General features: G+C 45.2%; 1 protein-coding gene across 11 annotated transcripts; it reads right to left on the bottom strand.

Annotated features, from left to right (window-relative positions):
- Positions 1 to 238: 238 nt before the first annotated feature.
- Positions 239 to 100,588, bottom strand: BCL11A (BCL11 transcription factor A; the record flags this gene model as incomplete). Of its 11 annotated transcripts, none has more annotated exons than XM_080813769.1 (5): positions 239 to 748; positions 10,335 to 10,477; positions 15,782 to 15,883; positions 92,843 to 93,172; positions 100,158 to 100,588. In XM_080813769.1, the coding sequence occupies 5 exons, from the start codon at positions 100,210 to 100,212 to the stop codon at positions 647 to 649; spliced, it is 732 nt and encodes a 243-aa protein (XP_080669895.1). The 11 variants fall into 11 exon arrangements, with proteins under 11 accessions (XP_080669895.1, XP_080669892.1, XP_080669896.1 ...); XM_080813766.1 differs by having other exon boundaries at positions 8,735 to 10,477; positions 100,158 to 100,212; XM_080813770.1 differs by lacking the exon at positions 100,158 to 100,588 and adding an exon at positions 97,779 to 97,828.
- Between the last annotated feature and the right edge of the window lie 43,591 nt (positions 100,589 to 144,179).

Raw genomic sequence — 144,179 nt, forward strand, 5'->3', positions numbered from 1 at the left:
TAATTATGATATTGCTATGATTTATTCCCAAGTTTTGCATTTTGATTCTCCTTGAAAATTTATGCCATCTGATAAGCAGTAACCTCTTTCCCCTCCTACACCTCCTACCCATTCCTCAAATCTGTTCTTCCTACCCACCCAATGGATGTCTGCAGGAAACGGGTACAGAAACACAAAGTCATAAGCAGCTGCATTGTCTTATAAGCATTAATAATTAAAGAACAAGCAAACACCACCTAAAGCTCCAACATTTATTGTGTCAATGTTAAGCACACTTTTTAAAAGACAACATAGAATGTATAGAAACAAGGGGTTGGGGGACTCATGCTCATTTCCACAATACGGGTAATTAGGTTGGCTGGTTTCAAAAGGGCCAGGACGCTGCTCAGGACAGCAATGGTCCAGGGGCCCTCTGTAATGGGACTGATTCACTGTTCCAATGTGGGTCTGTTTTTTTGTTTTTACTTTTTATTAAAAAATATAAATAAAATGGCACTGCAGGCCCGGGCAGGGAGGACTCTGCAGGACTCTGTCTTCGCACAACGGCTTCTTGGAGGCTACTGTCAGAAAACATCACAAACTAGCAGGATGACAGACCACGCAGATGTCGGCTGGGCGGCACGCGTCCACCCCGCCCCTGGGGGCTTCAAATTTTCTCAGAACTTAAGGGCTCTCGAGCTTCCATCCGAAAACTGCCACACATCTTGAGCTCTCTGGGTACTACGCCGAATGGGGGTGTGTGAAGAACCTAGAAAGAGGTTGGAGACAGAGGAGGGGAAAAAAAAAAAGTACAGGTGTGACTTGGCCCAGTGATTTTCTGTTCTCTAACTAGCTTTTTAAAACTATAACTTAAATCCACCACAGGTTGAGCCACTGGCATCTTAAACATGATTTCAAACTCAGTCCCCTCCCCCACCACATCTCTGACCTCTCTGAGTGCCTTTCCCATGCCTCCCTCCCTGCCTTCCCCACCAGGGACCCAGACCCGCTACCCGCTTGTATGATAGTCCTAATAAACTCGGGACACACCTGGAAGGAAACACTTTCCCTTATGACTGAGAAAACTGAGTAGGAAACAGTCCTTTGGTTGAGGAGAACAGGGGAGGGAGGGGGGAAGGGGACATTTCCTTAAAATAATAATAAAATTATAAAGAAACAGAAACTCAAAATTGATGTAAAAGCAGCACAACGAAAACATGAAATGTCATCAAGTTCAACGTCAAAGCAGCCAACGATTTACAAGAGGCGAACAAATCTCTGAAGAGGAAACCAGAACCCAAAATAGTTGCTCCCAAATTGCACCAAAAACTGCCTGTAGTTTCTTTCAAACATGCAGTTTTCTTTTCCTTTTTTTTTTTTTTTTCTTTTTTGGTAAGGGGGAAAGGCAATGGTGAAGGGAAGAAGGGAGTGGTTATTTTCCTCCGGGGTTCCTCCCTTGCTGTGTACATTGACTTGAAGCAGCAGAACTGGGAGTCCGGATGTGCCGAGGAAGAGGGCTACCACTGTGGCATTCCAGGGCTCGTTGCCATGGCGACCTGAAGCCTGGGCCTGGGGCCTCCTCTCCCCCGACTTGGCGCGGCAGGAGGCCCAGGGTCTGGAGCTCAGCTGCTCTCCTGAATTCCCCCCGCGCAGTGGAGACCCGGACTGAGGGGCCTCCTGTGTCCAGGTGGGCTGATACCCCCATCGAACCCCTTTGTCCGACCTGCTACCAGTACTGAAAACCCTAACAGACAAAATATAGCATGGACATGTACCACGCTCACCATTATTGAAAAGGTTTGGGGGTGGGAGGGTGGGTCCTGCGTTAGAGGATTGACTTTGGGGAAATCGTTTAATTTGCCTTTTCTGCTGAATCACAAGGACCTGATATTTGCTCCCTTTAAGTAGTCTTTGCCGCTTTTACAGAAAGGAAAAACAGTATTTGGATCAACCACTGGAATTGTGTGTTCAGGCAAGTTTAGGTTCTTAAGTACAATGACCCACGTGAAATGAATTGGTCTCCTTTCCTGTTTGCAAGGGAGGAATTAATCGCATCCCATGACCATAGATGACACTGGGAAACAGAGAGAGAGAGAGAAACAGACCCATCCCCCTAAAGGCTGATTCACTGGCCATGTGTTTTACTAAATGAAACAGAGGGCTAATGGGATAACAAGATGACAGTAAGCAAAAGTGCACACCCAACAACCCATGTCTACCATTTGCAGCTACAGCAGCCCTGAAATAAATGTACATAATCCCAATTCTGGCTATGTGTCCTGATGTCCATTTCTCTAAACATGGGTTCATTTATTCTTAATTGGAAAAGCTGCAGGGCCTTAAGAGACACTTAGGAACATTTGCTAAGTGCCTCGTGCCTTTTTTAAAAGTTAACAGTCTTTTAAAGGACATTTTTCCAAGCAGGTTTAAAGAACACTGCCAATCCCATCCTCACACTGGCAAAATTCCCACATTTCTTTCTTTTTCTTTTCATTTTTTTAATGGGAAGTTGTCTGAAAAAGAAAAGAGAATGGGATGGGTACATTCTTGAACACACCAGGCCCGGGGACGATGGAGCAACAGAATCATAATGAAGAACACACGACTACAACACAGTCATAAGAAATCATGTTTGTGTGTGCGTACAGAGGGCAAAAGAGGCTTTTAAAAAAAAGAAAACGCCATATTTCCTCCCTCACGCTCTGAGCTGAAAGTGTTCAAAGCAGGACAGGATGGGGCCTGAGGCTCCTCAACTCCTTTTCAGGAAAGCCTGAAATATCCCAGTTTACAAACTTTCAACAAACTTTTAGTGTCTGTGAATAAACCACCTCGTTTCCTTATTTCTCCAAATGAAATGATATCTAACCCCCACTGCCGCTTCCTTTCAAATTCTCACTTCAAGCATTATGAACATACACAGTATGTACTTATTACATATACAAAAATGGTATTTAAATAAACAGTCCTATCACAGAATGCACTGGGAAAAACTCAACTACTTCACACTTCCTGCCATGGCTGGTACAAATGAAGAACCAAGTGTTCTGAGCCACCTTTAAAATGTATTGGCTTCAGTCCTTTTGTAGGTCCTAAACAAAGAGAGGGTAGGAAATGGTCTCCGGATAGAGGTAATCCATGCACTGGGAGGGTTTCTAAGTTAAAATCTGTGTGAAGTAGTATCTGCGGTACTCCTGTTGATGAAGTTGTTCTCCAAAGGAAGACAAAAGGGAGCACTTAAACATTAAGAGTTCGGGTATGTAGAGAACATTGCATCAACACATCAGGGGTTTCCCATAAACTGCAGAATTCTGAAAAATGTTAATATCCTTAGTATTTCCTCGTTTTAAAAAAATCGGGAATTTATCCTCTGTTGGAAACATTTTTTTGTTATTTTGCATTAATATTTTTAATTTTGGGGTCCCGGATTCAGATGCCATTTTTAAGTTCTATTCCTGTTGCCTAGGTTTTCAGGCCCCTATTGTTCACTCAGCTTCAGAAGTAAGATTTCATAAGAGGGCTTCACTAAGTCAGGAGACTAAGTACCCTGAAGAACGTGTCTCCCAATAAATTTATTTAACTTCGGGACCATGTAAATCAAACATAATCTGTGATTTATCACCAGATGTTTGCACCCCTCCCCATTCCCCATTTGATTTAAGAAATTTGAACATACAAGTAAGTATACAGTATCCACCATTAATTCTGTCTGTCAGGATGCAAAACCCAATTATGCTAAGAGCATCATATACGGAAAAATTAAAACGAACACCGTATATAAAACCTGCACAGCTGCACTCATGGCTCCTAATAAAAGAGTAATAGGGACACATAGCGGTTTTATGGACATTTAATATGGTGAAGCAGAAGTCACCAAACTGGCATGGCCCTGGGGAATATTTCTATCCTGACTAGTATTCGGGATTCAGTTGTGAAGTAACCTAATTCAAAACACAAAAATCGCCTCTCAGTTCACTGCCAATTACCAAGTCCTGCAAGATACGTCCACCTCTATCCCAGCCCCTATTCCCAGCCCCAGACAGATCCTCTCTTACGGGATTCCTCTCTGCCTCCACTCCCTACTTCCCACCCAAACTGGCTTTAAAAAAATACACCTACTTTCTGTGCATTTTAGAAGGATAAAACTATTCTTGCCTCAGATCAAAAGCATTACATGAAAAGGCCACCTCACAGGCACCAGGGCATAAGAACTGAGCAACAAAAATGCTACCACAAGAAGACAACAGAACAGCTTTTGTTTTGGTTTTTACAAAAAGAAGAACAAGGTTGTATCCATTCATCTACATTGGGAACAGGGAGACAGGATCAGAGAAGTCTGTGCTTTAATAAAGCAAATAGATGCTGCAGGTTGCAGTATTTGTAAAACTGACAACACAGATTTCTAAGGAGGGCTTTTTTTTTTTTTTTTTCTTTTTTAATAAGGGACCTAACCTGCTTTCCAAAGACTATGTTTCATTTCATACATCTGTTGGTTGGGCAAAAGATCACTGAAGGGTACTTCCCCCCTCATTTGCTATCAGCCAGGAACACAATATAAAAACACCTAAAAGATCTGTTCCATCTCTGGTCCCTAGGACCTCAGAATCACAAGGCAAACACCATCCATCTCAGGAAATCAGTGGCTGATTCCACAGATTTGCCACATCTGGCTAAACTACTGTTTACTTTTCTCTCTCTCTCTCTCTCTCTCTTTCTCTCTCTGTCTCGTTAACCTGATGCCTTTGTTTCTGGATTTTTATGGGGGGGGGAGGTGAGGTTATTTTTGGTATGAAGAAAGACTCATATGGAAACGAAAGAGCTGATTTTTTTAAAAAAAGCTTTTTTACATTATGTTCTAAGATAGGGCAGGGAAGGGAGAATAGAAAAAGAACTTTCAGACAACAAGAACAGCAAAAAATCCAAAAGAAATAAAAGTTTAAGATGCTATTACCAGTAAATTTTTCATTTATATCTGAATGAATTATTGTTAAGAGATGAAGGGAAAGTTTTTAACATCAGACTGAAAACACTTTCCATTTCTTGAAAATTATTCTAGAACTATAAAATCTAAAAACTATTTCCATGTTTTGAGACATGTCTATTTTAATATAGTAAGCACTTTATGTTCCTTTAGGGTATAATACACGCATCAAAATGCCCATAGAAATAATCCTGAAAAAGACTGACTGGCCTTCTCTTAAAACCTGTTATTTTCTTGAAAGTAATTTACAGAGTGTGTCAAATGAGGACACAAGAAGCTTACATTGTGTACTTTAATTTTTTTTATTTTTTTCAATAAAGGGACAAAATGGGTGTATGAACAGGTTAATGCAGACAACTGCCAAAAAAACACAGACAGTGGTTTTTCCAATAGAACTTAACAAAGACCAGAAACAAATACAATAAAAAGCCAGGTTGTAATGACCTTTGGTCATCCAAATAAAAAAAAATAAAAACAAAGAAAAATAAAAGATCAAATTAAGTGCCTCTGTTTTGAACAGGGCACGTAAGCAATAATAAATAGTGACTCCCATAGTAAAAGATAAAATTTCAAGTTACGACAAACAGCTTTCATTACAGGAATAGAAAAGGCCAATAACAAAATATTCTGCATTGCCATTTACAAAAAAGTATTGACTAAAGCGGGCTTTCTCTTTAATATGCTTTGCATATGAAATTCTTTCCAATCTAAATATAAAGCACCATTTAGTTTTTGGCAATGAAAAAAACTGCAAAACATTGTTTTTGTTTTTTTTTTTCCTTTTTTTTTTCTTTCTTTCTTTTACTGCATATGAAGGTAAGATGCTGGAATGTAGGGTGATAGAAGGAAAGGGACAAAAAGCACACTACATAACAAACCAACGTTATTAGCTTGCAGTACTGCATACAGTATGGCAGCAGGAAAAAGGAACAAAAAAGGATATGTACAACCCCTATGACAGCCATCCGTGTGACATTCTAGCAGGCTCCCCCAAACCGCCATTATATGGCTTCTCATCTGTACAATGTCACACTTTTTTGTTTGTCTCTTTTTTTTTTTTGAAGCATACAAATAATTTGCACTATATTATCCTGCCAAATTAAAAAAATATACTGTGGCAGCCTGTCTTTTTTTTTTTTTCCACTACCAAAAAAGGTACATTGATACCTTTTAAGAGAACAAGCAACAGTTAAAAATACAAGCTTCAATATAAATACTATAGTGCCTAACACTAGATGAACATTTAATTCAAATACCATTCTAGAAATACAGAAAAAAGACCATAAATGTGTTTTAGCATAGGAATCAACATGAGTGTGCATTTTCCTATATTTAAGTACTATATAATCTTAAACCTTTCCCCAATGTATGTTTTTTTACAACCTGAAGAGCGGTGTGTATCCAAGGCATAGAATTTCCACTATCATTTTTAAATGGATAACAAGTCTTGTAACACCACCAAGACAATGGAACCCTAAAATGCAGTTCCCCCCTAAACATAATGAAGTGTTTTTTAAAAAAATTTTTTTTCTTAACATTTATATTTAAAAAAGTTTTGTACAAAAAAATCCTTGCACTGTAGAAGCGAAAGCAATCATTCATTTCTATGTTAAGTGTATTCTGTTTTCCATTCACAGCGCTTGCAATGTTGAGTCCGAGTAAGTAAGCTCATTAGTCAAGTAAATGGCTGGCAAAGGTTTTTTTTTTTTTTTAGTTTTTTTTTTTTAAATGCTCATCAATGAGATTGTGTTCAATTTTTTTTTTCAGCATTCTTGCAACTTTTCCCTTAAGTATAGACCTGTAAACTGGGAAAATTGTACAGTGCACTTAATTGTCCTATCTGAGCAGGTTTATTTTATACTCAACCTCTGTATCTCTGATTAGAGAAAAGATACAGATATTACAGGCAGAGTCAAGTGCTATTTGAACACCAACTGGGGCAGATGCTAGCTTAATAAAAAAGAAAAATTAAAAAAATAAAATAAAAACAATGAATCCTCTTCCATGTTAACACAAATAGCACACAGTGTATGGAAAAGAAATGAAGTACAACTTTTAGGGAGCACAGACATATATACTGCTACTCTTAAAATTCTTTCTCTTCTTTTTTAAGAATGTCACATTTAAACACAAGTCTTAAGAATTCATAGTTAATCATCATTGTATCAATATTAGCTTATATACCTGTCCTAGTTTAAAATGGCAAATAGTACCACATTGTGCTAAAAGATCACATATTTTTTTTTTCCTGTTACCCTCTGTCAAACCTTATCATCAGTCTCTTGTTTTTAATATGGTCTACGATGTCTTAAAGTTTATCGTTTGATTGTCCCTTTGACAACCAAATAGATCTGGATCTATTTCTTTTGGTGCCAGAATTTTTTTAAACAGACATTATTTAAAACAAGTCATCTTCATAAAATGAATTCCTTACTAATGCATTTAATTGTATTCCAGGGCTTTTGCACGTTGCACATTCAATCTAATCATCATTTAAAAAAAATAAAACTTTGGGCAAAATAGCCCATTTCTTTTAAGCTCTCACCAGGAGCAAAATAGCATTTATACTGGTATAATCAGTTTTGCTTATAAGATTAAACTAAAGGGAGAATGATGATTAACTAGGACATAGTGGGTCATATTTTTAGGTAGCCATTGTTGTGAGAAATACAATATAGAATTATATGCTAGGTCCTAAGGTTTCTTACCTCACCCAATGCTGAATTAAGCTACAAGTTTATAACAAGTAGAAAGAACCATCAACGTGGTTTTCATAGATCCAAGGCACTCATATTTTAAAACCAAATGATAGGATAAACTTGTTTTGTTTTTCTGTTAATTTGTCAATTCAAGGCCTTTTTTTTCCCTCTCCAATTGATACATTTAACCCTTTAGAGACAGACATTTAGCTCATAGAGATTTCGTTTCAGTGCTGTCCATTCTGTCTGTAGAGGGTTAACCCAAAGACTGTTTTTCCTCCTCACGTTATAAAATAAAACTGTACATGATATGTATTACAGAATGTATGCAGCATGGTCTTTTTCTCTCTCTCTCTCTTTTTCTCTCAGAACGGAACTGGAAACAGCAACATGTTTGCTCAGCAACGAATCGGGGACAATTTAAAATAGCCATAACATACCATACATGCTGTCTAAGTTTAAAAAAAAAAAACATACACAACATGTAAATTATTGCACAAGAGAAAGGCTCAAAGTTTGCGTAAAATGCAATAGTATTGCCCCATACAGATCATGCATTCAAACGGTGAGAACATAAAGGAAAAAAAGAAAAAGAAAAAAGAAAAAAAAAAAAAAAACAGGTGTGCTGGTGACAAGCACTCTCATATTCTTAGCTTCCGTTACTTCTGTTTGTTGTTTGTTTAATCACATGGGACTAGAAAAAAATCCTACGGGGGGAGTGGGGCTGGAGGGCGATGGGGGAGGGGGTGGTGAAAAAAGGAAGTGTCAGGTGGGAGTGAGGGAGGGGTATTAATATACCTCTATTCAGTTTTTATATCATTATTCAACACTCGATCACTGTGCCATTTTTTCATGTGTTTCTCCAGGGTACTGTACACGCTAAAAGGCATCTTACAAATTTCACATTTGTAAACGTCCTTCCCCACCTGGCCATGCGTTTTCATGTGCCTGGTGAGCTTGCTACTCTGGGCACAGGCATAGTTGCACAGCTCGCATTTATAAGGCCTTTCGCCCGTGTGGCTTCTCCTGTGGACAGTGAGATTGCTACAGTTCTTGAAGACTTTCCCACAGTACTCACAAGTGTCGCTGCGTCTGCCCTCTTTTGAGCTGGGCCTGCCCGGGCCCGGACCACTAATATGGGGCGTGCTCCCTCCACTTCCCGTGCCGCTGCGCCCCGAGATCCCTCCGTCCAGCTCCCCGGGCGGCGTGGAGAAGCGCAAGCTCCCGTTCTCCGAGGAGTGCTCCGACGAGGAGGCGAAAGGCGATTGTCTGGAGTCTCCGAAGCTAAGGAAGGGATCTTTGAGCTGCCTGGAGGCCGCGTAGCCAGCGAGCCACTGCGAGTACACGTTCTCCGTGTTGGGCATCGCGGCCGGGGGCAAGTCGAACTCCTTCTCGAGCTTGATGCGCTTGGAGAAGGGGCTCAGCGAGCTGGGGCTGCCCAGCAGCAGCTTTTTGGACAGGCCCCCCGAGGCCGACTCGCCCGGGGAGCAGCCGCGGCCGTTAACAGTGCCATCGTCTATGCGGTCCGACTCGCCGGCCACCGAGTCTTCGTCGCAAGTGTCCCTGTGGCCCTCGGCCTCGGCCAGGTGGCCGCGCTTATGTTTCTCGCCCAGGACCTGGTGGAAGGCCTCGCTGAAGTGCTGCATGGAGCTGAGCACCATGCCCTGCATGACATCAGGCAGGGCGCGGCCCTCGTCGCCCACGCCCACCACCGCGCCCCGCGAGCTGTTCTCGTGGTGGCGCGCCGCCTCCAGGCTCAGCCCGAAGCCGTAGTCCACCCTCTCGCTCTCCGTCAGCTCCTCCTCCTCCTCTTCCTCCTCTTCTTCCTCTTCCTCGTCGTCCTCCTCTTCCTCCTCGTCCCCATTCTCCGGGATCAGGTTGGGGTCGTTCTCGCTCTTGAACTTGGCCACCACAGACTTGAGCGCGCTGCTGGCGCTGCCCACCAGGTCGCTGGTGCCGGGTTCCGGGGAGCTGGCGGTGGAGAGGCCGTCGTCGGACTTGACCGTCATAGGGGACGACTTGTGCATGTGCGTCTTCATGTGGCGCTTCAGCTTGCTGGCCTGCGTGCATGCGTGGTCGCACAGGTTGCACTTGTAGGGCTTCTCGCCCGTGTGGCTGCGCCGGTGCACCACGAGGTTGCTCTGAAATTTGAACGTCTTGCCGCAGAACTCGCATGACTTGGACTTGACCGGGGGCTGGGAGGGAGGAGGGGCGGATTGCAGAGGAGGGAGGGGGGGCGTCGCCAGGAAGGGCGGCTTGCTACCTGGCTGGAATGGTTGCAGTAACCTTTGCATAGGGCTGGGCCGGCCTGGGGACAGCGGTGGGCTAGACGTGTTCCCTGCCAGCTCTCTAAGTCTCCTAGAGAAATCCATGGCGGGAGGCTCCATAGCCATTGGATTCAACCGCAGCACCCTGTCAAAGGCACTCGGGTGATGGGTGGCCAGGGCCATCTCTTCCGCCCCCAGGCGCTCTATGCGGTGGGGGTCCAAGTGATGTCTCGGTGGTGGACTAAACAGGGGGGGAGTGGGTGGAAAGCGCCCTTCGGCCAGGCTGGAAGCCTCTCTCGATACTGATCCTGGTATTCTTAGCAGGTTAAAGGGGTTATTGTCTGCAATATGAATCCCATGGAGAGGTGGCTGGGAAGGACATTCTGCACCTAGTCCTGAAGGGATACCAACCCGCGGGGTCAGGGGACTTCCGTGTTCGCTTTCTAAGTAGATTCTTAATCCATGAGTGTTCTGTGCGTGTTGCAAGAGAAACCATGCACTGGTGAATGGCTGTTTGCAAGTTGTACATGTGTAGCTGCTGGGCTCATCTTTACCTGCAAAATAATACAACACCAACATCAATGTTTCATCACAGAGGAGTGCATTAGCAATTGCTTCTTTATGTTTCACCTCCAGCCTTCCCTGCCCCCAGCCCTCAACCTGAGAGGCCAAAGCCCTCACTGACCTATTCTTCTCTGAGCCTACACTGGTGCCTGGCACATCTGGTGACTGAGGCCCAATAAATATTTGTCCAATCAGTCTTTCTGCCATTTCATTCAGTTCTAAGAATTTTAAATCCAGTCTCCAAATCAGAAAAATCTGGACCAATTCAAGCTTGGGAATGAGGATCCCTACATTCTAGGGAATCTCAGCAAACATCTGAGCTTTCCAGTCCTTTGCCAGCTGTGGTTTGGGGCAAGCTACTTCATCTCCGTGACTCCGTTTCCTCATTTGTTAAAGGAGGCACTTGGACAAGGTGACCTAAGGGAAACTTCCCTGCTTCCTAAATCCCATCGTTCTATTCTCCCCTGGGTGGCAGGTGAACTTTCTAAAGAGGCAATCATTTCATAGAGATATCAAAAAAGAGAAGGTCAACTCATTACAATTCTCTGTGGGCCTAGAGATGCTTTTAATCTTAGCCGGAAACACACTAATTGTTGATATTGTTAAAAATGAGAAGATACGCATAAAGTAATTCCGTGGAAGAGAGGCTAGTGACATTCTCACCTCCCAGCCTGTGTGAGGATCAGTGAGTCCCAATTCTGGTTCCACAACTCCCTACAGGGACTCCCCTTTTTATCTCAAGGGACGGTGCAAAAATCTCAAAAGAGAAATTTAATTCGGATTTAACCAACAGGCCGGATCACATCTTTAAGAATTGTCCCCCAGTCAAACAAATGCAAGTCTGGAGAAGTTAGGAGGAGTGGCCGGTGCCAACTTAAGCAGACACAGCATCCTAGCTGAAGAACAGTTAAAGCAGCCAGCACCATGACGGGCAGCAGGCTGAGAAATGCTACACTAGCCTCCTCCTCATTATTTTGAGAGGCTAACAACGTGAACCAAATTATACAACATCCTGCGCCCTCGGCTGAGCCTCAGCTCCAGTTGAGAAAGAAACAGAAAGATACAGTTCAGCTAGTCAACTCTTTGGCCAGTAGCCAAGCCGTCTGGAGAGGGGCCCTGCTTAAGTCACATTATTTCTCTCTCGCTGAAAAGAACCCGAGAGTGGTAAATGCCACTTTGGCAAAGAGGGGCGAGCTTGACTTCACAATCATTCATTTCTGGAGATAGCTAAATTTAAAAATATATATACACCAAGGGAGTAACTAACAGTTTACCAGTCAACGACAGCATTAAAAAGGGCACAAATGTTGGTGGCCAAAGGACAAGGATGAGAAAAATAGATAACTTCCCAGGGATTCCAAAAAAGGCGTGCGTAAAACACAAGCGAGGAATAAACTTGAGCCCGTCTTTTAAAAGGGGGACTAGACAATCGCTTAAGGCCCCCAGCTAGTATGTGTCAGTAACTTTTTTTTTTTAAAGCAAAAAATCCACCATGGACCTAAAGAGTGGGAATAAGAAAAGTAATCAGTTATGATTCCTCCATTTAGCAAGTCAGAAAGAAAAGCTGGCAGGGTCTTCTCAGGAGCCCCAAACACTTGCATTCCAAAACAAGCCAGCCCTGCTCAAGCACTTGTCTGAATAATGGACTCCCTGCCCTGACCTTGTAATTTACTTTACAATGCATTTATAATCTCACTCAATATATCCCACTCCTGGGTAAATCTCTTTAACAAGATTAGATGATAAGATACCAAAATTAGGTTTCCAACATTTGCCTAATGTGGAGGGAGAAAAAAAAAAGGCAGAAAGATTTTGAAAGAAAACGCTGACATTAGTATCACATTATCTGCCTATTTTTGTTTGCCTCCTCTCTTCAAAGGGAAATAAAAAGCATCATTGAGAGTATTTTCATAAATTTTTTGTTGTTGTTGAACAATGACTTGGGTCCTAAATAGGCAGGAAAAAACAGATCTGGTTCCAACTAACGTGACCCTCTGTGGCTTTCTCCTTTGCCTCCCTAGGACTCTGTGTTATTATCATACATTTGGCCTGACAATCCGAACTGGATAAGTAAAAAGGAGATTTGTCAGCTGGAACAAGTCCTTAACACTTTCATCACTCCAAATGCCTTAAAATCATATCTTAGATTATAATATTCGATGGAAACTCAGGACTGGACCCATGATTAGCAATGCCAGTTTCGCACACACCGTGAACGGGAAGGCCACTGGTGAGTGCCGAAAGGTTATCTGGCACAGCACCAAGGATCTCACCTGCACCCTCCCCAAAAGGCTTAAAGGGGAATCGTCTGTTTGATTTTGCTGCTCTGAACTTCCTAAAATTTTGCTTTCAGAGCCAGTGATGTGCTCATGCTCCAATATGTTCACACCATACTGTTACCCCCTCTTCTCATACATCAGGTCAGAGAAGATGGCATTTCATCTTATAATGAGCATACAACATACAGTTTTCACTATCGCGTTTTAGTATTCCTATCAACTAGATATTCTAGATCGTGAGGGCAGCTAGTGTAATCATAATGTCAATGAGAAGGGCTGTTACGAATGAGACTAAAGATTACCTCAAAAGAGCTGCTTTGAAACTGGTAATTATTACCAGCCCACTAATAGCAAATGATGCATTACAGTTTCACCATATAATCTGTGTTTCACTCAGCTCACACCAGTGCACCATATTATATTACAGTGCTCACAGATTCTCAATTCCTAAACTGCAGTCATCAATAAATGTGTTACTTGCCATAATTTGTGAAATTACTTTGTTCATAACATCTTTGATGGTTTAGAAAGACCAGAATTGATTTCCTGCGTGGCAAAATTAGGGCTACATTGATTTATTGACGTGTAAAATATAATAATATTCTTCATTTACTCTGACGAAAATCAACTTCTCAATTTGAGAGCCTCATTGGGCATTCACCGGGATTGTTTTGATTTAGAGCAATAAGCAGAGACCTGGCCCCCAGCGCAGGAACTCCAGGCAGCAAACGGTTAAAATCGGCTATTAGCTCACCTACCGGCTGTTATTTTATTTCATTTTACTGTATAGGAAGGAGTAACCCCATTTTTAATTTGCCACCAATGCTAAAGAGACCTGTGATCTCAGCCTCAGGATTTAGAAGAACAAGGTCTGACACCAGGGCTCCGAACCAGTCATTTCTTTGGCCCTTAGGTTTCCTATCTGTAAAATGAGCATAAAAACAGGACCTGACAGAACTGTGAGGCTCAGATGACAGATGCATATAAAAGCCACATGTAAACTACCGGGACCAACAAGAACGTGAGTTTTCCTTACTCTCAGCCTTGATGAGTTCCCTAACATGATGACTGACCAGGTCGCACGCCCAGAAGGGCTTCCAGAAGAAGGCTGGAATCCAGAATCCAGGCCTCACCTCAGGCCCAGCGAAGGCCCTGGCTAGAGGGCAGCAGGTGGGGGCCACATTAGGGCCCATGACTGTGCTCCACCAGCAGGGAAGCCACAAAGTAAGGGCTAAGTGCTCTGAAAGCCAAGGGGGCAGCTGGTTAAGGCAGCTGAGTGACCTGGGGGTCAGCGTTGCTCCAGAGCTTTCTGGAGTTCCACAACCCATCTCCACATACCTTGTCTGGTCACTCCTAAACTGGTCCTGCCAGCATGGGCACCAGCAATCTAGGCACCCTCCCTTTGCGGGAAGAGGGGGAGAAGACAAGGGCTCTGTATCAGGCTCCTAGCTTCCCACCCCTCGAATCCAACTCCCTGCCCTCAGGAGGGTCAGCAGAAGAGAGAGAGGACGGAACTGTTTCCCAGGCCATCAGCCAGTGGCCACTCAGCCCCACCCTCCTCTCCACCACCCCACTCCCCTCTTTTCCCTTCCCTCCACAGGTGGTTCTGTTCCCACGGCCCAGTGCGGGGCCCCAGGCACCCCCAGCCAAACGAGGAGCACTCTCCCCACCCAGTCAGCATGTAGGGACTCGAAACCATGAGTCCAACCCCCTAAACTCTACAATCTGTGACCTAAGCCAGCCTTAGGCCCAGCCTGGTGTTGGGGAGGGGGTGGCAGAAGTGGTGTTTTAACCCCTCCACCGCCCAGCCCTGGGGACTGGAGGACTTGTGAAATTCACACAATGAGTCCTTGTTACCTAGGATTACCTAGGAGTTAACAAAACAAACAACTGGCTTCCAATTTGGTCTCAGGGCGCATGCCCTGCCCTGCAGACACCATTCACAGGATGGTTAGGTCTACCTTCCGTCTCCCACCAAATAACCAGGCCCCTCTCTAGCTGAACACCTGCAGCCTCTTGTTCTTTTCTTTCCATGACACACTCTCCGTTTCCTTTCTTCTGTCCACAACAGGTTAGTTTTCACACACTTTCAAAATAAAAATAACATTCCTTAACTAAAGATTAGATGCCACACTTCTTTTTTTCAGGAAGCTGCTTTTTTGTGTTTGGGGTAGAATCAACCCCCACCCCCATCCGACTTTGTAGCCATGCATGACTCATGTCATTTGTTACTCCATAGAAAAGCAAACTGAATTACCTTCTAAAACAACATCTTTCCAAACACATTTTCACCGACATACAAATCTACATTTCATAAAAATCTCCCCACCATAAAATTGGTTTGAACAAGTATGTGGATGGTGTTAGTGGTAGTGATGTGGGTGGCGGTGGACTCTTTGAATTTAAGCAACCAGGCTGTGCATTTGTCTCTAAAACTAGGAGAAAAATAAGTAGAAATTGCATATGTGTGCACATATATAATGCACCATGTGGATATACAAATATACCATGCTTCAGTACACACGGAAATGCACATATAACACACATGAGCACAGCTCTAAAGTAACTCCACATTGACTTCTTTTGGTTCTGGCCTCTGCTAACACGGACTCCACAGAATAAATTCCAAGTCCTAAATGAGCCCATGCAAGCGAATGTCCAGCAATAAAATGGGGCCTGAACACACAGATGGTATATGGTCACCAGCCGTGGAGACAGCTAAGACCCTGGGGAGGCCACCTCCCTCACCCTCCGCCCCCCTACCCCCCCCCCCCACCTCCAGGGATGAACTGCTGTCAGTTCTAGTCTCCAGTGAGGAAAGGGGAGGGGGAAAAAGGGAGGGGGTGTTGAATGGAGCGGGAGAGAGGGTACCAGTGAGTAATGGAATAATGCAGATGAGAATGCCAATCTGTTTTGAAAGTAACTCTTTTCAGTACTTAAAAAGTAAGGGTAATTTCCAGAAACTCTCAGCTTTATACACATGGACATTTGTAGAAGAAATAATGCTCAACTTACAAATACCCTGCGGGGCATATTCTGCACTCATCCCGGGCGTGGGGATTAGAGCTCCGTGTGCAGAACGAGGGGAGGACAGGCCCCTCCAGTGCAGAAGTTTATCTGTGAAAGAAACCCAAAATCAAGCACTAAAGCTATAAACAATGTGCATCGTAAACCACAGGATATCACATTTCAATTCCATTAAAATAGATTAACATCATTACAACAGCCTTGCAGATAGTTAACAGGCCCAAGGCCTGCATCAAACAAACAGCGATGAAGTTATTTCCACAATTTTGTTTTGTTTTTGATTTTGGTCTTTTTAGACAAAAGAAAAGGGGTTTGTTTTAATTGGGAGGGTGGTCTTTGGTTCCTTTGCTTCTTTGTTATTGTTTGTTTATTGTCTTATAATAAGAGACGTGTAAATAGCAAGGGGGAAATTGGTAATACTGGAGGTAGACTGCAAAATGGAGGGGATTTATCTGCAAGGCTGGTTTACATGCATACATTTACTTTAAAAGACAAGCCCAAACAAAATACAATATGCAAGTAGGAAATAAGTGGATCTGTGAATCATTCCTTCTAGAACAGAGAGGCCCATTCTGCCTTCCCTGTCCCATTGCTCCCTCTTCCCAAGCTGTGCTTAGGACAGCGCCTTCAAAGACAGGGAAATCGTGGGCATTGCGGACTTGGTTGGGCCACACTCTAGAATCGCATCAATGGAATACCCCATATAGACACGGCTTCTTACAACACAAAGCAGTGGAGAATAAAGGTTAGATTTCTGGGGTCCAAATAACTTTGGCCAAGTCCACATCTTGAGGGTGAGGAATCCTACTCTTACGTGACAAGGAGAGAACCAAGCACCCAGAAAAAGTGGCCCACCTTCTCCATTCTACTGCACTTGGTCGCTCTCTGGCGAGGAGAAACGACTTCTCACACTAATAAACATAAATCTAGCAGTAAATCAAGCATTTCTAGCACTGAGACTTTTGTGAGAAAAGAAATATTTGGTTTGTGCGACCTGGGGATTACATGGTTTATGTGGTAAGTTCCTAGTTTTTCCAAGTCCACCTTGAGCCAACCAAGCATGGAGAGGTCAACCTTGAGACAGAGTGTAGATCGGTGGAGCAGGAGATACTCAGTGTGTTCTAGAGGCTGGGAGGTTGTGATGATTGGGGGAGGAGGGAGAGAAGAAAAACAGACTTTGATGGTGAGTAAACAGAGTATGTTTTCCATTAGCTTAATATTAAGAGCACTTAAAAGTGTTGTTGTTAGACTCTAGGATAGCAGGTCTCAAGTGTAAAATACATCCTGTTCTCCTTATAGAGATTCACGCTGCCAAGAACAGCCAGGGCAGTCAGCACAAGGCTCCCTTTCATGGGGAGCCCGGTGGGTAACAATGGCGTGGTGCTCGTGGAAGATCTTATACTCTGTTGTTACCAGGCCTGCAAAGGGGGGGGCTGCTCTCGGAGACCATCTTGAGAGACATATCCTCCGCTCTAACTCCAAACAAAATAAATACCACAAAATGAACCCATTAAAAGTGCAAAGACTGGACTTTAAAAAAAAAAGAGTAAGTCTTCATTTGATCGTTTATATTATAAACAGGGTATTGAGAGTAGAGGGTAAAATTCACTGCAGATTTAGTCATTGTGCTTTTCAACAAGAAGTCTGAGAACCCATCTTTGCGTTTGCTCTTGCCTTAGCCATTTCCTAAGTTTACTCAGCGTGAGACTAAGAGGGAAATCCTTAGAGACCCACACAACTGACATAGCTCTGTGACCCTGGCAGAAATGCAGCAAGGGACCTGGACCCCTGCACGGGGACAGTCTGATTTCAAACTCCCTGCCACTTCCTCTGAGAAGAGCCTTGAGGTGCCTTGATAGGCCTCCAGCAAGAAATGGGAGGGCTCTTTGCCTAATCTAGGTCTGACCACTCACACTTACCTTCGGTTGGCAAACCTGTCTACAGACTCGTCGGCCCTGAGCAAGCCGAGCTTCCGGGGGCAGCAGCCTGGTCCACTTTTCCACAGGGCCAGGCCATGTGGCAAAGCGAGGGCTCGTCAATGACAGTATCTGGGTATCTGGCACCACGACCCTGCTTTTGGCTTTTGAATTATAAGAAACCTTCAAGATCCTCAAGTCTATGCCTTCATTTTACAGATGGGGAAAACTGAGGCCTTGAGAAATTAAGTGGCTGGCCCACAGCTATGCTGACGATTAAAGTGAAGATCAGAATCGTCTCCTGACTTCCCATCCTGTGCTCTTTTCTGGGATATCCATCTAGCTCTTCCCCTTGTTCCCACCCAAGAAGTGCCAGTGTGGAGGGTTCCATTTCTCCTGACCCATTAAGAGAAACAATTTCTCCTAACAATGTCTTGGGAGAGAGTCCAACCCAAAGGTGCTGAGTGGGCCTTTTGAAGATCCAAATAAACTGACTGAGCTTTAAAATTGGAAACCAACACCTGATCCGCTTCCTGAGCCTCTTAGCTTCCCACCCCCCCACCCTGCACCCCCCCCACACACCCGCCCCCAACCCAGATCTCTCTGCTTTCCCCTTCTACCGCTGCTTCCCCTGCAGAATTAGCCAGCTGAAGAGAGACAAACTGTTCCTATCAGCTTAACAAGCTATTGACACTGCCTTTCGGAGAGACCCATCCTTGCATTTCTCTTCCTCCAGGAAGAGTGTCAAAACAAAGGCAGTGGGGAACCCCAGCTGACTCTGCAGCCTCTCCCACGGAACACATTCCCCTTGGTAAGTAGACGACAGTTCTCCCTGGCACTGAAAATACTAAATTGTTAATCGCCTCCCTGGGGTTTAACTTTTTGCAATGATTTCAGCATGTCTTAGGCAAAGTCTCACAATGAATGCTTCTAAGCATCGCACTCAACCAGCAGGTCTACCTGCCTGAGCCACCCCTGGCTGAAGGCCTTTGCTCTTCATTTTCCCCAGGGAGTGGTGGACTGTGGTAAGTGGGCAGTCTGGCTATGCTCTCTTTCGTTTCCTTGGGGGTACTCTCAGGGCAGCGGTTCTCAAAGTGCAGACCGGAGGCCCAGTATCAGCATTCCCTGGGAGCCCGTTGGAAATGCAAATTCTCAGGCCCACCTCAGACTCACTGAATAAACACCTGGAGGTGGGGGCCGGGTGGCAATCTATGTTGAACAACTCCTCCTGGTGATATGTCGGCACAGTTCCAGTTTAATCCTACTGTCCTAGGACAAGGGGAGGCACGGAAGCTGGAAGCATGCTCTTCTGGCAAAGAGCCAGAATGGCTACGAGACTATCGTCTCTTCTGTCTGGGACTCACCTCCTTTAGAATAGTCAAAAACAGAGCGAGCTTGGGACATAGCTAAGAATCCCTTCATGTGGAATCTCAGGGCCACCCTTCCTCAGTGACAGGACAGAGAACAGACCCAAGTTTTCCATCGAACAGGGAATGCTCTTTGCACAAGACAACATCCAGACTGGTCTATGTCTGACAGATGGTGTCCTCACCACTTCCACCAAAGCTGAAATGTTTGAGAAAGCAGCTGTGGCACACGGCAGGGACAGAGTAGGAGCTGGGCTCTGTTTCCTTGGCTGGACTCACAAATGTGATGCGTTGCCCTCTTCTGGATCAGTCTTTTCAAATGCCTGTATGCTTCTGGCAAAAGGTGTGTTAACCTGTTCTGGTTCACAAAGTTCTCTAGAGACCCAGCATTTCCACTTGGGGCCTTGGAAATGCCTTATGCATTGTTAAGTTGCAATGTGTCTTTACGGCTGAATAAAAAATAATGAATCTTATTTTTCAAGTCTCATTAAAAATCTGCAGTAAATTGGGAATAGTTTTGATTTAATGTTTTACACTGGTCACTTTACATTTCTATATACAATGGGTACCAACTTTGGATGCAGAGCTCTCTCAGCCCCGTGGGATGTCCCTGGAATTTAAGGTCCTTAAATCAAGTTTTAGGTTTCCTCAAGAGCATCTCAAAGACTCCTTTATGATTGCCATGCTGTTTGTTTCTGAAATTAATCACCGGGTATGAAACGCAGCCACACTACAGTCTCCTCATCGACAAGTAATACTGCTGATCTACAAAGGAGCCCAAACAGCTAAGTACGAAGCATCATTTACAACATGCCTGATGACTGTTCTGGTGGCCAAGCTTTATCAGGTATTAAATCCCCAGGCCTCTCTAGAGGAGTACACGGACGTAAAGATGTGTGATATTTACTATAATGTATACACATGTATATGTTTCCTTTCTTGAACGTATGTTTGGTTTTTCTTTTAAAGAGATTTTATTTATTTATTTGACAGAGAAAGAGAGACGGGTACAAGCAGGCAGAGTGGCAGGCAGGAGAAGGAGAAGCAGGCTCCCCACCAAGAAGACAGCCCAACGCCAGGCTCCATCCCAGGACCCTGGGATCAAGCCGAAGGCAGAAACTTAACTTACTGAGCCACCCAGGCATCCCTTGAACATATGTTTTTAGAAAACTTCTCTGTTTTTCCAACTAGGTAGGGCACAAAGGGAATAGAGTTGTCCCCATGTAGAATGGGTTACCCTGGGAAGCTGTTACCTCCCATACTCTGAGTCTTGAAGAAAAGAATGACATGGGGCACCTGGGTGGTTCAGTGGCTTAAGTCTCTGCCTTCGGCTCAGGGAATGATCCCAGGGTCTTGGGATTGAGCCCTTCAACAGGCTCCCTGCTCTGTGGGAAGCCTGCTTCTCCCTCTCACACTCCCCCTGCTTGTGTTCCCTCTCTTGCTGTCTCTCTCTGTCAAATAAATAAAACCTTAAAAAAAAAAAAAGAAAAAAAAAAGAATGACAACCCACCATGATGGGGAGGGAATCTCAATATTGGGCGACAGGCGAAATAAAGGACCCTGACCCTCTGTTCCAGTTCCAAAATTCTCCAATCCCCTCTTCCCCCAGCCAACTTACCGACTACACTTAAAAATTCATCCTGAAAGTTTAGACGGATTGCTGAATGATCCAATTTCAGTTCTATCAATATTAGTGGATCCAAATCACAAAAATAACAGTAGGGCCGCTAGTCTGGTACAGAGGCTTCTTTAACCGGAAAACAAATCCACTAAACGTCTTTCTACCTCTTGACCTTCCGTTTACAATAGATACCAGCTCCTCTCTGAGATTCTGTGACTTATCACAGTATTATAGAGCAAACATTAGCTATGCCGGTGTCTTGCATCATGTCAGTCTAAACTGAAAATGTGCCAGGTTTATCTTCGCTAACAGACTTCTTAATTAACCTTCCGATATTGTCAAAATTGCATTCCCTTTTGTTCTAGAAATGAGCATTTTATACGAGCATTTTTTCCACCATTGCTTTTTTTACTAGCTGAGGTTTTACCAAATTGTGATGCTCTTTAAAAAGTGTATCCTATACAGGGGTGCCTGGGTGGCTCAGTGGGTTAAAGCCTCTGCCTTCAGCTCAGGTCATGATCCCAGGATCCTGGGATCGAGCCCCGCATCAGGCTCTCTGCTCAGCAGGGAGACTGCTTCCTACTTTCTCTGAGCTTGCCTCTCCGCCTACTTGTGATCTCTGTCTGTCAAATAAATAAATAAAATCTTAAAAAAAAAAAGTGTATCCTGTACAAATGAAAGCGAGCAGGAATTCTAGAGATATCACACTTAACAGAATTTCACTGCTGAAACTTGCTCATGATCTCTACGTTCCTTGATACTTCATCACTGACTTCATTTCATCAATTATACATGAAAAACTCTTCTTTTTTGACCAATTCTATCCTCTTAGTCGAGCCTTGACTATCTAAAAACTAACTTCACCTTTTGAGTTCTTACCATAGGAACTCACTGAATGAGGGGAGGAGAGATGCCACTTTTCATGCCCCTTTATCTATAAAAATGCAAAAAATGCAAGCTACCAATCTGTCAGGCCTAAACAAAATTTCTGCAGTCTGTGTCTTGAACATAAGCAAAGCATATAATTCAAAAAAGAAAAAAAGGGAGCTTGCTTTTCTGAAGAATAACTAAACCAAAGACATTGTGCTCCATCTTTGTGTTGAAATGCAGATTTCCCACTAAAAGGCAAATCCTTCATTTCAAAAGGTTGAATAGGATGGTACTTAAAAAAAGAATTCCAGCTGGTTAAATTTAGGGTGTTGAAAAAAGTGCACTCCAATAATATTCTTTGGCTCTGGGCCCAAAGTATTTTCACTTGATTGTGAATTAGATAAATTTTTATTACACTTTAAGCTTTTGCCTTAGAATGGTGGAACTTATCAAGGAGACTGGAAGGGCAGCTATATAAAGACAAATTGTCTTAGGACGGTTTTTTTTCCCCTTTGTTTAACTGTGTACCTCACTGCGTAAAATGTGTCGCCCAGGTTAATTCCATTCATTCATTCTTCCATGCATTCATTCAACAACTATTTACTGAGGGCCTGTGAGGCCTAAAGCAATGGGCCAGCGTCTGCAGGTAACACAAAGAAAACCCAGACACAGACTTCCCCGAGGCAGGCTTCCACTAGTAGAGAAGATAAGGCCTGGACAGAAATCGCTCCACTCCCATGCAGAAAGTGTGTCATGAGAGAGCCACAGATAAACTGTTACGAAAATTCAAAGGAAGAGAAATTACTTCCACTTGAAAGGGAGGAGAGCGGCTTTCAGGAAGAGGTAACTTATGAACTGCACCTGGAGAGCCAAGAGGAAGGACTTTCTAGACAAAAGCAAAAGTAGGTATAGATGCTCAGAGGAGCAAGGGCCAAGGTGTGCACAGACTAAATGGGGGCCCAACGTGTAGTTACATTGAAATCAAAATATTGTACACTGATCCATTCAGTTGACAACAGAGGATCTGCTCATCTAAATAAACCCTCTGAGGACTTCTGCAAAGTCTTCAGCTTTGACAAGCTCATACTTCCAAATACCACATTTTCTTAAAAGAAGCGACACAGCCCTGCGGACGCTTGTGAAACTCTTCATGGAAGTTCGCCTGTCCTGTTTTGTCCCCGCCCCCCACCTCCATTTTTCTCCCCTGATGAATGGTGGGTGGTCAGCTGAGGCAGAATTCACTGTTTTATTTCTCTGAGTCAGACAAACAAGTGTTGATAGCCACGTTCTTCTTCGCAGTATTGCCTCCCCAGCTTAAATAATCTATATCAGATGTATCACTGGCAGTTTAAGATGGGCTTGTACTTGCGGACACGTTTTCAACAAATGACTGTGCAAGAAATGTGGAGATTTTCACACCCTGCTTTGTCTCTTCAATCACCGACTTGACCTTCCCTCCAAATTTCCCCCTTTCTTCTCTTCAAAGCCACGGGGAAGGCCGGGTACCTTCACATTCCCCGACCCCCTGCTCTGAGTCCTTATTTGAGCATTTTCTTGGTCTGGGGTGGAGTGTCCGTGCATGTGTGCGTGCATGCATGCGTTTGCACATGTGCACATGTAGTTTTGCTTTTACCTGGGGTCCTTCTCAGGTTATTTGGGAGAATAGGAGAACTACTTTTAAAGATGCCCAGGCCCATGAACTGCACTGACCCTCACTCTCCAGATTCTATTCTTCTTTTAGGATGTCAGGGACTCGCTCCTCTGGAGAGGCTGCTGGCATGAAGTCAGGAATCCAGAGTCTTCCATCCCAACTCTGCCACTTACCAGCGGTGCATGACCTTGGTAAATCCTTTCCCTTTCTGACCCGAAGTGTTCTTGTCCTTAAAAAGAGAAGACTGGATCCGAGGGATGACTCCCTCCAGTTTCCCAGGCCAGTCGTTGTCCCTCTGAGCCCAGATGTAGAAAAGGAGTTTGGGATGCAGTGAAGAGACCTGCTATGGGCCATCCTAAGCACTGGCCAGGATGGGCCTGTGCCCCTCATGCCCTTGCAGGGACTAGCAAGAACCTACACACCAGTGTGGGCTGGGTTCAGCTGCCAGCCTAATTCTTCGGCTCAGAAGGTAGGCCTGGTGGTGGATTTCAGCTTTCTGGGACACCATCTTGCCAGGCTCACCCGTCTAAGCTTCAAGGAGGAAACCTAGGTGGGTCCAGAGCCAAAGAGACTGAAGGTCACAGAGAACCAGGAAAAAACTTTCCACAAACTCAGGCTAAATGTCAAGGGAAAAGGTCTCAGCTGTCCGTGCCAGACGGCCAGTGGCAAAGCTCGGCCTCATGCCAGAGCCTGGCACCCACAGCTCGCGAGGGCACACACAGGACTCTAGGAAAGCCAGAGTCCTTTCCCAGCCACCTCAAACCAGGGCAGCAAGGCCCCAGGGTCCTGTGGTCCCTGCCTTCAACCAATGTGAAGGTTTCCTGGAAAGCCATGTGTAAAGTGAGTTTCTGTAAAGGGAATCACATTTGCTAACCAACATAATTTCAGAGATGTTTCATCACCCTTCCAGGCCCATCGAAAATTGGCAGGGCTTCTAACATTTTACCTTTTAAGTGCTTCTTCCTCCACCCCCTCCCCAACCTCTCTGTCAAGTAGTTAATGATCTGTAAACAAACACTTTAAATTCAGTGGGGGAGCTCACTATTTAAAGGAACCCTGTGGCGAAACCTTTTGAAAAGTTAACAATCTTTTCTGTAATGTGAAAAATCACCCTCTAATTTATCAGTTGCCATTGATGAGATTTTGTGGGTATTAGGCTTCCTTAAGGTGGGGCTCAGTGCAATACCTCTGTGGTGAGAAGGGGGCAGTGATCCAAGGAGCTGCCCTGAATTCCTTTCTGTCACCCAAACTGTCCAGCTTCCCACAAATACACTCACAGACACCACTCATGCCCTCCCCCCCCCACAGGATAAATGAAGAAAAGGATGGAAAATCATGGTCCCAGACACCTGGAAAGCCTTGAAAACCACACCTGAGTTTCTCCTGACGTAAGTATTAGGTGCCTGAGAAGGGTGGAATGAACATTTTGCACTGAAGGGAGGGAAAGGCATTTGGGCCAGGAAGATGGATCCAATGAGAATGACCATTTGCTCAGCAAACGTTTAATTCTGATTAACACTGGCCAGAGCAGAGGACTTGTCTATCAAAACCAGCAGAACATGCAACTCCCAAATTACTCCGAAGAAGCCACCCTGAGCCTTTTTATCTGTGTCAGTTCACGGCAAACATAATTTCTGCCTCCACACCACCATTTTCATCAGTCTCAAGAAAATACCAGAATAAACTTAAAAAACCTAAACTTGGCATTTATAAAGAGACCCTTGATGTTTTCAGGTGTTCTTGGATGCTGTGGAGGAGGAGGTCGACAGGCTGGGGCAGTGTGGTGCTGGAGAGACAAAGGAGGGCATAGGCATGGTTGACCACCCACACAGCTGGAGAACTTTCTAGTCTTATCTTCCAGGGCTGATCTGTGCAGCCATTCAAGGGAAGGGGGCCCCAAAGAACAGGCAGCCCCAGGAAAGCTGTGTCAAGCCTCCCAGCCTGGCCCTTCTTCAGGATGTCCTTCTTCTTCCCAAAGCATCCTCCTCACATTCTGGCCCTACGGTAATTCTGTGGGATGAGGGAAGATGTTATCCTCACCTCCCCAAGGAGGAAGCAGAAGGTGTCAAAAGCATCCTGCTGCAGGTCATGAAGGCAGGGCTGGAGCTCAGAGTCCAGTCCACCTTCCTGGTGACCAAGCTTTGCCCCTCATCAGCACTCACCTCAGGAGCCCTCAGGGTGAGCCAAGGCAGGGTGTGTTGTCTAGACACAAGTCTTAATGCCATTTACAGGCAATCACTTGCCTTCCTGGGACTATAAAGTGGTGTGTGTGTGTGTGTGTGTGTGTGCGCGCTCACCTGTGTTTCAGGCAGTGGGGAAGGCATAGTCTTCAGGCCAAAGGCTCTGTGACAATTTTGGCCAAGAGATTCTTAGAACCAGAATTGGCCATTCTCCAGAATTAAAATCTATTATGTCCTATGGTTAATACAGAAGTGCTCGGAAATTATGAGAACTAATTTAAGGCTTCAAAGCTCTACAAACTAAAAAGAAAAAAAAATGGTCTAGCAGGTCAGGCTCTGACATTTCTTCAGGAACAAAACTAGGCTGCCCTCTCGCCTGAGGTGAGATTGAATCAAGGAGGGTTCTGGTCCTGTGAGGCCAGGCCTCATCCCAAGGCAGCTAGTCCTTCTTTCAGAAACAGGCCTCTGCCCGCCCACAAGCTCCTCCAACTTCTGCTACCGTCTTCCTCAGTCCCTCAGCACCTTCCCTCCTTCTGGGCACAGAGCAGCCAAGCTCTGGCCTCAGCCCTAACCTCCCTGACAGAATCCCACAGAACAAAGGAGAGGAGGACATAGCCTATTTATCTGAGGCCTAGTTTCTTGGCTTCCTAGTCATTTTCCTGGCTTTTTACCCAATTTCTAATCCTTCATTTATACCACTAACCAACCTGGAAAGAATTTCCTGAATAAAAAAGAGATGCCCACATGTATCATCTACACTCATTCAAGAGTTCCCAATCCAGCCACAGGGTGGGTGTTGCTAGCTGTTCTTGGCTTTACTAATTCTGTTGATTCAGCAAGGGTAACACCCAGAGTTATCAGACACCTCCAAGCTCTTCAAACCAGGAATGTACCATCTCAACTCCTTTCTACCCAGTGAACAGGTTCACTTGGGGGCTCAGCCAGTGGAGACCTGGCCTCCCTGGGCAAAGGGGCCACAATCCCCTGTCCCTATTCCATAAGGATCAAGGGGGCATAAAGGGGTCTAACACTACAAGGGACACCCTGGAATCGTTTGTCTTTGGAATGTCTCTAAGACGGCTGGGGAAATGAGGTCTGAGAGGGTTCGCTTTCCCAGCTGCGCTCTATTTCCTGGCGGTCCCAACCATGAGACTGACCTAGAGCCACCAGTGTCAGGATCTCTCATGTCTACCAAGAACGGAGACACTCCACTCTCCCTAACAAGCCCCTCGGGCTGAAATCCTTTTACTTCCAGAGCCTCAACTTTCGACTGCTGGGTAGAAAGCTCCCTCTGTCACGGGCCCACAGATCTCCGCCGCCATGGTACTCAAACCTTGTCAGGCGGTGGGGAGTGTGGACAGCAGGGCTGACGCGGTTTCAAAGAGGCCGACCAGGCAAGAACCGTCCTGTACTCCTGCCCCAGCTCTAACGCAATAAAATGTCTTTTATCAGTGTAATTCAAGGCAAAGAGTCAAGGGTCTGTCACCATTTTAAAGAGGCTTATTACATGGCCACAAAAATTTGCCTCAGGCTCAAACCTGGCATGTAAGGTATCAGCGTGGGACAGGTTCTTTTGATTTGATTTTATTTTCTTACAAAATCTGAAAATGAAACGCTTCTGTCCCTCCCTTTCACCAACCGTTTTTTGATTTATGGGGAGGAGGAAAGAAATCTGAAGTTGACAGGTTGGGACAACTCCACTCAGCTTTCTCACTCAAAAGCTGCTTTTGTTCAACCATACTTTGCATTTATGGCCTGAGGCTCTTGGCTGACACAGGCTGGCTCCTCAGTGTGAGAGGGCTGTGGACTTCCCCAGGAGGAGGCCCCACTGAGATTACCGAGGGGGGGCCCTCCAGCACCTAGGGCTGGGGGCACGAACAGACACTCACAAAGGGCCCTGGGTAGACAATGGAGGGGATGACAAAGGCTATGCCATTCCTCCATCTTCAGCTCTGCACTGCATTTCTCCTGGGCCCAGAGCCCCCCGTGATCATCATGCATCCACCGGCACGGGTTCCTCCACTAAACTCCCAGACTTCTGAGAACCAAGACGGTATTGTCCACCTCTCATGGCCCGACATCATCCTGGGCAGAGAAAAGCCTCTTAATAAACAGTCAACCTGAGCACTGCTCAGTGGACTTTTCTTCATGTTAGAGAACTCTTTATTCTCCACGAGCTGGCTGGAAGGAGCTGCACAGAGCCAGCAGCGACCGGGGGAACCTTCCCTCCCTGAGGTCACTCCAGTAAATGATTCACTAACCAAGGAACCTCCAGGTCAGCCTTGACCCGGGAGATGATTACAGCCCCTTGAAGGTGACTGCTGGCCCATCAGTTCACTGTACAATTTTGGCAATCTCTAATTGTATATTTACTCAATGGTTGTTATGGACAATCAGGTTAATAATTCACCTTCCAAATGCCATATAATTACACAGTTAGAAGAGTTACAATCAATGTCAGATTTTCTTAAGTCTTCTAATGAACTGGCCCCAATTACCTAATCTGGGTCCCTTTCCTTTCCCTCTCTCAATTTTTTTTTTTTTTTTTTTTAGTAATCTCCCACACTTTCCTCTATTCTCATCCCCCACCTACACCCCTATCTTTCTGCCCCAAGAGAAAGAACAGTGTGAAGTTCTTCAGTTCAAATAATTCTATTTAGAACCCATGGTTTTGCTCCACTAAAAGGCCTTAAAAACCAGGCTAGGAAGCTGGCCATGGAAGGTGCAGAAAAGGCTGGCAGGCTGATCTCAGCTGCCTCCCCGTCTCAGATGCAGGAGAACACCTGCAGCCGCCCACACCTCATCACCCATGAGTTGCACCATATCCTGGCGCGGCCCCACGGAGGCCTGGGAAAGAAAGAATGCAAAGGCCTGCTGTGCTCCGTGAGGCCCCAGGCTCCCCAGCCCAAGGCCTGGCAAGGGCTGCAGCGTGTGAAACCATGGTTGTGGGCTTCGGAGACAACCCCACAGATTCCCTGCCCACCCACAGGCCCAGGCCCCCACCTCTGCTTGGGACATGCTAGAGGGCAGGAAGAGAGAAACGTGCCACCTTAAAATAAAAATAGAGCAGGAATCCCAAGAACAGTGCAGACATTCAGAACCCAGGGCCTCATCTCCATCACTCAAGAGCTAAACCAGGCCCTTCGCACCTTTGTTCTGTGGCTTTAATACAGTATACCTCACCCACCACAAGCAGATGACCTGCTTTCAAAGGCCAAAGCAATATCTGTCCTCTCACAAAAGGGCAGTGTGGTCAGCTGCCCTGGCTCACCAAGCTACACGCTGCGGGGCCTGGCAGGGAAACCCAGGTAAGGCCAGGGTCCTGGAGCACAGCCAGTGAGGGTGGAGAGGGGACCAAGGTGATAGGTCCGTCCACTGCCCACTCCTGGCCAACACTGATTTGCAGCATGGACAGTGTTTCTTCTCCGTTTCAATGGGTTGTGACATTTTTAAAGTTTTCTGGGTTTGGGGTTTTTTTTGGATGTTCCACCCCCTCCGTCCTTCTCTCTCCCACAAGTACACACAACCCAGGGCTCCAGTGTTTTTTAAAAGGTGCTTTTTTTCCCCCCACAGATGAGATTCACACCCACCTACCTTCCTTCCTTCCTTTCTTTTTTCCTTCCTTCCCTTTTTTTTTTTTTTAAGTAGGCCCCACACCCAGCACAGACCTCAATGTGGGACTCGAACTCACAACTGCTAGATCAAGACCTGAGTCAAGATAAAAAGTGGACAATGAATGACGGAGCCACCCAGGCAACCCGAGATTAATTTCTTAACAGACCCCCAGTACATTTTCTGTTAGGGTGGGAGACTCTTTTGACCACCAAAGTATTGTGGACTCATAAGAGCTCAGCATGCTTGTATAGGAAGTAGACTGGGAAAAACCCTCCCAGCCAGCCCACCATGCTTGTTCTCTAACTCACAAAATCTACCTAGATACAAAGAGCATCCCTGCAACCTCCAGACGTTGTAGGAATGGGGATGGCCTAACGTCTCCCAGCGGAGGGCTTGGCTGTCGCTTTCAGATGGAATGCCCTATTCATCAGGGGCACTCCTGACACCCAGAATTAGGGTCAGACTCTTAAGGGGAAATTTCTATACATTTGGAACATTTGGGACAATTTTGTCTACAGAGCTTAGTTTGGTTGGAGTTTTTGTGTTGTTTTTTCAGGTTGTGGTCTCTTTTCCTCCATAAAAAAAATAAATAAATAAATCTGAAGCTGTATTTGTTTCCTGTTCGTGGAGCGGACAGAAGGAGGGTGTGCAGTGGAGGAGGAGTGGGGGGAAGGCTGATAGATGGAGCAGGGCCGAGAATATCCGGAATTGGAAAAAAGTGAGAAATGGAGCTTTTTCTTGGCTTCCAAAGAGTTGTAATTTCTACTGCCACTGCTTAGATCTTGGGCACCAGGCAGAGAGAGTGGGAAAAGGGGCATGTGACAACTTCGCCACAAATCAGGATTTGGCATTTAAATCCACAGGAAGCAAGAAGAATAGAGGGACTTCTTATTTATAGATTTGCAGATGAACTGAATGAGATAACCAGAATGCACTTCTCGTGTATCTGAAGGAGCAATTCCATTTTCAGACTTGGAAAGTTTCCCATAATTGAGTATCACCCGACCCCGGCAGCACACTGCCTCCCAAGGTTAAGATCAGCTTCCTGAAAACCAGGCAGAAGGCTTCGGCTCTGGTGGTAGCTCAACCGTCCTACTTTGAAGGACAGGTTGGTACCACACTACATTTAACTGGATTCAGTTCATCTGATTATACAGTGCCTTGCTTTCTGGAATATGTAATCATCTCTTTCTGATGACATTTTAAATATCCAACTAGACAAATAATTGCAGCAATAATTGATAGCAGAGTCAAGCTGTAAGATCACTGATTGGCAGAGTCCCCGCTGAAACAAATCTTTCTTTCACACATTGCAGGAATGATGTTTAAATCTAACTTTTGCTGATAAATGCTCAAAATCTGATTTACTGATAAAGACACTGCAAGAAAACCTGCACGTCAGCCTGTGATTACTCTGTAAGCTGTTTGAGAAGAATCAGGCCCCGTGATTTACGTTATTTTATTTCCCATGAATAATTGCAAGGACGGTACGGGTAGTTTGGGGGGAATCCACACAAGCCAAAGAACTACCACCCCAAATGCAGCCCTTCCCGAACCATGGCAGTCAGCCATCAAGGTTTATGGCCCTCTCCTCTTCCAGTGGCTATCCCATGGTAGAGAAATGGTCTTGCAAGGGGAGCACCCACAGAAGAAGGCATACAAATGAGCCGCGTCACTCAGGCCTCTGAAAGCTGCTTTAAATCAATCAATGCCTCGGACTGGGGTTCAAATACCCTGGCCCTGTGCAAAGAGCCGGGGACAGGGTCAGGAAGCCTGATCTCAGATGAACACCAAGCTATCTCGGGCAAGTCCTCAGGTACAGCTGCCCCTAGTCAGTTTCTCCATCCAAGTCGAGAACCCTAATCAATTGTCATCTATAGTCTGTGTTTTGATTGTAATGTTCAAGTTGGTCCGGTTTGGGGCACCGCTTTCAACAATTCAGACCCCGCAGAATACGTGATGGTCAGAAATAACTTGCAGAAGATGCTTGTCTCTGGGGAACATCAAATGAATGAGCTGGCCTATTAGCAGACACAGATTACAGTAAGGAAAAGCTAAAACAGAAGATGTATCTGAATGCTTCAGCTAGCAACAAAGGCAAGAATTCGGGGATGGGATCTGAGCGTTTGCCCCAAGCACTCGCGTGAGAATATCTTTTCATTTCCTGCCCCCCTCTTTTCTTTCCTTCTTGTTCTTTCTGTCTTCCCTTCCTTCTTTCTTTCTTCCTTTTCAGGGTGGAAGGTGGCATTCCCCCCACTGCCCCCACCGAAACGGAACCATTATAAGCAAGTTCACCTCACAGCTTCTGTTAAAAATCAGAAGCTTGTTAGATGTAATGATGATCCGCGCCGTGACACTTACGGCATCTGAGGGGGCTTGTCGAACAGCTTTCCTGTAATTTAGAGCTCCCCTGTTAATTAGAAAGCCCTCAGATTTTCTGCAAATGCAGGTCACTATCGACAGCTCAAGCTTTTGATGCTTTGCCTGTGACAGTTGTTGGGCTGCCCTTCCAGGAGCTGGCAGGGTTGTCCAAACTCTGACGGTGTCAGAGAATTTAGTCACCATGGCCGCTTTGCAGGAAGTTACATGCTAGGTGACTGTCCCCACACAGTGTCTCCCCACAGCCAACAAGCCTGATGAAATCTGCATTCACATTCAGCTAAAAATAGCTCAGATTTCAATCCTCCTTCCCACCTGTCTCTTTGCCTTCTCTCTTCCCCTTCCCCTTCTCTTTTCCACCTCTCATCTCTCTTCCTTCCATACTCACTAGCATCTCCCTTCTGTCACCTTCCATCCCGTTACCCTCACCACACACACACACACACACACACACACACACATATACCAGGGTCCTCTGCTATTGAAAACGGTCATATTCACAGAAAGGGAAGTAGGTTTTACAGATAAACCAGGTTGCTTTTTATTGAAATAGCAGTGATTGTGGAACAGAAACTACCTCCTCCAACCTTCTTTTAAAAAAATATTTCTTTTTTAATTTTTTTGCACTGGTCAGCAGCTGCACCTGGTAAGGTGGAGGTCAAGTCTGTACTTCCAGCCTGGCTCACAGGCTTTTTCTTAAGGGAAGGGGGACTTTGAAGGGGGAGGAAAAAAAGAGGAGGAAGGAAGGGAAGGGTTAACAACTCAAGCAAAAATGCATATGGGGCTGAGGTTTTATGCCCTGATCACCATTCCAATGAAAGACCTCAAAATTATAGGCATTCTCACTTAGGAATAGCTTCTTATAGGATCTGTGCTGGGGTGGACAAGGGGATGGGTGACATGTCCATGATCATGTATATGTAAATTTGTGTTTATTTCATCAAATTCATCTAAATGTCATCATGTTTAGGCCAAAAGGAAATGCTCTGTGGCACTTGCCTAAGACTCGGTCAACAATGAGAAGAGTATGTAAGTCAAAATAGGCAATATAAAAACAATCTGCACACCCCACCACGAACAGGGACAACCCTAGAAAAACAAGCTGTCCCTTGCTTGCCACTATTCCCACGCTGACTCCAAGTTTGATACTGGGCCCAGTTCCCTAAGAAGACCCAATTCTTCCTTGAGGTCCTGCAAACAAACGCAGGCAGCTAAGGATAATGGGAGTCTCGCCTTGCAAGTTGCTGGCTTCTGAAACACAGTGGGACGGGATGGGGTGGGATGCCACCAGCTAGACTGATGAATTCACACAACCCCAGAATTAGCTAAAGTCACGGCGACCCGGCAGGGTGGAGCAAGGCGACCCCAGCAAGATTCCCAAGGACAGCATCCTCGACAGCCACAGTGGGCCACTAACCCCAAAGGGGCCCATGCCTCTTCCCACATCCTGCTGCTGTCGGGCTGGCCAGCAGCTTCCAGACACCAGTCCCAGGAAAACCCTCAGTGCCATTAAAGCCAACTGACAAAACAGGATCGTGTGAGCCAGGGCAGATTCCCTATTCCATCACACACCGCCTGTGAGGAAAAAATAAGAAAAAATCTAGACCCAGAAAACAACGTGGCAAGTGGCAAAAACCAATCAACTCATTTCAAAAGACGAACCCTTTGTCCAACGTCACCAAGCTGCCGACTATGAGGCTCCTAGGAAGCTGTCCCAGCAACCTAGAAATAAGAGACAACGCTTGCTATTCTGAGCTGAGAAGTGAAGTGCCTTCCACTCGGGACTCTCAAACGTGGTCTATAAATACCAGCACCGCCCCTTTGTGAGCCACCAGCTGAGCTCAACCCAGAGAAGGCAAGTGTTTCCCTAAGGTCACACAGCAATTCCAGGCCTTCCAGACAAACACCCTCGCCCAACAGATGGTTTTGTCTTCTCTTGGAAATAGATATTGCTACATCTGATCCCCATTTTCAACAAGACAGGGAATGAGGCTGCACATTTTAGTATTTCCTCTACTTTCTCCAACCTCCTGATCCCCACCCCCACCCACTCCCCCCCCCCAGCAACATAAAAGGTCTGTTTAGTATTTTTAGGGCTCTGTTTCCATATCTACTCAAAGTTTCTAACACTCCTGTCTGTCGGCAGGTCAACAGGATGGGACAGAGGCAAGCTGTTCTCCATTCTGTAGTGGATTTGACAAAAAGGCTGCTGAAGGTCAAGACATCCTGGGGAGGCTGGTACTGGGGCTTTCAGGGTCACTGCTCTGCAGGTGGATCTTGGCTCATTTCCAGAGAATGACTTGTGATCTGCTCTCTGCCGCACACATCAAATCAAGACACCAACAGCAGCTCTACTGGCCCACACTGCCCCATTTCGTCTTTGGCAACCATGGCTTCTTCTCACACGATGGAAAAGATGGCATGCCAAACACGGATGGACCACCGGGTGCCTGTATGTGTAGTTAAGTACCAAAGAGAGAAATCCAAGAAACCTCTACTCATTCTACACACACACACACACACACACACACTCTCTTTAAGAAATAATTTCTAAAGACCAACCCGTCTCCAATTCATCTGGCCTGAAAAGCCTTGAAATTGCCGCTTTCTACAAATCACCAGCCCTATGGTGGCCTGAGGGCCTCAGGCTTTGAAATCAGTAACGCACAGAAGTCGGTAGGGGTGGGGGGCATGACGGATTAGGTGGCAGATGATGATCAGACACACGGAAGCTCCACCCCAACAACAGGATTAGGACTGAAATTTCTTTCAGGAAGAACCTGACGCCATTAGACAGTTGACCAAGGCATCACGGGGTGACAGCCAAGCTGCTGGTAGTCATGGACCCACTGCATCCCTTGATGAGATGTTTCCACTCCATGGCCTGGGAATGCCCCTCATAGGCCGATCGGGACTGAGCCCATCTCTGAAACCCGGCCGCCGCTCTCTGCCCGCTGCTCACTCCCCCTTTCACGGGTCTGCCCTTTTCTCTGCTAATAGCAATGGAATCAGAACAAATTCATATCTAATTTTGAGATTCTAGTCTATCAGTATCAAAGACTCAGGACACTCAAAGCCAGGGCAGACACCCTTCCTCTAAATCTAACTGCTCTATTCAGATATTGCACATTTCCATGAGCACTGAGTCTCCCGGCCTCGCGTCCGCTATTTGCCATGGGGCCTCTGCCGCGGCAGCAGGGGGAACACCAGCGCTACACCTTTAAGTGTGTGAAGGTCTAACCTTTTACCCACGTAATGATCTACTTAATATAATATTTTGTCTTTAATCAGAGAAAGAGTAAGATAATTTGATATCCCATAAAACTCCCTAACCTATATTTTGCAAGTCAATTAGCCAGTCCTTTTGCGTTAATGTCACCACATCCCAGGCTGCACCTCTAGCCAGGCTTTGGGGTGTCCACGGCCCACATGCCACACACCGAGAGTGCAAAGAAAAAACTCTGGAGGGAGGCCGTGCAGTGGGCAGTTACCATTTCGTCATCTGCATGGAGATTGGGAAATCATCTCCTCAAATGGAGATTATCTTCCCTTGGGAGCCTTCTGGAGAGCTATAAATAATAAAACATACTAATCAACATTGTATATTAAAAAACGAATACAGAATCAGATCAAGGAAAGACTAAGTTATACTGTTATAAAATGCAAAGCCAAAAAATAAAAAGCAAAAAACCGAAGAGGCATGAGAAAGAAGTGTTAGCTGGTCCCCCTTAAATTTAGCCCTCTTCTCTGGCAGCCAGGCTAGCCTGAATAAGGGTGCTTGGGTAACCATTTCTCACTCCCTTATTTATGAGCTATGGAGTGTAAAAAGCAAGAGGCTTAATTTCAATGCAGCCATCTCCCCATCAACTAGTTTACCTACAGAAGCTGCGGAAAGGTGAAGACTGGAAATTTACGAACGTTTTATGCAAAATCTGGATATTAATCTGGTCTAAATATATAAGGAAGAACATGAACACGTGGAACAAACCCAAAATACGAAGGTTCCCAACTCCAGCTGTCCTATCACAACTGCTTCTACACGTCTTACGACTCAGTTTTCCCTCTCTTAAAATGGAGTCTCCTCACCAAGTCTGGGGAAACATCATGAGAAACAACTGGATTTTAAATTCCTAGAGAGAGCCCTCTCTTTGCTCTTACTTTTGACCTGGTTTTGAAAACACAATAATAATACTTATGAGGAGCTCTCATTATGCAGAAACATGAATATTATCCTGGAAGAGTGTGTCTCATTACCTGTTAAAAGAGAATGTTTCTTTCTTTCCTTCTAGGAACATGACGAGTGAATCTGGCTATTTCGTCAAAGCTTGTAAAAGACACCTGAGTCATCATTTTAACTGAGCAATTTCTCCAAGAATTCAGCCTATGGGATGGGAAAGAGCCGTCTCTGCGGTGTGTTGGGGAATGCCACTGTGCTCTCTCTGATTCCTCTCCTCTGTCCTTGGCAATCCAGTTACGATCTGACAGCATTTAAAGATGACAGTACTTGGGGTAATAGGACAATGCCATAACAGGATTACAGCAAATGTGAAAGGAAGGACACACGTAGGTACTGTCATTTAGGTAATGTCATCTATGATCAGTTTTTGTTTCATTTTTTGCTGACACAGAAGTCAGTATCACTTATACAATTCATTGTAAACCCTGTTAGGGCTGTAAATAGTTTGCTCTCCCGATGAAAGGAAACACCGATTATACTGCAAGGGGATATGGTAAAACTTCCTAGCTTTGGTTGATGTAACAATAATTTAAAAAAAAAAAAAATTCAAACCAATAGCCAAAGATTCAAAAACAGCCGTAAGTCACTACCACCCAAAATGAATTCATCTTCAAAGAAAGAAGAAAAAAAATTGCTGTTGGTTAAAAAATAATAGGTGGCCACAAAGTTTCTGAAGGATGTCTCAGACCCCAATAACACTGTTGCTTTAGAGAGTTTGGGGAAGATAAAGTGGAAACACCTCACTAAATTCACATTGGGGGAGCGGTCAGCACTAGCCAACCTGCCAGTAGGGTCCTTGCCAGTCACTTACACTATTTCTCATTCCATTTCCTTTATGTTGTTTCGCCCACAGCACATCCAAATCCACATAATACCAGCCTTTGGAAGTCAGTTCTACTCTACTTTCCAATTAATTTCTGCCACTGTGAGTTTTTTCCCAAAGCCACCAATTCTCCTAGAAGCTGTTATTCCTTTGCAGTGAACACACAGCTGCCCTGTACGCCATTAAAATGGCTTCCCTGTTGTCCAGGACAAGGAGCCATGCCACACGCCAAGTGACCAACCACAAACAAAACATGCTTGCTTGACTAACATTTGTCTCAAAAGAAAATTCTGCCTGCAGGAAGAAGTACCGTTAAGGCAGCTGAAGAGATGTTCTGATCATTTCAAATCCGAACAGAGGTGAGTTCTCCTGAATTTTCTGGGCTTGCTAAGGTCTCTGCTTTGTTTGACTTTCTCTGCTTCCCTGGCTAATCTCCTGAGCCCACAGACCTTCTCTCCTTTCCAAATGCCTATCTACAACCTCTTTTCTCAACTTTCCTCTTACCCCACCCAAAAAAGTTCTTTAAATTCAGGCTAGCTTACTGACGCCCCAAGTAGGAAGATGCTATTAAAGAGAGTTCAGAAGGAGAGGGATTTTGGTGCCTGCCTTGTGTCCTCACATCTGAATGATAAATGCCATCATGGATAACTTCCATGCCCTGAACAATTCCTCAACATGGATGGTCTGGAGGAGAGGGACAAGAGAACAATGTGGAAGCTAAAGGGCTTTTGCTTTCAAACTCCATTCCTGTCAACTCTCCAACCATAATGTGGGCAAAATGAAAACTTTCCAAGACCTAAATGATTCTATACATTGAGAACAGACCCATTTACTAGTATCTCACAATGTTTGGTTCCACCCTGCTTGTGAAAGGAAACCCTACCGTCAACTAGACGAGAATTTATATATCGACAAAGGAGAATTCAGCATGGACATTATAGAGAGCATTCCAACAACCTGCCCACCCCAGCCCAGGGCAGACTCCTCCATTTACGTCTCCGAGAATGCTCAGAACTATTTGACAGCCTCGCACGGTCAACAGGATATGGTCTAGCTCCTTAAGCCACCATTCAGAGCTCCATAATCCAGCCTCACACTTCTATTCTAGGCGTAGTTTCCTCTCTGCACCAGTGAAAATACTCTGCGCAAGTACAAAATCCCTTCCATTCTCATTTCCTTTCTGGCTTTTCTTCTTCCTCCCTGACTTTGTGGAATCCAGCCAATGTTTCAAGGCCCAGCTAAAGGTCTACGAGTCATCTTAGCATAAGAATCAATCTCTTCCTTCTCCAGCCTCACTGTCTGCACCAACCTGAACTCATATCCAGTCCTCACATCCCTGGTTAGCTCTCCATGCCTCTCCTTAATTCCGTGTCTTCTCAAAGCGCTTCTTAAGTGCAGGGACCCTGTCCTCTACTTGTTTTAATTTCATTTCAAAGTACCTGGCACAGCATGTGATATGCGATAAACATATATCCTAAGAATTCAATAAATATCGCTTAAATAACTGATTTACCTTCTAAAAGGGAAGTTCCTTTTTCCAAATATCATTTCTGTGCATAATGGTAACTTTAACCATCACTGTACCCACAAACAGTTCCCTTCCGATATCTGTTTGAACTTCCAGATAAAAAAGGCAAGTGGCAGCAACACGTTATGCTACACAAAGATTAGCGTTAATATCCACCCTCTTTAAACAGCCACCCCACACCCTGGAGAAGAGCAGAAGTGAAGTACATATGCTGACCAGAGCGTTTACCAGGCCGATTGAGTCTGGTTGGCAGAGGTACCAAAAAACAACATCTTTTCAATGTGAAAACCAACTTGAAGGTTGTGCAACTCTCTGGTCTTTTTTTTTTTTTTTTTAAAGTAAATTCTACTTTAAAATTAGGGGCTCAAACTTATGACCTGGAGATCAATAGGTATGTAGTCTACTGACTGAGCTAGCCAGGCACCCCACTCTCTATCTGTATTTTACCATGGTCATCTGCAGAGAAGCAAGGTTCTCAGCAGGAACACACCCTGCATGCAAAAAGCTAAGTTCCAAAAACATAGTTTTAATATGATTTTTAAATCCAGTATCAATAAAAAGGACTTCATTTTGATGCCAGAGAGCAGCAAACATGGACATTCTTGGCCCCCTTTAGCTACTGGGTATGGTAAAGGGGAGGCCTAGCAAAAACTAAGGTAGCAGCTAATGTAACTATTATTTGAAATGTGGCTCTTAATTCTCCAGACCGGGCAGAATGTTCATATCCAAGTGCCCTGCACATCCCCACTCCACCCTGATAACCAAGACCCAGAGTCATGCCATGTGGCCAGGGGGGACCCAACATTACTCATACATGGAGGCGTTCTGTGTTAAGGACCCAAATCTAGGCAGCCTTAGCATCAAGCTGGATTCAAAAAATACACCCCAAACAAGTCTGCGAATAAATGAGTAAAGTTCAGGGGTGCCAGGGTGGCTCAGTGGGTTAAGCCTCTGCCTTTGGCTCAGGTCATGATCTCAGGGTCCTGAGATTGAGTCCTGCATCCGGCTCTCTGCTCAGCAGGGAGCCTGCTTCCTCCTCTCTCTCTGCCTGCCTCTCTACCTACTACTGATCTCTGTCTGTCAAATAAATAAATAAAATCTTTTAAAAAAAATGAGTAAAGTTCAGATTTCACATTTATGCTGACAACCTTGGAAACTCTGCATGAGAGACAAATTTGGAGAGAAAGATGAATATTAAAAACATATAAAAACTCTCACTTTACAGGAATTCACCAGACAATTATACAGTTGGGATCTCCACCCAAGGAGAAAATATTATCAATGAATAAGACTGACTCAGGCACCCTCTCCCCTTTTTATTTATTTATTTATTTATTTATTTTTTAAAGATTTTATTTATTTACTTGACAGACAAAGATCGCAACTAGGCAGAGAGAGAGGTGGAAGCAGGCTCTCCGCCGAGCAGAGAGCCCGATGCGGGGCTCGATCCCAGGACCCTGGGATCACGACCTGAGCCGAAGGCAGAGGCTTTAATCCACTGAGCCACCCAGGTGCCCTTCCCCTTTTTATTTATTAAAGCCCAATGGAATTCTAGGCAACAAACACCCTCCCTTTACCTTCTCTTTCCCTGATACACTCACAAGTGCTTACCCATTTCTCACATGGGTACACATGCTCCACTTGTGGTGGATGACACCATCTCAGCCTGCCTCTTTCTCGCTTCCAGTCATACCCAACTTCTATGAAATCTCAGAATCCAAAGAACATTCTGAGTTCTAGAAAAAGTACTTCGGGTGCCCCACTCAGAGACAGCTGGAGTCTTGAGAAGACACAAACAGTTAAAGGCTTAGAGATAGACAGACAGCCTTCCACGCTGGTCCAACTCAAGTGGTTGGTTTTATTTTTTATCTTTATTGAGGCATAATTTACATACAATAAAAGTCACTCATTTTAAGTGTACAGAGTTTAATGAATTTTGCCCATTGTATACAGTTGTCTCACCTCCACCAAAATCAAGATAGAGAACATTTCCATGACTCTGAAAAGTTTTCCCATGCCCCTCTTTGCAGTCAATCCTCTCCCCTAATTTCCTGACCCCTTTAAATCATTGATCTACTTATCACTATAGTTTTGATTTTTCTAGAATTTCATATAAATGGAATCAAACCACATGCCACCTTTTTTTTTTTTTAAGTAGGCTCCATGCCCAATGTGGGGGTTAAACTCAGGACCCTAAGATCAAGATTGTATGTTCTACTGGCTGAGCCAGCCAGGCACCCCAGCATGTCACCTTTTGTGTTTAATTTCTTTCACTGAGCAGAATGATGCAGACTCCATGTTTTTGAAATTATTAATAGTATTATTATTTCGTTCTTATACTGAGTATTCCCTTGTATGGCTGTACTACAATTTATCCATTCACCTCCTGATGGACATTTGGGCTATTACCACCTTTTGACTATTAAAAACAAGGCCATCACGAACATTTATGTATGTGTTTGTATGAATGCATGTCTTCATTTCTCCTAGGTAAATACTGAGGGCCACTCAAGTTTTGAGAACAGAGAAAAGGTTTTGAATTTAAGAGTCCAGGGAGCCCCCATTTTGCCCCTTCAGTTGGCCCCCACCACCACCCCATTCCCTAGTGTTCAGCTCTGAAGCCTGTATTCCAGCCATCTGTTAGGTTCAATTACCAAATGTCACCTTATTCCAAGCAGAAACCTCTCCACTACCCTAAGGAAGTGAGAGAAAGAGACCTCAAAACCCTTTTATAATGGGCATTCGGAGGCCCCTTCTGAGTCAGGGGTAACTATTAAATGTGGTATGCAGTGGCCTAAGAGACCCTCACCAGGTCAGAGAAAGAGGTGGTTGACCTCCCCCATTAGCTATATAGTTGAACAGCAGCCAAGGGTTCTAGAGATGACTTCTACCTTGCAAAAAGGCCTTGGGAAGAAAGACAACCTCAAGGCCTCTCTCAGACAACAGCGCAGGGGGAAACAGCTGCTGCCCAGCGCTGTGGACAGCAGAGAGCCAGGGGAGGAAATGAAGATTCACCCTCTTTGCCCCTCCCCCACTCTCCTCAGCTGTGACAGGGCAGGGCTAGGGGACAATGGGTGAGCAGGAAGCAGAAGGATCCATGAAGGAGCTAGAGCCTCACAACAGGAGCCATAATGGCCCCAGGCAGCGGCAGAAGCAGATTGAGGAAAGACATGGGGGAATGGGGGCGAAGTGGACAAGAGGGGCAGCCATCTTAAATAGACAGTAACTCAAAAAGAAGCTGAAGAAAACAGAACAAAGACTGTTACTGGCAATAAACTGAGAAAGAGAAAATGAAGTCCCATGAGTGACACATACCTACATTACTTAAGACACCTGTGCAAATCCTTATTCCTGGGGCAACAGATCCGTTAGCTAAATAGACTGAGGAAGTGTGAGGTGGAGGGATGGTGGTGCTGACAGAATGCTATGGGATAGTGGAAGACGTGGGGCCAGGAGCTGGGAGTCCTGCCTCCTCATCTGCGCACAGCCACTACTTGGCCAGGTGACCATGCCTGGCCTTGTCACCTCTCTGGAAACCTAGTCACCCCACTGTAAACAAGAAGGTTGGAAAAAATGATCACTGATTCCTTAATGCCTTATCAATTTCATGTTGTATTCGCAGATATGAGAATGTGGGGAGAGGACAGTGAAAATGGCCATAGCTGAAATGAAATATCGAAAGGGAGGAGAAAGTGTTCATTCCAACAACCTAACCTCCACTGATTAGCAAAGTCAGACTTGGGAAGATAGATGCTGGATCTGTGATGACAAATAATTCCCGGCTTTTGGTGCTGCACCACCACACAGCATTTCTTCAGCTAGAATAAAAAATGCACTCATCTGAAAAATGGGAATAATAATAGTACCTCCTTCACAGAGTTTCTAGGGAAAGCAAATGAATTAATATTTGGAAAGTACTTACAACAGAGTAAGTGCTCTGTGAAATAAAACACATACCTCCTAGTATTTATTAGTTACACCTCAGCAGAAATGAGGTCATCAGCCCCTTTCCCAAGAGTAATAGAAAGGGAGGAGGGAGAGAACAGAGGAAACAATGTGAAGCTGGGGGGCAAGGAGAGAGGGTGTCATTTGGGAACTCAGAGTAGCTGGAACCTGATAGGTGCCTATATATGCAAGTTGGATGGACAGACAGACATGAAAAATGAATGGATAGTGACGAGGTGGGGAGAATGTAGATGGAGGGAGTGGGTCTTAACCTCTTTTACTGTTTTAGGAGGGATGATCTAGTCCACATGGCAATGCATACAAATAATTTTATCCCATTGAGAAATAAAATCTAACTTTCCATCAACAAGAGAGCCTTCTGAAAGAGGCCACCTGAGCAAACAGCCACAAACCAGGAAATCTACCACTTCTCTTCCACCCCACCCTTCCCCCCCACCTCAATTGGAAGCCAAACCCTTCCTTGGGGCCTTTGATAAAAGCAACTGTTAGCTTGCACCAGACCAATTCTTACAGTTGTGTGGACCCTGGGGCGCTCTAAGGAGGGGGTGGGGGATGCCATATCTCTTTTCTGGCCAGTGTCGGGTCTATTCTGCACTGGCATCTGCTACCTGTTCTTACTTCTGCACCTGGAGTGCACCAGCTATGTATCTCTTCTCAGCCACGTCCCTCTAGATAACTGCCAAGTCCTGCCTAGCTTCCTCTCTTCTCACAGCAGTGGTTCATCCATAGTACCTCAAAGTAGAAGCCCCGAGACGTGAGTCCGGGTTGGCCAGTGGAAGCAGCCGTGTTGTCTTCCAGGTTGGGGTGCAGACATTACGTGTCTGATGTCGCCCCTGTGGTTTGAAAGTTTGGGTCTTACCTGCAAGGAAAAATGTTCCAAAAGGACTTCCCACTGGCACAGAGACATAAAAGATGCTTGGCAAACTCCAAGTCCCTTCCTGCTCAGGAACAGGCAATTCACTGCTCTCCCCCCAGCCCCCAACCCGAACCCCCAGCCACTGTGGGAGCCCAGGGCAGAGGTGGAGCCCTGCCCACGTCACGCTCTACGTGGTACTACCCATTTCTCTGACAGTCTCCACAGTACAAGGACATTTTCGTTCTTCTTTGAATATTTTTTTAAACACCTAAGAAACATGCTATAGAGCTGGGAAAGACTGGCCGAAAAGGAAGGAACAAACTAGAGAAGGAGGCCAGAGCCACCCTCATACATGAAAACTTAACTGACGATGAAGGCTTTTAGGACAACAGGAGGAGGGATGAATGAAAAGTATGCATCTGCAAGGAAACAGATGGGGAACATGCACTTGCTCATGAAATCCCAGAATACTAGGACCACGGAGGGCCCCTGGAAGCCAGGAGAACAGATTATGAACTCTACAGTATAAGTCCAGTAAAAACATTTAGAGAACGCCTTGCCTGGCAAGGTGGAGTGAGCTGCCACAGACGGTGGAAAGGCCAAGAGCTGACCATCCCGAAGGGGTTATTCTAAAGAGGCAAGTGGCTAGCCCTGTGACGCAGGTGTCCAGGCCACAAACAGGGGCTCTTGGAAACCACTTCCCAGGCAGACAGAGTTGGTGCTGACCATCTGGTGATGGGTTTGCTGTTGTCTTCTGCTGTGCTCCAAACATGCGGCCAAAGCAAGCTCAGAGTAGCAGCAGGCAGGAGAGCAGGAACAAAGAGGGCAGCCAGCTTCCACTTTGCCACTGGTTTAAGACACAGATTTGAGCCAGCTACCTCTTCTGGAAGGGCCTGCTGAGTACCTTTGTCCTCTCGTGTATAACCCTCTCTCCTCACCACCTTCTCCCTCCCACCATCCATCAGGGTCTTGGGCCATTTTGGTGCATCAACTCCAAATTAAGTTCCAGGACAGCCAACCCTCTGCATTCCATCGTGAGCTCTCGCCATGCTCCCAGGAGGAGTCTTAGGCCCACTCCTTCCTCAAACCCCCCTCGCCATATGCAACAGCAGGAGTCCTGAAAAGCACTACTACAACCTGAATTTTTGTAAAGCATGGTCCGTTTTCTGATCAACAATGGTACGAGGTGAATAAACACTGCTTAGCATTCATTTGATTTCTGCCTTCATGACCATGTCTTCAGTTACTTCACCAAAGGTCTCTGCTTCCAAAGGGACTGTAAGTTCTCCAAGGGAAGAAAGCATGCCCCCTACTTCTCTCCCAACACTGAGTCCACACAGTGCTTAGCAGACACCGTTGGTCAGCAGATTCTAATTCTCTTTAATTAGCATCTCCGCGCTGGAGCTGGGAGTCTATTTCCTTGTAGTCTTCCTTTTCTCTACCAAAGTCCTTCCATGGAGTAGTTAATGACCTGTAAACACTCTCTCGGCTACAGAAACATTCCACTGCGAAGAATACCACTGTGGATCCTTTTGTAAAGTGAAAAAAAATCTTTGGTAAAACAAAAAGTATCACCTTTTTCCTGCTCTATGTGATACATTTGGATTTTTCACAGTATGTATAACTAGTATTCAAGGATAGAGAAGCCATCGTCAAGCCACATCCTAGACACTAGCCCTCCATTTAGTAAGTCAGGGGAATAGGGGAAAGTGTTGACATCTCGACTCAAACACCAGCTCTTGAGTTGAACTGGAATGTTCCAAGGAAACAAATTCATGGTCTCCGCAATCAGGAGTCAGCTAGAGCCTTGGTCAGTTACACCTACCTCCTTGGCATGGGAATGATAATGGCCATGACAGTGATGATGATGATGATGACGACATCTTCCACTGAAGGGCACTTTGCAGTTTATGGAGCACTTTAACAAACTTCACTTCCTTTGAAGGCCTTCCAGGACAGCCTTCTTCTCCCCTTTTCCATGTGCTACCACCTTATCGTCTGTACACATTTCCCCCAGAAGACTCCATGGCCTCCTTTGTCCCATTTTTCCCTATGCCAATGACCAGAGAATTGTTCAAAATGGTCTGTGCACAATCCTAAATGAAGCCACTTCCTCGGCTGAGGGCCATCATGAGAACCCACAAAGGTCTGGGTGTTGAAGCTGCCAGGCACAAAACGGACAGGCCCAAGGAGGTGAGGGACTGGGATCCACAAGGCAGCACTCGGAGAGCTGGGTCTGGTTCTTTGGAAAAGGACACTGTCCTGAGAAAGGTGGGAGGTGAGTCAGAAGTCCCTGAAGGAGGGGGGAATTGGGTCAGGTTCTAAGTAAGAAGGGCCCCTGGTAGATGGGTGTGTGGTTCTTGAAGGGGACACCACAGCCCTGAGTGCAGAGGTGGCGAGTGGAGATAATGCCCACAGCGATAACCAGCAGGGCCCTGGCAGAAGAGAGCATGGACACTGCGGGCTGGGCACAGCCTCGGGGACAGCTTACAGGCCATGTGGCAGTGTGCTCCAAGGAGATCTCCTCCCCATGGTGACCCCTATCAGGGCCGACCAAGCACACAGATGCACACTCGGGCTGGGCTGGACACAGGGGTCCCTGCAAGGCTGCAGGGTGTGCACTGAGGACATGGGGAAGGACAGCCTCCAAGCACTGCACCATCCTGATACCAAGAAGGCATCATGAAGCACTGGGCTACCCTCTACCTCCTTCCCTTCCTAGAACTGGCCTGGGACATTCATAACCCAGCCCCCTCGGGCACCTGCCTTTGTCTTCAAATTCTGCCAGCAAATAGGTTTAGTGTGCTGAAGAGACACGAGCAGGGGTGATGTGACCTGCCCGTCTATTCACCTATGTGTGTGAGCAGGAAAGAGAGGGAAACAGGCCGATGGAGGACAAGGAGGCCAGAAGCCAGTGGGGCTGCAGAGGTCAACTCTAGGCCTGAGGCTGTCCCGGACCCGCCCTATTGTTGGCCAGGCTGCTGATTCTCTGAAGGGCCCGGAGACTGTGTTGCTAAGGGAAGCCTCTCGAATTTATGTGCGAATACATATGTACCTTACATACAGATCTGAATCACCGATAAACCTCGATCAAACTCAGATGATTGTCCAACTCATGCAGAAACGACCTTTCTTTACTAGAACAGGAAGCAGGTAGCGTGAGGGGTGTGAGGCACGGGCAGCCTATCTTCCCCATTTTCCCTTCCTCTGACTCTCTCCGAAAATGGGCATCGAAAGGGAAGAACACTACAACAACAAACCCATTTACCTTCACCTTTTCTGGGAGGTGACCCTGGGGCCTGTCCCTGAGACTCGGTTTCCCAGGGCTGCCATCATCCTCTCCCACCTGCTGGGAGTGAGCCAGTGAGCTGGAGAACAGCATCTGGCCACAGAGGCTGGGGGAGCAGGGGGAGCTCGGGCCAGACGCCACGCTGGGCAACGTCGGGGGACAGTGCCCTCCAGTGCTGAGGCTGAAGTCAGAAGACGACCAGGCCTGTGCCTTCCAGAACAATACACTTTGGGGAAGACACACATTCTTTAACACCTCTGAGAGAAAGTCAAGCAGAACACTTCTTCCCAGGGGACAAGAAAGTTAATTATCCCCATTTTACAGATAAGGAGCCTGAGGCTCCACAGAGTGGATCAGCTTGTTTCAGGGCACCTAGACATCGGGGAAACGAACCCAGATACACCTGGCTTTCAGGCCCAAACTCCTTCAACATGTGGCCTTCTGAAGACTAACTAGCCTGACCTACTCACCAGCCCCAGGTATGGGTGTCAGTGAGCCACAGGGACCACAAGATCCCCAAGACGAAAGCATGGGCCACAGTGAGGAAAAGTGCCCCCCTTCCAACGGGGTAGCTCTGAGGCCGTGCCTAGGCCCCACGGGGTGGCAGGGAAGGGGGCCTGCCTCAGTTCTCTCTCTCTCCTCCTCTTCCCAAGCCCTAACCTTCAAGATTCCAAGACCCTGTGTTTGTCGCCCACACACGGCTCCAGCAGCTGGCCAGCCTCCAGGAGGACCGAGACTCTGAGAGAGCAGGCGCCAATCTCACTCCTCCCAGGGCAGGCCAGTCCGGGCCAGCCCTCTAGCCAGGGCACCCACCCCACTGCCAGGCAGTTTGCTCTGCAGCTGGCTTTTGTCTCTCTCTGGTCTGCTGCGGCTCTCCTTGCTCCTTCTCCTCCTTTCGGTCCTCTGCCCAGGCCTGCCTGAGGCTGCTTGCCAGAGCGACGGCATGTCAGGGCTATGCCCAGGGCGCTGAGGGTTGGGACTCCCACAGTCCCACTTCTCCGCCCAGGATGGAAAACCCAGAGGCCTGGAAAGTTCTGGGGGTATGCCTGAGGTGGCAGAGGGGCTGGTGCTGGAGACAGGACTCTGAGAGGAAGACTCCCCAAGCCCAGCCAGGGCGGGGAGGAGGAGGGGGGACAGGTGAGGTACCCTGGGACCAGTTTCTTCAGGCAGAGTGCCTCTGACTTCTTGCCTATGAACCGCACCCCTGTGGGCTGACAGACATGCCTTCAGAGCAGGGTAGGGGAGCGGCCACAGCCGGGCCAGGGCAATAAGCCCTGGCAGGAAGGCACACTGGAGCAGGCAGCCTACCATCTCTGTGGCTGGGAAACAAGGAAGGGGAGGCCCTGTGAATGATGGGGGGAGAGTGGGAAGGACGAAAGGTATCCCATTCCTCCCCACCCCTCGGGACCAAGTCCAGAGCCTGGCCGGTGGTTGTCACCTTGAGAGGCAACACCTGGGAGCAGTCGAGGTATAAGGCTGCCGGGCTGGGAACATCAACCTGGAGTTCAGAATGGGGTGCGTGGGTTCAAGCTCTGGTGGGTCAGCAGGGTGAGCACTCAGCATCCCTGGAACTAGGTAGATGGACTCCAGAATCTTCACCTCCCCGCTGTGCAACCCAGAGCAACTCTTGAAGGTCCCTGAGCCTCAGTCTACCCATCCGTAAAATGTGCCTGACAATACTGAATAGACAGCCTCCAGGGGCTACTGCCTATTTTCACCATAAACACCTTTCCAGCAAACATTTTCACCCCCATAACTAATTGGCCATAAGGCAATTTTGCCACTTTAAAAGATAAAATCATAAAAAATTTTACAAAAAGGGACATTTGTTGAGAAGGACATAACAAAACATGAAAAATGAATAACAAAATTAAAGACTTTATTGCAAAATACAAAATATTCGAACATATTCCAAATGTATAGTGTTGATGATTCATGGTAATATGGTGCAAATAACTGATTTTATTTTGTGGATTGTAGCTAAACATTTGTCTTTGAAGTCTTTCATTCATAGTATTATACATATTTTTGCTTGTTGATTCATCTTGTTCACCATCCCACTTCTTCTCTTGCTAAATTTTCTTCCTTCATTAAAAGAGGCATCTGTTTCCAAATACTAGGATGTTTATCTGTAACTGGGCTTTGTACTGCGTTGTGAAAGCCTTCTACACTGCTATTCGTTCTTGGCATATTGTCATTTGTCAGTTGATAGTTGTTCCAAAGTTCTATGGGAAATGTGGGTTCAAAACTCTACACCACCATAGAGACCATTATGAGAGCTGAGATTTGTATCATATAAAAATGGGAGGACTGCCTCAATGGAGAAATGAAACCAAACTGTCAACCAGTTGTTTTTTTTTTTTTACCTTTTATGGCAAAACTGCCTTAGGGCCAATTAGTTATGCAGCAAATATGCTTGCAGCGAAGAGGTCTATGGCAAAGACGTTTACTATGAAATGACCTAGGGAAAAAATAAGTGTCTGGAACTCGGGAGCTGTTGGAGCTTGGTAACCTAGCAGAGTGGGCTCACAAGCACTTCTTTCTCTCTCCTTCTTTCATGGGGAAAACCTACGCTGCTTGGCCCAATCACGGTTGACTGCATCAACGACAATGGTCTCCGAACACCACAAGAGCCCCTCCCCAACAAGACGCCATTGGTGCATCGTCCAAAACAAGACCCGTTTCTGGAAAAACGTCAGTTAAGTATCCAGTTTTGCACCTATTTACATCATTGTTCTGGAAATTTTTCCATCATTCTGCTCCATATTCAACGGCAGCCAACTTCATTCATTTGCTCCACACATGTATTGTTAATGGCAGGGAGAAGAAAACGAAATTAGCCTTAGTCCTTGCCCTCAAGGAGCTCACAGTCTAGCAGCTCTAACCCTCACTGATCTGTAAACAGATGTCTAAGGGTCCCAGGGAGCCGTGGATACTTCGGGGAAATGGTCGCTTTGGTAATAGAATTAGCCACTTCCAAGTTCTCTCTCAGGTGCTCACATGAAGCGATAAAGACCTTCCAAAATGCTATATCGTCTCCTTAATTATAGTAATGGCTCCTCTCACATGAAAATTTAAGCAAGGGGAGCTGGAAGACACACTCTGAGAAGTTACGCCGGCCTCTCTGTGTTCCAGAAGGGCCTCTTCTGGTTATTTTACCAGTGAGTGATGGGGTAATGTCCCACTCTTTTCTACAAAACCTGTGTCACACAAGGTGAGATCCCAGGCTAACAGGGTTTCAGGGAGGGAAGGCCAGATCAAAAATAAGCCTCGCTCCACAGAGAAGCTTTACCACCAGCAGTCCTGGAAAACTGACAGCTTTGCATGTTGTAACAACACAACTCAAGATGATCAGAATCGTATAAATATTTGTACAGATACTTATCAGGGCAACAATCAAATATCAGGTCCCTCCGAGTGAGCTGATGTGCTTACAGTTTATTGTCCCAATCTGTGAAAGTTGGTGCAACAAAGCGCCACAGAGCAAATCTGCTGAGGTCCGGAGTCAGGGAGTAGGTAAATAGTGGAAGCGCCTTGGCTTCCCTCCCTGGCTCTCTTCTACGGACTGTGAGCAAACGGAAAAATAAACTATCAGAAAAAGTCTCAGCCTAATAAAACGACAGACAGAGTAACTTCTTGGTGGAATTCAGAAGGGTAGCTCAGTGGGTTCTTGCTAGCACGTATTTGCACTTTGCCATCACACGCTTTGTACACACGACTCCCAGATCTCAGGTATTGCTCCAGAATTGTCCCCAGGCGGCTTCCTCCCCTTATCTTCCTCCTACATCAAAAAGTAGGGTTCATATCCAATCCCATACTTTCTTGTGTTAAAATATGCACTCGAGAAAGACCAATTAAAAAAAATTTAGCTCTCATCATGGTAATAGAGTAGAGCAGAAAAAACACTCAGCAGCTAACCAAAAGACATAAATTCTTGTCCTGTCACTAGGAAGCCAGGTGACCAGGAGGAGGTACTTAATCTCTAAGAGAGTCAAGTTTCTCATGGGTAAAATGAGATGGGGTGTGAGGGGGATGGCGTGAGCAGGACATGAGAGAACACTGGTCCATCCGGGGCTCCCGGGACAGTGAGGCTCGTTGCTTACTCTCTTCCAACACCCACCTGTCTTGAAGGGCCCAGGGCTGCTACTTGCTTGGAGTAAAACCAGTATGTCTGTCATGTTAATATGCATGGAATGTGTTTAAAAAAGGATCAAAGCTAGTCATGAAGGTATCTTTGGGGAAGGAAGCAGCCCCAGATCCACTCATAACATTTGCCTCAGGGGTGGGAGCAGGGATGGGGGCTGCATCCTCCACACTGGGTCACCCCCAGGCCCAGAAGGGAGGGGTCGCATTACCCCAATCATGTTGGCCCCATTCTGGAACCTCGGCAATCTCCAAGCAGGTAGAAGGACGGACTGAGGTCTGCCCAGGAAAACAGAGAGAGACAATGGGGGCAGCTGCAAAGGAACCCCAGTTCTCCAGGGATTCTGACTTCTTACTAAAATCCTCACACTGCCACCCACTTCGGCCTGGACAGCCACCTGAGGCCCCAGACTTCTCCCTGGGAGAGAGCCATCCTTTGCTTCCCTTGAGCGCCATGACAACTTCCCCTGTACCTTCTCCTCCATCTGTTCCCAGGACAGGGCAGAAGCCTTCCACCTACGGGTTAGATTCCCTGTGCACAGCCCAAGGCTGGAAAGGCCTGTGTGCCATCCAAGCTCCTACCCCACAGGCTGTTTCAGGGTTTACGGTGGTTTTCCAGACCCAACATTTCCGACCCAGGTCTGAAAGACTCTATCAAACACCCAGATGGCTCTGCCAGAGAAAAGTGACATTTTGGAAGGACTCATTTATCCTGTCCAGAAGATCTGGGGGACAAGATACAAACCCAGCACCCATTGAGAGGGATAGCATTCTGGAGCTTTCATCAGAGTTTAATTCTCTGCAAAGTTTTTAAAATGCAACAATAATTTGCATTCATCTAAGCCTTCTGAGAACTGATTATCAACTGTTTACTAATTAAAAAAAAAAAAAAAAAAGCAGGTGGAGGAGTAGGAGGAAAGAAGTAAAAGACCTGAGTGAAAGGCCCAACAAGACCGAAACCCCACACTTGTCACTGCTTGCTGGAAGCATTCATGGCTTTAGGTGGCACATTCCAAGAACTCTGAAAAGCATCCTTCAGCCTACACCACCCCTGGACCACAGGGGTCTGGTCTTCTTTTCCATTCACACTAGCTCTTACATAAAACAGAGATGCCCACTGAGCCTTCACACAAGCCAACAGGGCCCAGGGCTCACACTACACAGCACCTTCCCCAACGCCACATACAGCTGCCCACTGGCACATGTGCAGGAGTGATGATGAAGGCACACAGCCTTCCAGAGGCTTGTCTGGCCCACCCTGCCCTTTCTAAGTTGCCTCGGGGCTTCATCCAGCCCAGCCACCCATTGCAAAGAGAGAAGAGGCCACCAATCCAAAGACCAGAATATTACACAAGCTTGAACCTTCCACCCTGCCAGACTGCTTCCCCAAAGAGGAAGGTATAATGAAACAAACAAGCCAACCTCTAACTACCTGCAGTTTTTATATTTACACGAATGTTCTTGCAATGGGAGCTCGGCATCACTGAACCCAGGAAAAGTCAAGTCAAATAAGACCAAGTGTGCAGAAAAAAACCAGCTCCATGTCCGTCTCCCCCAGACCCTCCTTTTCTGAGCCTTCCCTCGGCATTGCAGGGAATCAGGTGTAAGCCCAAGAAACAGCGACTGCTCTTTACCAGGAATTGTACCTGGGGTATTTACTGAGAAGCTTCTCCAGCTTAACCCTCCCCCGGTGCTTAGGGGTTACGGGAATTAACTCATGGAAGTATACAGAAAGGGTGAATGTCAGGCACATGTCTGTCTCTGCAGACCCTCAAAGATCATCGTAATTCCCATCACCTGGCTCCCCTACCAGGAAGCACTCCCACCGGCATGTTCCTGCTCCCAACTGTTCAAACAGGACTTCCACCCAAAAGCAGCCTTCTGCAAGCCCCAGCTGTCTGTCCCGTGGGCGGGCTGTGGACCCGACGGAGGGCCAGGAGGGAGGAGTCCTGGGTCCAACCCCTAAGTCTATCCCCTAGCTGTGTAAGACCAGACATGCCCTTTAACCTCTTTGGGCTTCATATGCCACCTCTTCTGCCTCTTCACAAGTTTAACTCATGAGGAAAGGCTCAAATCTGACAATGCTCATCAAAGGGCTTATTCAAGAACCTTATAAACATACTGTGATTTTATTGCCATTCTCATTATTAAGAGCACAGTAGATATTTGAAAGGGATGGGTACAATTTTTCATAAACCAAAAAAGTGAGAGGGTTGGCAAGAAAGAAGGGAACAGATACCAAGAAATTGCTTCAAGGTCATCCCTTGGAACCCCATTCTTCCAGATTCTTCCAAATCCCTACTGCGGTAATAACAGCCCCAAAAGAACATACCACTTTGTCAGGACTTGTAGGTGAAATGTGTTGGAGCAGCTGTCAACTTGGGGAAAATCACTCATCAGGTAGTCAACTGAGTGGGGCTGTTTTCAGCTGGACAAACACTGCATCTGCAACCAGGAATGAGTGCTTTCCTGTCCTTCCCTTGGGGGCCAAACCAACCCTCCTTCACCTTCTTGTCCCAACCAGTAGAACTCCTTCCCCTCGAACACACAGCTGCCCACCCTTCCTTCCAGCTCCCCCAACTCTCTTTCAGTGGACTGAGACCCCCTGGCAAAAGCAAGAGTATTTTGAAATCACAAGCCCTCCCAGCCACCCCCACCTCTGAGAGGCAAGGGACCCAAGGTGGCCACTCAGTGCTGAGGAGGGTAAGCCTCCAGCTGGGTCTTGAATTTTAGATGAAGTCATTCATGGCTGACTCCCAAGGGGAAGGGCCAACTACAGATATGGCCAGGAACAAATCCACCTGAGGGAGGGGGGGACAGTATCCCCCAGAACAACGGTGGGCCGAGAACTCTGCATCCGGAGAACACCCAGCAGCTACAGCAGACCCACCTGATTTCCCTGCCAGACGCTGCGAGGGAGGCACGGTGGCATTTGGTAAATAACCCACATAGGGTGCTGCAGGGGACGGGATACCACGCTAGGCTCCGCAGCCCGGTGAAACCAGATGGTGTCAGAAGACAATGAATGACTCATAGGCAAAGAATCTGCTGTTAGTACACCTAAAAATCCCTTTTTGCGAGCAATCACTTGACACCCACCACACTAAATCACAGAGAGGTGGGAAGGAGCACCCGGGCCCCAAATAACTTATCACATTACCCAAATGCCAGCTCTCCCACTTCGTCCAAGGGCGTGGAGGGAAGGTGGCTGACTGGGGGCCTGGGGCTCCGGCCCCTTCCCAGAACTCCTTCTGCCTCAGAGGAAGCCACCTTCACAGGCAACAGCTGTGGGCTGATGTGCCACACCTTACGCCCCAAGGCTCTCCTTGCCAGGGGCTTCCACCCTGGTGTGGGGAATGTTCTGGAACCCTGACACAGCCTTGCTCGGATTCCAGACAGAGCTGGCTTGGAGAGCCACAGAGATGACCCACATGTCCCAAGCCTTGGCCCTCCAAGGTGACAAAGGCCTCAGTGGACTGCATCTTGTCTCCTTGGGCTCAGCAAGCCGGCCCCAGTGGGCAGGCTGCCACCCAGAAAAGTGCCATCCTAACACCTTTGTGTATCTCTGCTCAGAGGCCTAATGATAAAGACGAAAGGCAGCGCACAAAGGAAATGGCCGTGCCCAGCAGCCTCTGAGAGTGCGAAGGCAGCATCTACCACGGACGCTGGAGCCCCCTCACGTTTCCTTCCAACCACCTGATCTATATCCATTTCTCTGTCAGCAACCTCAAATAATGTCTATAATGCTGAGATTTATACATGTGTACTTATAAACGTTATTTCATTATAGCCTCTGCCAAACTACCTTTCCACCTAAACATTCAATTAATGTAATTAAATTGCTACCTGATAGCATTATCTAATTTAACTCGGGATCCAAACTATTGAAAAGCATGTGCCTTTTAACACCCTGACTGGTAAGGCACGTGATGAGCAGAGCTATAAACATGTTGGCATAACTGAGTGGTTTAAAAATAAATTAGCAAACTATAAAAATAAACAGTTACATACATATGTACTCAATTATGAACTAACTCTAATTTTTGTTCTGAAATACTGTCTTTGACCTTAGTCATAAACAAGCACTATTAAAAAAACATAATATCTCAACAGACAGGAGGCCAAGGATTAAATGCTCTTCCAGTTGAGCAGAATGTAAAACGAGGCACCAAGAAAGAGGAAGGAAGGAAGGAAGGAAGGAAAAAGGAAGTGGAAAGGAGGGGAGGAGGTGGGAGGGGAGGAACAGAGGGAGGGTAGGGAGGGAGGGGTGGAGGGAGGGAAGGGAAGCGGGGAGGAAGGGAGGGAGGGAAAGGAGGAAGAAAGGGACAGAAGGGCCTATCTTGATTGAAAAGCTCAAAAAATGTCTACAAAACATACAAAGACTGCTGTGCTCTTGTTGCTTCTGTTTGAGCCAGAAAAGTTAAAACCTGGTGAAGTGCTTTTGCATTTTCAGATGTTTGGGAGTCTCTCAAGAAAAAAGGGCAGGCAAGGGGAAGCCTGATTTCCAAATGCAGCTGTTTCAACAGTTCTCGGTCTACATAACCGGGTCTGCCGTACAGGGCTGCCTCCCCACCTGAACTAAGCTTGCTGTCCTAAGTCTGCTACTGTCTCTAAGTCCTGAGCTTTTCTAAGACATATGGCAGAAATGTGGAAATCGTCTTCCAAACAGCATAAGACAGAAAAGGGGGGTGGAAGGGGGAAGGAAGAAGCAAAATCAAGCTGTTGAAACTGTATACAGGACACGTTTTCACACTAATCCAGTGCTCCGGTAACAAAGGACAGCATACTATGGGATAATTACTATGGATTATTATTACTGTTTCTAAAGCAAAAGCAAAAAAAAAAATTCACAAAAGACATATTACACACGCAGATTTCTAAAGCTTTAAAATCATATGGTCTTCAGTGTTCGTTCCTATGGGGTTACGGGTAATGCCCTAACTGAGCAGGGCAGATGCAAACACAAAAAAGAAATCACAATAAACCTGAAATACTCTGATGTCATGGTGCTTACTACCCTTTTATTTCACAAACAAAAGTAGTTGAGCAACAGCTAAGTAGTTATTCATCTCAAAGAGCCAACCTAAAATGCTGACTGCCTCAGGGTTGTCTACCCTCCCCCCCCATCCAAACAACAACTACAAAAATTACATAAATAAAAAATAGGAGGAAACTCAAACTCAGCCACACTTGTTTTCGAATGTGGCAGACAAGGCATGATGTGAAAGAGGTGCCAGAGAAAATCCTCTTGGGGGACACAGAATTACGCCCCAGGCCATTGTCCCCGCCATAGTGAAGGGGGCCAATAGGGCAGCCCAGCCCCTAAGTCTGACATTTTCAAAAACAAGGAGGTTGCCAGCTGCTGTGAGAACATCCCCAAGACACATTTTTTAAAGGAACGCAGTTGTTAAGTCTATGGAACAGCTAATGTGGAACTGTGCTGGGCTTTTAAACCTTTCTGAGGAGGACAGTGTTTTCCTCTGGATGGAAAAGATATGCTTGGTGGGCAAGGGATCTCAGGCACCTCAGCAAACTGGTCAAGGAGGGGTATAGCTATGAGAAGAAAGATGTCAGCAACCCATGCCAGCTTGATTCAGGAAGAGGCTGGTGCTTACACATCTGGGATGGCGGGAAAGGCTGGAGATCTTTGGATTTCCCCTAGAGCGTCTTTGACAACAGGCTGAATCTTTAAGCTGGCAGCCTAGACCTTTCTGTGGGTTCTTCCTTGGGCCACCTTGGATTCCAGAATCTGTCCTACAGGTAGCAAAGCCAGCACCATGGAAGAGATAAAGAGAAAACTAAAGCCTGCCTGTATGGATGTTAATAAACTCAAGCTCTAAATGCTGCTATCGAATAAGGTCTTTTGAGACTTGAGGGCAAAGGAGCGCCTCCTATGATAAGGAGTCTTTGCTAGCAAAAGATGCTCACCTATGAGTCCTAAAGCCTAGAAGCACCCCCCCCCACACACACACACCAAAATAACTCAGATAAAAATGCTCACTTATCAAAGTCCTAACATCACCAGCTTTTGGTCTAAAGATTCAAGCTGAGGTCAGTGCAAAAAAGCAATTTGTTTGATTCAGGCCCTTGCAAATTACCCCCAAATAATTCACTTCATCTCAGCTTTGGCTGGCTTCGGTGGAATAAGAATTCCAAGAATTATTTTACTTTTCCATTAGAGGGCTCTCCTCTCTCCTTTCAAGGAAAAACACTCTATCTGCCAGCCAGCTTCTTTCCAGGAATGGGGAAAGGGAGGCGGAGGACCTATGGAGAGGAGGACAACAGATTTCCATAAGAAATTCCAAAGCCCAGGCTGAGCAGCAGATCTGGGTACGGCAGAGCCACAGAGAAATCTTCAGAAAAGGACTCTTTACAGGTATAAGACACAGTGGCCGTGGATTCCTGATAATCCTCCAGTACCTGGGGAGGGTGAAGTCCATGGAAAGATGGGAGCTCAGATACGGATTCTCAAATCCCATGGTTCACCAGCAGCCCCTGATGATTTACCTGAGCTCTGAGAAAACAAGCTGAGGAGAAGAAATGCAAGACACAAAGCACATATTTCTGAGTCAAAAGATCAAGTTGTCTTTGGTAGCTAACAAACAATAGAGAAAGAAATGGAACAAAACAGCTCCAGAAAAGCACCTTTTCTAAACAACTACAAGTTAGAGCTTGACCTAAGCCATCTCAGCTCCCAGCAGTCTACTGGAGGTCTCTCAGCTGCCCCGTAAGGGTCACACTCCTTTCCCTCCCAACCCTCCCTGAGCAGGACAGGCTAACGGCCACCTGTGGCCCAAAGTAGAAGAGGAAGAGGAGCCCCACAGCTTGGAACAAGCACCTCCATCCTCTCAAACACTTCCCAGGGCCTTCTTCATCCCAGGAAACAGCAATTCCATCCTTCTGGTCACCAAGCCAGACATCTTAGGGTCTACCTTGACTCCTCCACCAGCTCTCCCGGCCCATGCCCAATCTGTCGGCAATTCCTTCTCGTTTCACCTTCAAAACATTTCCAGAATCTAGCCTCCTCTCACATGTCCATACCCCCAGTCCAAGCTGCCATCATAGGGCCTGGATTTTGGCAACAGCCTCCTGAATACTTCTGCCTCACCTCCCCACACACAAGTCTCAAAAAGCAGCCAAAGCGACCTTCTGGAAACCTAAGTCACATAAGGTCACTCCTCTGGTGGCTTTCTCTTAGAGTCAAAGCCAGAGTCCTCACAATGGCTGACAAGGCACTGGACTCCTGTCCCTTGGACTTCAGCTCCCACCCACCTCCTTTACTCCTCCACTTGGACACCAAGGGCCCCCTGCTCCTCCTCCAACCAAAGTCTTTGCATTTGCTCTTTTGGCACAGAACCCTCCTCCCCCCAGAAATCCATATGGCTGATTGTCTCATTCCTTGGAGCCTTTGCTTCCCTAACCATCCTATTTAAAGTGTGCCCGCCACACATTCCCTATCCCTCGTCCCCGCCTTACTTCTCTCCAAAGCAGCCTGATCCTATTCTGATACACTATATAATTCACATGTTTATTCATTTACTGTCTGTCTCCCCAGCTAGAATGGGAGCGCCACAAGGTCAGGGATTTTTGAATGCTTTGATCATTGCTATGTGCTCAACACCAAGAACAGTTCCTGGCACATGGCAAGCGTTCAAAAAATGTGTTGAAAAATGAATGAGGGAACCTCTAGAATCCCAAACTGCCAGGAGGCCACTCAACGCCCTATCTATAAAACCATCAGGCAGCCAGACCTGGGGTCACTTTGGCTTTGGAGTCTGAGTTTCTGCCAAATTCCATTTTCCCCACAGGTCCTGAGGCCCAGAGGGAATAGCATTTTGCATTGTAACATAAAGGGGTTCAGCTGGTTTGGGAAAGGAAAAAGAAGGGGGGGCGCTCTTGAGAGAGGCCAATCAAGATCAAATTGGAATCTTTTCCCTAAGGCATAGGAGGAGCCTCCAGAGGGAGAAGCTAAGAGCCTGGGGAGGTGCCCACCACCAGTGGCTCTTCAGAGCTCCTCCAGCTCAGCGATCCGTGCAAACACACCACGTCGTGGCCAGCCATGCGTCCGGGCACTCTGAGATGCACATACTCAGCCCCAAGGCTGTGTGGGGGCATGGGGCCAGCTTCTGTCAGAGCATCACTCATCCCCTGTTTGTGCTTTCAGACTCACCTTCCTCCCGGTAGGGATCGACGTTGGGGGCAGGGGTCGGGGGCGTGGGGGGCGGGGAGGGGCAGTCTGGTAGAGGGACAAAACACCTGAGAGCCTGAGATCAGCCAGAACAGCTAAAGTACCTTTTCCCACCCTGGTGTACATTTTGACAGGTGAATAAATGCTCCCCAGTAGGCAATAACAAGGGGAAGTCTGAATTAAAAGAACTTGCCAATTTGAAAAGTAATGCCATTCTATGTGACTCCACTCTATTCTGTTACCAATAAAACACTTAAAGATGCTATTCATGCAGACATAAAGTGCTAATGGCCACTTGTTAACATGTTTCATAATGCTAATATTTCCCTCTGATTTCCGACAGTTCTTTTTTTCTTCTTCCTTCTTTTTTGGGGCTATTTTAAGTTAACAGAGCGCTAATCTGATTTGAAACTGAAGGCTTAAAGAGCGACTCTCTACATAACTGCGCTACTAATGACAACCGTTGCTTTACATGTTGCACCGTTTCATGAAAACAATCATCACTCAGTCAATGGACTTTCCAAGCCACAGAAGAGCTGTAATACGCTGAAAATGCAGGAGGCATAGAGAAAGCTCGTAATGTAAGACACTGGTGGGGAGGAGTGTCACTAATTCTTTCCCAAGCTTTGTGCACTTTGTTTCCATGGAGGCAAGAACAAGAGGACCGGGTAAAACGAGTGAGAATTCTTTTCTTTCAGAACAACAAACAAATAAATAAGAATATGAGGTGCTTTCCTTGCTACCCTCAACTCAACAAGCTGGCCTTCCAGTAACTGGAACAAGTATCCAAGTGCCAAAGAAAGGTATGGCTCAGTACTTAGAACTAACTGGGCCAAAGATCCAGAAAGTCTTCCCAGGACATACAAGAGTCTCAGCTGACTCCAAAATGAGTGTGTGTGGCGACCAGGGGCTACAACTTCATCCACACGACTCCGAAGGCTCAGAAACACCTGAAGTGGGCGCAGCAGAAGTTCTAAGCGCACCTTCCCTGGGGAGTTAGTTGTCCCAAGGGGAAGCGTGCTTACCTAGGATGCTCTAAAGGGAGCAATTCAGAGGCATCTAGATCCCCACACATTAAGGTTGAGTTGCTAAAGGCAGCTCCTTGACATGCTAAAAAGAGCATGACTTTGGGACTCGGAAACACCTATCTGGGTTTTATGGCTGAGGGTGGCCGGGCCAAGTCACTTGCCCTCTCTTTGCCTGTGTGCTTTAGATTTTTCTGGCTGCATGCCTGGCCATTGGGTATAAGGGATTTGTCCCTCTTCTTCCCCCTCTCCCGACACACACACTCCATAAGAGGAAACTTGTCTGGTCTTGCTCACCTCCACACGTCTAACCCCCAGCACAGTGCTGGGCATAGAGTAAGTGTTCAATAAACACATGATGAATAAAAACCAAAATGGGATGAGATGGCCTCTGCCTCTCCTCTCGGCTCTCATTCTCTGGTCCTGTGAAAACAAAAGCCCTGAATAACTCCATGTTGTTTATCTAATTCAAGAGGCTTCCGTAATGTAGGCATCAGGGCATCCCCGTTACTAGAGATGGGTTCAGTGCCTGGAGAGGTTCACCGTCTGGTGAAGATGGTTTATTTTCTTTCAGTTTCTCAACTATGAGTCACCTTGAAGGAGGGGTAAGAGAACAGTCAGGTTTTACTGCAACACATCCAAAGTTAAGGAGTACACTTGACCACACAGCCCACCCACATGATATCCTTTCGGATGACACAGGAGAAAGGCATTTTACCACTTAGCCATCTCAGAGATGAACTTCGCCCAGAAACAGACACCCAGGGCACAGCTCACAGGTTGCATCTGACCACACCACCATCTCTGGTTACCCCCAAGAGAGGCAGCATATGGACAGCCCACCGAACGGCCACCTTTTGAGAAGTTTCAGGGATAAGGAGGACCTATCCCTGCCAGCACCAAAATCCATGGGGCACAAGTCCTCGGAGGGGTGGTGAATTTGTCTTTCTCATTCGCCACAACTCTTCGAAATGCTCTCCCCTGGAAGGAGGAGGACCAGAGTAAGGGACTCACATGCTAATTAGGTTTGTAGCACCCCCTATCACACCCCAGTCCCATATCTATGCGGTCGACACCACAAGATGTTAGAAGGTGGGACAAGGAATTTCGTGCTAGGAGTGACACTCAATCGAGCCCCTGCCCCCAGGGCCCAGTCCTTAGGGGCGCTCGAGACCCGGCGGTATGGCAGATGCAGCTTCCATGCCCCTGTTGAGGCTATGTTGCAGAAGCCACTGGCCAGGCACCCTAAGGCCAAGCACCCATAGGAGCACCTTCACCAGGGGTGGGTGCTGGCTCTGTCGCTAGCAAGAACTCCTGCTTCTTCTCTCTTGTTGGAGCTTATCTTCCAGTCCTGCCAGGACCTTCCTCGTCCTGGCCTCTCCCTTCTAGATCCCATCCCCAGCTGAGGGCTGGCAGCCTGCTCCCATCCACAACAGAACCAACTCATTCCTTGGCCAGGATGGCGGGGGGTGGGGGGGGGACCTCCTGCCACAACTAACACCCCACCCCCATGATGCCAATACCTGGGAAATTTAGGAGTAACACCTAGCTCTTGAATAGAGCGCAGCTGCGTCCACACTAGCAAAGGGGTCCTGTGGGCAGGAGACCATTTTTCTCAACAGGCCAGCAACTCACTGCCTTCCACAGACAAGCAACTCCATGGAAGAGAATCCTCCTGGCCTGTGTGGGGGAGAAGACCTGGATTCGAGTTTCACTGTCTTGAATTCTGTAAGGCCACAGTCCTAAAGCTCCAAAGAAGGAACTGGAGGGGAGGCAGGAAGGCAGCCTGGCCTGAGGGAGGCATGGAAGGTGGGCTGACCTGGGCTGGGGCCAAGGCAGAGCACAAGGACCTCTGGTCACTTCAGCCGTTTACTCCTGGACTTCACTAAGAGCACTTCTAGCCAGCAGTGCTCCCAAAGGTTCTCAAGGAGAATGCTTTCATGCAGGACTACCTCCCCTACCATGAGACAGGTCACAGCTGCCCTGGTCATGGATGGGACAGCAGCGCTGAGCCCAGTCCTGCTGAGTAACCCAGTTCTGGCCAGGCCTGGGACTCGGAGAACAGACCATCTAAACATAAACTTCAACTGGAATTTTTTTCCTTAGGAAAGAAATCAGAGCTGTACAAATAAATCTAGTTGGTCTGGATGACTCTCTTCACAACACTGCAAGGGAAACACTCCACAAGAGTTAGTGAATTCCATGGATAAGAGAGGATTTCCCTACTCAAATATCAAGGGTCTTGCATACACATACACCAGAAAGAAAGAATCCCCATTTTAACCCCAGCCAGCATCAGCCAGAGCTATCTGAAGAAACGCAGTACTCCCTCCCTTCCGAACATGGGCTATGCTCCCTCTGGCACGTTCTACTCCCGGCTTCCCTCACTCCCAGGGTATCCCTAGCTGTTGTCGTCAGTGTTTGCCCAGCCCTGACAAGCCTCCCCCACACAACTTCCAGGCAGGAAGTGGCAGAGCTATAAGCAAAGAGCTCGTGGCTCGGTCAAGAGAAAAGGTGTCAGCCAGTGAAGGCCTTGAAGACAGCACACCTGACCCAACCCCTCTGTATCTTTGTCCACAGGGAAAAAGAGGAAAATAAACCCACTTAGCCTCTGTGCCTTTCCCCCATACGGAGCCAAGCTCCAATGCAAAGCCTGGCCTTTCAATTTTCAATCAATCAGCCAGAACAAAGAATGAACTAAAGACCGTATATGAACCAGCATTATGTGGGGCATGAAAATACAAAAAATAAAACATGATCCCTGCCTTCCAAAAGGTTCTAGTTTGGGCAGCAGGAAATACTAGCCTCCAGGAGGCAGCACAAATACTACTGACACCCTCTCATTAATCTCAGAGCCACCCACACTCCTTCCAAGGGACACGAAGGGGTTGCAGCCACTTCCTGACAAGAGGCAGGACTTTGCTGGGTCCCCACTCATATGCTCCTAGTGACTTGGGGGAGTAGCCTTGAAGCCATCCAGCTCAGGGCAAGGCAAGCCAGAACTAAGCACTCAGTGCCTGTGTATGAGACCGGGCCATCTCTTTATTCCTCGAAACATAGCCGGGTGCTTTCAGGCCAGGAGAATGAGGTGGCAAACAGAGGGCCACATGGAAGTGGGGTCTGACATGGACGCGGGGCCTGCCAACAGACACCTCATGCCTCGACCTCCCAGCTTCCCTATTTGTGCTCCTGACATGAGACAGGAGGCTAAAGTTCCCAAGCCACTTGGCCTACGGTGAGGTCATACAGTGGGGATTACCGAGTTACCTCTGGGCTGGGCAGACCAGGAAGTGAGCAAGTCAGTCTGAGAAAGATCCAGTCAGGGGATGTTCTCTGGGCTCTGTTGGGCCAACACCCACGGGGGGTCTTGGGCTACAAATGCCTTGCAGAGGGCAGGCGGGTCCCTTTTCTCACCACTTCGTATACATCTTAACTGACTGAACGGGGGTACAAAAAACGGGAGGCAGGGCTGAAAATCTAGCCTGTAGCTATTAGCCTGCCATTACTCATGCCATGTTTGTGTGTTCTGAAATGCTTTCCCATGTCCGTAATGCTTTTCATCTCATCCTACACACTTGCGGTCACCTCTTCTCACCCCAGCACACAGAGAAGATACGCTTTTCATGTGCACTTCGGTTTTGTTTTCCCTGTTTTTCTTCAAGATTTTATTCATTTATCTTAGAGAGAGAGAGCACAAGCAGGGGGAGCGGCAGGCAGAGGGAGAGGGCAAAGCAGGCTCCCCGCTCAGCAGGGAGTCCAGCATGGGGCTTGATCCCAGGACCCTGGGATGACGACCTGAGCCGAAGGCAGCCGCTTAACCAACTGAGCCACCCAGGTGCTCCAGTTTTGTTTTACTATTAAACACAATGACCAACTCCTATTACTATAACATAGGTTGTGCTGGAGACTTATAAAAGACGTGACTTTGCTGGCTCCCAGGGAAGCTGGGCTCTGCTCCTTCAAAGCCTACGTTCTCCAGATGTCAGCAGAAAGTTATGAACAGCTCTCTTACCAGCAGTGAGGCAAGAAAGGCCACTCACTGTATTTCTCAGCCTCCATGAACAGAGTCACTGGGAGAGGAGCCAGGAGGGAGGAGGCAGTCTCAGAGATAGGATCATAACCCCCCGACCGCTGGTGAAGCAGAGAGGTGGCCGGGGGCTTAGGATAGGAGTGGAGAACTAGGTTCAGTATGAAAAATGGCTGAAGAGGGCAACCCTCTCGGGTCCTCTCCCTCTTTTGGGAGCTTTGTAGTATCCCTTTACTATCGCTCAATAAACTTTGCATTGTTGGAAAAAAAAAAAAAAAGACAGCTGAAGAAGCTCTAGAATTCCTCATGGACACAGAGCTGAACATGAATGTCTGCTTTTTATTAAAAAAGTAAGCAACATACCTGAGTGCAGATCTCAGGGTAAGGAATGTGGAAAACGCCAAGTATCTCACCAGTATGCTCTATAGTAATCAGACCGGTGTTCGAGTAAAAGATCCGGGAAGGTTAGAACCAGGAGGTTCTAAAGAGGGGCACAAAAATAATAAATGGGTTAAAAGATAATAGACCTGTGAATTCAAGTTCAGGGAAAAGAGATTATTCAGGAAGGAGAAGTGGCAGGGAGCAGAGCAAAGGATTCTAAAATATGAGGGGTTTCAGCTCAAAGCTAGTGATAAGAAATGCGGTCTTGGGGCACCTGGGTGGCTCAGTGGGTTAAGCCTCTGTCTTCAGCTTGGGTCATCATCTCAGGGTCCTGGGATCGAGTCCTGCATTGGGCTCTCTGCTCTGCAGGGAGCCTGCTTCCTCCTCTCTCTCTGCCTGCCTCTCTGCCTACTTGTGATCTCTCTCTCTGTCAAATAAATAAATAAAATCTTTTAAAAAGAAAGAAAGAAAGAAAGAAATATGGTCTTCTCTGGAATGAAGAGGAAATGGGTCTAAATTGAAGCATAAGAGATTTAAGGTGGACAAAAAGGAAGGATTTCCTGCTATTGAGAGATGTCTTTAAAAAGAGAACACATGTGGTGGAGGAAGAGGTTGAGCTGGTCAATTCTTGAGACCCGTCTGTCACCGAGAGGGTACAGGTTCCCCCACCACCCCAGCTCCACCCCACCCATATGTTCAATGATCCGGGTAAAAATGCCAAGCTGTTCCATGTGCACATGGCGCAAACCTCAGAACTACCACTCTGCATGAGCCCTATCAGGAAACACGGCGGCCAAGCCAGCCTGATACAGGGCAGGGAAAGAAGGAGGCCTTGAGGAAAGGGCACAGCACAGGACCACAGCACAGGTCTTCTTCAGCAAAGCTCCAGCTCTCAGAGGCATTCCAGCCACCACACATAAAGTCATCGGGGGGTAGCACGAGTCTCTCAACCAAAGCACAGCAGGGCCAACCCAGGTCCTGCTGGGTGAGGAGAGGCTCTACGAGTCAGGAGAGCGAGCCAGGGTAAGGGTGTGAGGCCCGGGCTCTGGGCCAATTCTATCACCGCCTAGTGAGTGGCCTTTGGGCCAATCATCGCCCCTCCTCAGCCTCAACCTTCCTCATCTGTATAATGAGAGGATAGATAATAGGACTTCATGACTCTATGTCTGCAAAGAACATGCACCATGAATACTTACTTCCCCGTTTTATGAAGGACACAAGGCTCAAAAAACTGTACTCTTGTCTCTGATTGCTCAGCTACTCTGGTCAAAAAGGAATAAGAGCCTTGCCCTCAGAGTCAATTTTAAGGAAAGGGAGACATTTCTTTAAAGCACTTAAAAAAAAAAAAAAACTACCTTCATTTAAAAAGGTAAAATGAGGTGCAGGTTTCTGTATCAAGATTCCCTCCAGCAAGGCTGGGTGGGCCTCCGGTCATCTTGTCTGGGTCTCTCCATCACACCTGCTGAGCTCCCCTACCGAGTTAAGACATTGAGAGCAAGGCCCACTGCATCAGACCTCGAGATCCTCATGGGAGTGATGCAGCCCAACACAAAGTGAGTCCAAATGATTTTGTTACCACTTAGTACAGACAAAACGTGTTTACTTCGTAAGTGTCTTTGTTAGAGCCGACTCAAGATGATGCCTACAAAATGACAGTCCGAGTCACCTGAATTTCAATATGCTTACTCAAGTGGAGACTAGGAGGTGGGGCCAGCCAGAAGGTGCACATGGGAGGGCATCGCACATGAAAATGTCAGTTTCTCACACATGCAGACACGGGGGGACAAGGCGAGAAGCATCGCACACAATCTGAGAATCGCCACCCACCAGGGGTAGGTGAGAGACGACACACAAACCCATCAGGGAATGCTGAGGAAAATTCAAGAGCCCACTTATCATCACCGAGTTCCTTGAAAAGTCCATCCAGAACTGGGATGTAAAAGGAGGGGCCACGGGGGCTCCTGAGGACCCAAGCAGGCACTACTCAGGCAAGCTGGACAGACCATCAACATGCCGCTGCTCCATGGGCAAGAGTTAAGATGCAGTTGCTCACAGCCGCCATTGATGGGGCTGCTTGTCACTGACCTTCTGCCATTTGACTTGAGACCTGCAGCCACAGTACCACCAAATCAGTCTCCCCAAGACCCACGACAACGGGAGAGTTGGTCCTTTGAAAGAGCTACAGTACACATCTCTCAACCCTTGAGGAGAAAGATGAAGAGAAGTGGGATTTCTCAGTCCTGATGCTCGTAGGTAACACCAGGCCAAGAAGTTTCATATCTCCCCAAGACACCAAGGGCCCCTTTCGAATACAGGCCACAAAAAAAAAAAAAAAAGTAGGTGTAAAAGCAGAATAAGAAAGAGTCTAAGAACCATGAGAGTTTGGTATACGGGTATCAACATCTTTAAAGCATTTTGCAGCCTTCTTGATTCTATAACCTCCATATTGAGAGACATAAAACATAAGACATTACACCTGTCAGGTGCTGTGCCCTGAACTATCTGCAGGCAGCTGAAAGTCAGTACATCAGACTTTTAACGACGTGAAAGTTAAAGATTAAAAACATGTTGGAACGCTTACTTTATGCAGTGCCAAAAATGTGTCTGTAACCTGTTAGGGGAGAGATGGGTGTGGAGCATCCGAAGAGAAGGATGACGGCACTCACACCGCAGAGAGAGGGCCAGGTCCCCGCCCACCGGCCCGCTTCCCTTCCTGCCATCCTTCCTTCCTTCGGAGGGAAATTCCTCCTGAAATCAGACATGCTTTGCAACAGCAGTAGGTGAATGGCCCCAGAGAGTGAGGCTGGAGCCTCTGGAATCCTGGGCAGATTTCTGACGCCAATTCTATTCTGACCCACGAGGTACAGCCCCTGGGTTAGACGTTCACGTGGGCATGGGAACGTGGTTCCAAAGAAGAGGCCACCAGGTCACATCCGTATTCCCTTGAATTACTCCAATGACAATAAAAAACAATGAAAGCAGAGCTACTTTTGCAGGGACTTCCATCTGCCAATCTCTAACTTAAGACTTCATGGTTATGCCCAGTTAACTCTCTCTTGACATGGGTTATCAAAAATTTGCATCTCCCTGCTCTCCTCTCTTTCTAGCAGAAAACTCATGTCACTGGTAAGCGATGTCTGTACCTCCTTCAATTTCCTCCGCTTAACTTGTCATTTATGGCTGTACACACATAGGCACAAAGTGTATCTGATACAGCGTGTTGCTTCTTTTTTCCAAAAATTGAAAAATTCAGAAAGCCAAAGATAACATAATATACCTTGAATGGCATGTCCTATGGGTAGAAGCCAAAACAACAACAACAACGTGCAAAATTATGCACGAGTATTAAAATTTTCCTCAAAAGTTCCCAGGCAAATGGGTGCCTCTTTAATTTTCACCCTTACAATAAACTCTTCTGCAGGTTTTGTTTATTTTGAGGAAACATTTCACTTTTTTTTTTCAAGACATGAGGTGTGAATGATGCAAAACAGTATTTGGATATGTAAACTGAATTATTTGCATAATGTATTTCTAATCAGTGAGTATAAATTCTGGTGTCTGAGGAACTAAAATCAAGTGCCACAGAATTTTTTTAAATCCAGATTATAAAAGCAAAGAGCATTGCCCTTTGGTGGAATATTGTACACATTTGCATTCTGTTTATAAGGAGAAGTTATCCACGCAGACTTTTCTGAAGAATTTTAAATGTGATGTTGATGTACACTGCCTTGCTGTGTACTCCACTCAACAGTGGAGGCCCAAAGGTCCTAAATTCACAGGCACGACCACAACCAAGAACCAAAGAAAGAAAAGACATTTGCCTCTAAAAGAGAAGACCTTCCCCACAAGCCCCACGTTGGTGTGCCTGCTGGACCCACGGGAGTCTGAGATATAAGGCAGGACAGGGGATTAGCCAGACCTCCTCCCTATGCCACCCATTACATCATCTTGGTCACCATGCTGGAACGAGCCTGAAATCATCTACACCCTTCCGTTGGTTTCCATTGGTGTTTTCACGCAAGCTTAGCCCCTTTGCAGAAAAACAGTGACATGTGTGTGCAAATAGTACAAAGATTATTCTAGCTTTGTACACTCCCTTCTGTCAACAAGCAAAATAAAACCACGTTGGAGAAACAATTTGTCTGAAAAACACTTTTTTGGGAAGGGATGCAACCGCAGAGAAGAGATAATGGAGGTGTACCTGGTGGCCAGCCCCAGGCGATGGCACGCTCCCCATTCCCACAATGGTGGCTGGTCAGGGCCTTCGCCACCCCGGAGTCACCTGCAAGCTCAGCACCCCCATAGGTGCACATGCGAGCGCCTGCGCACAGACAGAGTTTCTTGAGGGTGCCGGGTTACATTTTGACAGCAGCTGGTCCTATTGTCTACTGCCAGTGAAGCCAAACCAGCCTAAAATTTAATTTAATCGGCTGTAAACCCAAGTGTCAGGCACTTTGATGGCAGCTAAAAGCGCCACTCTCAGATAACTGAGTGACACTTGCTAATAATAGCCTCTCCATGAAGTGAGCAGGAGCGGACATTTTGTGAAACCAGAGGGACCTCGGCCTGAGAATGGCTCAGGGAGGCTGGTCTCAGCTCCCAGCAGCAGATGCACCAGAGACCAGGCCCACCGCACCTCTAAGGAGACTGGCTGCACTAGGACCACCAGTGACCTCACTTTCAAGCGAAGCAGCCACATCCAGGGGCTTTTGCTAAACAGAACAGAGCCCCTTTAAAGCTCTGCCATCGTTGGTCTGCACACCCATCTTCCAGAGGCTGTGCCCCAGAGCTCCCTCCACTGTGCTGTGGTCCCCCCTCTTCCTGAGAGCATGGTCAGCTTCCTCTTGGGGAAAACATCTTTCTCAAACAGCCAGAGCTCAACGGCCACAGGAAGACCCAAGAGCCTTATCTTCCTCAACACTGCCAGGTAAATGGGCATTTCCCACCAGCTCTTGCCAACACCCACCACAAAGAAAAGAGGCACCAGTGCTGGAACTCAACGAAACTCCACCTCCAACTCTTCTTCACATGCTGAAACAAATGTTGGCAACTTTCTTCCAGGAGAATGAAGCACACTTTACAGTGAAGACTCTAAGAGGAACCCTCCCTTACCGGTGAACTTTCCAGAGACAAGACTTGAGCTCACATGTACTTTCTTCTCTAAAGGATACCTGCTCCCTCACTACCTCTGAGCCGAACTCTTAGTGAAGAAACAAACATCCACTGAACAAGGCCATTCTGTTCTTGAGCAGTGAGGCAGCACCTTTATTTTTGGGAAAATCTCACATACATACAGCAGTACGGAGAATGGTATAAATCAACTTCCAAGTACGTGTCGTCCAACTTCAACCACTAGCAACTCACAGCCAAAATTGTTTTATCTATAACCCTACTGCCAACCTTGCCCACTGGATTTTTTACATTAATTCTAGACATCCTATCATTTCATCACCAAATAATTCAGTATATATTTTAAAAGCTAAAGACTTCTTTTTTCTTTTAACCACAAAACCATTCTCACACCTAAAAAAATCAAAGTGACAATAATTCCTTATCATTAAGTAGAGGAGTTACTCAGAAATCAAAGTGACAATAATTCCTTATCATTAAGTAGAGGAGTTACTCAGAAATACTTCTCTGCATCTAGGTCCTGCTTTGGAGGACCCCTTCCACCAAGGTTCAAGACTATAGCTGCTAAGAAAAGCATTCGGAGAATCACGCTCTCTAAAACGGGTCATGGACCTTGTTTTTAAAGCCACCTTGCACTTCAGCCCAAACTCCTCCTTGTGGTCCCTTGCCCTCTTTGGGGCCAAATGCACCCCCTGGGAGTCCTCCGTGAGAGTCCTCACCCCTCTCAACATCCCCCTATTTCCTGCCTCTTCCTCATTCCCCACTCTGTGACCCATCACCGCTTTAGGCAAGCAGGTACACTCCCAGTGTTCAGAACTAGTATTTATTTTTCTTCGAAGAAAGTGTTCTCCTGGACAGTTCCGCACAGAATTCATTCACAGAGCATGTCTTGGATATACAGCTGACTAGATATGTCAGTTATGTTCCAAATGGGTTTTCACAGGTCAAGGTTCTACAGGCAAGAGCAAATACTATTTTTAGACAGGATAAGGTCACAATGCTTTTAGAGACAGTGAGGTCTACAATAAAACCTATTGATCAGCCTCTGGAACTACTGCTCCAGAGAGACACAGAGATTGAAACAAAAATTGCCTGGCCGTTTTCTCTGTAGACTCGGTGGGTAAAAGCTTGTTGGACTTAATATCTTTCAGGATATAAAATAAGTAAGAAGTAACTGTGCACAGATTACTGAAGTCCATTTAACCAGATGCAGAGGCGGGTCAGGAAACTCTCTCATGGCAGAATCTGCAACAAGGGTTATCGCCACCAAGAGAAAGACCAGCCTCAACTCTGTGAAGGCAAAGGGTACAGGTCACCATCCAGAAGTTCAGCTTGGAACTGTGCCCCTTAGTCTAGGGGTATGTGAACAACAGACCCTCAAAGACAAACAGCATGAAACAGATTTTCATCAAATAGGAATTTGATGAAAAGAGGTATTTGTATGGATGACTTTTGAGAACTTTTATACTACTTAATGGAAAATTGGAAGGTCTTCCCACTCTCTCTCAATCTTTCTCTACCTATATAGAGTGCATATATATATACATACATATACATATATACATACACACACATTTGTGTGATATACACATACTATATATCTGTGTACATGTATATATGTGTATACGTGTAGTACATATGTATAAGCATGTGTGTGTGTGTTACATCTTATGATGATAGCTGCACTGTATTTGGAGGGGTTTTTTTGTTCCCCAAAGAGATATGTCTTTTACAGGTGTACCACACAAGACTCCGGTAAGAAAAATCATTCATTGCCATTGAAACTTGAGAAAAAGATTGAGAAATCATACAAACACTCAGGAGCCCAGGCAAATGAATCATGAAAGCACAGAAAACCACTGGAAAGTTATTTAACTAGCCTGACCATTCACGAATTTACTGAGATATTAACAACAAACCCTAAAGAATTTACTTAAGTCAAACAGAAGCTTTAAATAGAGACATTAACATAATGGACTATCACATCTTAAACTTCAGCCGGAGATCTCAAACTTTGAAGCCAATTATGCCCCCACAACTACTTCTCCATTATCAGCAGTGCTGGATTGTTTTGGAGATGTGGGACCACAGGACCTCGTGTGAAAACCTGTAGGGTATCTTCATTTATCATCTGCTCCCGTCTCACAGCCCAGCTCGCAAACAAAATATGCCACGGTAAACATAATCCATATATCACATTGTGACACAGCTGACCCCATTAGTGAGCCAAGACTGTCCTAGCGGTAGCACCCTATCACACATTAACAATACACCGCTGATACATTTGCACAATACAATGCCGGGCAGAGGGAGAAGAGAGCCTATCAGGATATGAAATCCTAAACTTCGTATCTGAATACATATTTTGTTGCCTATCTCTTAGGCATGAATGCCGTCGTGCTTTCTGTTCAAGTAATAACCAAAGGGGAAAGCAGTACTTCTGGGTGGCTGCCGTTCATTCAGTCTGCCCATTATCTTCCTTTGGTTTGAGTCAGGGCTCAACTTTTTCCTTTTCCCTGTTTGTTTTTTTAGCGTTTTGTTTTGTTTTGTTTTTCTGCCAGAGACAGAAGAGAAGGCAAAATTTGAAACAGCTGATTATCAGTGCCCTAATAGAGCACTGCTAATAAAAATCCCCCAAAACATTATAAATTAAAGAGGCAGTAATTTAAATAAATTGCTTTTTTATGGAAGCTATAGATCTCAAGAGTGCCTGAGTTCTACAAGGAACATGTATCCCGCAACTGGTTCACTTTCCCCCTCTTCTTAGCACATGGGTTAATAGAAGAAAGTTTTAAATAATCACGACCCAAAGGGTAATTCTGAATGTTGTTTATCAGTATGCTTCTGAAAACATCATTTTATATCAAATTTCATGCCATGCATAGATGGTATTTGCTGGACAGTGTGGAAAACAGAAACATCCGTGCTAAAAGTCAATGGTAAACACCAAGTTTAGAAAATGGATTGCAAAGATCACATGTCCCAGAACAGGCCATATGCTTTTACCTACATGATGAATAAAAAAAGAACATTTTCCCTCAATTTATGCTGTCTTCAACACTAACAGAGGGAGAGTTCTTCTAAACATGTTGCATTGGATGCCTTTAACAAGCAAGAATTTGTAACTCCAAGAACTCAGCATATGTAGGCTATGTCCATACAGAGAAACCAGCTTTTGGGGGAGGAAGAAGGAAAATATCACTGAATTCAGTCAGTTAATTGAATTTAAAATACCTGGTTGTTTAAATTCAACTGATTTCTTTGTCAAACGTATTTCTATTTTGACATAGCTACAGTTGCCCAAAAAAGCAAGCTTGGAAAAAATACACATTACACTCCTTAGAGTTTATATTAAAAACACACACACACACACACACACACAAAACAGCTTGCAACAATTAAAAGACGGAGAAATCTTGTAAGGCTGGAAACTTCTGTGAATTATCACCATTCCATTATACCACGCTTCAATTTTGCTTCCAGCAATCCGAAAGTTACTCTTAAGCTTTCTGCGGAGGGATCAGGAGCCCAAGCCTTAAATCTCCACCATAGCTCCTACCTTTGAGGCAAATGAAGAAAATAGTCTGTCCTCTCTGTAGGCGAGCCCCATTCAGCAATGAGATTCCAAAAAGAGCAGAAAGAAGAGGAAGCAGGCAATCTGCCTACGGTGTTCAGGGTATGCTGGTACAGGACAGGGGCTTGGAGATGCACCAGCTTCTAACCACCCATTCCATAGACAAGGAAACTAAAGTGAAGGAAACCGAAAGTCTCACTGCTCTGAGTTAGAACCCAGGCATACTGGCTCCCGGACCAGTGTCTTCCTGCTCCCGTTGAAAGTCAAAATATGGCTCTAGAAAAATCCCCAAAGACCTCAATTTCTACCCCACCCTCCCAACTCATTTTGGTCATTTTTCCACTGCATTCGTGGAAGAGGAAACGTCTAGTTATTGGGCATTTACGAATTTTTATATTTTCTCTCTTTCTGTTTTACTTTATTGTTTGGTAATCAAAAATTATTTATCATAACGCTGTCAAATGGATTGTCTTCTTATTACAGGCAGATAATGATATCTCCTAGCGGAAAATGGTAACAGGGCTGGAAATAAGGATGACTTTCTTTTTTTTTTTTTTATTTTAAACACTACAGTTTTTTTCTAGAACAATGATTTCACAGTCTAGGTACAAAACAGGTAGGGTTTCTCTCATCCTTAATTTCTGCAAAATCTAGATGGACTCAAATTCAAAATCTGGTGAAAACCCCGTATTTGAGGATGATGTAGTCTAGCAGAAAGCTCTGGATTGGCTCTATTTTGTTCTTTCTCCCCCACCGCCCCCCAACGATTTTTAAATAGTTTTCATTTAGGAAAAAAAAAAAAAAAAGATTTCAACTTTGGATTGTGCCGATGCCAAAGTCTCTATACATCTAATCAATCAATAAATAAGACAAACAAAGCAGCATATGTTTATCCTTTACATTTGGGAAGTGTACATTAATTACTGTGGATTGTCTCCTATGCATCCCCCCCCCGCCCGCGTCGCAGACAGCAGTGCTCGAAAGGGTCCGCAAAATAAAAATGTATGGGGTAATTAAATGGATATTTATAATTAGAACTTAATAATTTGCATCAGAGGACAAATGAGCTCTGATTTTAATCTGTAGCATATTTAGATTAGCCTGAAGATAGTGTAATTTGGTGGTTTTATAGGCCTCCTCTCGGATTATGAAATAATACCAAGCCTTCCAAGACGGCGCATCCGTGTCAGGAGTGTGTTAAAGAAGAAGATGCAATGAAAATGTTTGACAACGTGAAAGCAGCCATAAATTACATGACAACTGTGTAAAAGTCATGATGAAACAAATAAAGGGCTGACCTATAATGCGTCTGATTCATTGTGACACGCACAGCTCCCTGCACTAATCTTTGCCCAGCCAACGCATTCTTAAGCGGGGAACTACTTAGCACCGGGAACGTTGTAAATTATCACTAGTCAACAGCATTGATTTTTAGTCGACATTTCAATCAGGTTGAAGTAGAAATACTACCCAGCTCATCCAACAGCCTCTTAACCAGTCCGCTGCCCCTCTGCGGGCTCCTCGGTTATGGCTTTGTTAAATTTCCATTGCTCTCACCATTCAATATTTATTATAGCGTTGCCACATCCAGGCACTTGGCCTGAAGGGTCACCGGACTGCCTCTTGGGACATTAAATTCGTGCTTACCTTAATGAAGGCAGAACCAAAAAAGAAAAAGAAACAAAAGGCCACCATCAGAGAGCTGGCCTGATTTTCAAGAGAATGGGGAGAACACGAGAGGGGAAAAATAGGGCCTCGAAAGCAATGGTACTCCTTTTATCATTTCTGCTTTTCAGTCAGGGAATAAAACTCAGAGCTTCTCTCCTGGGGTGATCGGGGAAGACTGCTATAGTCCTGAGCGGGGGGCAGCCAGACCCAACGTGGAGAACCAGGAAAAGAGGCGAGCGCAAAGGAAGCAAGGACCCAGTCCCAGCTCTGACGTGTAAGGCTTGGGGTTCTTCATCCACATGTATTCTCACCCCCAACTCAGAAGACCTCCTGGATCCAGGCCCATGGCTACCCCTTGGTGGTGGATCTGAGCAGAACAACTTCCCTTGGTTCAAGTGGAGGAGAAGAGCACTGAAGACTGAGCAGCGCTCCCAGCCTTGTCACCACTGAAGGCAACTCTTCAGGTCCCCCACCAGACCGCCACACACAGTAGGCGCCTCCTCGCTACCCAGTGGGCTCTGAAATTATATCAATGGTGGTCCATGGTGGCTCAGCCGATTCAAAAGGATGGGTAATAAAAAGGAAAACTCTGACATTTGGTTTTGGAATACATTATGCAATCCCTCTGCAATGAACCTCAGGTCTTGCTTCAGCAAATATTAATGGTGTCAGAGCAGCCTGCAGAGTGACTAGGGGAGGCCACCATGCACTTGAAAACTTGCCTCGGGGAAAGCCACATGTGGATCATATGGAGTTGCTGACTGCAGTTTCCATTCAAAAATTTTCTCAGGTCTCTTAATGTGCTCTCCGGACTTGCCTTACCACAGCACTTGTTCAGCCAATAATGAAAACCTCCTAGCAGATTATTACCCCCCAGCACTCCCAACATACACATATACACATACACACACCCTCATACACTCTCATACTCTCCTGCTCAGAGCCTAATTCTGATGGTCCCTGCTCTTTAAAGGTGTGGTTGGTGAAATGAATGCGGGAGAGACAACAGAACAGAAACGCTGGAAGCACTGTTTCGCCAGCCCTTAAAAGTCCTAGCTTGGTTTCTTGGTCAGCCTACTGCTATCTCCTAACCGAGTTACGAGCAAGTAGTAAAACCTCCTTCCCGTTCTTCACAGGACCCTCGCCCCATTTCTGCCTTACTCTGGACAGATGGAGAAGTGACTACTTGCAAAGCAGAATTCCTCACATGGCAACTCTTTCCAACAGCTCCAAGGCTCCGCCAATATGCCCAGGACAGCCGCCCAGGAACTGGATGAGAACATTCTTCTCTTTCCCAGAAGACTAAAAAACTTGACCACAGAACCCACAGGAGGGCCAACCAGCCAGCACCAGAGATTCCCACCCAACTGGTGCCCAGCTCCACTGCAGAAAGCTGCAAACATTTTGAGGAGATGACACAGGATAATGCCTGGAAGTCAAAGGATTAAACCCCTAATGACTGCGAACCTTCAGGAAAGTTACTTAACCCTTGGGGGACCCCAACTGCCTCCTCTACCAAATGGGGCTAACAGGACCTCCTTTCTGAGGTTGCTGTGGAACAGAGAGACAACGCATCAGACACACAGCATAGCAATGGCAACTCCTAGTGCATCCTGTGTGACAGGTAATTTATGTGCTTTCTCTCATTCACCCCTCGAACCCACCTTATGAGGGAGGTGCTTTGGGTTATCTACATTGCACAAAGGTTAAACGCTTTGCCCAAACTCTCCCAACCAGTCAGTGGTGAAGCAGGAATCTGAAACCAGAGTGACTGTGTCACATACGCAGGCATACTCACCTGGTAATGCAGCCCATGTCTGTAGGGAGAGAGGCCAAGCCTGAGGGAGCTGCCAATGAGCAGAAGCCCCTCCAATCACCCCACCTCACCAGATCTACAATGGCTACTCAACTGTTTCCACCCAATAGCTCTTTGCCAACAGGCTCCACCAGCAGGAGCCCACCCTGATGCAGAAGGAGGCGCTGAGCCCCTTCGAACCCTCCCTGCCCTGCTCACCTCTCATCCTAACCTACTACCCCCACACTGTGAGGAACTATGTTGAGACCCCAGTTCTTCTGGAAGAGGAAAGTGCTAAGCCATGAGTCAGAATCATAATAATAACTGGCTTTCCTCAAGTGCTTACCGCGAACCAGAACCAGGCAAGCATTCTCATGCAATGCTAATGATGTCCCCCATGGGGGGGGGTGTTCTACGACTCCCGCCATATTACAGATGAAGAAATGGAAACTCAGAGAGATGGAGAAATCTGCCCAAGCTCACACAATTAGAAATGGCAGCACTGCACCATTTTATTTCATGTATGCCCAGAAGCTGAAGAAGAGGGAGAAAAGGAAATGAAAGGAGATAAACATATTTTTAAGGGCTCATTTCCCTCTCTTTCAGCCCCACTTCCCCATGTTACCACGCAGGTCACAAAAGCACGTAGGTGGGAATGAAAACAGCATCTAGGGGCTTGGCTGAGTGTTTTGGGTTATCTGTGGGATGAGCCCAGAGGCCTCCAAATTTTCCCAGTTTCTATTTGCTACTAGATAAGGAGAAAAAGTCTACCTCCCTGCTGAGGCTTCAGCCTGGGGAAGTAAACATGATTTTATCCTATTTTATGTGGCTGTTCACAATAGTGCCTTTTCAAGTCTATGATGGGGGAAAAAAAATCTTTTATTGTGTGAACTGCGTTCTGGACAGGCCCCCAAACCACTTGGAAGCCCGAGTGTCCCCTAGGTAGAATGCTACGAACCCAGCTTTAGCGCCAGCAAGCTCCTCTGGTGGGAACCAGAACATGCCTCCCGCCAGTAAGTAACAGGGAAATTCAATTACCTCGCCACTTGTGGCAGGAGGGCAAAGACTGCACATTAAAAGAGCTAAAAATGTCAGGAAGTTACTGGGCTGATGACTCTTGCTTGCCAACACTCATAAGTGAATGCATAATGTCATAATAAACTAAAAAACACAGAAACAGACCAAAGAAGATAAGATAATTGAGAATAAAACAAGCCCAGACACATGGGTTTGCCATCAGCCCTGCACGAGGGGGAAACGCTATGCTTCCAACCGGAGTGCTTGCTTCCCCGCCCCGGGCCTTTCCTGGGCCTTGCTGGTGTATTACCCTTCCCAGCCACCAACATTCCAGTTCACAGGTCTTTCCCAACAGGGAGTTTAACTTCAGCCATTAAAAAAAAAAAAGAATGCGTTTGCACCCATTTCTTACCTGAGCGCAGACCCGCAGGCCCCGCCCCGCCCCGCCCGTGCTGGGTGCACGTAGGCCACAGCGCACGCGCTCACACACGCAGGACCCTTTCCATCCCGGGCCCTCGGGTTACTGGCGTTATCACAACTCTTTTTTTCCCAATGGCAAGCCAGGAAAGATGATAGAACCTGTGTGTGTAGCCAAAAGACTGGCCTCAACTGGTTCAGAGGGGGAAAAAAATTGAGCCATGTGTCTTTTTTTTTTCTTGCCTTTAGCCAAAGACCTGGGAGCATTTGATGTACAGTCAGCAGGTATTTTTTTTTTTTTTTTTTTAAGGAAAGAAAGAAAAAGGAAGAAAAAAAAAAAAACAAAAACACTGAAAAGGCTTGGCTGCACTGGGGCCCTGACATGCTCTCATCTAAAGCTTGGCCCTCGGCCAAGTTCATCTGTTAATGGACAGCCACAACCAAGGCCTGCACCTCCCCCACTTCCCCGACTCCTCTCTGTTCTCCTACCTCTTTCGAGCTCCTAAAAACTAGACATCGATTATGTCTGTGCTTTCCCCCTTTCTATTCAAGATAAACAAAGTGCTTCAAGTTCAGGGCACACCCTGGGACCCTTGACAAAACAATCTATCATTCTGTCTGCTAAACCAGTCTGGCTACACCACGGCTCCGAGAGCAACGCTCCCAATGTACAATTTTCCCTTTGTGCTTCTTCCCTCTTGCCACTAACCTCCTTTCTTTACCACCTTCTCCGGAGCAGATGGACTTGACCGCTTTGCTTAAGCCCCTCCTGGTAACCTCAGAAATTAAAGAAAAGATCAGAGCCCCTGATTTCCCCTGCTACAGCCCAGGTTTTCCTCCTTTCTCTGTGTGGCCCCCATGTCCCTCGGACACAAACACATGATTCCCATTGGACCCACATAATCCTTTCAACCCTCTCACCACAGACACCCAGAAAATAAATTTAATGCAAGGAATGTCCCTTCTTTTGCTCCCTGCAAGATTATTTTAAGTGAGTTTTGTTTTAAATCATAGCCATTAATTTAGCCTGACTTGCAATTAAATGCAAATACACTTTTTACAACCAGTACGGAATGTATTAATTATAACTACAAATGGTCAAATGAGAGCACAGTCCCTCCTAAAAATATTAATAAAATACATAATAAATAATATTAATGAAACAAAAATAGATTCACAAGCCTTGGCCAGGGCTTTTATTATTTCACGCAAGGGGAAATCCAGCCAGTGAAACTTGCTGCACATACTTTGTGGCAGGACTCCGGCCAACCACCACCACTGAACTCCAAAGACTGTGTTTGGAGGGGGTGGGGAGGCGGTGCTCTGGTGTTGGGGGTTCTGTGCAGACTCCCCTTTGAGAGGCTGAGTGATGGCCACAGAGCACAAGGCAGAGCCCATAACATCTCATACAGCTTTCCCATGTGGTCAGGGAAAGTAACCCACAGGCAGCTTCCCTTTCGTAAAGCAGCTTGGCTCTTATTTCAGTGCCCACCCCTCCCCTCAAATAAATCCCCTAGACCCAAGGGAAATGAGCCCAGCTAAATTAAGGGCTCAGGAATCTCACCCCACCTCAGCACCCTCTACTGCACCAGCGCCAGAAGCCACCTTCCCCCCTTACACTCCCCCCACACCACCAGACCCCTGTTAACCTGTCTCCACATCGCACAGCCCCTTGCCTCAACCCCCACCCCCGCCTCCCCCACTCCCTACCCCGCCTTTCCCCCCAAACCCAACACACCCACCGCACAATCGAATCTAATTAAGATCAGGAAGAAATTTGCATTTTCTTTTCACTGTACCCCCAGTAATCACAGAAGTTCTTCAAATTTTGAGAATTTTGTTCCTCTGCTAATTATTTCCCTCATTTTGCATTTCAAGGCACAAAGACAGTCTATCTCACTGGTGGTCTATTAATAGTTTGAAGTTTTGAGCATCAGAAGGTGGGGTGGGTTTTTTTTTTTTCTTTTTTAAAACGATTCTGTCATTTCCAGTTTTGTAAAAAGGTTTTTTTGTGGTTGTTGTTGTTAGTGGTGGTGAATTTAATGTTTCTTCCAAAAGATAGCTTAGCTGTGCCATTCTGTGTATTATGATTTGATCTCCCCCTACTTTACTGATTTACAGAACCTTGGTATGTGAGTGGCAGAAGAAAGGAAGGAAAGAAGGAAAGAAGGAAAAGGAATGGAGGGAGGGAAGAAAGAAAAAAAATTACGAAAAGAATGAAAGAAAGAAAATTCCTTGGCATAAGTACATGTTTGCTGATCAAATTTCAGATCATGTGTTGTTCATTATTATGACTTTACTTGAAAAACAGTTTGCCACAGTGAGATGGATTCACTTTATATGCTTTCTACCCCTCCACTCCCTTTAAGTACTTTGAAAAACAGTACAATTTTTTTAAGGTACATTTAAAGCATGAACTGGTTTGGATTAAAACAATGTTTCAACATCCGTAAATTCCCTCCAAATACATTTTTAAAAGACTTATGCAAAGCCACACATGATTTTGAGGGACCTAATGAGATTGTCCCACCAACAAAATTTAATGGTGATTTAAGAAATTCTAATACTTTTACTTCCCATAGAATTATTTGTGTACTTGACATTTATACAGTTTCTCCATTATATAACAATCTACTCTGGGTACACTAGATTATGCCAATCTATTAGAATGAAATTTGTACTCCATATAAGCAGAAGTTTCCAGTCGGTTTTGACTTACCATTATGTTTCAATGTAAAGTGTTATTATAGCTGCGTATAAAGCACAGCTACTCCGTGCTCATGGTTTTTAACTCTAATACTGTAATCTTTCTGGCTGCTTCTAGGGCTGTGTCAGTGTTTACATTCCTGGAAGTTAAATAAACCGACATGGCAAAACTCCTGGATAGACTGAATAATAAGGCCTGTGATGACTAAATTGTTTACTTTTTACCTTGTTAGGATCCCTTTCTTGTAAAGTTTGGAGGAGAGACAGAGAAAGAAGGAATGAAGGAGGGTGATATGAGATAAAAAGAGAGAGATTTACACACCGGCTTCCACATGTCACAAAGACCTTCCTACCCACAAGCAACGTGACTGAAGCACAGCACATGAGTTAGTTTTGCCTGTTTCGTTTTGGTGTGTTTTCTTAAATAGCTGGTCATCTGAATACCCCTTTCCCTGCTGCCCTCCCCCCAATAAAAAGTATGAACACTTTTTTGCCCATTTTCAAATAGCAAATTATCCATTAGATTTCATCATATCTTAGTAAAGCAATTACATCAAGAAAATGATAGCGCGTGTGGAATCAATTATGCATGCAGTTGGCCGGAGACCAAAGGCTGTGAAGTCGGAGAGGGCAGAATCGCTCGACACACACAAATAAAAAGCCCCTGGATCTCACAGATGGACCCCATCAGTTCATCTTACTGCCTAAAAAGTTCATGCACTTAATAATTTATTTGTGTTCTGGATACTGTTTCCCAGCTGAATATTAACAACTTTGAACTGCAGCATGCTTTTAGCATGGTATGGATGGAAGTCATGGTAGGGCAGTGTTAGGGTCCCTCAGAGGTTAAAATTGTAGTTACGTTTCTTACACACTGTTCATTTTCCATCACAATTTATTTTCTTTCATTAAACATTCCTTTTAATCAGAATATCAGTTTCTGTGTTCTGATTCTGCTTGTTAACCAGTGATAAACTCATAGACCAAAGATGAGCATCAATAATACAGCACGGGCCACTCAACAGCAAGGGCAAATACCAAAATCACAGGCTCTCAAAAATTGGAAACCGTTAGTTAGCACCTTGTTTTCACAACCAGGGCACTTGTGCACCTTGAAGGAGGCACCCGGGAGCCCAGGGACCAAGATTTACTCTCCTGACTAGGGTAGGACACAGACAGAGCCGCGGAGAGCAGAAGCCGACGGGGCCACAGGAAAACTTCCTTGAGCTCAAAGGTAACGAAGTCAGCCAAACCCAAGCCCAAGACGTGTGGGTGCTAGGCACATACTGAAAGAAGAAACCCAAAGCATTGTTGCAAAGGTCTGTCTGTACTTTGTAGCCATCTCTGTTCCAAAAGAGAAGCCTGATGTCTTAATACGCTAGAAAATTCAAGTCTCCCTGACATCAAACTGCTTAACAATGAAACTGCCCGACAACTTTCACGGGGAAACAGGGACAGGCAGCACGTATTTCCCCACAGATCTGGATGTGCCTCAATCATACACTTGAATTTCACAGTCGTCTCCCCAAATGAGAACGACTTCCAGCCAACACTTCCACAAACTGTACTTAACATTAAAAGAAAACGGCTAAAACATATGTAATTACTCAAGGTTAGACTTCTAATTCCTCAATTCACTAAAGGAAACTTGGCAAGAAGATGCATCATTTTGCTCCTTTCTACTGGGGCATCCGAGGAGGAGAGCCACTGAGGCAGCTAATACACAAAACATGATCAAAAGTGATTAACAACAGCTTCATATGCAAATTGCATTAATGAAGGAGTGCAAAGTCATCATGTAAATTAAATATGTCAAATCTCTTGGTGAACTTTCAATCTTGAGAAGAAAAAACACTGCTTTAATTTTTTTACATCATCAATTTTGCAAGATTGAAAATCTAAGAATCTTGGTGCTATAAACAATTTTCACCTTTTTTTTCTCCTTCAGTAGGCTGACAGGCCAGCCTGATGTGCACCGAATGTACATGTTAATAGGCCAATCAAAAATGCAAAACAATTCGCAATTACTGGAAGGACCTAATGGTCATTAGAATTTACAACTAGGTAATGAACTGAAGTCTGCCCACACCATGCATATTCATAAAGCAATTTAGCCTTTGAAGATTAAAGAAGTGCTTAAAATTCAAATGAGCTTTAGCAAATTATCAGTAAGATTCATCCAAAAAGCAAAGGGTTTTTCTTCCTATGATTTCCTCATTTTTTTAATGCAAAATTGTTATATCTTCCAGACTGAGCTTAAACTAAACATTGAGCTTCTAGTGAAGCCAAAGGGGCTAAGAGACAAACAGAGGCTGCAAACATCATTACGGACTTTGTTCATAAAACTAAGCCCTTAAGAGCCAAACCTATCTCTAAACATGGTAATTTATCAAAAACAGCCCAGAGTTGCGCATAGGCAATATACTGCACAGGCCTCCAACAAAACAGATTAACACAAGTCCCACCACCCTCCCAAAAAGCCTTTTTCCCCTCAAGTTGAGTCTCCTGTGTAAACATCCACTGGGGTATAAAAACAGCTTTTTCATCGCCTTGGAGTGGCATTCGTTTTAGAAGTTTCTGCTTCCAAAAGGAAAAGAACAAGAAAGGAGAGGATATGAGGCAGAGGAGCGAGATCTGGTTTACTTCTGAGGAGTGAGAATCCTGGCGTTGGGTATTTATCTTCCTGAGGGTTCCCCCCATCCTACAGTGGCAGCATGTAATTCCAGAGGAACAGGTCACACAGACAACAGCTGACATTCAGAAAGTCGTGGTGTCCACCTCCCCACCCCCCACCCCAGTTATTACATAGTGGGAATTTGAATTTTCATGCTTCCCAATGACAAGTATGGAGAAGAATTTATCTCACACCTCGAATGCTAACTCACATCTTACTAACCTCATGATATTTAAGAAATTCTAGTGAGAGAATTCCCAGTGAATGCCTCCTCTCCCCCCATCCCATACACCCAACCCAGATGAAAGTCCTATCTCGGCTAGTGTACAAGTCAGACTGAGAATAACAGCTCAGAAAGGACCACGTGCCCGTGCTTACTGCTCCGCATCTGGACCCAAAAGACTCTCTGCCTGGGTGTCAAACCCCCACTGAAAATACTCCAGTAACTTCTCTCTGCCATTCTTTACCCCTCACAGGCCCCCCCAACCCTCCCCCCTACCCTACCTCCAGCCTCAGACATTTTCCCAGAATGGATCTTCCTACCTGAAAGGCAGGTAGACCAAGGAAGTGCGAAAGAGGAGACGAGAGAGGGGGGCAAAAAACCCCAGGTACTATCCCTGATCCCTTAGCTCTCTTATCCCTGGGCCCTGCTCACAAATGTGCCCCATTTTAACGTTTATTAGAAAGAATCGGATGCAGAGCTGCGTGTAACTCACATTCACAACCATCTGTATGAGCCACAGGTCCACAGTCCTGACCAATTCCGTTTGACACTAATGTTACTCTACATGAGTAGAGTTCAATGAGGGTTGATATGGGATGTGACAGAGTAAATCAGAATTAGATTAAAAACAAAAGTTTAGAAACTGATGCTACACTGCCGAGCAAATGGGACCTGAAGGCCAAATTTCCCCTAACTGCCTTCAAGTCATTTTCCCTATTAGAGCGTTTGCCTGCCACCCCCTTGCTGGCAGCACTGCAATCACATCAGAAAGGAGAATGGAACGCATACAGGAAGGCTTGAGATGTTCCTCTTTAGATACAATACCTATACATTTAATATATAGCAATTAACTTCTGGTCAGGAGTCTGCAGGCAGCAAGCTGTCCCAAGCAGATAGGGGGGAGAGGGGGCCCAGAGCTGGGACAAGCATAAAAGACAGGTCCAACAACAATGCCTGCTGTCAGCAGCTGAATTATTTTTATACAGGAATTTTTATCTCTATTGTACAAACAAGTACGTGTCTGTGCAGACTTGTTAAGCAATCCACTTGTATGTAGAATAAGATTTTTTTTTCTTTCTTGCTACCAGTCACACAGCTCCAAGATCAGAAGAAATACATAGTCTTTGAAGCTGCTCAAATGTTTTAGTTAAAAGGACAGCAGTTGTTTTCAAAGATCCAAGAGTATCTTTATCAGAATTAAATTTTTCCTTATTGATTTCTTCCCCTTAACATAACAAAAACATAACATGAGAAGGTTACGATTTATTATTAAAAATTTTCGCAGCCTTTAAATCATTCTTCAGTAGCCAATGTTCACTTTTAAATGTAAAAGAATAGTTGTGGTGTGTGTGTGTGTGTGTGTGTTAATCTTAGGATAGAATGGAGTAGGAGAAACTCGTGAGATTTAAAATTTAACATTGGTTAATTTAGTGTTTTAGCTGTGAACCCAAAGACTTGTGGAGGAAGGGGCTAAAAGGGGCAGTAAATGGTTCATTTTGAGCTGCCCCTTAAATGTAAATAAATGGTGAAGTCATGGTAACCCCTGAGTCAGTAAGGGGAAATGCTTCAGAGTTTTGTTTTGTTGTTTTCTTTTTCTTTTTTTTTTTAACCCAAAAAGAAACTCCATATTTAAAAATGTAAAAAGATCAAACATGGCATGTAGGGCCTTGTGCTCCATCTAAGGTAAGAATCCAAGCTACACCTTTTTTCTCTAAAAATTAACAGATGTGATTTTTTTGCAGTTTTTTTATGCATCATTACATACCAAGAAAGTGAATAACTGATGAATATGAATTTAAATGCCCTGATGCTTAGCATGAGGCTTCCTTGTGTTTTGCAGAAAATTCAAAAAGAAAACTGAAACCAGAGGGCAGGGGACACAACAGCACCTGTGTTCTTTTTGAAAGCACCTTCACAGGCTTCACAATAATTCCATTCTTCATTTTAATGGGAGTTTTTAATCAGTGGACTCACCTGTATCTAAAACTCAGATCAAATTGTAGGTGTAATTGTTCACCGCCAATGCTCACAAGAGTGAAGATACAAACACAAACGCATTGTGAGTGACCCAAGGTCCCCAGGTATCCCCTTCATCAACAGGCCTGCTCCACAGTCCCACTGGGAATTCCCTGGCGGGGCCGGTTCCATTCGGCAAAACAGGCTGCCAACCCTATCTAGAAAAGGGTGTGCTGGGCGCCTTCTCACCTCTTTTACAGGAAGTTTAAATCTGATCATCTCACCTTTAGTGGATATAATTTGTTGCTTAGCACTCTACGAACTTGGTATTTTATCTCGGCAGAGAGATCAAAACGAAAAAAAAAAAAAGGAGGGCAGCAGAAGGAGCAAGTTGCAGCCCTGGGCAGCTCGCGTGCACGGCGCCTTGTCCCAGAGCGGCCACCTGGTCAGGTAAGCCTTCTAGGGGCGTTGCATCAGATCCGCTCACATCAGTCTCCAGGGTGAACCCGGAGATGAAACACTCCGGTTCCCTGTCTGCAAACTTCTCATTCGCCAGTTCTTGGCAGCTTATTTATTCCAAGTGTTTTGTTTCAGGAAACGTGTGTATTTTCTTTTGTACGTTTTGTGGATTTACCACAACTGGTTCTGACAGCTGTTGATTCTGTTAAATGAACACATTATAAAAAATCCTCTTTAAAATCTCAAGCAACAGTGGACTCAAAAATAATGGTGAAATGTTTTAATGGAGTTCCAGCTGAGAATTGGTTAGAGAAAAAAAAAAGTATAACTGAAGGGACAGAAGTCCTTTAAGTCAGCAGTAGATCTGAACCAAATGTCTGTGTGTGTGTGCGCGCGCGCGCGCGCACGCATGTGTGCGTGTGTGTGTGTGTGTGTGTGTGTTTAATGGGGAGAGAGGGGTGTTGCAAATCACCACAAATATTTACACTGTATTCCCTTTGTTCAAATCACATACTTTTAACAGGAAAAGCTGGAACTGCGGCTATTTAAAATTTTAAATATTCAAACGCCTGTAATTAACCATATGAAACAAATTATGTCGCATTTCTCCATACCACACATGCAAAAAATTCTGGTGGTGGGTTGGGAGGTGGCAGAGTTGGGGAGACAACTCCAAGAGGAGGAAAGGATGATGTTTTCATTTTGCTATAGATCAAAGGAGAACAAGAATGGAAACTGTAGCATATCGAGCATTTTTACATTGCTGTCTCTCACACTGGGCTATCTAAGTTTACACAATTCCCCAGACTAGCTGCATATTAAGCTTGCTGTGTACAGCTTTATTACGGTGCGGTGGTGGAAGGAGCATTAATATTCCGGCTCCGCATCTGACACGGCATTTACATGCGCCCATCTGAGCGGCACCTGAGTGCTCCTCCAAGGTGCAGTAACTGTGCGCCTATTGTAAAGGCAAATGAAGCTCACCTATTCCCTGCTGGGGTCATAAGTGACCTCACCACCCCCCATGCTTCAAATCCTTCCCTTGCCAGCCTAACTCAATGCCATCGCAGAATGACGAATGAGCTCAGAAATAGACCCCAAGTTACTAACCCTGCTAAGAACAGCAAAAGCCTTTGCTGAAATGTTTTAAAAATGCATAGGGAGTGCAGCTGGCCAGTAAAAAGCAGAGAGACAGATTCCAGTGAACCCAATATGGAATACGTTACATTCTAAAACTGATTAGAAATACAGTCTGATGTTTACTGGCTTCAAATTGAGTTTGGCATCAAGCATACTGGCTTTAATAATGCTGGCATTTTTTTTTTATTATTATTATTTTAAACCCGCCTTTGGTCTCTGGGAGCACATGTGAAGAGCTAAAGCATTCTTATTCGTCAGGTTACATTTCCTGGAAATTAAGTTTGTGACAGAAAATGACTCTAGTAGCAATAATATGGTTCGTGCTCAAATTAATTAGGTCATTGTTGTAAAAACTACATGGCAAATTACAAAGGTAAATTTACTGATATTGGCCAGAGCCCCTATACCCTATAAGTGAAGGGGAGAAGCAGTTTAAGGATGCTTATTTACCTGGGTAGGAGGAAAGAACAGAGGAGGGAGCGATACAATGACCAATTTTCTATTTGTCATTGCAAATAAAAGTACTGGTTATTAGCCGTTAAATTACATAGTCTGAACATATTTATGAACTTTATTAATGTTCTCCAAATTGACACATAAAATAAAAACCTGCTTGATTTGAGACAATGTTAAAAATGGGCACTAAGTTAAAATCTTTTTCTTTTTTAATCCTTGTAATAACAACACTGCTGACATAACCATGACCCAAATGAAATCTGAACAAGCAGAAAGGTACTAAAGATCCTTGGTGATTAAATCTGTTGCTAAAAAAGTGGCAAGGTGCCAGGCTGGGTCCAGTTGGATGCTAAGTGCTTTTTATTGCACGAAGCTAGTACTACGGTATGTAAAAACAGACTTGGGCTTGGGGTAAATTTTGTCAAATGATTCCTTTGTGCTGTAAAGGGTGTGAACAGACCAACCAAAGTACATTAAATTCACATTGAATGCCGCAATCTCGGTGCACTTCCCTAGCTGTGCTACTTTGGTTCTATTTCATGTTTTTCCCCAAAGGAAAGCCAAACTTTTCTTCCTTTCTTACTGACTAGTGTGCACAGCCACCATTCATCTATTCTCCTTCCTTAAATACTTTCACTTAAGAAATCACGGAATTCTGAAAAATCCTTCCCTAGGATTTGCACGTTTGTTATATACTCCAATTTAGTCCTCCCACATTATCCAAACTACATTGAGGCTGCGGTGTGAAATTAATGATTTTCCAGGACTCGAAAATGTGCCATTAATATGCATCCAGCTCCCCTCTTCCCTGAGCTTAAGGTTCGCTGTCCTGACATTGCCTGCCCGTTTCTACACCCAGTTGCATTTTCCAGCCCATGGGCAGCTCCACAATTAAATGCCACATTCACAAGGAGAAAGGTGTGCAAAACAGATTTCAGATCCTTTAAAGTAAAAGGCACAACTTGCAGTCGCAAGGAATGGGGTGATTTAAGAAATTACAGTACTGTTTTTTTAAGCTTTCACAGAATGAACACAGAGAATGGGAAGGAAACTTTCCCCCTCTGCTCCTGTTCTTGAAGTGAATACATATTTGTGTTTCCAATAAAAGGCCATTTTTACATTAACTGTCTGTAACAGCAGGAGACAGAAAAACTAACACAATCTCTACATCACACACAGGATGATCTTCATATCACGTGGCCCTATTCTCAAAACTATTATTTATAAAAGACAACTAGAAAAATGCACAATGCATCTTTTCTGTGTCACCGAAAGGGTAATGTCTGAAAAACTTTGGGACCTTTGAGATCTTCCACATTTTAGATTTTTTTTTTTTCCTTTTTGGCTTTCCAAAGCAAATTTAGCAGCCATGCGGGCCACTGTGTTTAATTAAGCTTTCAAAAGTCCTCTGACAATGCCAACAATTGTAAGACACTTCTGTGGCTCAATCATGCAATCACTGTGACAGTTCTATTTACAATTTGTCTTAGAGAGAGTTTCTCTGACATTGTACTTTGACAAAACATCCAAGCTGCCAGTTCACAACCTTTCTCGGTCTTATTTACAAATACAGCTTGTATATAAGACTCCCAGACTCATGAACATGAGTCTTTGGGTAGTGGCCTCACAAACACAGGCTCCCAGTGAAAATCCCAGATATATATAAGGAAACAATATTCTCTATTCTCTGGATTCAAAAGGTAAGTAAAATGTTCACCAGCACATTGGGGGTTTTTTTGTTTTTGTTTTTGTTTTTTTATTTGCTGTTTGCTTTTTCAGCTACCATGCTAAAAATTCACTTCAGAGGTCAGTGGTTTAAATCAGAATCACATGAATAAAGAGAAATTAAAAATAAGTAGTCATACTGGGATACTATAATTTATAGTCTCATTTACAATTACACCATGAGGTACACAAATACATCCCCAAATCCAGTCTGAGCTAGGGAAAGAATTAGAACGGGTACAAAAGGAAAAGGCAAGTTGATTTGCTAGATTCTAAAAAGCCTAAGTATGTTATATGCTAGATTCTGAAAAGCCTAAGTATGTTATACTTGATTTACCTTTAAGTAACATGCTGCTATATTTCTGTTTTGAATTAGTATTTCTCCCACCATTAGAGTAACTGTCCTACATATTTTTATCCAGTGATGAGGTATATTGCCTAAGCAAATAATTTTGAAATATCCTGATATAAAGGCCTATGCTCATGATTTTAAGGAGAAAAAAATAATATTTATCAATAGTAGTAGACTTGACTACATTTTATAGCACTGGTCATATTTTCTCCCATTCTCTTAAAAAGCTGACTTCATGACAGCCCAATCCTAATTTGAAGATTTCTGTGCATAATAAGCCAAAACCTCAAATCTGACACTGTGGGATTATATTTTTGGCCTTTTCTGTAAGTGAACAGCAGTTTCCCATTCACTACTCTTTGAAGAGTATTTCCCCCATCATAAAATAGGAGACTAGAAAACACAGCGACACCTCTATTAAAAGGCCTCACTGCCAGTCACAGGCTGCTCATACCTCATGGTGAGTATCTGACCCACAAATATATGCACTGGGCCCCCCACAATATAACCTGCTCATTTCCAGTTAAACGAATACTATTGCAATGGTCTCGATGGATCACAGTCACGCAATATTTTGAATATTTGAATTAAATGAAAAAGCAACCTGATTAACAGCGATGTGTTAACACACGTACAGGGGGTTAGTACTAGAGCCCAGCCCCTTCTATTCGCCAGGTAAAAATCATCCCTTCTAAAAAAACACTCATCTTGGAGAGGCCTGTGTCCAGTCAAAATGCCTATCACTTTACTAAGGATTTAAAGAACTCTACCTTATTCTCCTATCTGAAAGCCCCCAAATTCTAAGCTTTATTTATCTTAAGAAAATCTGTCACTGTTTTATTCCTGCTTCCTGCCTATAAAATGGCACAGAGCACACTGAGCTCAAATCCAACTTACATCACTTTAATAAAGCCTTTCCTACACAGCGCTCTTAAATGACTACTTTTATGTGGTTGCCAAACATATTCTTCTAGAGATTCATCAATAGATCTCTCTCCTAATACGGAGCACTGCTTCTCCTTTCTTTTTTGTAACACAATTCAAATATCTACTGAGTGATTATTCTTATTGTTTCCTTCCTTGCCATAAAAAGAAAAGCAAACTTGGAACTCGGAAGACATGCTGGAGAGAAATGGGCTAGTAATAGTGCACAGCCGTCTTCTAATACTTCCCTTCAGAGGCACCTGAGGGCCAGGACATCTTAATTTATGTGCAGTGGTAGAATGTTAATTTCACCATAGGAAACTCTTAATTTATTACTGTGAATTATGAGAAGTTGTGATTCTACTTACTGACATCTCGCTTTGAGAGGTGACCACGCTATTTATGTTCAGCCAGTTCCAGGGTGGGAAGAGGTGATTAAACACAATGAAAGGAATCAAGGCTTTGTAATTATTTGTGCATGAAAGGTTTACCTCACCTGGGTTGCAGCGCTGGTGCACCCATTGAATATCTTAGCTACCTTACACTGCTTTTCATCTCAGTGAAATCATTTAGTATTAGCACTCTAAAACATATTTTAAATTTGCTTTCTTTTTTCTTTCTTTTGTGTTTGTTTTCATTCTTGTTTTTGGCAGGGTGGGGTGCTTCTCTAGGCTCTGCTATTGCACTAGGTTTTAAGAAAGAAAAAAAAAACCTTCACGACAACCAGAAGTTAAGGAAAATATCTTTTCTTTCTTTATGTAGATTCACAACTATCACAGTAAAAAGCTTTCACTATAGTGCCTTTCCCCCAGCATTTAGATTCCTCTTCTAAGTACAGAAGCACAGAATTTTGGAGCTGGTTAATCTGAGAGTGAATAACCTATTTGGGACCTCAGTAAGAAGTGTGGTTTTAATTCCTGCTTGACAGACACTGTGTTTTGTCTTTTAAACGAGCAGCTCGATATGTAAATACAATGTTACATCACGCAAGTGTTACTCCATATTTGGTGATTTAGAAAGGCTTTGGATCTCCGAAGACGACAAATCCCCTTCCGCCTGCTCTTGCTTCATTAATCATGCCTTACGTTTTCCTTCCAGTCACAAGGCAGCACATGGAAATGGTCATTGCCATATCCTACTTGGGGGGGGGGGGGTGGGAACAAGGAGGGGGGGTATGAAATCTTAACCTACATGTCACATAAGCTAACTGTGACGAATTCTAGAAAAATATTTTGTAAATGCAGCTTCTCATGTACAGATTTCTCATTTCACTAAACGAAAAGTATCTGAAGGTTATTACAGGAAGCATTAAAAAAAGAAGAAGAAGAAGAAGAAAGAAAGAAAGAAAATGCCACGTTTGATTTTAATGATCAAATTCCAGAGGGGGAAAGGAGAAATAATACGACATTTAATCCCCTCTGGACCACTGACCTACTACAGTTCAACTCTGTGGTCAAACTAGGTCAGAAAGACAAGTTTCAGTGAATCAATTGATTATATGCACTATCTTTCCTAAAACTGAACAAACCTTCTGCCTTTTACGGGAGGGGGCAGAGGGAAACAGAAGAAAGGGATCCACCAACAGGCTTGGCATTTTTGTCACTACATACTCTGCATTCACTCTGTCTTGAGTGTTAAATCACTGTTGTTTCACAAAAGCACGTTTTAAGGGTGACTATATAGGGTTGCTGTTTATCACTTAGAGTAGGGATTTAAGTCCCTCTGTTAGCCGCTAATTCCTTTTTCCCGTGAGCTGCTCAGAAACCCACACACCTAGCTACCTCTCTGCTAAAATTAACCAAAGGAAGGAGAGCTGTTGAATATGTGTATGTATTTTTCCAAGAGAATTTTTACATTGTGTTATAGCAGAAACAGGGGAAGTCTGGACTGGACATTTGTAAGGGTGACATGTGGTTGTGTAAACCACAAACAAAATCAAGATACATCTGTCAAAACCACATCAGAGACAAGAGAGAGCACAGAGAAGCATTTATCATTTAGCTGAGGAGGCAGGATGCAGGGAGCAGCCGTTCCTGTCAAACCAACCTTTTGAAATTTCCAACATGCCCTTAAACTTTTCGAGTAAGCATGTCTGTGCGCTTCAGCAACTGCCCTCTCTACTCTGGCCTGGCCAGTCGAAAATGGCATCTTAAAGTCAAGGTCACGGTGTCATCCCACCACGGGGCTGTGTTTAATTACAGCCCCATACGGGCTGACAGCCAATATGGATCCAAGGCTAGCCCTGAAGCTCAGTTAACTCTTTCTACCCACTCCGAAACGCCCTGCCAGCCCACCCCACTTCATGGAAGCCTTGAGAACTAACTGTACCCCTAGGGAGGTCTGGCCAGGTATTCTGAATCAAAGAGGTCATCGGCCGAACTACCAAAGGTCTATGTGGCCACTTTCGCCTCCGACTGGTCACCATGGCTGGAGATGGACAGTGGAAACTGGGCCGGGTATAGTAAGGTTCAACACTTAAAAATGAGAAGGGGAGAAAAAAAGGAAGAGAAATTCAGCATCAGTAGACCCAGATCGAGCGTATCAGGTGTGTGTAGCACCTACATCTGACTCAGTGAAGTGGAAAATATTTATTTTTTTGTGTTCTGGACGGAAGCAATAGGAATGATTATTTTAACATTACAGGGCTGTCATGGACAGTTCACATGGAGAAATACAGAAAGCACTTCACCACTCCTTAGTGCTTTGGCTACAGCACCTCTGAAAATGAAAAGAAAACATGCAAACAGCTTTTCTCCTTGCTTCTCATTTACCTGCTATGTGTTCCTGTTTGGGGCAAATTCCTCTAGATGACGTTGATAAACAATCGTCATCCTCTGGCGTGACCTGGATGCCAACCTCCACGGGATTGGATGCTTTTTTCATCTCGATTGGTGAAGGGGAAGGTGGCTTATCCACAGCTTTTTCTAAGCAGAGGCTGCCATTGCATTGTTTCCGTTTGTGCTCGATAAAAATAAGAATGTCCCCCAATGGGAAGTTCATCTGGCACTGCCCACACGTGAGGAGGTCATGGTCCCCTTCTGGAGCTCCCAAAGGGCCGTGGTCTGGTTCATCATCTGTAAGAATGGCTTCAAGAGGTTCGGCTGTGGTTGGAGAAACAAAAGCACAATTATTAGAGTGCCAGAGAAGAGAGAAAAAGGGGAAATACATTCTCAACCCCATCCCATCCCACCACATTATATAAGTGTTTCTAGGCTCCTTCATACAATACTCAGAAGATATGAGCACCTAAAACATATACGGATATGAAGGTTATCAACAAGAAAGCAAATTTATCAATGAGGCAAATCATCATATATTTAAAGAAAACTCTCTGACTTGCCTAACTCCTGAGAAGACAGACAGACAGACAGACACACACACACACACTATAAACTGTGTCTGGTTTGCAAGTTTAGAAACAATGTTGACTGCTAAATAAATCCTTAAGGCAGGGAATATAAAGAAAGCTTAAATAATAACTACCCCCCAAACTGGTAAAAACATGGACTGAAACCAAATTTGTTTCTTTTTTCGTAGAGACTAAGTTGTCCATTGTGCCAAAGAATAAAAGGGGAGGTGGATAAATACACGTACCCTTTGTGTGTGAATGTATATACTCCAAAGTACACAGAGACATAACTTCATAAATTAGAAAGCTACTATATCACACAGAAAATGTGCCACATGTACACCGCCATAATAAGAAAACGACTGCATTCACCTGTGAAACGGATCTAAATAATAATCATAACACAGCATAATTCATACTGCCAAAAACCTTTCTGATCTCACTCTCAGCAGTGCCACAAAATCAAAGAAATACCAAATTCACTGGCAATTCTTCTCAGACACATTAGCTAAATGGGATACTTTTGAGTACTTAAGAAAATAAGCCAATTAGTCATTTTTCATTCGGAAGAAAGGAATGCCTAAAATATTCTAAACATGTTTGCACTTGGTGGCCTCCATCACGTAAAAATCAGAATGGTCAAGCAAATGCCACATTTCAGAACAAGGCTGAGAAGTCCTTTCTTTAGACTTGAAATACTTCGCCTAATGTTGTCAAAGTTGACTAATTTTCTGAATGAGCTCCAAAACGCTTCATTATGGGACTATTTCTACACACATAATCACCAGTGGACGGTATAACAAGGTAGATATGTCTTTCATTCCTGTTTCCTTTTTTTTTTTTTCTAACTTTGCACCAAAATACTCCAGCATCTCATTTGAACAGCTTCTATCATTTTTTAACCTTCCAAAGGGAAAAAGAGAGTTGGTAAGTCTCTGCTCCTGAAACTGTATGCTTACTCTAGCCAAAAAAAAAAAAAAAAAAAATCACAAAATAAAAAACACATCCAGGATGCTGGCAGTTAATAAAACTGAAGCAGAAAATGTACAAGTCTTAAACAGTTAATCAGTCTGACCTTCTTTAGCAAGCTGCCAATTTCACATTTAATGAACTTAAAGCCACAGAGAATCAAAAAATAGATTTTAATTTGAGTGTAGAATATTGGAACCGATTTTGATAAAGTGCAAAAATCCAGTGAACTCAGGTTAAATTTATTTCAACCCTACCCAGGCTGAATATTGAGGGGGAAGATCTGGAGTAACTCCCAGATGTGCTGGGTGAAATAATATTGAGAGAGCCCTGCCTAGCTGCACCTGTGCTCAAGTAGGACATGTCATAATTTCTAGCCTCTGGTACTCCTACTAATTTAACATAAGGTCACCACAGGAATATGAAGGTTATATTCCCACTAATAAAGACAGCAAGGTAAGCACTTATGTTTCTTTGCCCAACATACTGACCAAAAGATAAATACAGAATACACATGCACGCTTTTCAAATAAAAGGAGATAAACGGAAGTGCTTTTGCATTATGCCTCTATATCATTCTTCTCCTACATTTGCTTTCATTTTGACCAAGAGAGGAACCGAATAGGTAAGTCATCTCCAAGATCCCTGCTATTTGAATTAAAGATTTTTAAGTACACATCGACAAATGTGGCTTTTGTTGTTGTTGTTCAGCATTAATTACAAGTGCTGAGGTTCACAGATGAAAGAAAGACTCAGAGATAATATATTTTGCTTCATTAAAGTTAGTACTACATAGAACCTTTGCAAAAAAAACCATTTTTTGAACTCCACCGTTAAGATTCTTTTTTTTCTTTTTTAAATCTCCAAGGCCTGATATATTTCTGAAAGTGGAAATATTATTTAGGAGCAAAAGGAAATATTCTCCTAGGTATCAAATAGTTAAAAGGTAATGCGGTGCAAACAGACTTGGTTAAAGTCTTCTAAATGTAGTGACTGAACTGATTTACAATCAAAACCAGGAAATGAAGTGGTAATTCAGAGGTTGCTGATTACACCTCCACATTTCACCTAATTAATTTTATAGGAGGCAAAGTTCTTGAAAATAACAAGATGATCAAATGTACAGATATAAAACCTGTAACCTCAACATTTTCTATGCTCTTAACGTAAATTATTGCTAATTAACAAGAATTATATCCTAATGTATGAAATATGTCTAACATCGGGCTTCTTGCAAAACATTTGGCTAGTAATGTTCAGAGAAATACCAAAAGGTGTTCTTAATATTGCTGCTATATTATTAAAAATGAGTCGAAGTGGGGCACAAAGAAAATATGAAAATACAAATCTCTTGGTGTAGTCTACTGATTTGCATTGACATCTTTTCTCAGTGGTAATCAACATTTCCTTTCTGGGCATCTGATAATTTCTCTGTATTTTAATGCAAATTCCTCTTTCCCTAAAAACATTCCTAACCTCAGCCATTTTACCCCCCTCCCTCAATTCAACTCCATCCTCCTTCGCCCCCACAATACCATCGTTTCTAAGCTCCGGCCTAAACCTCCCGCTACAAAGCGGGGAGTCCAGGACTGAAGTGGAAGGGAGTGGGCAAATAATCATAATAATTAGCTGCGAATTCTCTACAAGAGGAGAAAGAAATGGAAAATAAAATGCTTCAGCGTTGAAACAGCAAAACAGACTGGAACGTCTCAATGCCCCAGCGGCTGACTGAGATCTCCTTCCTCTGTTCAGTTGTAAAGGAATAAATTTAAAGAAGGGGGAAAAAAAAAAAAAAAAGCTTTAGAAGAAATGTAGGGAAGGAGCAAGAGAAACGAGGGCTGCTGGGGGAAGGGGAGGGGGGAAAAGGAGGTATGCCTTCAAGTTTGCTTTCCAAGTCCTTCCTTTTGATTGTCTTAACAGGGTAAGGAAGCAAACCTAGTCTGAAATGCCGAGAGGAAAAGCAAAGAAACAAAAGCGAAGGCTAGGGCGACGGGCCCGGGGCAGGGGGCCCGGCGGGGGCGGGCTTTGCAGAAAGTGAAGTTGGGCGCCGGGACTCTGAGGCACAAAGCAAGCAGCTTGCTGGCTGCAGTCTCCGGCAGCGCTCGCTGCAAACACGTGCAGCGGCGGCTGCCGGTCCGTGGGGCTCGGGCCAGGCCGGGAGGCGACCGGCAGCCAGGGGCCCCTATTGCCGCGTCCACCGCCGTCCCGCCCGGCCTCAGCGTGAGCACTGTTCCCTGGCCCCGCCAGTTGGAGAAATGGGAAGTGAGGCTTGGGAAACTCGGCCGGTTAACCTGGTGTAGTCTCGGTATCACCACACACACCCCTCAAGCGCGGGCCCTGAAATTCATTCTGTGTCCCCAGGCTCACACTTTTTACTTCGGGGGAATCTCTGCAAATGCGTTTCTCCCGCAATTCCGGGCATGAGTGTGCGCAGCGCGGCGGCGGCTGCGGTTATTCATTATTAATGATGCTGCTAGCCCGCATCATTATGATGATAACTATTACTATTGTTGTGATTTCGGGCTCCGAGGCGAGAGCTGCAGGAGGCGGGGGAGCCAAATGTCGGGCTGCAGAGCCGCCGTGCAAGCCCAACGTAGCCGCCGTTGTCCGTGCTTTGCGCGAGGGTGTGGGGGTAGAAGTGAACCGGGAGACTAAGTGCAAACTTGCTGGAGCCCGCCCTTTGGCCTTGCCTCGAAGGCTGAGAGTGCATACTCCCTTTTTCCCCCCTACCAAAAATGCCTGCCCCCAAAGCGAAAACTGCACCCCACTCAGCGCCCGGCGCACCGGTTTGTCAGCCGCGCTCCCGAGCGCTTCTCCGCAGCCCTGGCCAGAAGCATTTTTAAAGTCAAAATGAAGAACAAAGACATAAGGGGTGATGGGGGGAGAAAGGGAATTCTGCCTAACCGTCCGTTTCCCCCACCCCCACCCTCGCAAAGCTCGTCCCTCCCAGGCGGAGAAACGCAGAGCAGGGAGTGGGGGAGGCTCTGGTACAGGTTCAAGTTCGCTGAGCTTTCTTGATCTTGTTCTGCCTCCTAGCGACCGAATGGCTCAGTCAGCCCAAGAAGCGGAGGATTGGGGGGGAGAAGGGGGTCTTGAAGACCGGAATGGCTCCCGCCCCCTCTGCGCACCCAGAAAATGAGAAAGAAGCGGCCCCCGCACCCCCTCCATACTAGTCCTTTAACCCAAAGACCGCACTGAGACTAGGCGAGAGGCCGGCTAAACCCACCCAGCTTGGAGTGTCCCGAGATGGACCCGGGGTGGGTGGGGGACAGGGGAGCAAGCCCGGACTGCACGCCTTAGTCCGTCCTTTGAGCCCCCAGTGCATCCTTCCGAAGAAGGGCCCGGCTTTCCCGAGTCCTGCGAACACTGCCCTTCCTTCCCGCCGGTACCTGGCCGGGCTGTAACTTCACACCGCCGCGCGCCGCGTCTGCTCCGCATCCGGCGCGGCCGGGGGAGTGGGGGGCGGGGGAGAGCGACGAGGGAGGGATGCGCGGGGGTGGGGAGAGGGAGGGCCCCGCAACGTGCCGGGGCGGGGGAGCTTCCGAAGTGTGTGACAAGTTCCAGGGCCTAGTGAAAAATTCAACTCCTTACGCGCACCCCCCAACCCTTTAATAAATATAAAACTGCGTATAGGTGATGGTTTTAAATCGCATCAAAAATTAAAATAAGGGTCACGAATGAGGAGGGTAAGGAATGTGGGCCCTCTCACGCCTTTCTTTCCCCGGCTGCCAAACTTTCCTAAGTGCCCACCGCCCGCCTTTCCGGACGCACTCTGTTAGCCAGGACGCAGTAACCCACCCACCACCCCTATAAAGGCTCAAAAGGACCATCGCCACCACTACCACCACCTCCCATGACCAAGACAGGCCCGGGTTAGAGGGCAGGAACTGAAGGGTGGGGTGCACGGAGTACGGGGATCCAGCACTCCCCCAAAACACACTCGCACATGCTACTCTGCCCACCTCCCCAACCCCCACTCCAACTCACCCCCCCCCCCAACACACACACACACCTGGCCAGGCAGAGCTCGGGAGGCTGGGGCTAGTGGCCAGACCCGGTGGGAGCGGGGCAAGGAAAGCACGTGGTGACCTCCCGGCGGTCCGGAGCTGCGGACAAGAACGTCGGGGGGCGGGGGAGGGGGGGGGAGGAGACGTGCTTTTTCAGTTGCTTTGAAAAATAAAAATGCTTCGCAAAGCTGAGTTTCTCCCCATCCGATTTCGCAGTCTGGTGGGCTGGGAGGACGTCTGGGCATTGTGCTGGGGGCGAGAGTGCACTGTGGACCCGGCTGGCGCGGAGTCGCCGCTCGGCCTGCCGCTGTGCGGGCTGGCAGACTGCTGGCGCGGGGTGGGCGATCCGGAGCAGGGCGGGGGCGCGGCGAGGCCCGGCGGGGGCGCGGCGAGGCCCGGCGAGGCCGGGGCGAGGCCCCGCCGCCGCCGCCGCCCGCTCCCGGGCTGCCGCGCCGCGCTCGGTCCTCTTGTCTGTTTGTTGGCAGGAGGCTCCCGCACACGCGGTGCTTGTAAACATTCAGACACGAGATTTTTCCCAATCAAAATCCACTTCCACTTTTTTTGAAAATCTTCCAAAAAATAGTAAGAGGAGGGAGTTCCTCGCTCCCTCTCCATGCCGACGGCGCTCTAAGTTTGCAACTAAAGGGGTTTTAGGGAAGGGGGTAATTGTATTTTCCCCCCTCTAATAGAGATTGAGATTTTTGCAGGGGGGGTGGGGGAGTCAAAGAGGAGAGCGTTGCAGAAAACGGCTGGCTGAGCGTTTGGCTTCTGTTTGGGGGCAAGAAATTTTACATCCTCTTGCCTTGTTTTATTTTTGTTTTTATTTTTATCTTATTTTTCACGTCTTTTCGCCGCCACTGAGGTTCGGCGGGGAGGGGCGGGCAGCGGGAACCCAGGCGGCGGCCGCTCGAGCGCCCTCCCTCCATCTCCCGCTCGCCCCGGGCCCTTGCTCCTGCACTTCGGCGGCGGAGGCGCGGAAGGGCAAGCGCGAGGAGCCGGCACAAAAGGCAACGGGACAAACACCCACCTCGGGCCGGAACAAAAGGCGGCAGCGCCGGCCGAGACTCCCGTCCTTCCCGGTCGCCAAGCTCTCCCGGCCGCCGCGGCCCCTCTCCACACTCAGCAGACTCCAGAGCGCCGGGGGGCCCCCTCCCACAATCCCACTTTCTCACTATTGTGGAGATGACTACTTTCCTCCTGATGCACACTTGACCGTGAGCGCGCTGCTGTCCGAGGGCCAGTCTCACCTCTTTTCTCCCAGGGAATTGTATTTTTGGCTTGGGCCCCCTCCTCCCGCCCCGTTTTCCTTCCTTCGGTGAGTGCAAGCAACCCCCCTTTTCCCCTCCAGTTTCCTCCTCTAGGTTTGCAAGAGAGTTGTTCGCATCCATAGCATTGTTCATTATTTTGCAAAATTGGAGGGGAAATCATTGCATTCCTTATCGAAAAGCGAAATAAAGCAGTAGAAAGCATCAAAGAGGAGGGGTCAAATTTTTGTAAATTAAATAAAAATTAAAAGGTGCGTGCTATCCCAAAAGTGTACGTACGGTTGTGGTGTGGGATAGGAGGAGGTTTGTTTTTTGTTTGGTTTTTTTTTTTTTTTTTCCTCCCTTTAAGCTCTTTTATCCCGACTCTGGGAGGTTCATCTCGTGAAAAAATTTAAAAATGCATGCACACACCCCTCTCTCCCCCTCGCTCTTACTTCTCGTCCTGCGCGCTCTCGTGATTATTAATAATTATTATTACTATTATTGGGTTACTTACGCGAGAATTCCCGTTTGCTTAAGTGCTGGGGTTTGCCTTGCTTGCGGCGAGACATGGTGGGCTGCGGGGCGGGCGGCGGCGGCGGCGGCGGCGGCGGCGGGCGGACGACGGCTCGGTTCACATCGGGAGAGCCGGGTTAGAAAGAAGGAGACTCCAGAGAAAATATCTTCATCAGTGCCTTTTGACATCCAAAATAAATTAGAAATAATACAAAGATGGCGCAGGGAAGATGAATTGTGGGAGAGCCGTCATGGCTTTTTTTTTTTTTTAAGCAAAAAAAAAAAAAGAGAGAGAGAGAGAGAGAGAGAGGAGAGAGATAGAGGGAGAGAGAGAGAGAGAGAGAGAGAGATGAAAAAAATGGCAAAAGCCCCCCTGAGCTGCAAGTTCAAGTGCGGACGTGACGTCCCTGCGAACTTGAACGTCAGGAGTCTGGATGGACAGAGACACACAAAACATGGGCAGGGCGAGCAGGAGAGAAGGGGAGGAGGGAAGGGGAAGCTCACACCAATGGACACACATCAGGGGCTGGACATGAAAAAGAGACCAGGACAAGCCAATGGCCAGTGCGGGGCGGGGGAGGTGCGGGGCGGGGGGCTCCGCAGACGCCAGACGCGGCCCCCGGGGGAGGGGCGGGCGGAGGGGAGGGGGCGCTGGGGCCTCGGGCTCACCAGTGGCCGCAGCTAGCGCTGTGGCGGCAGCGTGGCCGGGAGAGAAGAAAGGGGCGGCGGGGTTGGGGGGGGAGCAGGGTGGGGGAGGCGAGACGTGCGCCCTTCTCCCCCCGCCCCGGACGCGGACCCTAAAATGAAAGATTACTTAAAAAAAAAAAAAAAAAAAAAAAAAGCATGAGTGTACGGCTAGTCTGCAGCCTGGGTCCCGGGAAGCACGGGCGGAGGAAAGCCAGGTAGAGTTGCTCCCGGACACCCTCCTCCGTGCGCACACCCACTTCCCCTCACCACCGCGCGGCTGCCGCGCTAGCTCCCCGCGTGCGGACGCCCGGGGCCGTAGTGAAAGCCATGAGCCCGGAGGCTGCGCTCGGGAAACTTTGCCTGAGGAGAGGATAGCAAAGAAAAATCACCCGAAGTTGAGAGCTGAGCCTCCAAGTTACTGCTCCGCAGCGGGCGAGGGGAGGCGGGAGGAAGCGCGCGGCAAAACGGAGTCCAGCCCAAGTTTGGAGGGTTGCGGACCCGGAAAGGCAGCTCCGGGGCCTCTAGGTGCCGGGGCAGCCTGGAGAGAGGTGGCTAGGGCGAGGGAGGCGGCGCAGGCCCGAGCTGGAGGGCACCCCCAAGGCCGAGCCGGGGGCGAGGCGGGGGTGGGGGGTTGGGGGGAAGCTGGGATCTGAGCGCCCTGACAAGCGTTTGGGTCTGAATGAAACTGGGAGCACGGACTCGAGGCTCCCAAGGGTCGCAAAGACAGAGACCAAGGAATAAAGAACTAGGAGCCAGACTAGGGGACATGTTCCAGCCCCCAGAGGGGAGCGCCGCGGCCCGGGGCGAGGAAGGCGCCGAGGCGTCCACCTCACGGAGCGGCCGCGGGCCAGAGGACAAAGCACCGGCAGTCCCGAGAGTTCCAGTCCCTGGGAACCGGCTCCCGGCGCCGCGGGAGATCCTCGAGCCGGTCCCAGGGATGGACACACCCCCTCCCACTCAAAAGCAACTGCTAAAGCACAGAGGAACGGAAAGAAAAATGTTTCTTACAGGCAGGGCACAACTATTCCTGTGCTGTTACCCGGGGAAAGAAAATGGGGAATGAAGAGAGAGTGACTGGCTCTCAGGAGCAGCTGGGGAGACCATGGTGGTGGGGTGACCGCCCTGGGTCAAAGCCGCGCTGCTCAGGCGCCCAGAGCCAAGGCGCAAACCCTGGAGCCTACCGGCCCCTCTGGCCTTTCCACAGACGTTCCCGGGAAATTAAAGAAGACCTGTTGGAAATAAACTCCTGTCTCTTTAATGCACACACGCGCTCGCGCGCGCACACACACACACACACACACACACACAGACGCGCGCGCGCGCGCGCTCGTGCTGCCGCTGTCAAAAAGCGGGCTTCACTCTGGCGTGGGATACTTTCAGTTTTACGTAAAATGTACAGCAACAGCACCCCCTGCGATTGGAAAGTTTATTCAGAAACGTGTCTGCAAAGTCCCCCGGCGTCTCCCGCCTCCCAGCCTCCCCGCCTGCCTGCGCCACCCTGTAGCCTCAGCCACCGCCGCCGCCACCGAGACCGCGCTGCGATTCCAAATCAGGAAGGGCAGGGGAGGGGGAGAGACAAACGGACTCAAGTCTGAAGGAGGCGCGGAGGGTGCAGGGTGGAGGCGGGTCGCTGCGGTCCGCGAGACTCCGAGCTGCAGGTGGACGTGTGTGAGTGTGTGTCTGCAGAACCAGGAGCCTTCCTTCCCTCTCCTCCAAGCGGCTCCACAACCCCCTCGCGTCTTCTCTCCCCCTCCTCAGTCTTAGGGACGTCGTTTCCGTCGTTTCCCCACCTGGCTGGGGGCTTTATTGCCTTAAGATGAAGCCCCGGGCTTGCAAGCGCGCACCCACTCCCTGCCGCGCCGGTGAGCGGCTGTTTATTCTGGTGTTGTCTTAGTAAAGTTTCAAACCTATTAGAAAATGACTGGCTTGCCTGGCTCCGCGAAGCTTCGGGCCCCACTAAGGAAGGAAGAGAGGTTTTGATGTTCAGCATTAGGAGAAATGTGTGCTGAACTGGGTTGCGTAAATGTGTTTTGTTGTTATTGTTTCTCTCCAGTTTGGGGGGGGGCACTCAAATCCTTTTTAAGAAGCAGGAAGATTAACTTGCAGTAAAGCTCTGTAATGTGTGCGTTACACTATTTCCCCTTTTTCATGAGTTCTTCAGAACAGGTCGGCATCTCCCACTACTGTCTTTCTTCTTCTCCTCCTCCTCCTCCTCTTCCTCCTCCTCCTTCTTCTTCTTCTCCTTCTCCTTCTCTTTCTCCTTCTTCTTCTTCCTGTTCTTCTTGTCCTGCCTCCTCCTCCTCCTTCTGTCTTCCTTCTGTCCTCCTCCTTTTCTCCTCCTCCTCTTCCTTCCTCCTCCTCCCCTTCCTCCTGCCCCTGCTACACCTCCTCCTCCGCTTCATTTTCTTCTTCTTCTTCTTCATCTTCTTTGTCTTTTTAAACCAGCTTCAGAGCAACCAAGAGTGTCATTGCACGGGAGGGGGGCCGCGTGGAGAAGAATGGTTGGAGGGAAGGTGAGGAGAGGGAAGAATAAAGTGCAACTGGGAGGTCTTTGAAAAATAAATAAATAAAATAAAAGCCTCTTCAGGTAACAATAGTGATTCAGATTCTTTTGGAACCGAGTTTTTCAAATTTAAGTATTTCCCCCATCCATCCATAAAAGTCCATATATAGAGAAGGTATATAAATGGGTGAATGTGTGTTGTGGAAATATATATGTATGATTTATATATAATGGTGTGTATAAAGCTTTTCAGGGTTGGCTGTAGTGTAAAAAGTAATGACTTTATTACCTCTGAAAGGTTCTGTGGTTCACATTTAACAGTCTTCTGAATTACAATTCATTACACAATTGTGTGCTCTCTAACACCGGCACCCTATCAGGGCCGCTATCTGTTGTTATTTCCAATAAATAACTGGCAACATTTTATTGATTTTCTTTTTTTAAAAAAATCATAGGAAATTAAGCACTTAGTTACAAGTAGGTCTGCTATGTTATTGCACTTGTTTCAGATTCCAGGGGGTTCCTTCCGAAACCACATCTTAAAACATACATTAAAAACCCAGTTTTGCAGCTGCTTTCCCTAGGTGCCAAAGGAGAGGTCAGCAGCGACGTTTCCACCATTAACATATGTTTAATTTCACCGCCATAAAATGCCCAGAGTGAAATAGGAACTGCCCTCCGCTCCCGCCCCTCCCCCAGCCTGATTTCACCCAGTCCAGAAAACCTGGGGCTGTGTATTGGCATTTGATCCCTCTTCGTCGCGGACCGCCACTGCCGGTCCCTCGTGCTTGCCGGTCAGAGTGACGCCCCCTCCTTCATTGCCGCTGGATGCTCGCTAAAGCGCTCAAAAGTGGGGGGAGGGGAGGGTTTGTATGTGTGTTAAAGAAAGAAAAATGTGTTGTTTTAAGAGGTTTAAAAATATTACATAAGTATTGATTAATGATGCAAGTGCCTTTGTAGAGGGGTGAAAGGTCACTTTAAAAGCGCACACTTGGATACACAATAAGTATATTTACCTTCCCAAAGTGGCTTTTAGAAAGTAATAAATTATGACAACGTTAAAATTATTTTCTGGCCATTCAGTTAACTTAATTTGGAGCTGTGGAACCTTTGTTAATTACGCTCCGTGGGCTCTTTCCCAAACCTTTGGTGACGACACTGAATGTAAACTCCAGGCCAACAGACGACCCCTCCTCTCCCCTCCTCCCCCTTTTTATCTTGCCCGCGGAGGAGACTCTCCAGGACTTCCTGCAGTATATATTCTGCCTCTGATCTCCGTACTTAATAGCCAAGTCCTGGTTTATGCTTTATAATGTGTTGACAAGTTTTCTAACAGACTTTCTGAAATAATGCACATATATTCACGTCGGTTAGAAACCCACCGTATTTTTAGAGTCGAGTAGATCTATACCCTAATGCAGAGAGAGAGTGTAAATCATAGAGGATTTCATAGTCCTTTCAGTAGTTTTCGGTATGAAGTATGAGCCGCGTGGCCTCCAGACGTAACCTTTTAGAAAAAAAGACAGTGCTTTTATTTTATGGTGTAAAGTGCTTTTAGCTCCAGGGCTCTGAACGTGAATGTGGTCAACAAATAGCTCCAAGAGGGAGACATAATACAGTCCCAGCCCTGGCGCGGAGGATCGCCTGGTGCGGGGGACTCGGGCGGAGCTGGAGAATGAAGGGTTAAAGGTCTGTCTCGATGGAAACTACAAGATTAAAATAAAATATTCACTGTCTGCCTTTAGGGGGAAACACCTTTATAGGCTTAAAGATAAATAAATGAATGATTGAATGAATGGTTAAAAATTGTTACAATCAGTCCCACCTTACTTTGGACTTCTTTCTTTTTCCTTTTTTCTTTTTTCTTCTCTTTCTTTTCTTTTTTTTCTTTCCTTCTTTTTCTTTCCTCTTTCCTCCTTCTCCTTCTCCCTTGCCCTCTTCTTCTTCCTCCCCTCCCTCTTCTCCCTTCTCCTCCTCCTTCTCCTTCTTCCCCTCCCCCCCTTCTTCTTTTTCTTCTTTTGGCCTAATAGCAGCTCAGAAAATAGAGAATGGGCAGTCAGCTTGATAAAAATAAAACTTGGGTTTAGATTCTATACTTGACATAGGCTTTGCATTTCGAATACTTGAGGGTGGGAGTCTAAGAAAAAATTAATTTTAAAAAAGGAGGGGGTTGTGTGTGAGAAAGGAGGTGGACTTTATGTGGGTGCCCCAAAGGGAAAGGTGAAAAGATGAGCCACAGACCCCTCCTCTTCCTAGCCTCCCTCAACCCCCATCTCTCTATAACATTTCTTCCCCCTTTCTTGCCACTGTGATCCAGAGCTGAGGACCTAAGGAGGCCCCTGGGGAGTAGTGTCTACACCTTATGCAAGGGCCGACATCCCCCAGAAAGTTCCTGGGGGAACAGTTGGTTTGGCATTTCTCTAGAGGCTCCCTGGGCCTTTAGCTGGCTGGCAGGCTACTTCACCCACCTGATGGTCCTGTCCAAAAAAAAAAAAAAAGAAAGAAAGGAAAGAAGGGAGGTAGGGAGGGAAAGAAGGAGGGAAGAAGGGAGGGAGGCAGTGAGGAAGGAAGGGAGAAAGGGGGGGAAAGAAAGAATGAGAAAGCTGAATCTGCTCTAAATAAGTCTATACTTGCCTCTAGACTGGGCTGATGTGTGCTGAGTCAATAATGTATGGGTTAGGGGGAAGCAGTCTCACCATTTAAGTAGGAGGCCCCTTTGAAGACAAGAGGGAGTTCTGGTTATTAACATTGCTAGGTAAAATACTTAATTTGGTTCCCTACCATTGACATTAAAGACAGGTGTTGGACAATAAAGCCAGTCCAATGTACTGCTTTAAAAACATATAAAATTCATATACAGTAGATGCTCAATAAATGGTTTTGGAGTGAATAAGTGAATAAATCCTATTACCATGTGAATGAAACCAACATGACCATTCGAATTCTACTAATTTGCCCCAGAGACCAATAAGGCTTTGATCAGGCAACCCTATTATAAGAGCTAATTTTAGCCTCAAAGTGATTCCCACCAAGGATGGTGACTTCAAAAAGATCACCCCAAATATTAGAGCAACTGAACAATTAAGAATACAGTGCAAAATAGTTCCATCATCTCCAGCAGCCTATATAATCAGATATCTTCCAAATAAACCAGCATCAAGAATCCAATATCGAAAGATTCATTTTTTTAATACTGTTTTTTGGATCTGCACAAATCTGGTTTCCCAAAGGAGAGCACTTCTAAAGGAAAAAATAGAATCAGGACAACCTCCCCCTCCCAAAATATAGATATAGATATAGATATATCAAACTTAATTTTCTGCACCCCTCTTTGATTCCTTTTCTTTTAACGAGGGAATAATTTTTTCAGGACATGTTTTTCACACCTGATCACACCCAATCACAAAACAAGCCTCACCTATTTGCTTCTTTGGGCAGGGGGAGGGATAAATAAAAGGAAAAGCAACATCACACACACACACACACACACACACACACACACACACACACACATACACATCTGGTCTGACATTTTGTACAGCAAGTTTCAGCCCAATGTGATTTAAAACAATGTGAGTTAAAAACCTCTTAAAATTTGGGTTTATAATGGAAACGCTGACAGACTCTTAATTATAGCAGCCCTGCCAGACACGGCTATAATGAAATAGTTGTGCTTTCATTACTATAGAGGCACTATAGTTAAGGGTCTGTCAGTGTTTCTATTATAAAACTCAAGTTTAAGAGGTTTATAACTTGGGCAATTTAAATGGCACTGGGTGGAATTTAAGTTATCAGTCCAGATGTGAAGTTGTTTTATAAAAGACAGAATAACTTAGCTGAGAAGGTTTTTGGAGAATTCTCCCTCTCTCTCCCTCTTCCTCTTCCCCACCCCACTCCTTCCCTCTTATCCGCCTTCTATTCCTCATAGAACATCACAGAAATGTTTTTAGTGGTTTCAGATGGTCTTATTGTCAGCTTCTAGCTATATAACTTCACTGTCTAAAAGGAAATTTTATAGGCAGTTAGTCCTTTATTTGGACAAGTACTCTTTGCTGTTATTATAAGTTTTTATTATTTTATCATCCTAGAATATACATACATATGGACAGAGAGAGAGAGGGAGGAAGAGAGAGAAAGAGGAAGAGAGAGATGGAGAAAAACAACTAAAATTCAGACTATATATCAAGGAATGTTGCAACCTCAGATACATACACAGATTCTGTGTTACTTTCTGATAAAAAGTATAAATTTACCAAAAAGAAATAAAGCACTTTAGATCTCCTTTATCTAGTCTATCAACAATGTGATAAAAATAAAAGAGGTATTAACATCTTATTTCAAAAAGTTGTGTCTTCCTGGTATCAACAGATTTGCTCAGAAAGTAACAGTCAGCATTGAGCTACCCAAGGACCATGTGTACACAAACATGAGACATTTCTCTGCTTGACTTTGTTCACAGATAAGTGAAGGATGTACCTTGGATTATCTAACAGGTCAGAGTTTTGCAGTATGTTCTATTAACCTGGTATACCACCAATATAATATGTAATTAATGTTTGTTAGTGAGGATGTGGCTGATTCTATCAAAAGGAAAACAAGGATGATGGGTGGTAATGGACATGATGGTGGCGGAGATGACAGTGATAACCATGGGAGTGAGAGAGGGATGGTGGTGCTTTCTCTAGTTAATATGTCCATGAGAGGGCAGTAAAAATGAGAGGAAAGATGAAAGTAAAAACCTCAAGTCCAGGGTGCCTGGGTGGCTCAGTGGGTTAAGCTGCTGCCTTCTGCTCAGGTCATGATCTCAGGGTCCTGAGATCGAGCCCCGCATCGGGCTCTCTGCTTAGCAGGGAGCCTGCTTCCTCCTCTCTCTCTGTCCGCCTCTCTGCCTACTTGGGATCTCTATCTGTCAAATAAATAAATAAAAATCTTGAAAAAAAAAAAAAAAGCTCAAGCCCTTGCTTCTCCAATTCTTGTTGTTTGGATGAGTTCAAATGAAGTTTTCAAATGCACGCTGCCCTGTGCCCCTCCCCAACACACAACAAGGTGTGGCCATGGCTGGGTGTTGTTAGCAGGCCCTAAGGACTTCATGCAGAAGGACCCACCAAGAACTGTGGGGCCACCGTGTCTGCATTCAGAAATCTTTCACTTCCAGAAGAAGAGCAGTTCATTTTCCTCTGTTCCCTCTTAAGAAAATCAGACCACCAAACCAGGCCATCAGCTATCATTAGAGCCTTGATAATTCTCACCTCATAATAGCTTTAGTTGGTCTCTTCTGGCATTAGTTAGGTGACAGAAGAGAAGTAGTCATCAAGACATGTCACCAAGCTCCAGTTCCTTCTCTGCCAATTTCTCATAAACCCTGCAAATGTGTAGCCCCACAACCCCTCCAGAATTATACCAAGCCTTCTCAGAGATCACTGAATAGTTGGAACTGCTTTGGTCCCTTTTCAGAAATTAAGACACCTTTTTTTCTCTAATAGTTAATCATCGGTATTTGTTTTTCCTGCCAAATTCAGCAAAAGGAACTTTTCCGGTAGAAAATGCCTATCCTTATTTCATCTTTCTTTGGCAGCCTGGTAGAGGATAAACAAATCTCTCTAGTCTCCCATTTCTGCTTGTATACAATTTGCCTGTTCTCTTTCTCTTTCTCTTAGAAAAAAAAAAAATTCTTTGCCTAAGGTCAGTCATCTAAGCCTCCAGGTTCCTATAACATGAAGAATCTCGTCCTAAGAATTGTTATTCTTTTTTTATGGAGCACCACACCGAGACATGAGACATGTTCTGTGCTCTTGGATGGCTTTTATTTTTAAGGCACTAGGGTGCACATAACACAGGCACAAGCTATCACATAAAGTTCATGAGTCACACACGCCAAAGCCATACCGATGCACACTATCATCCTTGCCTTATATAACCTTTGGCTTCACACTGCTGATTTGAATAGTTCTAAACCTTTTGCAAAGACCTGTTTGAGGGAACACCGCTCTGGTCATTTCTGATACAAAATTTTTTTTTTTAAGATTTTATTTATTTATTTATTCGACAGAGAGAGAGATCACAAGTAGGCAGAGAGGCAGGTGGGGGTCGGGGGGAGTAGGCTCCCTGCCGAGCAGAGAGCTTGACGCAGGGCTCCATCCAAGGACCCCAAGATCATGCCCTGAGCCAAAGGCAGAGGCTTAACCCACTGAGCCACCCAGGTGCCCCCTGACACAAGGTTTTTATTTTCTAGAGAAAGAACTTGTTTTCCCAGAAATGACAATGGTAAATAATGAGGTCTGGTCATGAATATCTGTGATAATCTATTGTTTTCCATTTTTATGATGTTCTAAAATAACAAGTTACTTTTGAGAAATGAGTTTTCTGTACTACATTCGTTTTGTAGGCAATACTATAGGCTATTTCTAGCATGCGTTTGTGAATGCATGTTTCACTCTTTAAAATGACAGTTTCACTTCCCTAACACAGAGTGGGCATTTAATACATTTCTTGAATCAAGGAATGAATTCCACAAATGCATTTTCAGATGCTGCTGCAGGTGAGAAAGATACAAGTATTTGTGTCTGCTCATTAATAAATTAAATATGCATACAGTGGAAAATTATATTATTTCACTTTTTAAATAGTTAAGAAGTATAGGCCATTTGCACTATCTAACTGACACATTATAAACTGCAAGCCCATTTGTGTCAGGTGGAAACAATTGCATGTCTCCCTGTGTATATTTCACATAATAACTTATGTCATAAAAACCACCACCACTAACTCATGCCTCACTCGGGTCCTGGGTTGTCAGTGCTTATAGGGCAGAGCCTCTGTCATTTTCATCATTTCTCCCCCTCAGCACAGAGTAGGACCTTAGGAAAAGGTCTGGTACGTGAATAAAGACTTACAAAGTAGACCACTCAGATTTTCAGGAACTTCAAAATTCTATCTACCCTGGATTACAACATCTTCTTTATTGCTCTCAGTTCTCAGATTTTGAAATGCAATAAAATATTCAAATAGCTCAAATCCAAGTGCATTATAACACAGAGTAACTCTGAGAAATTAATTCTGGAGCCCGATTCTTCACATACTACCTTCTTCCATATCAAGACCTGTTCTAGCTGGTTCTAGCATGGCTCATGGAGCCTTATATTGGCACCCACTTGCCTACCTATTCCAGTGATTTCTGTGGTCTTGCTTAAGGAGTAAGGGAAGTGTCAGCATGTGCTCTTCACATAAGATGGAAAAAGAACCATGACACTCTCCTGAAAAGATTGAATCTTGAACTCCAAGCTTAATTAGTAGATAAAAACACAAGATTAGTGGATTTTCAAAAGAAACTCCATTTGGGACTGTAAACATGTGCGGGGCGGGGGGGGGGGAAGCATACATATTAATTATTTGGATATTAAGCACTTAAAGGAATTTTGCTGAAGATTACAGATCTTTTGCATGTGTTGATTTAATAATTCTAGAAAATTTAAATATGCTCATTTTTAAACATGTTTTACAGGAAGTCAACTCTTCTTCATGGAAATCTACAACTTTCTTTTTTTTTCTTTTATTTTAGCATAAATAAATCACACTGAAAAGCAGCTGCAAACTAAAAAGGAACTACTCCTTTAAAAAAAATTGATATAATTTTAGTTCTACTAACATCTTTAGAATTCCAAGCTGGATTGTTTTATTGTCACTGGTCTTCACATTTAAAGGTTTCAATCTCTTTAAAGCTAATGTGACAAAGAGACAAATTTTAAGCTGAGTCCAGGCTTGTGTTTTTAGCTATTTTACCCTCAGTAAGACTAACATGATATCTTGTTTGTAGAAACATTCAAAGTTAATATACTTCTGACAACGTTAAGAAGTCGCCAATTTTTAAATATTCTAGAAGGAAGACACTTCTCACTATGGGAACCGAAAGGGGCAAAAGAGCCCTGATTTTTAGGTGGTATCTTTTCTTCCTTTTTTTAGGGACAAGGGATCAACCAGCAGCAAGTAAATCAATCTGAATCTTGAGGTATGTGTATATATATATTTTTTTTTCAACATAATATCAAATGCCTAAACATTGTGGATACACTAGCACTGAAATAATAAGATAATGGCAGTAATTATTTTAATAAGAATTGCCCTAGCCAGAAAACAGATAGATATATCGCCTAATGTTGCCCTGAAAGGTAGTACTAAGTACATACACAGCTATGGTGACTAATGTGTACTAAGAGAATCCTTCTGCTAGCATTTTGGACACTTATGTCGCCACATATTATTGATAGCACATATTAATTTTATTACATGGCATCTTTATTTTGTAAAGTCTAATTGCAGGAAGAATTCTTTTCACCCCCTAGATTTCGATAGACGGACTACAGAGAAGGCTGTATGTGGTGGAGTCCCACTATCACTAAAGAGGTTTGGTGATGATTGGGATAACAGTTCTGGGAACCCTGTTCCCTGGCCTTTTAAGAGGGAAGGCCATTAAGTACAATAGACTTGTGATAAAATCAGGATGAGGTCCTGATGAAGATACGTGGAAAACAAACGACTTGGAATTCAAGTCTCCGCCCCATATTCCTGTGCTCAGGTATTGCCAACTGAAGATTGCCCAAAGCCTTTCACTGAACTAAAACCCCTAATCAAATATCACACAGACTGCATCTTGGTCCTGAGGCAGAGATAACATTAGATCTTTCTGGGTGTAATTTCAATTGTGATGCTTAATTTGGCAGAATGCTTTGCAGAGGTGAAGAGAGTAACAGAAATCTAGCATCCAGAACCAAACATGCCTGAGTGGCCCATGTACAGTTTCCACAAAGAAGGTCAAAAAGGGCTGTGAGGAAAGGTGTATCAAAGGTATCCTTGGAACTCAGAGCCAATAAAAATGAAACTATTCTCTTCTGAGACCTAATTAACTTTTATATCCAAAGCTACACTGCACATTTGTTCATTGCTTATGACTGGGACGAAAAAAATATATGTGCCATGGAACCAGGCTTTGAAATGATCTATTGGGTGGCTTTTCTGTGTCTGTAAGGAATTTTCTGTTTTTTAGAGGTATTCATTCAATGAATAAGTAAGTCTATGCTAATTTTTTTACTCAAGATGTTAAGTATTTTCCTATATCTATTTTCAAGGAATCAGGGACTTAGTCCAATAACTTCCAAAATATTCCCTTCAAATCCTAAAACAAAACCACAACAAAAATGTTGCAGAAACAAATTTCATGCTACAGGCTTTGCAAGGATTAGTCTCCTATTAGAGTCACTGTTCCTATATGATCCTTTTTCATGTTTTAAAGGAGGATATATATTTTTCTGTTACCTTTCCTGACTGTAAAGCAATCACAGGAACCTGCAGGAGGCACCATAAATATGCAAATTTCTGAGAGATAACTGTTTTCAGTGGCTATGCCTCCAAGTAGTCCGGGAAACAGGAGAGCTGAAGCTGCCTACTTCCAAGTAATTCGTATGTTGGTGGTGCCCCCTGCTGCAATCACAGGTTGTCCAAGAAAGGGAGAATAAAATGGAGAAACATTTAGATCTGGTTAATATGTGAAATAAATGCCCACCACCCCCAGCCATACCCACGTTCAGAGTTCCTTCTGCCAGTCACAAATACACTTCAAACACTTTCCTCGGCCTAAAATTGTAAAGATTTGCTTTTATCTCAAAACCTTTAAATATGCAGGTTACATAGGAATAGGTATTATTTTCAAAAACAAAACAAAACACACCATACCAAGATCTGCCACCACATTTTTTAAAAACTGAAATATCTTAAGAATTTTCTGGAGGTTACCTAATGATAATAAATTTTGAATGAGAAGAATATCATCCTACTCACTAGGAGATGGGAGTAGGAAGGGAAAAGTTAACGTGTTAACAGTGTGTAGAGCTATTATTCAGTTTTAAATGGCTTTATTTATTGAAGGAAAATTTTGTGGGCCATTAGCTCATAGTGTGGACTGGACATTTTGATATTCAAAAATAAAATGAAATAAAATAAATAAATGAAACATTGGAAAACTGATTGCTGTAGCTCTACAGTCACTGTTGCAAATTTTCATATTAAGACTTGGGGGGGGGGTTGGTGATAGAACAGAATAACAGGATACAATTCAGACCTGTGCCGGTCTATTGAATACATAATATGCATTTTTAAATTGCCTGAATATATATTCACATGACAGAATCTAATGGGTTTAGGAGGAGCCCTCGCTCTTGATCAAATCATAAAAACTGTTATAAACTTGTCTATCACGTCAGGTCACACACACTTCTTTTAAAACTGTTTTTGTCTTGTTTAAATACTAGAGTAGGAATACGTAAAGGAAATTAAATCTTAAAAAACCCCAAACCCCTCAGTTAGGTGTTAGAATCTCTAGATAGAGCCACAAAGGTAAGCCTTGATGACACAGATACTTCTACTGTTGGACACTCCCCAATCTTCCCCAATGCCCCAAAGTCCCCCGCCCCCAAGCTTTGCTATTTTTTACCATCAGTTTCAGACCTACAGGCTCTCTCCTAGTGTAAACCTCTTACAGTGGCTGTAGTGGAGATTGAATTTCACCTTAGCTTCGCACTTCATTTTCATATTCAGATCTTTGCAGCTAGAGCACAGTAGAGGACTGAGGAAATTACCTGTACAATTTTAGCAATGAGTCTGCCTTTATCTGCATCATCCAGGAATCTTGCATCCTGTCTTTAGAGCCCTGGCCTGAGAGCCTGTGAGAAGAGAGAAGAAGAGGAACTGGTGGATATTAGTTACCAGGCAGAACGAATTAGAAATAGATCTTGATAGTAAAGGTGTCCATCTTTTCCTTATTCAAAACTTAAACAAGCTCCCGTTATTCTATATGATGAGGAGTATTTTTAAGCCCCTGCTCTGGACTTTATTGCTACAGAAGGTGAACTGTGAAAAAAAGAAAACCAGTGCACAAAACAGCAGTTGGGAATCGAAGCTCCTCTTTACCAGAACCCCTGCCATATATGTTCTGTCACTCACCTTCTAGACACTCAGTACAACCATTCAATCTATTGAATCAAGAGACTGTTTGATCTTATCTGCATCTGTGAGCTGACTGTCAACCTACTTAGGCTGCATATTAAATCATCTATAGTAGCTGTATCAAGCTGGGATGATCTGTTAATTCTAAATTTATTAACCCTTGGAGTGCAGTCATCATGTTTAATCTAGTGTAGCCCGCATTTATTTTACAAGACTAAATCCTTCTTTAAGATAGGGCTATGCTGTAGGTTAAAAACAGCTAATGTGGGTTTCATTATGATAATTGGGGGGAGAGACTGTCTGAACAATGTAAGTGCGGCTACCCTAACAGGCTATGTATGTATGGTCCCAAGCACTCTTCCTAGGCTGGGTTTGCCTGTGAGATGAAATTTTCTCCAGAAACTGTTCTGTCTCTAAAAAGAATGCAAAAGGAAAAAGAGGGTGGGGAAGAAGTGAGAGAGGAGGAAGGCCTCTGACAGATTTCCAGTGGTCCAAAGCCAGAAAGACTGATTTCCATGGTAGTGCCAACCGCCAATGTAATGCTTGAGGAATAAATTTCCAAAGGCACACACCTAGCAGAAGAGGCTAACAAAATTCCGTAAGTGAGTCAAACTTCTTGATCAGTAAGGACCACCTATTTCTGGATTGAACAGCTTTTTTTTTTTTCCACATACACCCTTTCCAAAGAAGAATTTCAAGCAATTCAAAATACAAGGTAGTTCTGTCGAAAAGAAAAAAAAATGTTCATTTAATATGTTAATCTGGTCTTCAGACAGAAAAAAAAAAAGATACCCATCTCTTCTACTTGCCCATTACTGATGTTATCAACATATTCATAGCTTTTCTTTCAGACACAAACTGCTAGGCATGCTCCCTTTTTTGGTAACCACGTGCCTGATATCTCTCTAATGTAGCCTAATAACAATTTTAGCATTCAGATGAAGCGATTTCATTCTGTGACTGCCTTTTCTATTAGATTTGATTTTGAGAAGCCCCAGTGGGTGCCTTCGAGGCAGAGATCTATCTGTGAGGCTGCTACCGACTCAATAGCAGCCTGGGCTAACCTTGACCTTTCCCGAGACCCCGCTCCATCTGGTGCCAGCCTGCTTTCCACCGCCCCCCCCCCCTTCTTGCTTCATAGTCAACATTGATCAAGGCAGAACGGAGCGCCTCATCTCCTGGAAGGGCTGGGCAGGCTCAGGAGGACAGCACATTTCAGTATATGGAAATGATCAAGCTTCTTATGCAATCATAAATCTACATAGGAGTCTTGTGATTTGATATTTCATTCACCTCTAAAGATTTTTTTTCTCCCTCCCAACAGGGATTTATAAGCTCTGTAAGAGCTCCCGGACAACGGCTTTCCCCAACACCTGGAAATTATCAAGCTTGCTGCTTGCTGAATGATGCTAACAGCTCTAATGCTGCAAATTCATTTTTAACAACTCACTGGCTTTTATCTAGGATTTGTGTGTGTGTGTGTGTGTGTGTGCACACACGCTAGTGCGCGCGTGCGCGTCTTTCCTTAAGAAAAATCTACCAAAGCAATGGACAGTATCAAAGACACCAAAATCAAATCCGACTGGAATATCCTACATCTCCACACCCATCTCCATTATGTATTTGTAGATAGATAGTATTTTTTTTTCTATTTGTGTATTCTGATCCCTTCAACTGCTTAAGAGGACAGAGATAAAGAGGAAAAAAGAGAAAGAGTAAAGAGAGAGAGAGAAATGGAAAGATGCCAGAGAGGTAACTGGATGTAACGTTTGAATTGAGCTTGAAACCTACCTCTCCCCTCCCCAGGCCACATTCCTCCTTTCCCCAAACCCACCCAAATGGCTCCTTCTCAAATCACCCACTACAGTACACAGATGCCTCCTCTGCCTCACACCCTCTTTCTTCTTCTGTCTGTTTCAGGGGCTGGGTGGTAAAGAGGCTGACTGAGGGGGAGTCACGTGGGCAGCCCGTGGGCAGCGGCGGCAGCAGCTCAAAAGAAATTGACTGACTGGCCGCTTGGGCGCATTTCAATATATGGAAATGACCAGAGGCTTCTGCAATAAATCAGCACTCAACACTTTGTCATTTTTCTAGTTCTGCTTCATTTTCCTATTTTCCTCTTCTTCTCACAGAAGCCTCATTTCTTGTATTTTACCCTCCTGCGTCTCTTCTCACCTCCAACCTTCCCCCACCCTCTCCAAATATTGGCGCATCCTCGCCACCACCCTCCCCCCACCCCACACTTTCTGTTCTCTGGCTCCCCTGTAATTGAAAACATCCGGTCGACGACGATTGTTTTCTTTCCCTTTAATTTTTCCCCCCTAACAACATCGGGCAGTGTTTGCTGCCGTGCCTCAGATTTTCTTCGACCACAGGCGCCCGGGATGCGCTTACTCAATCCTCAGGACCGGGACCTCAAGCCCCTTGTGATGAAGAAAAAAGAAAGACACGGTCCTTCTTTCACCTTTCCCCATCCCAGCGCCCGCTCCCACCCTCGAGGAGTTCCCTCAGCAAACTTAAAAGAATATCAGAAGCAACTTGTGCCGTGAAATGCCCGGGATAGCGCTAGGGGGTAGCCAGAAGAAAAGGGAGGGATGTAGTGGGAATCTAAGTGGGTTTGCAGGTTACTGCTTTTCTTTTGCAGATCCTGTGGTGCCCTCCACCTAACACTGCCCCTATGCCTCGGGTCTTTTTTGAACTAAAGCCGCGCATCCCTGCAATCTGCAATTACTCTGGATGTTTCTCAGGAGCTCAACACAGCCTGAATTTCGTGGCGCTCACAAAAGCGAAATTAGCAAAACCCCATCAGCGCGCCGGTTTTTGTGTTGTGTTGTTTTTTTAAGTTCTGTGCAGATGCAACCATTACCTAGCTTCCTCCACCCCCTCTCCCGGCTCCTACTTGAGATTTCTAATCTTTCAACTTGGGACTCTCTCTTGTCGACTGGGCAGCCTCTCTTTTTTCTTTCGCTTGGATCTGGGAACAATAGGCATGTAAAGGGTCAGTGGGCATCACCCTATAAAGCTCAGAACCTAATTAATTTTATTAAAGGAGGATCTGTTTATGCAATATGACAGCCTGGGGGAATTAACCATTTGAGGACACAGACGCTGTTCAGACACCAGAGATTGCCTCTTCACATCATAAGCTTATACTTCCTGCCCCATCTGATGCTGGGCGGCACCGTGATCCGGGTCTGGTTTTTTGTTTGACCTTGTGAAGAGCTTGTCTAAACCTGGGGTTCTGCACAATTGGAGGGACGCCCAGAAAATCCATATATTCCCATTGCCAGATGACAGTTGAAGTGCCCACCCATTCACAGTTAGCTGCAGTGACGGCTCAAAAGGTCTCACTATTGGGAATGTAGGGGGTGAACCTCTAACCACGACCTAAAGTGGATATTTGGAAATATTCTACTTGGAAATCAAATCGTACGAAATCCAATATGCCTTTTCAACAGCAAAGGAAAATGTAACCATTTTAAGTTGTTATTTTTTATTTTTTCCTGCCACTCTGGCAATTTGAAATACATTTTTAATAACCTCCTGGAAAAAAAAATTTTAATAGTTCAGACATATTGTTCCTTGACTTAATATCTTTGTGTATTCCTTAATTGCCCAAACAAAGTTTATTTCATTTACAAAGGCTAACTTTATGTCTCCTGGGAATTCTAATGTCATAGTTTTTTTTTTTTAATCATCACCTTGGATTTTGTTCAACAGGGATCTAGAAATGTATAGCATATGTATAGAAATAGATATGATAAAATATTCAAGAGCTCTCTGAAGGAAAATGTGCTTGAAAATAACCCCCTCTTTTATGGAATTTGTTTTGATTTAGATCTATAGATAGTAAAAAGAATGAAAGAAACTGTGAATTACACTGAATATAAGATGTTTATCACTTTAATATTACACTTCCTAGCTTCCATATTACAGGGCTTTAGAATACTCCCAAACTTTCAGATTGAAGCTCTGCCTTATACGGTCTGCGGTCTGTCTGGTAAGACCTGCCAGCACATGCCAGCTAAAAATGAGTGTCAATTAATAATAATAAAAAAGATCCCTTATTCCTACACTCATGTAATTTAACAGGTTTGCAGAGGAACATAGGATGACAACAGTTGTGAGAACATTCCAATATATGCAGTTCTAACAGCTTTCATTCTAAGACGGCAAAGCTTCCTAAAATAGAATGGCTTAACATTTCTTTTTTATATTAAAAGTCCAATCTACACTTCACATAAAATGTTTTTTTTATCACAAAAATATTTGTCTCTAACAAAATGCACTTTTTGTTCTACCAAAAAAGCAAACATCTTGAAACAGATTCTCCCAGCTTTTTACAGTTCCCCATTGCAATTTTCTGTACTATTTTCAACTACCCCCTCCCCCATATGAGATACTCTGAACACTGGAATAAAAATAATTACAATTGAAATACTGAACTGGAATGTCCTGTTTCCCAATATTGCTAACAAATTCTCTAATTCTTAAACTGCTCTCTGTTGGAACTAGGCAAATTGGGGAACTTACACTGATATTTCTAAGTGCAGTTTGTTGTTTTAAAAACATATTGTACTGATTAATAAAAATGTGAAATAATTTGAGTTACAAATTTTGAACTACAAATCGCCATCTGTTCAAATGGGGGAAAACCAAAAATTGCCGAATATATTTTCTCACCTCTTTTTTTTTCATGATAACATAAACAACATTCCTGAATAATTAAAAAAAGAAACTGACTACACTTAATGCATTTTTATAGTTCAACAACTGCTTGGTGAGTCCACCTTCTCAAACGTGCAATTATTTTTTTTCTTAATTACTTACATATGTTCTATCAGAAGATGCAGGTTCTAGTGCTTTTCCTGCATATTGTTCAAATCTGTTTAGCTCTATCTATTAGATTACAAGCAAGCCTCTGGGTTGATGTGGTAAAATAGACTGCAATGTGCAGGAACCCCAACTTGGTCTTAGATGTTAACTACGTCAGAGACCTAAGAAAACACTCACAGTATCCTCTGAGGGTAAGGAGAAAATAAAACAAATTTCCATGAACACAGAACCTGGAGGGAAAAGGGATAACCCATCAAACAGAGACATAGATACAAAAAAGGATGATAAACAATTTAGCTTATTACTTATGGGAAATAAAGTGGTGGTGGGGGGGGTAGATCTGCCATCCATGGCTACTGAAAGCAGTTGTTGACGCCTGGCAAACAGGATCCAATGGAATTTACTAGTCCACCAGCAAAAACCGTGAAAAATCATCTAGGATGGGCCAAGTTGTTGGCTTTGAAGCAGGGAAGAGGATAAGCAGGACTCCCCAGGGCAAGGAGTTGAACAGGAGTTCCAACACAGAGTTGAACATACTGCTTTTTAAACCATATCCCAGGCTCAGACATAACAGATAAGCACGTTGACTTTTAATCATCCTAAGAATAAAGAATTCCAATTCTGTTCAGTTAATCATAGAATAATATGACCACTTTTTTTTTTTTCTTTCCTTTTCTAAACCCTTGACTATTCTGGGGCAGGGGGTGGGAGGAGACATGCCCCTTTTTATTGTAGAGAGACATTTGCGCCATGATCTGAAAGCCAAAACTTCCTAAGTGATGCCTGCATTTATCGGGCTGTGTCAGGCAGAGGGAAGAGTGAGCCAAATCTGTCCAGTTTCAGTGCAGGTAAAAGTCAGGCTGTGAATCCCCAGGCCCTGGGAAGGATGTAGAAGTTGCTTTCGTCACCTTGGAATGAGGTGGAAGGGAATGAAGAACTGTCTCCAGATCACCCTCAATGTCAGCTGCTCTCTCTACTCCAAGTGTGACTCCTGGAACATGGCAGCTGTTGCTTTGGTTTCGTTTTGCTTTTAATTCGTAACCATGTCTCTAATTTATAGAATATTGAATACTGTGCATGATGTGAAGTAGGCAGGCCTCTTATTTGGAGCATAATACCAGGTCTTTTGCCTGCCACACCCAGGCTCTTATACCGAGTGTAGAGGGGAATGAAGACAAGTTAAAAAATAAATAAATAAATAAATTTCATGTCCCCATGTCCTCAGGGGCTTCATGGTCCCGGGGAGAAATCGACACACATCTGGCCACAAAACAAGTCAGACTGAGGATAGGAAATAAAGGAGAGATCAAGGAGGGGATCCCAAAGCAGGGGATTTCTCAGCTCCTGGGAAAGAGTGGGTAGGGTTTTGATTGGTGGGAAGATGTGGGAAGAGCACTCAGGAAGCAAGGACTTGCCTGAGCCAAGACCAGGCACACAAACGGGAGTGGTGAGTTTGGGGCTATAGTTCACCTGGTGTAACTAGAGCACAGAGTGGAATGGCAGGAAGATGTCTGGAGAGAGAGGTTGGGGCAAGTTTGGGAGGGGCCTCAAATGCCGGGCTTCATAGTCTTGACCAAATTCCATAAGCAGTGGAAAACCATCTGAGGCTTTTGAGAAGGGTGGGGGTGGCACGCTCTTGGGAGAAATAAAACCTGGAGGCAATTTGGAGGATGGCTTGAAGCAAGTTGTTCTCTGCCATTGAACCTATTTTCCTGTTCGCCAATCTACAGAAGAAGAGGTCCATATGCAAATGACGCAACTTGGATGGAACATTATCGTGGCTTTCTCCTTCATAATTGAAGATGATGCTCTCGACAGTGATTTCTATTTACATGCACAGGATGACTGACTTTCGAAATCTTCACATATAAAAATCTGTTCTTTGAATGCTTCTATATTTGAAATCTTAATGTCAAGAATCTAATTTGCCTTTCCCCGTGTGAGTCCCAAAAGTGTTTACCTCCAACCCTTACTCCTTCCCCTGACCCAATCTGCCAAAAAGGAAGACCCAGATTCATGAAGGAAACCTCTCTTTTCTACCTCGAAAGAATAAAGAGCGGAAGGTATCGAAGCCTTCAAACCACCCAATCATATTTATTCAGCATCCACTATAAGCTTAGCCCTTTGCTAAACCCTTTTTTTAAAAGATGAACTCAAACACAGATTTTAAGGAAACAAGGATGAATAAATAATACAGGTCATTATCCATTTTTTTTTTTAAACCTTAAATCAAATAACTGGAGAGTAGCTATTGTGATCTAATCCCTGGTTGGGTGGTGCTCTGGTTTTTAGCACAACATTCCTAGCACAGCCAAGCTGCGTTTTGTAAATTAAAAACCTTTTAAAAATTAGATTCTATCTTTACAGGGCTGGAGAGACCAATTTATGGAAATTTGACCATGAGGTTTCATGGCTTTTGTTTTATTTCTCTGGTTCCACCCAGTAGAAAATACCAGTATGAAAAATGGGACACCATGCTGCATTTTAGATAGCCTTCTGCTAATTAGCAAATTACCCTGTCTCATTATAAGGGCTGCCAGCATTGTTTTAGTATGGGTCTGCTAATATTCCATTCTGAAGGCCCTAATTTAAAAATCTTGTATCTTGGCTGCTAAAGTCACTGCAGGCTGAATCTTGTCAAACAGGAGGAGACTTTGTTTTCTAGTCCTGGACATGGAGCATAATGGTGTCATTTTAAAATGCCTGGAATGTGTGTGTGTGGAGCTGGGGGAGAGACAAGAAAATTGTCTTTAAATGCTTTCCTTTCAGCACACCTTTGCTGTGATCCCAGATCAGAACCTAGTTCTCTTGAGAATGAAGACTTGCTTTGACATTTTCAGTGAGGAAAATCTCAAGTAACCCATATGGATTTCTCATGCAGGATTTAGCCAAAATATATATTTATATGAGATTTAAACAAAGTCGTTTCTATTGTAACATTTACAATCATTATCAGTTTCTCTGTTAAATTATGTGTTTTGGTTTAAATTAAATCTACTGTCAATAAGAATGAGCAAAAAGTGTGGATTCCAGTTATGTAAACACATATTCATATGTGTATTGGCAAATTTAACATAATACATTAAAATATACAGTATGTCCACTTTAACTAACATCAAAAGTGAATAATTATGGTCTGACTTTTGGAAAATGCTAGGAGGAAAATCAGACTTACATCCATAATTCCATTTTCAACTATTCCATTGTGACTTGGTATTATTTTTATATGGTTCCGGACTTCAAATATCAGATAGAAGAAGACTTCATTCATCTGACATATCATATATACCACAGTGTCAAGGCCAAATGCAAAAGAGGATAGCCCGAGAAAGCATTGAGTCTGAACCCCAGATCATCAGGTTTCACTTTCTCTGTTTAGGGAATTATTTTAATGTAGATTGTAATGTAGATTACATTATTTTAATGTAGATTGGTGTATGGATATGATATTAGTCAAAAGAAGTGATACTTATAAAAAGCTATATCCCTTGGTAACAATTTAACTCAGAAAATTAGTCTTGCTAATTTTTCTCTTTTTGCTAGCTGTACTTCAGAAGGGGTATATGTTGTAGGCAACTTCGGTTTAAATGTAAAAGCTGATTAATCCCCTGAGTTATTCTTTGAATTACAGACCCATAAGTGTGGCTTTTCATCCTTGGCAAAAATTTTAAAGTATCAACTTAAAATTTAAACCCATCTCTATCTAAGAAACAAGTTTAATAGTTTACAGTCTATGGCAATTTAAGTGTGATGACTACTTCTGGGCTCTGTAAGCATTCATTAGCTTACTTTTCTCCCATTAGCTTGCAATAAAAATAATAATATTTGCCATTTAGTAGGGACTTTTCACCCTCGAAGTGCTTCACAGGCATCAAGTGGTTTATTTATTAATAATCTATGTTTCTGCCTAATAAACTAGATTTCTATTTACAATCAAAGGGAAAATTAGACAATGTTCTGCGTGTGGTGAGTAAAAGGAGTTGCTAACAGACTATCAAATTACGTATTTATTTTGCCCTGCCCATTATAATTAGATAGGTTTCTGCCAGCCATTAAAAATGTCAGGGTTCTAGGCAATGAAGTATAGAAGTCTGTTTCATGTCTGTTTGTTTTTCTGATTTGGTAGGAAGTAGGTTTTTTTCAAAGTTTTTACCCCTCAATTTACTCATGTAAAAGAAAACTTGGTTTCAGATACTATAGATTAGACATCAAAGAGATTTCTTTTCATTTGGATTTATAAGAACATATCAGCAGCTCCATTCTGGAGCGGGAGCAGGGAGCCCTCTAGAACTCCTAGGGTGTCAGCTCAGAGGCCCTGGCTTGGGTTCTGCTCCAACCAGAGTAGGAACTGCAAACAAATATTTTAAAGACCCATGGCCTCCAGGACATTTGAATTTTGCAGTCTTCAGCTCTGGTTTCAGGACAGTGGGTGTGGGTGGGTAGTGGTTAGCACTGCTCCTCAGTAGGTGACCTTTACAGGGGAAATCAAATAAGCTGTCCAGGGGGTGAGGGGGGAGCAGTGTTCAATGACAGCCATAGACACAGCCATAATGCACCTTGAATACATCTTCACACTGTTTTTCAAATTGACCTTCTCATTTCAAGACATGCTCTTCCCTAAAAAGGAATATTTAGTTAGAACCACTTATGCTTCTCTTTGGACTTGGCCATCCAGAATGCTCATGAGGAGCATCAGAAATGCTTGCAGGTTTCAGGAAATTCCCTTGAGAAGGCACAGCATAAAACGAAGGTACTGACTGGTTTACCAAGAGGTTTAAAATGGCTCAGTGTCCAGCAACTGAAATATATAAATACACGAAACAGCAGACAGCCCTCACACATTGAAAACACATTGTATTGGCACTGTGTGCTCTCTCTTAAGGCTTAGAGATGATTATGATAATGGGATATTACCTTATGTGTGGTGATGCTTTACAATTTTTACAGTATTTTCGCATGCACTTTCCTTTTCAATTAAGTATACTTTCATCTCCTTTCACATTGATTTTGGCTTGTTTGCTCTTTAATATTTTTGTTGTGTTTTTTCTAACTGATAAGAATGGAGTAGTGTAAACAACATCCTCATATGTTTGCACAATGCTGCCTTGTTATAATTAAGTGTGTTTTTCAAAGGTCTCTAAGTCAGCCATAAAAATTTGCTCAAAGCTAAGCTTGAAATGTTAGGGTCTGCTCCTGTGGGTGAACTCTTTCAAACACCATAAGAACCTGAATTTTGATCATTTGAAAACATAGACGCTGGAAACAAACCCTCAGAGAGGATTTCTGTCTCACAAAGCGACTTGGTCCACCTCCCACTATTATTTGTGCAAAGAATGGATGTGTTCAGAAGTTAATTTTGGTCCTTTTAAACGGCTGAACAGAAGCGTGTGAGGCAGAAATAGGCCTTCTGATTCACCTTCAGTTTTAAAAGCGCTAATTTCTGCCTTCTGAGTGCCTTTAGAACAACTTGTCCCCATCTTTGGCATCAGAAAGCCGGTTTCCAGTGAGAGGGGAGGAGACACGGAGAGAGCCATCCCCCTCACCCTGCACACGTGCCACCCATCTAATGCTCTTTCTGAAGAAGGCAGAAAACTCTTTGCAAAATCGCCACAGGCAGGACAAAAGTGGAGGGACATCACTATTTCACAAGGCCTTCTGATGAACAGCCAGTGACTGTGTCTCCTCAAGGCAGGACTTTAACTCCCCTTTACGAGTCCCGTGGAAACAGAAGACTTAGTGGCCAGGAGGACTCACCTCTCTCTGCAGAAAGCCATTTGCTCTCTCGGCCCTCATTTCTTTCCAAAATCAGCATTCATACAAAACAGAATTGTGAAGTTGGCCAGGAATGGGAAAAAAATTGCAATTCAATTGCTTTTTTTACATTTTGTAAAATAATGGCAATAAATTAAATAATCAAAATATTTAGCTGTGCAAACTGGCTTCTGCCACTTGCACAGTCACTTCTTTTCATGAGGAAGGTTGCTTTACATACCAATAGGTGTTTTTAAAAATTATCTCAATGTCTATTTAGGCATGCTGCTCCAGGAAGGTCTTCTGGTTTTTTCAGTTGAAATTAATATTTGCTAATAAAAGAACTGTCAGGGCTTTGAAGTAAACATTCATTTATGTACCCAAAAGAACAGAACGTCACCAGTTTTCATCTGCGCACTGTCCCTCGGTCCCAGTCAGTCAGCGATCCACATGGCTGCCATGCTGGCCAGAGGTGGGCATCAAGCTCAAGATGACAGGGAGCTACCTCCTTGAAAAAAGGACACCGAATAGTGAATTAATTCCTTTTACCAGCCCTATATGCTCCTGGCAAAAATAAAGGCAGTGTGTGGGCTGGATTCTGCTTTTACTCATAAAGTTGAAGGTGTTGGCTATAAGAACGACTGTCAAAAGGCGTTTGTACCATAACCCATGAGAATTCAGGGGAGGGGGAGACTCCAGAGGAAAAACTCAATCTCACACCTACTAAATTTTCATATCTATTTCAGGCATAAATGGATTCTAAAATTTTGTGGCTTGAAAAAAAAAAGTTCGGTGAACACAGCAGAAACTGCAACACTGAGACATTTCAACCTGGAGAACTGGAAGCTACGATGGGATCGGGATCATGGAGCCTCCCTGGGCATGTTTATTGTCATAGTCCAAATCACGCATCACTGATGGCATTATCAGCCAGGAGCGGCACCCCAAAGGCACCTGGACCCTAAATTCTCTTCTCAGGCCTTCTCTCCTGCCCCTGCCTTGCTTCCTCGGGAAGGCTCAGGCAATAACTGAAAAAAAAAATGAGATTTTTGTAATACTTTTCAAGGATTACCAAGTCAATTACTGAGAGGGAGAAAAATAAAGGGGAACTAGTTGAGCATCTCATGCTAGGGCACATTCAATTCAAACAGCTCCCAGGGAGTTAAAATTCTCTCTATATGGCGAACAGTGGGTGCCTACATGTCGCTGGCAAGCCCACAGCAGTTTAAGGTAATATTTTGGTCAGCAGGTGTAGACCCCAAATGAACAGTGGTTTAAGACCTGGATTGTGAGAGGCAGACATGTGCCAAAATTAGAAAAGCATTCTCCAGCTATTATTTAACATTCTACATATGTGAGATACAGAATGAAAGAATGAGAATTATCTTAAAATCCCTGCTAAAGCAGGGCCTGCTTTCTCAAGGCAATCTCAAGCTTTAGTAGTTCAGACAGATTCTCTAGCTGACAATTAATATTAATGGGTAGATTTCACAATGTGGCATTATCACACGGGAGATGGGTGGGCACACCATCTGGGTTTTGGCAGGTATTAGATGTAATCAAAGGGATTACGTGGCTCAGGGAGAAATAGAAAACCTTAGGTTTGTTTAGTCTCTTGCCTCTTTTGTTTGGACGCAGCTCTAGGTGTGCTTAACTATTTTCCCCCTTGTCCTTTATTTGTGGTTGGGAACATCTCCAGGGGAAAAACAAAACAAAACAAAAAGGGATGGACAACCCACAAAGATAGTTTGGATATGGTATCACAGCCCATTTTTCCCTCTCATAAAAATTCACCAAATATTTACTGAATGCCTACTATGGGCAAGGAGCCCCACCAGGACACTTCCGCCAGCTTTCCCTCTACCAGGATGCCAGTGTGCACAGGTCGATTTCTGGATACTTTAGAATAGGTTAAATGGCACTCTGAATCTGCAAAGATAATACAAGACAATTTCTTGGTCCATCTTTACCCCTTCCCTCATTTACCTCCAACACACACACACACACACACACACACACACACACCCCAATGTATTTAAAAGATCAAAAGGGAGGGATGCCTGGGTGGCTCAGTTGGTTAAGCGGCTGCCTTCGGCTCGGGTCATGATCCCAGTGTCCTGGGATAGAGTCCCACATCGGGCTCCTTGCTCGGCGGGGAGCCTGCTTCTCCCTCTGCCTCTGCCTGCCACTCTGTCTGCCTGTGCTCGCTTGCACTCTCTCTCTAACAAATAAATAAATTTAAAAAAATTAAAAAAAAATAAAAGATCAAAAGGGAGAATCCACCTCAGAGTGTAGAATCCACATCGTTGGATTGCTATTGGAAATGTTCAATAAACTAGACGAATAAACTAGACCTATTGAGCTGTACATGTTCATGCTCAATAAAAATAAATGGAAGTTGTTGATCGGTGTACACTCTTGGAGGAGACAGGTGATTAGGCAGTTTTGGGCTGCAGGTAACTTGTGAATTTTACATTTCACTACCTCCTTGAACATAAAAAAGATGATGATGAGTGAGAAGTCGACTTGCAACCTCGGACATTCTGCCCATGAAGAAACACTCCTAATCCTCCAGTTTCCCGATCAGGAAGTGTCTTCCATCCCACAGATATACACTCTCCGAACCTGCAGTGATACTGTCTTACTGTCTTTTTTCATTATTTATCACATACCCAGGGAGAACAGCAGCAACAGAACCCCAACCTCCACCAGCCAGTGATGCAGGCACAGGCCCTCCTCCAGGCCTGGTTACAAGCACACGGGACTGAAGAAGAGCCCAAATTCTGCTGAAGTTGTTTCTGAGTTTGATTAACTTGTCTCAGGAAGCCCAGCACGTGAGAGGTGTATGCTAAGTCACATGACAGTGATTATGCGCCCCAATTTTCTCTAAATACAGATCAAGTTGGGCCAGTCCCACTTGGCAATAGCAGCAGGGTCTTTTAAAAATCCATTTCCTCTTTACCTTTTTTCCAATCCACCTTACCCAGCACAGAGCTCACCCCCTACTCATCTCCCCAAACAGCCAGGATAAACTCAGCTAACACCACTTTTTCTTTCTCCCAGGCCAGCTACTTCCAGGCATCTTCCCGGGTGCAACAGGCACATGCTCCATCCTTTATGTGAATCTAAAATTTTGCTGTTAACAGCATAACTACATATTCAACCGCCCAGACGAACTTGAGCCCTTAAGGGTCCAAAGGGGGTAGCAGGGTCCAAAGGGCATAGCCATGTACCTACATGCATGGAAGCACATGCGGCTCCTCTAAGTTCATTAAAATTAAATACAATTAAAAATTCAGTTCTGCAGCCACACTTCAAGCACTCAATAATTACATGTGGCTCATGACTACCAAATACTGGACCGTGAGGATACAGTACATTTCCATCATCGCACAAAGTTCTATGGGATAGTGGTACTAAAGGCCAAGAGAGCAGAGAAGTTTTCCTGAACCCTGCGGATGAGAGCCTGGGAGCCAGGCCCAGGCGCTCACTAGTTTGCACTTAAATCTAAATGCTATCACCTTCTCTGCCTTCGTGACACCCAGTTCCTACCGCATTTCAAGAGGGGAGTCAGGGCCATGGTGAAAAGCCTCCACAGAGCGGAATTCTGGGGTAAATTCTTTGCTAAGGGGAGGACGGAGAGGGAAGCTTCCCGGGCAGGCGTTTGGGTCCCACTCCGGCGCTGGCAGCTTCTCGCCCTTACAACCCAGCTCCAGCCCGGCGGAGCTCCGAGCGTGGGAGCCGGGTCGGGACTCGGGTGGATGCCTGCCCGCGCCGCCTGAGCCCGGCGTCCTCTCGCCTGTCCTTTAGCACAAGGGCGGGCAGCGCAGGACAAAGGCGCAGGCGGCAGCTGCCCGGATCGGCGCGCAGGGGCGGCCTCGGCCACCCGGAGCGCCCGCCGCCTCCGCGGCCCGGCGGGGGAGGCCCGGCGCCCGCCTTTGTCTGCGCCGCCGCGGAGGGCCGGGTCCGCAGGAAGCGCGCGCCATCGTGCGGCCGGATCCGGGCACTGCAGCCCCGGAGGCGCGGCGCGACCTTCGCGCGGCCAGAACCCCCATGCTTGGCTGGAACCCTCGCGGGGCCGGCGGTGTCATCGCGACGGCGACCGCTTCGGCGGCTCGGGTGCGTTCTACGAGCTACGCTGTGCGTCAGGGAAACGCATCGCACTTCTCATAAAGGCGTCTAAGGTAAGGCCAACAAGAAAAAGTAGAAGGTGGACATACTTGTCTCTGTAGAACGAGTAAAAAGAATCCAGTCAGATCAAGAACCCTGGTTAGTATGGTTGCTTGCGTATGTGTGGAACAGCTCTGAGGTGTCGCAGAAGAAACTGGGTCGAGTACTTGCCCGGTGAGCTAAGACGGCCGCGGGTCTGGGAACAAATGTGAAAGGGTGGCTCCTGGTTCTTCCGACTCTTGTGCCAAAAGCACATCTTTCCTGTTCAAAACGAAAGCGTCTGGTAACATAAAGATACGTTTAATACAATGTGTCTGTGGTATGCACCACGTGCAGAGGTGGCTGGAGCCAGAGATTAGGTAAATAGTTAAACACACCAGCTTCCTGCGCTCTGAGGACCCAGAGTCTACACAGACAACCCCACAAGTCACAGGAAGGGAGTTAGCCCACATGTGCCACGGCCCTTGGTCAAGCGGAGGTTTTCCTGGGTTGAATGACCCTGTTTGGCAGGTGAGGCACTTGCAGTCTTACTTGGTGAGGATGCAAAATGTATCCGTTGTCTTCACTTTGTGGACCAAACGCGTCTCACATGGCTTTTGCCTCAGAAATTGCTCACTGGGGAAGATAAGCAGAAAAGGAGCATTGACCCCCTGGCTTACTTTCAAAGGCAGAAATAGAGTTGACGCTCTTAGAAATGATGCTGTATCTCTTTCCAACTCAGTCTTCCCTCCTAAACCTCCAACTCCATCTTCCAGCATGGATTCCAACAAATTAAACCTATGAGGTCATTTAGCAAATTAGAATTGGTTACGGTTAAGCTTCCAATCCCACAGCCTTGATTCTGTCACATATTTGTTGAATTGGGACTTGTGACATGGATGCAGACAAGCCTGGCCCCAAGAGCATTAAATCTGGCCAAGGAGTCAAGGTATATGCCACAGACGAGTAGAGCTCTTCCAGGCAGGGACCGCACCATCAACCTCTTGGTGATCCCAGGGCCCAGTCTAATTTCACTGAACCAAACTCTAAACTTGTTCTTTATTTACCCTGGAAGGGCTCCATGAGGTCAAAGAAATGATAGGACAGGAAGATCAGCTTCCCAGCAGTTGGGCTGGAGGGAGTATGCTGGGCAGCAGGACTGGCCTTAGGGTTTGAAAGAGTCTCCCCTGATTTGTAAAGAAGACTTAATCTCCATGCAAAGTGGAAACAGCTAGAGTCCTGAGAGCAGGAATTCCGGAAAGAAGGCCTCACCCAAGAGAGAATCCAGCCGGGCTGCTAAATCATGACCTTGGGCTGAGCAGAGGAGTCTCTGTGTGTGTGTGTTTGTGCATGGGCATGTGAGCTTGCCAGTGGGGTTGGTTCTGGGCAGTGAGCATTCAGGAGCCCTGCTTCACCAAACCAACCTATTGGGAGCAAAAGGCCTGATTTGGGGAGCAGGTGAGTGAGACCTTCTTGAGTCACAGTCTCTATTGCTTTATTTCCGTCCCCCAGATGCAAGTTCCCAAAATGCAAATCTTAAGCCCCCTCCTTCTCTTGGAGCTCTGACAAATCCAAAGCACAAGCAGGAGGGGCTTGGCAGGACAACGTGAACCTGATCAGCATTTCCTTCACAACGAAGGAAAGCACTACAAGTGTACTTGAGCGCTGCATGAGGCACAAGGTGGGTGAGTTGGTTTTCCTGTTTTCTTCTTAGAACTCAAGGTGGGTGCATCCTTGTACTTTCTCTGCTCCTGCCATAAGATCTCTTGTGGACCTGCCTTGGTCCTGCTTCCCGTGGGGTAGACAAAAGGAATTAGTAACAGTAAGGAGCCCACCGCCTAGAAAATCTGCCTAGCCAACTGGAATGTATTGATAATCTAAACCATCTACGTGGGGGCAGGGGACCAAGTCAACATGAAGCAGATTCAGATTCAGTGTCCATCTCCTGAGTACCCCCTCAGTGTCCTGCACTGTGCTGAGCACTTGCAGGCAGGGAATCATCTTCCATTTTGTTTATTGGGTTTCCTGTGACCTAACAGGGTGGTAGTGGACCCCAATCTCTCCTTAGCTCTGGAGAAGACATCATTGCCACAGCACAGTCAGGGTTTGGTTGGACAGCATCCTTGGAAATTGCTTACTGATCAGGTCTTCCGCCTTGTAAGTAGTTAAGATGCCTCTTCCCTCAACTGATGGAAGGCTGATTGGACATACCAGGGGCCAGAGACGTCTTCCAGATCCTTATCCAACCTTGTCTTCTCTCCCCTCAAAAAAGATTGCTGTCATTGGCTCCTTGAGGAAGACTTGGGCCTTGGTGCCTGTCTTCCCAGCGGGAAAGCCCTTTGCCCTCTCAGTGGGGGAGCCATGAAGCTTCCAAGCCTTGCCTTGGGCTCCCCTTGGGCTCCTGGCTCGTGGGAGGCAGAGGTTGGTGAGAATTAATTGTAAAGTGCATTGAGAGGCACAAATGAAAACCAGTCCCGCGGCGGAGAGATTATTACTGTTGGCAATTTGGGTTTTCTGAAATAGCTCTTAGGATTATGACTGTGGCAGCCCAAACCCCAGAGGTGAGCTCAAGGCTGATAGATTTTCTGAGTGGCCCCATTTTGCTGCTCCAGCTTCCCTTCCCTTCAGGGCGGGGTTGAGCGACAGCGAGGTGCCTGGGCTGGGGAGCTGTGTCCCCTTTGAAGACTGCAGATACCAGAGCAGCTGAAGGCTGACCCCCACGTTCTTGAGAGAGGGTCCCCGGACTCCCCGACATAATTTCCTTCTCACTTCACGGTTGCGTCCCTGTCTGAAATGGCAGGTGACCTAAGTGGGAGCGGTGTGCAAATTGATTTGGAGGCGATCGATGGCTCGGGGCGCGGCCGGGGCTCGCTGCCGTGTCCCTGACCCTCTCCGAATCGATTCACACACCGTTCCTTCTCAGCGCACCTGCCACGTCGGATGGAGAAGGACGCGTGAAGTGAGAAGAAAATTACGTGTTGTTAGGCCTCCGCGGCCACCGCCGCTGCCACCGCGCCCTCTCCTCCCGGCCCCCCACCGCATTGCAGGCCGCCACCACTGGCCTGGGGGAGCCAGAGAGCCCTCTCCACGGGTGGAGACGCAGCCTGGAAGGCCTTGACGCAGAGGGGCCTCACAGTGGCGCCACCACTTGGAAGCCTCGATCCAGGCGACCAAGAAGCTCACCCTCTTCCCCAACGCATGGCCTCTAAGACGTTTGCACAGAACTTTCCTCGCTTTCAAGATCATTGCAGACCAGCTTGGAAACAGACCACTTCCTTGGTGGGCCCAGAGTCACTGGATACTCGAATTCCGTTCATTTGAATCTATTCACTCACCCATTTCGACAAGCCTCAGTGGAACCCCCAGCCAGTGCCCAGCACCAACCAGAGATCAGGCCTGCATTATCGCCAGTGCAGGCTGCCAGCGAGGAAATAGAGTGCACTCACAGGTGCACCCGAGGAGAGCCCAAAGCACCACAGAGAAAGAGAGCGAGTAATATAATGGAAAGATTCCTGTAGCTATTTAACACAGACCTCATCCACCCACGTCAGTCTGTCAGCCCCCTAATCGCTGGTTCCTGGCCTGCTAGGAGATGAGGAGCTCGCACCAGACTGTAAATAGACTGTGTCACTAAGCGGTTTTTTCATAGCAAGACTTTCTCAGTGAAGGAAGCAGTGCATTTTACATTCGGCTGCAAAGAGTTCCTGGATCTGCACTTTGGGTCAGGACCAATCTATCCCTTAGTCACAACAGGCACCCTGCCTCGGTCCCACAATAACGTTAGGGGCAGGGGTAACCTAAAAATGCCCCCTGCCGCAGATGTCCACATCCTAATTTCCAGAACCCGTAGGTTTTACACAGCAAAAGAAACTTTGTGGATGTGATGACATTAAGGATTTTGAGACAGGGAAATTATCCCGGGTTATCTGGGTGGGCCCCAAATAATTGCAAAGCCCCTTAGAAGCGGGAGGCCAGAGGGGAAGAGTTGGAGAAGATGTGCTGATGGAAACAGAGTTCAGAGTTGGAGAGAGGTTTCAAGATGTTAATCTGTTGGCTTTGAAGATGGAAGAAGAGACCACAAGCAAAGGAATGTGGACAGCTCGGAGAAGCCAGGCAAAGCTGGCATGGCTTCTCCCTGATTGTCTCCAGGAGCAATCAGAACTGCCAACACCTTGACTTCAGCCCAGTGAGATGGATTTTGGACTTCTGACAACCAGAATTGTAAGGTAAATAAACTTGTGTTGTTTAAGCTGCTTAATTTGTGGTAATTTGTTACAGCAGCAAGAAGAAACTAACATGGGGCCTGCAAAAAATGTGTTCTTTTCAGAAGAAGAAAAAAATGAATTTCTTTAGGTTAAAGAAAATATTTTAAAATATAATCTTATCACAGTCATCTTTATACCAATGTAGTTATAAGATAGATTTTTTTTTTTTTAATGGAGGAAGGTGTCCCCAAAGGCAAAAGTGCCAGGGGCCCTAAAGTCGCAAGCAACCTTGATTCGAGTAGCACTGATCACAAGGATTCCCACCCCCACTTAGCAATTCTAGACTGATAAGACAGATAAGAACGTACAGTCTGAAGCAGAACTAAACAATCCACCAATCTTGAAACAGCCATTCTGGCTACTTATTATAAATCCGTCAAAAACCAATATTTCTAAATAGAATTTTAAAATGTGCTAAATTTATTCACCCAAACACATCCAAGTGATTTATTTATAATAAAGGAGGCTGGGTCTGCCTCTGTCTTTCTCGTACAGTCTTCCATTGTGCAAAAGTGGGCTTCCCAAAAAATTAGTGGTGTTTCCACATTTATAATCGAGGATTCCTTTTGTTTGAAAGGCCCTGTTGGAGATTTCTGGATTACTTGGAAGCTAAATAAACTAAGAGGTTTTTTGTTTTTTTTTTTTTTAATCTTTTAATCCTGCTTCTGCCTGTTCTTGAGCTACTGAAATCAAGATTCTCCCACAGGCAGAGAACCAAAGTGATTCCTTTCAGCAAACTCTTTGACTTACTGTCCAGGTTCTGACACATTCCTTTGCCAACAACAAATAAGTGAGAACACTTCCAATGAGCAATGGCACCTCTTCTCATTTGTAGACGGGAGCGTCAGCCTGAAAATAGTGGCCAAGTGTTTTGACGCAAAAAGCAAGAATTTCAGGCCAACTGCAGCCAAGTAGGCTATTCTTAGATGTGCATAGGAGGCTGAGAGGTCTCTGTGTGGGTTGTTGGGAAATGGTTAGGGATTTGTGACTTTTAAGTGGCTCTTGAAAATGTTTGGAGATGAACAAGCCCCTGCAGATCCTATTCGTCACAGATGCTCCAATTCCCCCTGACCTTCTGAGCCCTTCTTAAACATGCACTAGTTTCTGAGGTGTTCCCCAGTAATTCAGAGGTCCATGCAGATTGATCCTTCCCACTGCTGACCCCCTATGATCCCTTTATTCAATACTGTACTTATCTTTGGATCATGTCTTGGTCCATTGGGCTGCTAAAACAAAATACCACAGACCGGATAGCTAATAAACAACAGAAATCTACTCCTACCAGTTCTGGGGACTGAGGAGTCCAAAATCACTGTGCCAGCATGGTCCCATGCTGCTGAAGGCCCTCTTCCTTGCTCATGGCTTGTGCCTCCTTGCTATGCCCTCACATGGAAGGGGGCTAAGGATCTTTCTGGAGACTTGCTTATAAGGCATCAGTTCCATTCATGAGGGCTCCACCTCGTGACTTAAGCACCTCCTAAAGGTCCTAATACCATCATCTTTGGGGGTTAGGATTTCACCATATATGTTTGGGGTGGAGGGACACAAACATACACACTATAGCAGATGACATCTTTTTTTTTTTTTTTTAAGATTTTATTTATTTATTTGACAGACAGAGATCACAAGTAGGCAGAGAAGCAGGCAGAGAGAGAGGAGGAAGCAGGCTCCCCGCTGAGCAGAGAGCCCGATGCGGGCCTCAATCCCAGGACCCTGAGATCATGACCTGAGCCGAAGGCAGAGGCTTTAACCCACTGAGCCACCCAGGCGCCCAGCAGATGACATCTTAAGTAACCCTTGAATGTTGTCTTCACAGAGTCGTACTGATACCATCTTCATCCAACTTCCGTTTTCCAAGTGTGTGATGTGCGCGACCACACCCTCCTATCTTCCCCTGACCTCCGTGCTACCTTACTTGCCTACTTTCCCTCACACCTCACTGGCTTCTTTTCATTCTCCTTTGATGTTTCCTCCTTTTGTAATAAACCTGTAAATTTTAAAGTGCCTCAGTGCTCTGTCTTTTGTTATTCTTATTCTCTGTCCTCCTTCTCTCCCTAGACAACCTTCTCCAGCTCCATGGCTTCATGAACCCTGGCTTCATGATGACTACCAAATGTCTCCTTCCTGCCTGGACCTCTTCCCTGAGTTCCAGACTCATATTTCCAAACACTCACTCAACCACTCCATGTGGCTATGGTGGCGGCTTTGCAATGAGTCCTATTGACTAGACTGAGCTACATTTCCCAGGCTCCCCTTTCTGTTATATTTCCAGATAGGCTGGGGTACAGGGGAGATTCTTGGAAGATTTTGGAGGGTGGAAGGAAAGCAACAACCCCATTGTAGTTCCCAGGGATTATTGCTGACCTACTGGCTCAGTTTTTGGCATGAAACAGCAGTGAGGCCTGCAACTGTTCTACCTTCCTTTGGACCCTCCTTTGGCTTCTCTGGATCCTGAGTCAGGTGTCTATTTAGCTCTGTGACAAAGGGCCCCAGCTTCTGCAGGACGCCTACTCTAGAAGATACATATTCTAGTGCCTCTACTTCTCTGGTTAAACTCTGAGAGATACAGATGTCCAAAAGGTGCCTCAGACATCATGTGGCCCAGGCAGAATTTTCCTGACCTCTCCCCATAGTACTCTCCATCCTAGTCAACACAAGGGAAACCACAAAACAAATAATCAATTTGTCCTATTAGCTCTATCTCCAAATTACATTGCCCTCCTGACTGCTTCTCACCACACTCATTTCTACAACCCTAGTTCTACCCACTTCCATCTCTCATGTGGACGACTGCAACTGTCTCTCAACTACATTTCCAGCTCCCCTCTCCCTCCATTCCTTGTAGTCCATCCTCCACACAGTAACCAGAGAATCTTCTTAGAGCTTAAATCACAGAGCTTCCTCCTCCCCACCATTTTAAAACCTCCCATAGCTTCCCATTGCAATCAAAATATAAATAGAAAATTCTAAAGAGTTATACATACTTTGGCCTCTGATGCTCCGTCCTTATGCTCACCCACTTATTATCTGTCTTTAGATATGCACCACTCTGAGATGTGCCTGTACAAGCCCAAGGGTCTTGACACCTGCTCTTCCTCCTGCTTTGATTACTCTTTTCTCAGATCCTCACATGGTTCCCTCCTTCTTACTGCTCAGGTCTCAACTGGATGTCACCTTCACTAAGACATCCTTTCCAGCCCCACTCCCCCAGTTATGTTCTACCACATTACCCTAGTTTGTCTTCCTCAAAGGACTTCTCTGTATGTGAAGTTATCTTGTTGATGTATACTGTTTATGTGTTTCTGGAATGCCCCTATCAGACTAAGCAGAGGGGAGTGATTAGTACATAAGCATAACCAGCCCCTAAATGTCGATGCTTCAACCAAGTTGTTCATCATTCTACTCTAGAAACGGTGTCTCTTTGGACAGATTGAGCAGATCTGTAGCTATATCCTTTTTGTGATGAGAGAGAGGATGCAAGTTAGAAGGGTGGAGGGAGGTCATTGAATAATTCCAAAAAACATAATTGCTATAACATATATGCAGACTAATTCATATTATTAGTTCAGTGATGTGTATTTTCAGTAACATAGGATGGGAGATGAGCTTCGTAATGGTACCCCATCACATTCTTTGAGGTCCACGTCAGTCTTACCTACCAGAGTTTGTATAGACTAGCTGCAGTTGAAATTCCCATTTCCTCATCACTTCCTTTGAAATTTATCTGAAGTCAGAAGGAATGGTTTGCCCATAGAGAAGTGTCCAAAGATGGGGCTGGTGCAAGAAGAAACTTAGCAGAAAGAATCTGAATCTACACTGGGGTCTGCGAAGACCAAAATTTCCTTTCTTTTCATTAGATTGTAGAACATTGGAGCTCACAAGGAGCATAAAAGATGATGTAAGGGGCTGAATTATGTGCCTCCAAAATTAATTTGAAGTCCTAACCCCCAGTATTTCAGATTGTGACTTCATTTGTAAATAGGGTCATTGCAAATATAATTGGTTAAGTTGAGGTCACATGGAAATAGGGTGCGCCCCCTAATTCAATATGACTTTGTGTGTGTGTGTGTGTGTGTGTGTGTGTGTGTGTTTAAAGATTTTATTTATTTATTTGACAGACAGAGATCACAAGTAGACAGAGAGGCAGGCAGGGTGGGGGCAGGTGGGGGGGGAGCAGGCTCCCTGCCTAGCATAGAGCCCGACGTGGGGCTCGATCCCAGGACCCTGAGATCATGACCTGAGCTGAAGGCAGAGGCTTAACCCACTGAGCCACCCAGGCGCCCCATGACTTGTGTTTTGATAAATGGGGAAATTTGGACAGAGACAGGCACACAGGGAGAACACCACATGAACATGTAGTCGGAGATCAGCCAAGGAGTATCAAAGATAGCCAGCAAACCACCAGAAAGTAGAATAAAAACATGCGTGAGAATTTCTCTCAGAACCCTCAAGAACCAGCTCTGCTTACACCTTGATCTTGGAATTCCAGCTGCCAAAACTGTGAAACAATAAATTTCTGTCATTTAAGCCCCCTGATTTGTGTCACTTTGCTATGGGAGCCTTAGCAAACGAATTTAGATGGCCTGGTTCAACTCTTCATTTTTGAGCAATAGTTCTCAATGGGGGAATTCCGCCCCCCCCCCCACCAGGGAGCATTTGGCAATGTCTGAAGACATTTCTTCTGGTTGTCACATCCAGAGGTGCTACTGGCATCCAGGGGATAGATGCCAGGAATGCTGTTAAACATCCTGCAATGCACAGAACAGTCTCCCCCAACAAAGAATTATCTGGCTCAAAATGTCAATATTGCCAAGTTTCAGAAACCCTCTTTTAAAGATACAGAAACAGAGGCCTGGAGAGTTCAAGTGATTCACAAGTTCACTAAGAACGTTAGAGCAAGGGGCACCTGGGTGGCTCAGTCACTGGGCATCTGCCTTCAGCTCAGGTCATGATCTCATGGTCCTGGGATTGAGCCCCTGGGCTCCCTACTCAGCAGGAGGCCTGCTTCTCCCTCTCCTACTCCCTCTGCTTGTGTTCCCTCTCTCACTGTGTCTCTCTCTGTCAAATAAATAAAAATCTTAAAAAAAAAAAAAAAAAGAACATTAGGGCAAAACTGGAACCAGGGTGCAGGCTGTTGGCCCAGAGAATGAGCAAGAAGAGATTAGTCCTGGCAAGAACCCTGGGGAAACCATGTTCTAAAATATAGGCAGAGGAAAAGAAGCCTACAGGGCAGGCAAAGAGGGAGGGGGGCACTAGAGAGGAAAGAGGAGAAGCAAGAGTACTTGGAGCTCCTGGGCTTGGGGCCAGAGGTAGACTGCAGAGGACGCTAGAGCAGAAACTCTTACAAGACATCAGTTAGGAAAGGAAGAGAGAAACACATAGATAGATGTAGGGAGACTTTGGGTGGATGGGGGATTGGGAGTTTAGGATAGAAGGGACTGGAGCATTGAGAGGAGCCCACAGAGGGTTGAGATTGAAGGTGCAGGGTAACATCAGGGGAGTGTTACTGAGAAGGGAGCAGGGGCAGGGTCCAGAGCCCAGAGTGGGGGGATTAGCTTAGACACAAGGAGGAAGGCAGAAGAAATTAATGGAAAGTGACTTTCAGAGGGAATAGGTTTTTCCATTCTATTCTGCCTTAATCTTATCTTATTATACTTTGAGAATAATATTTGCTAATAATTCATTAATGTGGAGGAGAACTCTGGGCCTTCTGGATGTGTTCAGGGATATGATGGGAGCACCAGCTCAGGAAGGCTTCTGGTCTTCTCTGTTATTCCCTGAAAAGCTACTGCTACTTCCTCCCAAGCGCGCAGATCTATCTGCCTTACGAAGTTTCTAAAGCCTGGTCCTACAAAAGCTGATGGATGCAGAAATAAAAACAGTGGGAATGACCCAAATTCCATAGGAAGGGGTTCAGTAACATAGGGATAACTGGCTGGCCTGGCTTCATGGCCGTGCGACCCATATGGTCACACAACACCCTGTGCTCAGAAGGGGTCCTGTGCTTAGGGCTTAGGGCTCTGTGGTCACAGTCTTAAAACTGCCAATCTCTTCTTTGGCTTTATGTTTTGTAAGTTAAGTCTGATGGGACAATGGAGAAGGCACCAAGGGCTTGGAGCCTTGGCTCAAATGCTGGCCTGCTTCCTACTGCCTCCCCAGGATGGGCTCTCGGCCCCTCCCTCTTAACCCCACCCAGAAAGCGCTGCCCTGCCCAGAGGGAGTGAGTGAGAGGGCATGGGCACAAGTGGGTTGGGGAGTGGGGTACAAACCCTTAGCTACCAGTGAGGGTCTGCACTCTCCCTGAAACTATCCCCATACACAAGGGTGTGCAACGTTAACTAGCAAATAGAAAACACCTCAATGGATCAAGAGAGAGGGAAGAAGAAAGGAAATGGCTTTTTTCATGGTTTTTCAGCAAGGGACCCCTCGTTTTCATTTGGCAGCAGGCCTACAAATCATGCAGCTGTCCCTAATGACTGGAACAAAAGAAGCTGAGAGAACCAAGAAGCAGAGTTTCCCAGAGTTTTCAATCACTCTTTCCCCAACTAATAGTTATCAAGCACCTAAAAGACTCTGGGGATACACGACTAAAGAGACACAACAGCTGGGGAAGTCAGTGAACTTTGAGACTGGAGAGGGCTGGGCCTGCATGTGTGAAGACAGGCCACTGCAGTGCAGGGTGGCGAATATCATGAGATGTCAGCCCAGGGATGGTGGGAGCTCTGGGAGGGGCCTCCACCTGCTTTGGGAAGAGAGAGGAGGCTTCTCAGAGAACACCCTCTCTGAGTAGTGCCCTGAGTGAGAATTATTCAGAGGAAGAAAAAGGAGCTGCTATCCCAAGGACTCAGGGCAGTTTGGAAGATGCCAAAGATGTTCCAAAAAGCTGGATGACAGGGAGAAGTCAGAGAAGTCAGCAGCACCAAATGAGGGGCCTTATTCTCCATGCTGAGGACTTCTGGCTTTATCTGGAGACTGTGGGAGCCACTGAAGGACTTTAAGCTAGGCTGCCCTACTTTGTGCCTTAGAATGATGGTACAGCCCTGTATGCAGAATGGCTTTAGGAACCCAGACTGGAGCCAGGAAAAACACTGAGGTTTTGGTCTCCATCCAGATCCAGGCAAGAGGCGATGAGAGCCTGAACCAAGGTGGTGGCAATAGGAATGGAGAGAATGAGCCTGCTGATTGTATGACCTTGAGAGATATTTAGAAGGTGGAATAGAAATGGAAAGGCATCATGATGGATTCACTGGGGTGAGGGGTAAGGTAAAGGGCAAGTCTTATATTTCTGGTTTAGGGCCAATAGGATGTTGTTGCAAACATTGTTCATAAAGAAAATCAATTCACAGGATAAGTATAAAGGCAATTTTTTGAGTGATCACCTCCTGGCACTAATGCCCTTATGTAATATCCCTGTCTTGAGTGTGGGCTAGACGTAGCGACTTGTTTGTAATGAATAGAATATGGCAATAGAAATGGGATGGCACTTCCAAGATTAGGTTATAAAAGACCATGTGACTCCTGTCTTGGTATCATTCGCTCTCTCTCTCTTGCCTTCCCACTCACTCACTCACTCTGAGGGAAGTCACTGCCATATTGTAAGCTGCCCTATGGAGAGCCCACATGGGGAGAGACCAAAGTAACAGCTGAATCCTGCCAACAACCATTTGAGTGGGCTTGCAAGTGGATCCGCCCCAAGTAAGCCTTAAGATGACTATTGCCCCAGCCAATACCTTGCAGTCTTGTGAGAGACCAGAGCCAGAAGACCCAAGTCACACCCAGGTTCCGGATCCATGGAGATTGTGAGATATGCTTTGTGGTGATTTGGTACACAGTAATAACCAACAAATGCAATAAGCAAGATAGGGTAATATTCACAAGGAAAAAGAAAAAAAAATTCAAGCGCACTTGAAGAACTTCTGGAGCACTAATTTACAAATAATACCTTTGCTAATTATGAATTATATTTATGTATTCATTTGACTGATTCCCTAAGGACCTCTACTAGGTTAAATTCTTATTTGTGTATATTCTCTCTCTTTTTTTAATAACACTTTTCAGACCACATGACAACTTATCTCTGTATTAAAGATCTGTATGAAGCTATAAGAACTTTGAAGACGGAAATCTTCTTCCATTCCACTTAGTAACCCTAACACTTAGCATGACATGTAGAGTTATTAGTGGCTAAGTGTGCTAGCTGAAAGAGATTCCAGTTGTTGAATATTTTCAAGATTTCTATAATCACACTTTTGTTTGATTCAAACATTCCATCTTTAATCTAGTTCTATTCCCAAGAGGAATCCTGATATAAATTGAATCCTGGTAAACTGAGACTAGCAGAGGCAGAAAGATTAAGAAAATTTTTACTTCCTCCAGTGCTATTATTTGAGATTTGTTAAAAGTAGGAGAGTATAATTTCCTTTTTATTTATCCAGACGTGGATTTTGAGGGAACTTGGAATTGTGAGGTATACAAATATCTTTCTTCTAGTTGCTAGAAATTCCACAGATTTGTGAATTAATTTATTTAGCAAATGACTCTGCTCTGCCATTTCCTATGGGAGCTTAGACCAATCCCTTCACATCTTTTTTTTTTTTTTTAAAGATTTTATTTATTTATTTGTCAGAGAGAGAGAGAGAGTGAGCACAGGCAGACAGAGTGGCAGAGGGAGAAGCAGGCTCCCTGCGGAGCAAGGAGCCCAATGTGGGACTCAATCCCAGGACGCTGGGATCATGACCTGAGCCGAAGGCAGCCGGCCAACCAACTGAGCCACCCAGGCGTCCCCCCTTCACATCTTTACACTGAACGTCTTCACTTGTAAAATAGGAGGAGAGGTGGCCAGATTGTACGGTCTCTAATTTCTACTTCAAGTTCTCTAAGTTCTATAAAATGTACTGAGAAATTGTGCTCATTTAGGTAAGGGACAGACCTGGGTTTGAATCTCAGTTCTGCCTCCCAAGGACCGTGAGTGAGTAACTCATTTTGGCTCTGTGAGCTTTGTTCATTTTCCCTAAATATAAAAGGGGGTTGTTGGTAAGAATTAGAAATAAAACATGTAATAATCTGCTTAAAAAAAGAAAAGGTAGCAATGACCAGTGTGTCATTCCCCATGGATGGGGAAATACAAATGAAAAATATAGGACATTGTATCAGCTTTCTAGAAATTTCTAGTCTGGTGGGGGATGATCTTTTAAAATACCTCTGGCCTTTGCTCAGGTAACTATTATCTAATCTGTATTAACCACAAACATTTTTCATTAGCATGAAATTTTCCCCAAACTTTGGAGATTCAGCCTGCACGCTCTGTCCTCACACTGAATTTCCCGGCCTCAATACCTGCAGAAAGCAGGGGTTTCTCTTTTCATTTGGCTTACATCCACTGCCCTGCAATTTGATTCTTCCTCTTCATTCCTGGACCCTGTCCTTTCTTCTCAAACAAGAGGGACTGCTTTGGTTTTGACCAAGCCCTTCATCTTCCTGAATTCCTCAGCTACATCGTTTCTAACGCTTCCCTTTTCCAACATAAATAGTCCTTGCTTGCTCATTGTCCCACCCTGCCTCACCTCTGGCTCCAATTAGACCAATATTTATTTTTCCCTTTTAAGAATCTCTCTAGCCTCTACTCTTCAGAAATGAGGCAACCCAGCTCGTGTTAAAAGCCCTTTATTATGGTCACAGAAAATCTGCTCTGACAAGATCTACCTCGACAAGATTGTGTTCCTGGAGATCCTTCTCTCGTTTTATCTGTCATCTCACTTTCTAGGTCACATCATTTCCTAGCATCTAAAGTGTTGTCTGTTTATATATATTTTAAAGAAACGGAGGGGTGGAATGTAGAGTGAGTGCCTCGTGTGCTGGAGTGAGGAAGAGCCTCTTCTAATACCAACGCAAGGCACTCTGCCATCTTCTGGAGAAGGAAGAGGAACAAACACACACATAACCTCTTTTGGTTTGGATTTGATGGGGATTTTAGTTAAGACAGCCAATAGCACCCCAAAGCCCAAGTGTAGACTTGGGATGGTAAAACTAGTACTCGGGTCAAACCCTCAGGGAAGTAATATGAATACCTGCTGGAATCTTCGAAAAGCACAGACACTTCGAGAGACTTGGGGCCATAAGAACTCTGGGATGATCCTACGGGTGCCACCCCCTAAGAAAACAGTCAACAGTAAATCAGCTTGCACCGGGTTGGCCTGATATCATCATACTAATGTCTTGTTCTTCAGTCCAGTCTGTCACCTCCCTTATACTAATACTGATATCTGTTTGAGTGTTTAGTAGCTTCCTGCCGTGCACTAAGCATGTGACAAGTACTATTACGGGTACTCTTCACAGCTGCACTCAAAGGGAGGTTCTAGTATTACCATCTCCATGTATAATGAGGAAACTGAGGCCCCGTGGGCTTAAATAACTTGCCTAAACATTCAAAGTGAGTAAAGAGCAGTCAGGATATGAATTTGGGCAGTGTACAGGCTCTTGGCTCAGCTCAGTTAGTGTTATGGACTGAATTTGCACCCCCTCACCATGAAGATATGTTGTAATCTACCCTTAGTCTCTCAGAGACTTTAAGGATAAAATCTTTGCATAGGTGGCCAAATTAAAGTTAGGTCACTGGAGTAATCCAGTGTGACTGGTGTCCTTATAAAAAGGGGAAATTTGGACACAGAGGCAGACATGCGTAGAGAGAAGATAATACAAAGAGACACAGGGAAGAAAATGGCCATCTATAAGCCAAGGACAGAGGCCTGGAACAGATTCTTCCTCATAGCCCTCAGAAGGAACCAACTCTGTCAACACCTTAATTTCAGACTTCTGACCCCCAGAACTGTGAGACAAT

This window comes from Martes martes (assembly GCF_963455335.1).
Source record: "Martes martes genome assembly, chromosome: 9".
Taxonomy (NCBI): Eukaryota; Metazoa; Chordata; class Mammalia; order Carnivora; family Mustelidae; genus Martes; species Martes martes.